The sequence below is a fragment of the Pinus tabuliformis genome, chromosome 2_1, assembly GCF_031772625.1.
Source record: "Pinus tabuliformis cultivar Carrire ecotype Pingquan chromosome 2_1, CPIR1, whole genome shotgun sequence".
NCBI lineage: Eukaryota > Viridiplantae > Streptophyta > Pinopsida > Pinales > Pinaceae > Pinus > Pinus tabuliformis.
This window is the reverse complement of record NC_142299.1, coordinates 437,311,170-437,455,348: the sequence shown is the minus strand read 5'-3', so window position 1 is coordinate 437,455,348 and position 144,179 is coordinate 437,311,170. Positions and strand designations below refer to the sequence as shown.

The following is a 144,179-nucleotide window of genomic DNA, read 5'->3' as shown; positions in this document are numbered from 1 at the left end:
TACACAAGCTATGCGTGTAACCCCAACCGAGAATGCCCAAGGTTGGATCTTTAAACAGAACATACCCGTATACCTAAACTCTTCGGATCCGCTCAAGCATCTTTTGCTCCTCGCCTGCAGAGACGATTAACATTAGATTGATGATTATGAACATATGATAGAAACGCCCAAGAACAATTCTTGCCATCATTGAAACTTTAAAAATGATAAGGTGTAATGAAATCAAAAGGAGCGAGTGGGAAAGAATCGGCCCCTGGCTCAGCCAAAGTTGTGCTGCGACCAAGCTGTAATCGCACATCTCAATAGGAAATCATATGCAACATCACCCCTATCGGATTTCCTTTGGAAACCTGGACCACGACATTTCATCGAATGCACAGGAAAATACGGGAAAACCACGGCCGGACCCTAAGGCGGACTTCAAAATTATGTACCAGATCTATAACCATCGTCGGGTCCGCCATATGGTGTCGCACCTTATGCATGAGCGCTAAACTCCGCCGATAGTGATTTGCAATGGGGCGGGGGGAGGACTCGATAATATATATATTATGTTTAATAAGATCAGCGGGTCTGCCATATCGCATATCACAATATGCACAAGTTTAGGGCTCCGCCGATTGCGATATGTGATTAGGCCGGACCCGATATATATATGTTATATTTAATAACACGACGATTCTGCCATATCACATTGTATTTTATATATGATCCTCGGGTTCCGCCGATTGCGATATGTGACAGGCTCCAGACCCGAAATATATAAATTATGGTTTATAATGCCGTTAGGTCCGATGCCTCATGGTACGCGTTGCGCACCAATGTTGCATGCACTAAGCGAAAATGAATGTTATGTGTATTTTGCGAAATATTCCCATTATAAAGAGTTATGATGGGAATAAAGACGCGATGGAAGATTTTGTGGGTTAAGCACACCAACGATTATAATAAGGGTGGGGGTGATTATATGTGTGGGCATAAATGTACCATGAATGCTTATGAAGATTGAAAATTCCCGATGAAGGGAATGAATGAAGGGCTAGGCTGGGTCATGAATGAACCATGCAACAAAGGTTTATTCAAGGGGCTTAGCCATTAAGAATTGAAAATTTGACTCAGCAAAGAGTTAAAATCCCTGGGATAAAACAGATTATTTGGAAAGATGAAAGATCAAACTTCTAGGGGACCCATTCAAAATTTGCTATCAGAGCATGTTTTAATAAAGTGGTGGTTGTGGCCACAACAAATAGATACATAGACAAGCCTCTTGGGAGTACTAAATTTAAACTATGATTAATAAAGTGGTGGTTGTGGCCACAACAAGTAGATACATAAACAAGCCTCTTGGGAGTACTAAATTTAAACTATGTAAAAACACAGTGAGTATTCTAGAGAATTCATTTCTCCATGAGTAAGAGTGATACAATTAATTTGAGAAATGTTATTATGCCAATGCATTATTATTTCCAACGCATTCTTTTCTTCTTAAAAAAATATAGAAATTGTAGTACTTTCCAATGGGACTGTGAATGAACACGCTTCCTTTTCTTTGGGATTTGGTGTCATCTATTTCTTCTCCTCGCATATACAAATTTAGATTTCTTTATTTACAGATTTGAATTTCTTTATGCAGTTACTTGTAAGTATATTGTATGAACCAATGGAAAGAACGTTGCAAGTGTTTTTCATTACTCCAGGACCAAATTGTATAATTATTTTACACAGTATGGCCTTTGTAGATTGTTGTGAGAAGATGTTGGTTTGTACAGTTCAACGAAGGCAATATACGAAGAATATACTTTTGTTGTTACAAAGGCAATATACGATGAATATACTTTTGATGTTTCAAAATGCGCTGGACCGATAAAGAAAGCTTTAATATGCTTTTCGTATATTGTAAAAAAAATTAATTGCCGCGCAAGGTCGGGCTTTAGTGGTTTTGGTCTCCATCCAGAATTAAATAGCAAGTTGAATCTAGGGGTCTGCATGAACAACCAATTCCCATTGGATGGGTATATTTTACTTTATTATAATAGTTTTTCATTTAACTTTATTTTCGTTGATAGATTTTAAATGTTAATAAAGTGACTTGAAAGTATACGAAGATCTTCCATGAGAAAGGATTTAAACAATATTATTCTTCAAAAGATAGATAATCTCTTCAAAAATATAATTAAGGGAAAATAACTAAATTAATAAAAATATAGTTTTTTTTTTTTTTTTTTTAAAGGATATCAATTTATGTATTTATAATATAATAATTCTTATATGGTTTTCATTAAAAAGTTAACTATTAAAAAAATTAATGATTATTTATGACTTAAACATTCCACAGTTGATCATTGTATAACTTTAAGGCACATTATTGAAAAAGTTTGGGAGAAAAAGGAAGAAGTCTTTTGTTGCTTTATTGATTTCAGAAAAGCTTTTGACTCGGTTTCTAGGGATAAAATTTGGCACAAAATGGAGGAACTTGGGGTTCTAAACATTTGAGAGGTGATGTGCATAGGCTGTATGAGGAGGTGAAAGTCAAAATTAGAACTTCAGTAGGCATTTCTGAAAGTTTAGAAGCGATATCGAGGTCAAGCAAGGTTGCCCATTGTCTCCTACCCTTTTTGGTTTATATATCAACAAGCTTGAGGAGTGGTTAAATTCGCAAGGGGGCGATGGTATCTATTTGGAAAAGTTTGTTATAAGGCTTTTTTTGTATGCAGATGACTTTATTTTGATTGCTAATTCGGCTCTTGGTTTGCAAGAGCACTTACTATCCCTTGAGCATTTTTGTAGAAGTGTGGGGACGCAAGTCAATATCAGCAAAACAAAAGTAGTGGTCTTCTCTAAGAAAAGAAAAAATAACCATCATAAGTTCTACTTTGAAGGCAACATATTGGAAGAAGTTGCGGATTACAAATACCTCGGAATTGACTTCAACAAAAATCTAAGTTGGAATGGAAGTAGAAAGAAAAGAACTTTGGGGGGTTGGAAAGCATTTTATGCTTTTCAAAATAGGTGTAGAGAGGCATAGTTATGGGACTGGAAAACTAATACAACTCTTTTTCAGCTTCTAGTGATTCTGGTTATTCTCTATGGTTGTGAACTATGGGCCAGTAGTACATTTGACATGCAGTGGAGACAAATTGAAAAAATTCAGAAGCATTTGATTACAAGCAAATTTAAGATTAAAAGCGCAGTTCCTTATCATGATATCTTGTTAAGTGAAATAGGGACTGCTCCTATTGAAGCAATTGCTATGGTGCGAGTCATAAGGTATTTAAAAAAATTTGGGCAAATGGAAGAGGGTAGACGGCCTAAGGTTGTCTTTAATGATAGATTGTGCAAAAGCAAAAAAACTTGGATGCAAAAAAATAACAAATGGTTTAGTAAATGAGGTATTTGCTTGAATGCGTGTCCCATAAACAACAAAGAGATAAAAGCTTTTGTTATGGAAAAGTTCCAAAAGCGTACTTGGGATAAGGAGCTAGGAAGAAAGAAAAATTACTATATTGAAGTGTTTAATCCCACTCATAGTCATCAACTAAAAGCATACATAGAGGCCAATATCTTTTGGAGAGCTAAAATTCTTATTGCTCGGTTAAGGACTAATTCTCATCAACTCCATTGTGAAACAGGGTGCTGGAAAAGGCCAAAGGAAGTGTGGGAGGAAAGAGTAAGCATTTTTCATTCTTCTAGAAAAGTGGAAACAGAAAAAAATTTCATTTTAGAATGTGAGGCCTTCAAAGACAATAGGGAAAGTTATGCAGATATGCTGGCAACTAGCTCTTGGGATAATCTATTTAGTGAGGGGTTTGTCGAGAAGCTAAGAACATTTATTTTGAAGCTTCACAGAAAAAGGGTCAAATACATCAAGCAGATGAAGAAGCAATATGTCCCATAGGCTATCTTTAGCCTCGTAGACGTTAAAATAATTTCTTTCTTTCTTTCTTAAATAATAATAATTATTATTATCCCATTTTTTCCCCTTTGGAAAAGTCATAATTTTCATTATGCAAAGAAAATTACATTTTGTAGATGCAAAATCATATGATGTATGTGAGGCATAGAGCCTATCAAGTATGTAGAAACAATATATGGTGTACTTCGTGTAGGGAGGCACTGAACTGTCACTGTAACTTCAAAAAATTCTCTACACAAAGAGTATTTATATATTTAAAATTTTATGCCTTTCTTTTTTTCCACTTTTCTCCAACCTTCCATGTTGGGGGCGGTAGTTACAATGGTCATTTGATTTTCATCCATGTTTAAAGGAAGTTCTTTATCAGATTCAGATTCCTCTGATCCATGAGTTCATTTGCTGCTATGTACTTCCAATCCTGTTATTTGGGGCTCCTGATGTAACAAGGGGTTGTTGGGCGTCAAGATGCACGCAGTAGTATGGTCTATCTCCTCCTTTTGTGTGTTGTTCTAGTCCTTTTGTATATCCTTTTCTGTATTATTTTTTGTGGCTCTTGCTTGTCCTGCTTCTTCTCCCAAAGTGTCTGTGCATTGCAAACCTTTTGGTTTTTTGGGTTTCTTTTTGTTCCTTTTGGGATCTTTTTTAGCTTGAGTATAGGCACTATGAAGGTGGCTTGTCTGCAAACATCCTCGACACCGAAAAGCTATATTTTCGTAATCCAGAGGTTGTGTCCATTATGTATCATCAAAGATTAATGTGATATTGTCTGGTAGTCCTTGACTAAGGTCTACTTCAACGCATATCCTAGCGCAAGTTAATATGCCCATTGTGGATCTGTCCTCATCAATCTTTAGGAACTTTCCCAGGGTGTTCCCTATACCTTCTAACACTTGATGATGCAAGAAGTGTAATGGTAGGTTGTGTAATCTAACCCAAATGAGCATTTTTGATACCACCATTGTGTTGGCATCAAATTCTGGGAACCAAGGGGTCATGAAGAGCCCCGCATTGCCCTAGAACCATGGTCCTTTATTAAGTATATATTCCTTTTCTTGAACTTTTTTGAATCTGACAATAAAAGACCCTTTGGAACATAAAAGGATTTCACAAGTTGTTGACCAAGCAACAAATTTCCAATGGTGCAAGAGATCAAATTTGGGCCAAAACCCATTAAATCTACATATGATTGCTTTGTTAAGAAAATCAGAGTACAACCCCTTTACCTTCGGTATTGAGACTGTGAAGGAAGGATTCTAAGATTTTTTTCTCCACTATGTAGGGCCCTGATAGTTCAAGTGGTAACGTTGGTTTGGCTTGAGATTTTTCCTTTCCTTTGGCTGCGTCCTTGAACATGTATGTGCCCTTTAAACTGGTACCAAAGCATCCACCTCGCAACCGCAAGTTGACTATGATATTCAAGTCTGTGTCAATACCATAGTCCTGTAGTGTGTAGTTATCTTGTAGGCTGTGTCTTGAGTATATCAGGTTTTGCATGCTTTTTGGAATGCCTAAGTGAGTTTGGATTTCACGTCTTAGATCTTGGATCTGTCTCCCTCTCGCGATTCTCCTGCAAATATTCTTTCCTTCTGGTGTTTTAATGAGTATTTGGATCAAATCCAGGTTAGGGTTGAATGGACCTGCCTAGTGTAGGTCTCGATCTGCTGCCAGAGAAGACGAGGCTAATGGATCTAGCCCGATCACTTCCCCAAATGGTCCTTTCTTCTCCAGATCTGGGTTGTGGGTGTATCTCACCCTAACCATCCTGTTGCTTTCATGGATCAGATCTAGATCGGGATTGACTGGATTTGCCTGGTATAGGGTTCGCTCTGCTACCTTGGCAAACAAGGTTGATGGATCTGGCCCGATTGGTGTCCCAAATGGTCCTTTTTTCTCTGGATCTGGCCAATGGCTATATCTAACCCTAGCCATCGTTCCGCTTTCATACCTGGTTTCCAGTGCACGCCTCAGAGAGTCAACAGCCTCAGCGAGGTCATGAGCCTTCAATGCAGCATCACCTTTTAGGAGAAGAGCTTCCGCATCATCGGGGGTTGTAGGGAAGTGTTCTTGCTCGACCGCTGTCGCTTCTCCATTAAAGGGTTCTTGCTCGGCAGACACTACTTCTCCATGATAGGGTTCTTGCTCGACACCCGCTGCTTCTCCTTTACAGATCTCTTGCTCAGTAGCCACGGCTTCTCTGTTATAGGGCTCTTTCTCAGTAGCCTCGTCTTCACTGTTACAGGTCTCTCGATCAAGAGGCGCAACTATCCCATCCGCACTCTCATTCATGAGCAAACCCTCGACAGGGGAGGCTCCAACAGTTGCGTCATTGCCTTCGCATTACCCATGTTCAGGCCTCTAGGTAGTCTGGGGTGCCAAGCTCGGTGGCACGAACAATACTATTTTCCATGGACATGCTTTGTTTTTCACTCACGACCGAAGACGAACCCTCGACCGCAGTGGGCTCCTTTGGATTACTGGTTTTCGCAAGGTCTATAGGCAAAGACATGGCTCCCCCTACAAAACCAAAAAAAGCCATTTATTATCCCAATTTATAATAATAATAATAATAAATTAAATTAATTATAAATTATAAACTATTTTCATATACTTTTATATTTTCAAAAGTAAAATTTTAACATAAAACTTTAAATTTAGAAATTAGTTGATGTATCTTATTATAATGAGAATATTCTCATAACATTTTTAATATAATTTTTTAATCTAAAACTTTGATATAAAATTTCTATTTTGGAAATTAAGATCGTAGTGCACCTTAGAATACTTGAATCACATAATCTGAAAATTCCATATAATATTGGAAAAATTTATTTCATAAAAATCGTAGTGCACCTTAGAATACTTGAATGACATAATCTGAAAATTCCATGTAATATTGGAAAAAAATATTTTATACTCAATTTAAAATTGCTTTGTATACAATAGCATATAATATTGGAAAAATTTATTTCATAAAGATCGTAGTGCACCTTAGAATACTTGAATGACATAATCTGAAAATTCCATGTAATATTGGAAAAAAATATTTTATACTCAATTTAAAGTTGCTTTGTATACAATAGCATTGTAGGAAAAAATTGGGAAAGATTTGATAAACCAGTTTCATTAATTAATGTGTATAAGAAAAACCTTTATACAAACTTTATCAAATCAAGACAATTAACATCTTGAAAATCATAATCTATTCCAGTGAATTGGGCTTAGCCCTTTTTGTTTACTTGTTGTATAAGAAAAACTTTTATACAAACTTTATCATATCAAGACAATTAACATCTTGAAAATCATAATCTATTCCAGTGAATTCGGCTTAGCACTTTTTGTTTACTTGTTGTAGGTCATGTGCAATTCTCATTATCTTTATTTAAAAAAAAACAACTTAAATTCAAGTATACAACTCTCCTTCCTTTATCACTAACCATATATAAATATATACTTAAAATTTAAACCTTTACACATCAGATTTCCACTGTTTTTGGCAAATTTTAAATATCACAAAAGACATAATGAATGTAAATGAAATTTGAATATCAACAAAAGTTTTGAAGATAAGATAAACAAAACTTTTTTAAACAATTTTTTTTTTTAAATTTCTTTATAAAAGAAAAAATCCCAATTTTTCAATTATCTAGTCTATAAGAAGAAATTCAAAATCAATTATTTCTCATATATATATATATAACAAAGGTAACTGTGTAATAACTGGTTTTGATATTCTTTTTATAGATTAGATAATAAGATACACTCTATATATATATATATATGAAAAACTACCTTTTTATATAATTACTATGAATTTGTTATATATGCTAACTTTTATATTTTTTAAAGATAAATAAAGTTTATAATCATAATAATAATAATAATGATCGTTTAATTTTAAGGTCACGACCAAGCTATATACTAAATTGGTGTAGGAGACCCCTAAAAAAACCTTGTAATTATCTTAAAGTTTATATACCTCGGGTTTATAATATTAATCCTATGTTTCATTGGTTTTATAATATCTTGGGTTTTTAGTATTGATTCGTTAGGTTTATAATATTAGTCCCATAGGTTTATTAACCTAAGGGTTCATATTCCTAGGGCATAATATTATTCATAGGGTTTATAATATTAATCCTGGGGTTTAATATAAATCCCTTGAGTTTATAATCATGGTCAACCATGGTCCAATGTCAAACTGAGACAAAGATTGTCTCAATATGAAATCAACCATGGTTAACCATGATCAACCACAATCGATCATCGTCAACCACGGTCCAATGTGACATTTAGACAAATATTTTCTCAATATGAAAATCAACCATGGACAACGATGGTCAACCATAGTTAGTCACGATCAACCATTGTCAACCATGGTCAACGATGGTTAACCATGGTCCAATGTTGCATTGTGACAAATATTGTCTCAATACAAAAATCAATCATGGCCAACTATAGTGAACCATGGTTCAACATCGTATTGTGCAAAATATTGTTTCAATATGTAAATCAACCATGATCAACCATGTTTATTTTAGCGTTTAGAATATTTATCTAAGGGTTTATATACTTTGATTTATAATATTTATCTTAGGGTTTACCATAGGATTTTATGATTATGAAAATTAATCATGGTCAACCATTGTCAACTATGGTCCAATGTCACATTGTGAGAAATATTGTCTCAATATGGAAATAAACCATGGTCAACCATGGTCCAACATCGCATTGTGACAAAGATTATCTCGCCATTAAAATCAATCATGGTCAACTATGGTCCAAAGCCACATTGTAACAAAACTTGTCTTAATATGAAAGTCAACCATGGTTAACCATGTTCCAACATCACATTGTGACAAAGATTGTCTAAATATGAAAATCAACCATGGTTAACCATGGTCATACTGTGACAAAGATCGCCTCTTGGTCCAACGTTACATTGTGACAATCATGGTCATCCATGGTCAACCATGTTCCAATATCACATTGTGACAAATATTGTCTCAATATGAAAATCAACCATGGTTACATTGTGACAAAGATTCTCTCTTGGTCCAACGTCACATTGTGACAACCATGGTAATCCATAGTCAACCATGTTCCAACGTCGCATTGTGACAAAGATTGTCTTAACATGAAAATCAACCATGGTAAACCATAGTCAATCATGGTCAACCATGGTCACATTGTGACAAAGATTGTCTCTTGGTCCAACATCACATTGTGACAACCTGGTCATCCATGGTTAACCATGGTCTAATATTGCATGTTTAAAATAACAACAAGAAATGTTAAAAATAGCATCAAGAAAAATCCTAATTTAATTTTTCCTTAAATTAAATTGTAACTCAATTCTCATAGAAACTTGTAGCAATTAACTAAGTTAAGTTGATTTAGTTGGCTTAGTAAATTTGAGTTGGAAGTCTATCTAGAGTCATGTAGAATGATTCATAAAGTTTAGGGGCCTAGGTTGAGTTCTTATTGAGTTGTAATTATTTAATTCAATTTAACTGAGTTAAATTCAATTAAACTAGTTCTAATTGTTGGAGGAACTAGTGAGAGGTCAAGTGAATTAAATTGGATTTAATTCACATGCAATGATCAATTAGATAACTGATTATTCACTCAAAATAGCTCATGCATGTTAGTTCAGAGGAAGACCTAGTTGAGATTAGAGTTCAGGGATAGTGTACTGTCAGTTGTAAAATCATATAAATTAAACCGGTGATGCATGCAATCAGAGGAAGGCTTATGGATGGATTTTGTAGTTATGAGTGAGGAATTTCCTAATTAAATATGGGTTAATTCCCTAGGCAACTGTGCAAGGATATAGGAGATTGGTAGGTAGCAGATTTGGCTAAGCATTGGCTTGCGCTGGTTTGTGAAGAATTGAGATAGTTTGTACTTGTGCAGAGATTGTTCGGAATTAACAAGCATTGTATTTTTTTCTCAGATCTTCTAGTTAATGCAATATATAGATAGAGAGGTTTCTAGATGTTGCTTTCCCCAAAAAAATATTGTGTTGTGTGATTGAAATTCTTCCTTTTCTGCTTCATGCATTCATTGATCAATTTTTGTTTCCTCTGATGAGTAGAGTAGATTCAAGTATTTTGTTATAGTATATTACATAAGTAGTTTGAATCTACATTAAAATTCTACATGATATCAGAGATGAAATCACTATTGAAGAGGAGAATACGAGTTTGTTGTGTAGTTGAAATCAAATTTGCAGTTTCATACTTCAGAGTTAGTAGGATGTCGTTCTACGGTTTGAGACTTGAGTATGCCCTAGAGGGAAACTCGAATTACATTGCTTGGAAGGACAGGATGGGGGAAGTGTTGTAAGACAACAGGCTGAAGGAATTCATAGATCATGATATCGTAAAGCTTCTAACATCTGATGCTAAAGATCTAGTTGAATGTAGAAAGTGTGTGGCAAAGATGAGAATTATTATCCTAGAAGGAGTTAGAGATCATATTGTCTCAAATATACATGGTAAGGAAACACCATTTGCAATGTGGAGGGCATTGACATACCTGTTTCAAAACAAAAGTGACCATAGGAAGCTTGCACTGAAGGACAAACACAAAAAGATCAAGATGGAGAAGGGCGACTCAATTTCTATGTACTTGATCAAGTTCATCCAATGTCGGGATGAGTTTGGAAGTGTCGGAGTTACTACTGAAGAAGATGATCTGATGATCCTAGCACTTCTAGGCCTTCCCAAGAGTTGGCACAGTTACCTAGACTCAATTAATTGGAGGTAGAATCTACCAGAGTGGGAGTGGTTTTGGTCTGACTTGGTATAAGAAGAGATTTGGCGGAACACCAGAGATGGGACCTCGTCCAAAGAAGTGGAAGAGGAATTTGTGTTAATCAAAAAATAAAATAAATCCAAGTGAGAGAAGTCCCAAGGTGAGGAGGGTGGCAAGAAGAAGAACTTGTCAAACATCAAGTGTTTTCATTGTCACAAGTTTGGGCACTATGTCACAAAATTCCCACAGAAGAAAGAAAGCAAGAAGGAGCTTGCAGTAGCAGTGGTAGGTGAAGCTCTAGCTTCATAATTTGAACTTGATTTCACTCTCATTGCATGCATGGCAAGCACTGTAATGGGAAGCATGTGGTATCTCAACATCGGTGCCTCATTCCATATGACGAGGAACAAATATCTCTTTAGTGAATTGGAGGGGAAAGACCTCAAGCAGAACATAGAGTTTGGAGATGATGGGAGGTATAGCACAACCGATATTAGCATTGTTACTGTTACTTTTCAAAGGGATTCTGGCTCCTCTCTCAGACTCATGGATGTGATGTATGTTCTAGGAATAAAGAAGAATCTTGTTTCCATCACGGTACTAGAAGGCCATGGCTAGGATGTTATTATTAGCAAAGGAAAGATTTTCCTTAGACACATCACCACAAGAAAAGTGAAACAGATTGGTGTGCTAGTCAAGAACCTGTATGCACTTGAGGTACAAGATGCATGCAAAACCTTGAGGAGCAAGGCAAAGGTTAGAGACTTGGTGGTTGAGAGGGAGCATGAATTACCTATAAACATGTAGCCTCAAAAGCAACCTCAACAAGTTGTGGAGAAACCATAATTGGAGAAGTGGAGAGGAGACCGAGTGGAGACATCCACTCAAGCAGAGACCTCTAGTAGAGGGAAATTTTGAGCCATGTGGGTAGAGGGAGCACATGCAGCCATACCTCTAGGTGAAAGGTGGGGCAATGTGAAGCAATAGTCCCAAGGGTTTAGAAATTGGGTAGGATCCATTGAGGTGTTTTCTTGTCTCATGGATCATTACCTTGCTACAGGAGCCCACAATATTCAATAACAAGAGGATCCGTGTCAGTCAGATACTGAGGAGTGCAGAGTAGTGTTGACAACAAAGCAGGAGGCTCAAGAGTAGAGTCAGTAGCAACACAATTTTCCCAATAGATAGTTGCAGACATAGTTGATTTAGATTATTTTATTAGGATGTTTTTTTATTGCAGATGTTGTAGTACCAACAACAACAATGAAAAGTGTTACATGCAAAACATTCCAAAGGTACCAAATTGGGATAGAGTTGAATTCCTTTCTTGTTGAGAGGGAGTATTGCAAATAGCAACAAGAAATGTTAAAAATAGCATCAAGAAAAATCCTAATTTAATTTGTCCTTGAATTAAATTAGGAATTAAATTGTGATTCAATTCTCATAGCAACTTGTAGCAGTTAACTAAGTTAATTGGACTTAGTTGGCTCAGTAAATTCGAGTTGGAAGTCTATCTAGAGTCATGTAGAGTGATCCCTAAATTTTAGGGGCCCAAGTTGAGTTCTTAATGAGTTGTAATTATTTAATTCAATTTAACTGAGTTAAATTTAGTTAAACTGGTTCTAACTATTGGAGGAACTAGTGACAGGTCAAGTGAATTAAAATGGATTTAACTCACATGTAGTGATCAATCAAATAACTCATAATTCACTCAAAATAGCTCATGCATCTCAATTCATAGGAAGACCTAGTTGAGATTAGAGTTCAGGGACAATGTACTATCAATTGTAAAATCATCAAACTTAAAGAGGTGATGCATGCAATCAGAAGAAGTCCTATGGATGAATTGCACAGTTATGAGTGAGGAATTTACCAATTAAATATGGGCTAATTCCGTAGGCAACTGCGTAAGAAAGTAGGAGCTTGGAAGGCAATAGATTTGGCTAAATATTGGCTTGAGCTTGCTTGTGAAGCAGTGAGATAGTTTGTACTTGTGTAGAGATTGTTCAAGTTGAAGAAGCATTGTATTTTCTTCTCAGATCTTCTGGTTAATGCAATATACAAATAGCGTGGTTTTTAGCTAGTGCTTTCCCTCGAAAAATATTGTGTTATGCTTGATTGAAATTATTCCTTTTCTTCTTCATGATTTCATCGATCAATTTTTGTTTCCGCTGATGAGTAGAGTAGATTCAAGTCTATTGTTCTAGCATATTACATAAGCAGTTTGAATCTAGAATAAAAATCTACATTGCTTTGTTACAACTATTCTCTCAATATGAAAATCAACGATGGTCAACCATCGTCAACCATTGTCCAACGTCACATTGTGAGAAATGTTGTCTCAATTTGAAAATCAATCATGGTCAAGTATAGTCCAACGTCGCATTGTGACATAGATTTTATTAATATGAAAATCAACTGTGGTCAACCATGTTTATTTGAGGGTTTATATACCTTTGGTTTATAATATTTATCCCTTGGGTTTACTATTATTCCCTTGGGTTTTTAGTATTGATCCCTTGCTTTTATGATATTTATCTTAGGGTTTATATACCTTGGGTTTATAATATTAATCCTCTGTGTTTAATATTATCCCCTAGGTTTTATAATACCTTGGGGTTTTAGAATCAATCTAGTGGGTTTATAATATCAATCCCTTCGGTTTATCAAATCTAAGGGTTCATATTCCTAGGGCATAATATTATTCATAAGAATTATAATATTAATCCTCGAGTTTAATATAAATCCCTTGGGTTTATAATCATGGTCAACCATGCACAACCATGGTCCAATGTCACATTGTGACAAAGATTGCCTGAATATGAAAATCAACCATGGTCAAATTTTGCATTGGGACAAAGATTGACTCAATATGAAAATCAACCATGGTAAAAACATGGTCAACCATGTTTATTTTAGGGTTTATAGTATTTATCTTAGGTTTTATATACCTAGGGTTTATAATATTAATCCCTTAGGTTTAATATTACTCACTTGGGTTTATAATCCCTTAGGTTTTTAGTATTAATCCCTTGACTTTATTATTCCCTCCAGTTTATAATATTAATCTATTGGGTTTATTAATCTATGGGTTAATTTTCCTAAGGTGTAATATTATTCATAGGCTTTATAATATCTTTAATCCTTGATTTTAATATAAATCTATTGCATTTATAATCATGGTCAACCATGGTCCATCGTCACATTGTGACAAAAATTTTCTCAATATGAAAATCAACTTGGTCCAATGTCGCAATGTGACAAAGATTGCCTCGATATGTAAATCAATCATACTGAACTATGATCAACCATGGTCCAATGTTGCTTTGTGACATAAATTATCTCAATATGAAAATGAACCATGGTCAACCATGATCAACCATGTTTATTTTAGGGTTTATAATATTTATCTTAGGGTTTCTATACCTTGTGTTTATAATATTATTCCCTTGGGTTTATAATAACTTGGGGTTTTAGAATTAATCCCTTCGGTTTATTATTCCCTTGGGTTTTTAATATCAAACACTTGTGTTTATTAATCTATGGGTTCAAATTCCGAGGGTATAATATTATTAATATGGTTTATAATATTAATTCTAGGGTTTAATATAAATCCCTTGTGTTTACAATCATGGTCAACCATGGTCAATGATAGTCCAATGTCACATTGTGCCAAATATTGTCTTAATATGAAAATCAACCATGGTCAATCATGGTCCAATGACGCATTGTGACAAACATTGTCTCAATATGAAAATCAATGATGGTAAACCACGATCAATCATATTTATTTTACGGTTTGTAAAATTTATCTTAGGGTTTTTATACCTAGGTTTTATAATATTTATCCCTTGGGTTTAATATTATTCTCTTGATTTTATAATCCCTTGGGTTTAATATTATTCTCTTGATTTTATAATCCCTTGGGTTTATTAATCTAAGTGTTCATATTCCTAGGGTATAGTATTATTTGTAGGGTTTATAATATTAATCTTTGGGTTTAATATAAATCCATTGGGCTTATAATCATGGTCAACCACGGTCCAACGTCAGATTGTGACAAAGATTTTCTTAATATGAAAACCAACCAATGTTGCATTGTAACAAGGATTGTCTCAATATGAAAACCAACCATGGTCAACCATGGTAAATCATAATAATAATCATAATAATCATTATTATAGGCCTTCAGCGTATATCAACCATATTTACTAATGTGGTTTCGCATGTGATTGATATAAGCCTTCGACGTATATCAAATGCATTTACTAATGTGATTGTGCTAGCACAACCACATTAAAAATAAAACATGGTTAGCCATGGTCAACCATGGTCACACTATGACAAAGATTGTATCAATATGAAAATCAACCATGGTCAACCATGGTCCAATATATCATTGTCACAAAGATCGTCTTCATATGGAAATCAATCGTGGTCAAACATGGTCCAACATCACATTGTGACAAATATTGTCTCAATATGAAAAGTCAACCATGGTAAACCATGGTCAATCATGTTTATTTTAAGGTTTATAATATTTATCATAGGATTTATATACCTTGGGTTTATAATATTATTCCCTCAAATTTATAATCCCTTTGGTTTTTAGTATTAATGCCTTGGGTTTATAATGTCAATCCCTTAGGTTTATTAATCTATGGGTTCATATGCCTAGGGTATAAAATTATTCCTAGGGTTTAGACTATTAATCTTGGGGTTTAATATAAATCCCTTGTGTTTATAATCATGGTCAACCATAGCACAATGTCGTATTGTGAGAAATATCACCTCAATAAGAATATCAAGCATGGTTAACCATCATCAACCATGATTAACATCAACCATGATTAAGAATAATAAACAAATATAAACATTATTATTGTTATTATTATCATTTATATTTTTCAGAAATAATATTAAAAATTAAATAATTAGTTTATAATTATTTAGTTTGATTTTACATTTTATCAAAAATATTTAGTTATTTAATATTATTTATTATTTAATTTAAATTTATTATTATTATTTAATAATATTATTAATTGATAAGAGTAACCATATTAATTAATAACAATAATTTTAATAATTTTAATAATAACCATTATTTTAAAATGATAATCATTATTATTATATATTTAATATTATTAATTAATTAATATTATTATTAAATAAATAGTTTATATTACATAATTTAAAATTTAATAATAACAAATTATATTTAATATTAAATAATAATAATTATTAATTATAATGATAATAATAATATTTTTATCTCAATAGTTTTTTTTATTATTATTATACGCGCTGAAAGCAAGCAGTTTATAATATTTTTTCTTTTAGTAAAATAGATTGATTTTCTATTACTTAATGATAGATTTTTCGGCGAAAATCACATGAGAAACCATTTGTCGACGCGTTTCAAACCAACCAGTGTGGTTCATCGTCAGGACAAGTTGAAAAACAGATCCAGCTTAGCCTGTTTAAATAGCTAGAGCAGAGACACCAACGGTTACCTAAAAAGTTGACTTAAGGAGCAAGGTCAAATTTAGTTATATTAGGTAAAAAATAAATAAATAAATATATAAATGAAAAATAATAAAATATAAATGGTAACATTAGTTAGGTAAAACTAAAGGGAAGTAGTTACGTAAGGGACCATCTCTTATAATATATAAATATGTAAACAAATTAATGGGTAAATTAGATTTAGAATTAATAAATAAATAAATTAGAACCAAAGAATAAATAAATTAAATATTCCAATAAAAAGAGGAAATAGGGATTGGAAATAAAATAAAATAATTATAGTTGGTTAGAGGTTATATAACGGATAAAAAATAAAAATAAAAATGTAAGAATAATTAAAAAAAAAAATTTAGTTAAAGATTTTAAAAGTAATAAGGGACCATTCCTTATAATAAACAAATAAAAGGGTTATTAAGATGAAAGAATGATGGAAATAATAAATAAATAAAAGTAATAACCAAAATAATAATAGAAATAAGTTAATAATAATAATAATAAGTTATAGAAAATAAATAAATAAAAATAATAATTAAAATAAACAAATAAATAGTAATAATAATAAAAATAAAAATAAAGTAAAATAAGAGAAAAAAAAAATGATTAACAAATAATAGTATTTCGTAATTGTTTATTATATTACTAAGTAATAGTATTTAGTAATAGTTTATAAATAAATAAAAACAAATAAAATAGTTAATAATTAAGTTGTAGAGTTGAGGCTTCTGTGATTCATAACAAGTTAATGATAGATTTTTCTGTGAAAATCACATGAGAAACCATTTGTCGACGCGTTTATTATATTACTAAGTAATAGTATTTAGTAATAGTTTATAAATAAATAAAAACAAATAAAATAGTTAATAATTAAGTTGTAGAGTTGAGGCTTCTGTGATTCATAACAAGTTAATGATAGATTTTTCTGCGAAAATCACATGAGAAACCATTTGTCGACGCGTTTCGAACCAACCAGTGTGGTTCATCGTCAGGACAAGTTATTTAATAATTAAGTTATTAAATAAATAAATAATAAAAATAATAGTAATAGTAATAATAATATAAAATAAATAAATAAACAAATAATAATAATAAATAAAAATAAAATAAGAGACAAGACCAAATAATAGTATATAGTAATCGTTTATTATAAAATAGTATATAGTAATAGTTTATTATAGTACTGTTTAATAAATAAAGTAATTGTTAAAAAGTTTCTTATTTGCAATTTTTAATAGTAATTGTTTAATAAGTAATGGATTAATAACTAATAATAATAAAAATATAAATAAAAGTAAGAGACAGGAAAAACGATCAAGAAGAAAGTGTTGGGACCCAGCACCTACTGATTTTCCAACCATCATCTCTATTACTTTTGAAATTTCTAAATAGATTTTATAATGTTCATTAAAGTTTTGAACAAATTAAATATTAAACTAAATATTTTGAAAATAAAAAATAAATTTTGAAAATTTTCAACCTTGAATTTCTATTTTTTTATTGGTTCATTTATAAGAAATGAATAATTTCATGGTGTTTAAAATTGAATTTTAGGAAAAGAAATTATTTAAAAAACAAAAAATCAAAAAAATCTTGTATGCAACCAAGTGTCATAACATTTAATAAAGAACACGCCTATCACATCTAAATATTTATACTTAATAATTTATTTTTACACCACTTTTTCAATATTTATTTTTACTATATAGTTTTACTAATAAAAATGTAGAAGACAATAAATATAGTTATTCATATATTATATTATATTATATTATTTGAATTTAACAATTTTTAATTTTTTAGTTAATAATTATATAATGAATTTAATATAAAATAAATGACAACATATTTTTAAGTTACAATAATCATTTAAATTAATTTATTTGCATAAACTATTTAGATTTCTTTTTAAATATTATTTATTTATAATTAATTTATTTAGAAAATGTTTAATTTATTTATTTTTTATATGAAAAATATTGATGTTGCATTTCAAAATTTATACATTTATAATTTCTAGTACAATTTTTTACATAATACTAATAATAATTTAATTTTAAGATATATAAATATGATATTATATGTAAAACTATTTTAAATTGAGATTTATGATTACTATGTATTATACTCTTTATATATATATGTTTATCAATAAAATATTTTTTAATATAATAATAATTTCCATCCATCCATATATATTGACATTTTTTCCATAGTTTGTTTTAATTGTTTTAAAATATTAATATATTTTTTTAGTATCAGAATTTTGAAATGGTGTATCAAAAGTTGAGTTCGTCATTTTTATAAATATGCATGATTTATTAGAGAGTCTCAATTAATTTATTATTTTCTTAAGGTTTGACAAAGTACATTGGTCTTAATGGACGTTAATTAACATCATCATCATCATCAACATCTATTAAAGATATCCATTATAACAATTTGTCACAACAATAATTATAATTTTAATATAACTATGTTATTGTTGAGATCTTCTGGAATACAATGTTGCAACACTATGTGTCATCTTTAGCGACAGAAAGCTATATTACTGATACAATGAGTGCTAGACCAAGAATAAATACATCAAGAATGTGAGTGTTAAGGGATGTAAGGATATGTGATGAACGTTATTGAAAACAAAAAAAATAATTAAAACTATAAATGAAGAGGTCAATTAAGATTAGTAATAATAATATTATATAATTAAAACAAATCCTTAGTTTAGGAATAAATTAAATTAAATTAAATTTAAAAGATTAGTCAAAACGACCCAAAAAAAAAAAAAGAGGTAAATGAATTGAATACAATATAATCAACAATATGACTAGTTAATATTAATTAAAAGAATAAGGTTCATAAGAAATTTGGGTCACTAGTCATATTAATTAAAAGAATAAGGTTAATAAGAAATTTTGGTCAAAGTAACGATAAATTACACATATTAATTAGAGAAAGCCAAATTAACAAATTAATAAAATAAAGAATAACAGTAAAATATCAGATATGAAAAAGATGATGGTAAAAGTAAAAGTTAAAGAATTAGGTCAAAATGAAAAAGCAATGATAGAGATAAGGCTAACAAGGAAATATTATAACTAGCAATTTCCCTAAAATGTGTAAAGAGAAGAGAGGCCGATAAGATTTTTAAATTGTGATAATTTCAAAGACATTTACATTTGAATTCAACTTCCCAATATTATCAACGTTTCAAGGGAGAATATATCACTGATTAATAATAAATAAAGTGGAATTTCAACCCATTAATTGATTATATCAAATTGAGAAAAAGTTGAAACATCTTTTTAAGTGATCTTTTTCAAATTTCAATGTGAAGTTAGAAATATTTTTGGTTGTGGCCCACACTGTAATAAACCCATATATACGGTCATATAACTTCAATAAACCCATATATATGGTTATATAACTTTCTAAGAAGGGTTGGTTAGATCATTATAAATATATTTATATGTAGTTATGTAACTTCTCATAAAGTATTGGGGATATCATTTTTAAGAGAGGTGGATTAGAAGAGTATCTCATTTATCAAGAAAAAAATTTGCAACTTTGAATCAATTGTCTCTAAGAATGACTAAAAAGCATGAGTATTGCTCGCAGAATGAAATTATTGTGAAAGGGATTCCTGTTAGGCCTGTACTATGACCTCAACCTCAATTAGAGCCTCCACAGATGGAGACATGTCCTCCTACATGGCCATCACATGTCCAATAGCTCTGACACAACTATACTACCAAGCCCTCATTTCATTTTCCAGTGTCAGCCCTCATTTCATTTTCCAGTGTCGTTATTAGTTAATAATAGGGATTAGTTTCGAACTTGTGACTTCATTATAACCCGCTCCTCATTTAGTAGCGTTGTTAGTAAGAGAGTTTAGAACTTGTGAATTCATCTGGCCCACCCCAAGTTTGGCCAAGGAAGATGCTTGTTTGAATCACAAAAATTTGAAAATAGGTTCTCAAAATACTTCATATTCATATTATTTAATACGATTGGAAAGAATGGTTTCCCCTTTTTGATTTTTCAATTGTATTGTTTATTTTCCTCGATGAAAATGGAAATATTCTGATAAAGGAATTTTATATTTCAATTACTAATTTTAAAAACTAAACCAGAAATAAATATGCCTAAATTCTACTTGTAAGGAAAAACCTTTGCCAGTTTACATTCTGTGTTAAATCCCAATTTTTGTCAAATATATATATCAATGTCTCTGTACGTATTTCATATTTCGATCCAATAGCTTCAGAAAAGAGTTAAAAAGAGTAAAACACAAACACATGGTAACCATAAAGGAAACGCTAGAGCCATTGAATATCAAAAGAATCTCGCTCTTGTACACCAGTACCAAAATGAAATGATTGATACCCTCTAATATTTTACATGTGTTTCTGTGTGTATGAGAAAGAATGAAAGAATTAATGTAATAGAAATGAATCAGAATACTTGGAAGGAAAGAATCGGTGGAAGGGTCTGGTATTTGTTGGGAATAATGCTTAATTAGTTATGTAAATTTTGCTTAATTAGTTATGTAAATTTCTATTTAGTGTTCTCTGCAAAAATAAGGCAGCAAATTGTTAGCTGCAGTAGTGCTGGAAAATAAGGCAGCAAATTGTTAGCTGCAGTAGTGCTGGAAATTAGCTGTAGATTGATTGCAGAGTTGATTGACAAATATTTTAGTAATAGTTTTAGTATTTAAGAATGTAGTTTATAGTTGAATTAAATATATGAGATTTGCAGCATTTGTTAGCTCACATAGTCACTGTGTTTTTTAATTGTTTTATCTTTTATATGTTTTTTTTCTTCATAGTACTGTTTTCTCATTTGGCTGGAAATAAGTCATTTCATATTCTACATGTGGTATCAGAGCAGGTAAAATTATTTTGGGTTAAAGCTGTATTGTTGGAATTTCGCCAAAGTTAATCATGTCGAATTCTAACCAGATGCTAGTTCCAGAATTTGATGGCAACGATTATGATTATTGGTGCATTAAGATGCTAACCTTTTTGATTGGAAAAGATTTGTGGGAGATTGTTGAATCAGGATATGAAGAGCCAGCTGATTGGAATGCTCTTACAGCCAATGAAAGAATAGCAAGAAAGGAAGCAAGGAAGAAGAATGCTCAAGCTTTGTTTCACATTCAGATAGCTCTTGATAAGAGCTTATTTCCAAGAATATCTGGAGCAAAAACTGCCAAAGCTGCCTGGGAGACTCTACAAGAAGCTTACCAAGGTAGTGATCAAGTTAAGGTGGTCAAGCTTCAGACATTGAGGCGAGAGTTCGAGAATTCGAAGATGCAAGAAGCTAAAAGTATCAGTGACTATTGTGTGAGAGTCAAAGATGTGGTCAACAAAATGGCTACACTTGGAGAAGCTGTAAGTAATGAAGTTTTAATTAAAAAAGTATTGAGGTCTTTAACACATAGATGGAATCATGTTGCAATAATCATGGAAGAAAGTAAGGATTTAACAAAACTACAGTTTGATGAATTGGTTGGATCTTTGATGTCTCATGAAGAAAGATTGAAGGATACTTTTGAAGCTGTAGAGAAAGCTTTTTCCTCTAAATTACAAATTACAAAGAATGAAGATGCAAGTAGCAGTACCAAAAACCATCAAGGTCAAGGTAAATGGCAAAGCCAAAATTATTCAAGAGGTAGAGGAAGAGGTGGCTCAAGTGGAAGAGGTAGTTTCAGAGGAAGAAGTAGAGGTAGATTTGATAAGAGAAATGTTCAATGTTACCATTGTAACAGGTATGGTCACTTTGAAAGAGAATGCAGATTGAAAGAAGGTAAAAATGCCAATTATGCTCAAGAAAGTGGTGAGTATCCTCAAGATCACTTATTTTTATCTTATGCCAAAGGTGAAAATACTAGTAAAGATGTTTGGTACCTAGATTCTGGATGCTCTAACCATATGACAGGGAATGAGAAGTTGTTTTCAGCAAAGGATGGAAGTTTCAAATCCAAGATCCAGCTTGGTGATGATAAATCATTGGAGGCTGCTGCCAAAGGAGCTATGGAGGTCCAAACAAAAGAAGGTATAAAGAGTATTCATGACATTTATTATACTCCACAATTGAAGCATAATTTGTTGAGTGTTGGACAGCTATGTGAGAAAAATTATAAAGTAGTCTTTGAAAATAAGACATGTACTATCTATGATAAGAATAAGGGAAATAGGGTGATCACTGTTGTGCCTATGACAAGGAATAGGATGTTTCCCTTGAGGTTTGATGAACATAACAACAATCTTGCTAATATGGCTTATGAGGATTCAAGTTGGTTATGGCATCTGAGGTATGGGCATTTAAATTTTCACAGTTTAAAGTTTCTAACCTCACATGCATTAGTTTCTAGTTTGCCCAAGGTAGAAGAGCATAAGGAGGTTTGTGAAGGATGTGCTAAAGGAAAGCATGCAAGGGAAAGGTTTCCAAAGGGAAGTGCATGGAGGGCTCATTACCCACTTCAGCTTGTTCATTCAGACATATGTGGTCCTATGCAGACTAAGAGTTTGGGTAAGTCATCATATTTCATCACTTTTATTGATGATTACTCACGAAATTGTTGGGTATATTTTTTGAAGGCCAAAAGTGAAGCCCTGGATACATTCAAGAAGTTCAAAGCCCTTGTAGAAAATGAGAGAGGGTGCAAGATCAAATGTTTGCGGACTGACCGTGGAGGAGAATTTTGCTCAAAAGCTTTCCAGAGTTATTGTGATATGAATGGCATCAGGAGGCAGCATACTACAGCATACACACCCCAGCAGAATGGCACAGCTGAAAGGAAAAATCGTACTGTGGTTGAAATGGCAAGATGCATGCTACAAACTAAGGGATTGAGCAACACTTATTGGGGAGATGCAGTTGCTACAGCAGTATACATCCTCAACCGTAGCCCCACCAGTGCATTGAAAAATATGACTCCTTATGAAGCTTGGTATGAAAAAAAGCCTAATGTTAATCATTTCAAAGTTTTTGGTTGTTTGGCTTATGTGCATGTACCTGATCAGAATAGAAAAAAGTTAGATGCAAAGAGTGAGTTATGTATTTTTATTGGGTATAGTGAGACAAGCAAGGCTTATAAATTGTATAATCCTCTAACTAACAAGCTTATTGTCTCAAGAGATGTAATTTTTGATGAAGGGGGAGTTTATGGTCATCAAAAAGGCCATGTTGAGAAGACAAAATCTGTTTTGAATGATATAATTGTTGATAATGATAATGAGCAGCCAACTAATGTTTCTGTAATTAGTGGCTTAACTCCACCAAGCAGCGCTTCATCAATTTCTTCAACATCAAGTTCAAGTCCAACTTCTTCTCCAATTTCTACAAGGAAAGTAAGAAGATTGAGTGATATTTATGAGAGGAGTGCAAATCAAGCACATGAAGAAAGCCCAATAGGTGAGATAGTCAATTTTGCTTTATTAGCTAAGGCTGAATTTGAACCATCATGTTTTGAAGATGCATGTACTAATGAGGTTTGGATGCAAGCCATGCAAGAAGAGATGGATTCCATTCAAAGGAATGACACTTGGAAGTTGACAGAGCTTCCACATGACAAGGAAAATATTGGCACCAAATGGGTCTATAAGACTAAATTTAACAGTGATGGGAGTGTTGAAAGACACAAAGCAAGATTAGTTACTAAAGGATTCACACAGAAGTATGGAATTGATTATGAAGAGACATTTGCACCAGTAGCAAGACAAGAGACCATTAGAATGTTGATTTCATTAGCAGCTCATAAAAAGTGGAGCATACATCATATGGATGTGAAAAGTGCCTTCTTGAATGGGTACTTAGAAGAGGAAGTATATGTGGAGCAGCCACAAGGTTTTGAAGTGGAAGGAAAGGAGAATAATGTCTACAAGTTGAAGAAGGCTTTGTATGGCCTTAAGCAAGCACCAAGAGCGTGGTATGCAAGGATTGATGGATACTTTCAGGAAAATGGCTTCCAGAGAAGTAAGAATGATCCTACCCTTTACTACAAACAAGAAGGTATTGATATCTTAATCATAAGTTTGTATGTTGATGATCTATTGTATATGGGTAGTAGTTCTAAGATGAGTGATAAATTCAAAGCTGCTATGATGAATAAATTTGAGATGAAAGATCTAGGCATCATGAAATATTTTCTAGGAATGGAGGTTTATCAAAGTAGGGATGAGATTTTCATTTGTCAGACAAAGTATGCACAGGATATGCTAAATAAATTTGATATGCTTGATTTTCATCCATCCCCTACTCCAAGTGCTCATGGAGAGGTGTTATGTAGAGATGATGGTGCTGATTTAGTTGATGAGAAAACTTACAGAAGTATTGTGGGGAGCTTGATCTTTCTAACCCACACAAGGCCTGATATTACATATTCAGTTTCACTTGTTTCAAGGTATATGACAAATCCATCTGAAATACATATGAAGGCAGCCAAGAGGATTTTAATGTATGTGAAAGGCACTCTAAATTTTGGTATTCATTACTACTCTTCTGAAAAGTTCAATCTTGTTGGATTTAGTGATTCAGATTGGGGAGGTAGTCTTGATGACCGTAATTCCACATCTGGAAATTGTTTCTCTTTTGGTTCTGGTTTGATTACATGGAGCTCAAAAAAACAAAGCATTGTTGCCCTCTCATCCACAGAAGCAGAATATGTTGCAGTTACCTCAGCAGGTACACAAGCTCTTTGGCTCAGAAAAATTTTGGAAGAAATTGGAGAAAAACAAGTTCAGCCTACAATCATTTATTGTGATAATGTAAGTGCCATCAAGTTAGCAAAGAATCCAGTTCATCACAGCAGGACAAAGCATTTTGACCTCAAATATCACTTCATTAGAGATTTGGTGCAGAAGAAGGAGATTGAATTGAAGCATATAAATACTCAGCATCAACTAGCAGATATATTCACTAAAGCAGTTGCAAAAGATCAGTTTTTGGCATTACGAGATAAGATAGTAAATCCTCATTAATCATTAAGGGGGAGTGTTGGGAATAATGCTTAATTAGTTATGTAAATTTCTATTTAGTGTTCTCTGCAAAAATAAGGCAGCAAATTGTTAGCTGCAGTAGTGCTGGAAAATAAGGCAGCAAATTGTTAGCTGCAGTAGTGCTGGAAATTAGCTGTAGATTGATTGCAGAGTTGATTGACAAATATTTTAGTAATAGTTTTAGTATTTAAGAATGTAGTTTATGGTTGAATTAAATATATGAGATTTGCAGCATTTGTTAACTCACATAGTCACTGTGTTTTTTAATTGTTTTATCTTTTATATGTTTTTTTTCTTCATAGTACTGTTTTCTCATTTGGCTGGAAATAAGTCATTTCATATTCTACAGTATTCGGGAGGCAGCCCCTAGGGATACTTTTGGTGTCTGCACAGTAATCGTAGATCATGTAGTTCTTTCGTACCCACTTTAGCCTCTACTCTTGGTTCAATTTCAAATCCTCCACTCTAGCAGCAACATTGAAATTACTGAAGGATGGAACAAAGGGAGCTTTAGTCCAGTCACTTTCCACGATGTTGATCATAATTTTAAAAACTAAACCAGGCTCTCATAGTTTTAAACGATGTTGATCATATTAATCAACTAGATGCATTATTTTCCCCACTTAAAGATACTATTCATCCAGGAAGCTTAATTTTAATTACATCTCGCAATAAAGACGTCCTCACAAGCTCAGGGATTGTAGAGTCCTCCATTTACACGCTGAAAGGCCTCAATCAAGAGCACTCGCAAGAGCTCTTTTGCTCCCATGCCTTTGGTCAGCCCCGTCCTGCGTTGGGATTTGAAGATGCGGTTGAAAAGTTTTTGGATATCTGCTCTGGGTTGCCCTTATTTCTTAAAGTGCTTGGAGCCCTTCTTTGTGGAAAATATGATTTAGAATACTGGAGAGCGCAATTGAACAAAACCTCCAAAATACTTCCCAACGATATTCAAAGCACACTAAAAATTAGTTATGACGCCCTGCATAAAGAGGAGAAACAGATATTCTTAGACATTGCTTGTTTTTTCATTGGAGAACACAGGGATACCGTCATCAGAGTATGGGATGGATCCTGTTGGGAAGGATGGCTGGCTCTTCGTAACCTAGAGAACAAATGCCTTGTCGAGGTCGACAGTGAAAACTGTATAAGAATGCATGACCAGGTTAAAGACTTGGCAGAGATCTCGCAAAGGAAACTCCTGAGCTTCGGCTTTGGTGGCTGACTGACAGCTTTCTTCATAATCTTTCTACGCGATCCCCTCAAGTATTTTGTAGATTTCAACCGGCTTCAAAATAAAGTTGCGTTAATCCATTGAAGTTTTGAAGTATTACAACTTTGCAAGATTGACCATCTTGTTTCTAACAGTTCGAGGTGATCAATTCAGGTGCGTGGAATTAGCATGGTTCACGGAAATGTCTCTGAACAATCTTTGGAAACCCTTGCGGACAGCTTCAACCTAACCAGCTTAAAGCTGCTTAGGTCTGAAGGTTATTTTGTTGAACGCCTATTCCGGGCTGGGCAGGTACCACAACTAATATATCTCCGCTGGGAGAATTGCCCGTACTCGTCCTTACCTTCCTGGATTTCACTAAAAACTTTACGAGTTTTATATATACAGAAGGTGAGCCACCTGCAAACACTGTGGCAACATGAATCTCAGGTAATCGTTTATTTTTTTTGAAACAGATTTTGTTTTGTTTTTTTCCAAATTATAAAAATTGCTTGCACTTGAGAATTGTCTTCGCATACCACAATGCCAGAATGTTCACATTTACAGTGTCGAACCAACTTTATTAATGTACATTGCAGGCACCTCTAGAATTGAGGGAATTGTATATTCGTGCTCCCCTTTCAAAAGTTCCAAAGTCTATTGGAACGCTGAAGCACCTCCAAAAATTTGTCTTGAGGGAGAGTCACCTAGAAATTTTGCCAAATGAATTATGTCATATGGATTCCCTAAAACACCTTGCATTAAGGTATTGCTGCAGTCTGCAGGCGCTCCCAAACTCACTGGGGAACTTAACCGCTCTCCAAAGTCTTGACTTGGGCAGTTGTTTTGCTTTGCATACGCTGCCAGACTCGGTTGGGTATTTAACAGGACTCCAAAGTCTTGACTTGAACGGGTGCTCTACTCTCCAGACGCTCCCAAACTCGGTTGGTAACTTGACGGCACTCCAAAGGCTTGACTTAGGTGGGTGCTTCTCTCTGCAGAGGCTGCCTGACTCGGTTGGGAACTTGACGGGTCTCCAAAGCCTTGACTTGGCCGGATGCTCTCGTTTGCAGAGACTCCCAGGTTCGATTGGAAACTTGATGGGCCTCCGACGTTTTCACTTAGGCGGGTGCTTCTCTCTGCAGATGCTTCCAGACTCGGTTGGGAACTTGATAAGCCTGCAAAGTTTTCATTTGAGTGGGTGCTCCGCGCTGCAAACACTCCAAGACTCAGTTGGGAATTTGATCAGCCTCCAATATCTTGACTTTGGCGGGTGCTCGGCTCTGCAGATGCTCCCGGACTCGATTGGGAGCTTGACAGGTCTCCAACGTTTTCACTTGGGAGGGTGCTCCGCTATGCAAACTCTCCCAGACTCGATTGGGGATTTGACGGGTCTCCAACGTGTTCACTTTGGCGGATGCTCTGCTATGCAAACGTTGCAGACACTCCCAGATTGGATTGGTAATTTGAAGGGCCTCCAATGTTTTAACTTGGGCCAGTGCTTCGCTCTGCAGACTTTCCCAGAGTGGTTTGGCAACTTGACGAGACTCCAACATCTTCACTTGGGCAGGTGTTCCTCTTTGCAGACGCTGCCAGACTAGTTTGGGAAGTTAACGGGCCTCCAAAGTCTTTACTTGGGCGGGTGTTCCTCTTTGCAGACGCTCCCAAACTCGGTAGGGAAGTTGAAAAGCCTCCAAAGTCTTTACTTGGGCGGGTGTTCCTCTTTGCAGACGCTGCCAGACTCGTTGGGGAAGTTGACGGGTCTCCAAAGTCTTCACTTGGGCGGGTGTTCTGCTCTGCAGACGTTACCAGACTCGGTTAAGAACTTGGGTAGATTCTCCACTGTGCAGACTATCCAAAGCTCTCAGAGCCAGTTGGGAACTTGACGGGTTTCCAAAGTCTTTGAGGTCGTCGGAAATGTCCCAAACGGCACTGTTGTGGTATTAAGTCAATCAGCAGCACGCCCGGTTTTTCTCATTGGGTGATAATGTTTGGCGGTCTTACCTATGTTTGTATGGTTTTTTTTTTTTTAATTATTTATGGTTTTTTTTAAATTTTAGTTTTTCCAACCAATTATTATTAACATCTCATTATATATTTTTTGGTGAAATTTGCAAGTGAGCCTAATAAGGTATCTCCACAATGAATATATGCAATTCCAATAATTCATTTTCTATTAATATTTTTAATTCTTAATCTTTTAAATTATTAATTTACAAGGTCATCATGAAGAGTAATTATGTCATAAATAAGATTCAACTTGGATAAAGATCATAATAATTTATCCTTCCAGCTACAAGGTATCTCAAAAATTGATATTTGCAATTCCAATAATTCTTTTTCTTTTAATGTTTGTAATTCTCAATCTTTTACATTCTTAATTTATGAGGTCATCAAGAAGATTAATCATGTCATAAATAAGATATGAGCTTGGATAGAGATTGTAACAATTTATCCTTTCAACCATTTGAACTAGACACAATGAATTTTCAAGGTTGAATTGATTATATTAATTTTGTTAAGATTAATTTAAACTCTTTCCTTCTCCATTTCAAGAAGTTCATATGTGTGTGTGTGTGTGAATTAATGTTATGATATTACGTAGAAAACAAATTTACATGGATTTGAAAAGTGACCATGGAGGATAAAACCTCTCCTCATCTTGTTGCCATTGACGACCAGAGGACCAAAAGACTCCCATAACCAGGTTACATCGAGGCCAAAGCTAGAATTGGACTGTCTTGCTACCTAACTATCCCATACATAAATAACAAATAGACTACGCAAGTATAAATGTCGCCTACAAATTTCAAACAACAAAAGATCCCACCAGAATTCCAACATAAGAGACCTTGAAAAATTACTATGACCAATACATAAACAACTAAATTGAGACTAAATTGTCGCATCCAACCATTTCCATAAAAAAAGATTTCAAAAGAAATAACAAGTTCTTTTCAAAACGAGTTGAGAACCACCACGAAGATCATGACGTTGCGACCGGCCTATGCTGACACAAAAGGGAGACCAAAAGAGATAACAATTGCCCTACATAAACAGACCAATAACTATGAGAAGACCAACTTAATGCACTACCTACCATTTATGCTCAATGATCAATATCTGAGGATGAAATATTTGTTGAAGTCCTTGCACTACAACTAGGAGGATCCATTAGGTCCCCACCATCTAAATCACAGAAATATGGTTCTCCACATGCGCCAGGTGGGAGTCAATCCTATCCAAGAAAAACAATTGATTCCTGAGCAGCCTCTCGATGTCTTCTAGGGATGCAAAAGCATTGTACTTCTCCACTTGCTTATCCTTCAAGACCAAGCCCAAAAAGGTCTTCATTTGCCAACGAAGATCCACATAGTTTAGTTATTTATTCCTCCTTCCCCTAGTATGCTCAGGTTCAGGAACCCAAGCCAACATGTCCTCTAAAAGCTCAGAATCCGAAAAGTATTGTCTTCCCCCCCCGCTTGGGTCTCAAGATTACAAATTTCCTTCCAAGTATTTGGTGAAACAAAATTGAAATATGTGGTAGCCAAGTCATGGGCACAAAGTCTCACGCCTCATTTCCCTAGCTGAGCTCTTCCACCTTCCCCCATTTTTCACCTCATTCTCTATCTTTGCGACATAGCTGAGACTCGGGGGGCACACTTATTGCAACTGCTATGAATGCATCTACCTGCAAAAAAAAAGAGAATGGATGTGACCCACCTCCTACAAGACCATGATACCAGTAGACCAAATCATCACAAAAGCTCCAGACATGTGACCCAAACTTTACAAAATACCCACTAATTGAGACAAGGGATGAAACTTCCTCGACCAAGACCATTTTCCCATTAACCATTGAACAAGAGAAAGACAATACCAATACCAAATGACTTCACAAACCAAGAGTGTGCAACTAGACAATGAATTCAACAACCAATGCTCATCCTTCTATGCAAATGACCCAACATTTCAAAAACCTCGTAATTCACTTTGAATAGGACTCACAAGCCCCAACTTAAGCCATAAATGCACACGTCAAAACAAAACCCAATGCCAAACTAATAAATTTCTCCAAATAGAATCCCTAGACCAAAGATGAAAATACATACACAAAGATTTGTCCCCTAGACACACATACCTAGACCCGATGAAAAACCTAAATAAGGAAACCAAGAATAGAAAATAAATAACCTTAGATTCCACGTTGCACTTGAGACTAGAAGCCCCCAATAACTCTTCTAGAAAGTAATCTCCCAGGTTCCATGAACAAGACTAGGCATCTAGGGAACACCAAGCATTCAAATGACATTTACATTGGCCAACATGACCTCCTTTCCAACCTTTGAAACCCACTACAACCCACAACACTAAGATTCTCACACACTCAAAATGAACAAAGGAACTACACCAGGAGGCCAAGGACCTTACCTTGATTCCTCTCTACTCACCATATAATGTCTCACAGCCCATCGAAGACCTTAAATAAAACCACCACCAACTGTGATACTGCATGCAAGGGAAAGCTTTGTCCTCCTTCTTTAAATGCTTAGTGTGTACTCAGGGTGGTGGGTGTAGCCTCCAAGGCCCTCATTCCATCTGCATTTACACCCCCATCGAGGGAGTATAAAAATTTTTAAAAATAATGATAAAATTTAAATCAATTTAGTATATCTTCACTATAATAACAATGAATACATTGAAATTTCCATGTAACCATCTCCCTCCCTTTATCATCACATTTGAGGAGGGGTATGATTTTTGTCTTTTCTCATTGATTTGATCCATCGGGGTTATGAATTTATTTCCATTAGAGCTATCCATCATTGTGTGGACCAAAGATAATGGATGGTTCTATTCTCATGTTTTCATTTGGCCCTTTTGAAAGTTTAGATAAACATGAAATTAAAATATTAGTCATGTGATACACATAAATACGTAAGATTATGACTCTTGGTTTCATATCTGAAGATGTCTCTTCGAATTCTCATGACTCTTGATGTTCACTTGTGGCTTTTCAATTTCCGTGCAAGTGAATATTACAATTTACATAATTCCCTATGGATTATGTTTCCAACATTCACCCCTACCCTAGTCCTACCTTAACCCAAAGGGTGTATTTGAGTCCAAGAAGAGAGCTGGAATATGAAGGTAAATAACAACTAATGGCTAGATGTGATCTATAAATGTAGTGGTTTAAGGAAGACCACAAATCAAAAGGGGTAGAACAAATCGCAGTCTTCTACTAGTGGTGGTTTAAAGAAGATCAAAAATCAAAAAGGTAGTACAAGCCAAAGTCTTCTATCAATAGTAGTTTAAGGTTAGTCACCAACTATAGAACTTGGCTTGATTCAATTCCTAGAGCAATTCCTAATCTTGCTAGAAGTTTATGTCTTCTACTAAATGGAAGTGATTTTTATAATGGTTTAAAGATAACCACAAACTATTGAAATGGTGGTTTGAAGATGACTACAAGTTATATAGCAAAAGCAATAAGTCTTCTACTAAGTGGTGGTTTAAGAAGGACCACAAACCAACTGTTGGTTTTGGGATGACCATAAACCAAATTTTGTTCATGGAACATGAGTTTGTCTCTGGTTACATCTTAGACTTTGATTTTGGTTGACTCTAGCTCTAGGCTTCGAGTACTAGCTTTGGTTCTGACTATGGCTCAAACTCACTTAATATGAATTTGAAACTGGTAGTTCACTATCAATTTCCACCTCATCAGATACAAGGTGAGAGGAAGTGAAAATGAAAAGTATGTGATTTTTAGCTTCGAGAGGAAGTTCCTATACATTTGAAGTTTAAACACATCATACGAAACATGTCACTAATGTTGATATTTCTTTGAAAATTTTATATAACTAATCTAGTATTTATGCATGGAAAGTTTCCATTCTTAGAATACTATGTGATGTGACACAATCCAAGGTCTTGCAGCAACCAAACATGAATTACAAAACCATAATTGTTATTATAGAGTGCATAACCCCAACCATTTGGTTTTGGATACTGTATTAAATTAATTCAAATGACTAAATCACAAAGCATAATAGAGAGTGATTTAAGCCTACACATGAGAAATCAAAATAGATTTCGAATATTTTCTGTTCATTCAAAATGTGATGTTACATACAAGAAATTTAGATCGAAGAGAGTGGAGTCGTCAAAGTACTTGTAATTCATATGTTGTTACATAGTGATACCATGCAACAACCAAAACACTATCGCTAACTCATATAATGACCAGTTGATCTGAAATTAAAAACTTGAAGGTTTCTTAAAAAAAAATTGCAAGTCTATGTATTGTGGGAGATGGATCAAGTTGCAAAAGCACATAAACTTAGTGCTTTTAGCTTAGTTTGTAGAAATAAAACAAAGAAAAATGAACCATAAAAGAAACACAACACAACAATTTGATACTGGAGTTGACCCTTCCTGGGCTACGTCTCTGGGTCTAGCTTCCAATGTTGGGCCTCTTCAATTATATGCTCAAATCTGAAATTATATCAATTTATAGTGCTCAAATAGAAAAATAGTGCTGCCAATGGATTTAGAATGCTCAAAAACCCCTATCTAGGCTCTTCTTAAGCTGAAAAAGCTTAAAAATGAGCAAGATATGCTTGCTGAAACCAAGATTTGTTATATGTTCTGCAATTCTGCAAAAATGGCTAACCATTCTATGTATTCTGCCTTTTCCTTGCCTACCAAAAGACAAATTTGCCTAGCACTGATGGGATTCCTGTCAAAAAATGCATAAAATGTCACCTCTTTAACTCCGTTAATAACCCCTTAAGCACCCAATTTTCAGCCCCAATAAGCGGTCATATGGCCCATATGGTAAGGGGTCAGGCTAACCACATGTCCCCACCAGTTTAGTTATGTTGCTCCAACCGTTGGTTATGGGGTTGGTTTGTGACTGAGGACCGATGCTTATCCTCCCAGCCCCTTCGTTGTAGCCTCCTGCTGATGGTCCTGTGAGCACTACATAGAACCAGGCTTTGGGCCTAGTCCCTACCCCTCTACCTTCGGCTCCTCCCAACTGGTTGTGTGGTGGCATATAAGACTAGGAGCTAGGTATAACTACTCGACCCCTCTTCCCTAAATGTGCCATTACTCGGCTTGAAATAAAACTTCCCACAACGTTATGTTAAGAACCATTGCATTGGTGTGCTAGTAAGGTGTTATGATGGCTTTCCAAAGGTCTAGGGGTTGAACCCTGTCGAGGCCCTTTGGCCCTGTTGAAAAAATAATTTCGAATAAGAATCTGCCATGTGGTGGCCTATGATTGGTCATAAACAAAACACACCAACCAATAAAATCTCGCCAACCCAACTTGTATGACCCTTCCACACGTCAACATGGGATTGGCCTGTCTAAAATCGTACCATACATAATCAGTTGATGACATCATCATACGGATCGTCGAGTCAGAAACCTAGTCAACTCTATTATTTGACTTTTTAGTTATTTGGAAAAAACTTCAGAACATCATAACTTTCTCATACGACTTTAGATTGAGGCGATTCAAGCGATGTTAGAGACAAGACAACAAACACTATGATTTGGCATTTGTTTTGAGTGATTTTGAGTACTTCCATTTTTGAGAATTTTTCTGATCCCCTAGATCATTCCTCCCCACTAGAAGCTTTTGAACCACCAAAAGTCTTGTTTCATTCAACAAGTAAGTGAAGTAAAGCTCCCTCACTTTTCTTATCTCAATCCAATTGAATTTACTTGGATTAGTTCCTTTGAGCCCCATACGAAGATACTCCATGTTGCCTCTGCGTGAAGTTCTTATCCTCTTGTCAAGAATAGTATATTGCTACAATTATTCTATGTATTCAGGAGAAAATTCTTATATGGATGGAATCTAAACATTCTCTCCTTGATATTCAATCATAGGAGTCTCATATAATCTCAATTTTTCCACATTCATGACGACATAAATTTTCATGTATGGTGAAAAATCTAATTGAAAATCATTATTACCAATCTTCTCTAAGATTGTAAAAAGACCATATTTGATTGCCTTGAGCTTTTTACCTTCACCTTGAAATCTTTCCTTGGTGATATATAGCCAAACTTGATCTCCCACCTAGAAGATGTGGTCAACATGATGCTTGTCATGTCTCGCCTTGTACTTGGCTTGACTCTTCTCCAACTGTTTTTGTACCATCAGATGCACCAAATGAATTTGTTTAATGAAGCGCTTTGCTTGTCACTGCAACATCTTTCCCAAAGATAAAATCTAAGGGAGATTTGGTAAATATCCCAAACTTGCTTCGAATGGAGATGTCTTAGTTGAAGAATGCTTAGCTCTATTGTAGGCATGTTAAATGTAATGTAATTTTTCATCTCAAAGCTTAAGATGTTGTTGCAGTATCCATGAAGGATATGTAATATTGTTCTATTCACTACATCTAATTGCTCATTGATTTTTGGATGAAATTTTATGCTCTTCTTCAACTTGGTGTCCATCAGTTCCCATAAACTTGATCAAAATTTCCTGAAAATTTGAGAATCTTGATCATAAATAATAGAAGTGGGAAACCCAAAGTGTACCCATACATTTTGGAAGAACATCTTTGTGGTTTTTTTAGTTGTAACATATTCCTTACATGGCATCAACACACACATTTTTCTGAAATGATCCACAACAACATACAAATAATCATGACCTTTCTTTGACATTAGTAGTCCTACAAGATCCATAGAAATACTTTCCAAAGGATGAGAAAGAAAGTGGAGTATAAAAACCCAATTTCCTATTGCTAGGCTTTCTATTAGCACACATAGAACCTCCTCTTACATATCTTGAAACACTTTCATTCATGTGAGGCCAATAACAATATCTCTGTAATTGTCAAACTGTTTTTCCTACACCAAGGTGACCAGTAATAAGAGAAGTATGAGCTTCCCTTATGATGTTGACTCTTTCACCTTGTGGAACACATGAATTGCCAAGATGATACAACTTGTTATGAACATGATAATCCAACTCGTTAACATGATTGCCTTAAATCAAAGTTGCATAAACATATTTAAAATCATCATCTTGAGCATATTGTTCAATAGAAATTTCATGCATGATTGAGTTATGCTTAAGAATGACAGATCCATTAAAATTAGGGCCTGACAGCATATCAAAAACTTTGTTGTATATACCTTTCTTGTACCTAATTACCAAATGGAGCTGTTGTATAAATCCCATCCACAGTCCACTTGAAATGTCTAGCTTGTTGTAGCTTGGTTTGAAATTGTAAATATTGCATAGGTTTATGGTCAGTATGAATAGTTGTTTCCTTACCCATCAAATAATGCTTCCATTTCTTCATGCTTTGTACCAAGGCATACAACTCTTTATCATAAGTGTATGTTTTAACCCCATACAAAAATGTTGGAAATATTACTGAGAAGTGCGGGGGACGGGGGGGGCGGGGGCGGCGGGGGTGAATCAGTATTAACAAATCAATAACCTTTTCATTTCCATTATCAAATTCATATACGCTACTTCAGTTAAGGCAACTCGCGTGTATACGCAACTGTGTTTAATGCAACTAGCATATATCCATCAAACTTATGATTCAGTTAATTCATCATATGAGTGCATCAGAACATTATTAACCATATAAACAATAAACATGTGCAATAAAACAGAATAGATCATCACACATAAGAAGCACACATGAACACCATGATATAAGGTGGAAACCCAATGCAGGACAAAAACCACCTGCTGTTGTTTTCTTTAAGATAAGAAAAACCTGTTTATAATATTGTACTAGTGCAAACTCATACCAGTACGCAGGCACCCACCTGCAAAAGGCTACAACCTTCTCTCGTTCTCTAGCTTCTACTAGAAGGGAGCTACAACCCCCTAGCTCTCGTACTAGCCAATATATATTTACTAGTATGTAGGCGCCGGCCTACAGAAGGCTACAACCATCTCTTTTCTTCCAAGGACCACGTTTCATAAATTTTCATACTGCATCCATCAATACAACACAATCACCACTGCAATACAACCATCAACTATATCTACATCATCAATCTCTGAATCACCCAACAATTGAATCACTGAAACCCTGTCATTAAAACACAGTCCCCAGAACATAGAGCAAAATCCAGAACTCTGCAACAACCACTAGAACCAACAACAACCTCAAATATCAAATTTCATAATGTATACGCTACTTCGTTGTGTCGAACCAGCGTGTATACGCTCTTCCACCAAAGGGAACCTGCGTACAGATCTGAAAATAATTACTTATACCTTTGCTGCAATTTTCAACTTCAGATATACCCAGACCATAAGATATAAAGGATAAGACATGCGTCAGTATTCAAATCTATTCATGATCATACCATATAATGATAATGCATTTTAGTCTTCATAGTCCCAGTTCATCAACCTTCATTTGCCACATAGGTGCATCCTTAGCAAAGCATCACATACCCATAAATTGCATACTAGATCTCACCCTTCATCAAATATTCATCACTTGCATGCTGCACTATGGCCTAATGATCTTCTTCTCCTTATATAAGTTTAGGCCTCTCTCAATACCATGGTCCAAAACCACGTAGGACCAATACCTTGGACCTGGGGTCAATACCACAGACCAAATACCATGGACCAATACCGAAATACCATGGACCAAATACCACGGACCAAAACTTAGTTTTCCAACATGTATGTGTCTTTCCTTCTGTGAAAGTGTGTGTATGTTATACACGCCTTTTGGTTTGCTAACTTGCGTGTACACGCAGCTTGGTCTATAGTGAACCTGTGTGTACACGCGGCTTGGTCTATAGTGAACCTGCGTATACCTTACTTTCTTGATTCTTGTTGTTTACCTGCTATACTATGATCTTCCATCTGAGAGAGTTGTCATTAATGACAACACTTGTGTCATACCTATATCATAATGCCAACAAAAATTACTCGCACATGAATTCTAAAACAAAAAATAAACAATGCGAGAGCATAACACATAAAACACATATACAAAAAGACTTTCCCCTGGATCCCAAAACCGGGACTACCAGATTGATTTTTCATTATTTTCCTTTTATATGTTACAATACATATATATACATGCTGAAGCATCCAATACCATGGACCGAAAACCATCGCAACCAAAACCATGTACGAAAACAATGCACAAAACCATAGGTAGGTTCGCTCATCTAATATAGGGCCCAAAAATATTTTCCTCAGGGTGCTGCCCCAGACCCCATAGAGGGGGGCTACCCGCCCCCATAAAACCTCTTGGATATGGGGGCTTCCCCCCCCATAACCCCCCGGTTAACTAGGGGTGTTAGTTGTGGAAAGAATATAACACAACCCAACATTCTCCCACTTGTTGTTTTCTTTCCACGGGAGAGCTTAGTCATTTATCCATCCCTGCAATTCCCATTGTTTCTCTACACCAAGAGAACTTCTTAGAGCTCACAAATTTTTTCAATGCATCTGTAATATTTTTTAAAGTGTCCACCTTTACTAGCAACACCTTTTTGTCTTCTATCATATCCCTCACAAAGTGATACTGAACATCAATGTGCTTTTTCTTTGAATGGTAAGCGAAGTTCTTTGCCAAGAAAATTGCACTTTGGCTGTCACAATCTATCCTTAAGGATCCTTGCACTAACCCCATACTTGAACACAATCTCTACAACCAGACTGCTTCCTTGCTTGCATGAGTGGCTTCCATGTATTCTGTCTCCGTAGTTGATAGTGCCACTATAGATTGTTTCTTACTCATCCAAATGACTGCACCTCCAAATAGGTTAAACACATACCCACTTGTAGGTCTTCTCTGATCCACATCTCCAACCCAGTTTGCATTAACAAAGCCATGAATATTCAATATTATGTCCAATCTTGGTCTTCCTTGGTAGCACAAATCATAATCACTAGTGCCACACAAATACCTGAAAACCTGTTTCACTGTTGTCCAATGCTCCTTCCTTGGTTTTGACATAAACCTGCTCAATACTCCCATTGCATGTGCAATGTCTGGTCTAGCATAGACCATTGCATACATTAGGCTATCAACTACACTTGCATATGGAACACGGGACATGTCATCTTCCTCTTCTTGTGTCTTGGGACACTGTTCAGCAGATAAATTCACACCTACAGGAATAGGAACCTTCACCAGTTTACTATCCTGCATATTAAACCTCTGCAGTATTGTCTCAACATACTTCCTCTGGTTTAACCAAGCTTCCTCTTTGCCCAATCTCTTTTAATTTCCATGCCCAAAATATAGTTTGCAGCACCAAGATCTTTCATGTCGAATTTGGAGGACAATTGGGTCTTCAAATCCTGGATAATTTCTTTTTCATTTCCAACCAACAACATATCATCCACATACAAGACTAGATAAATAACACGGTCACCAATTAATTTAAAATGTACACAGTGATATGCTTTTCATCTGGTGAAGCCAAGTCCCCGTATAAATGCATCAAATTTCTGATACCACATCCTTGGTGACTGTTTTAACCCATACAAAGACTTTTTTAACTTGCATACCAATTATTTCTTATCCTTCATCGCAAAGCCTTCAGGTTGCTTCATGTAGATCTCCTCTTCCAGATCCTCGTGAAGAAATGTTATCTTCACATCCACCCGTTCTACCTCAAAATCAAAAGCAGCAACGACAGATAAAAGTAATCTAATAGAACCTACCTTAGCAACAAGAGAAATTGTATCACCAAAATCAATTCCCGACACTTGGGAATAACCTTTTGCTACCAACTGAACTTTGTATTTCTCCACCTTTCCTTCTGCATTCGTCTTCTTCTTGAACACCCATTTGCTACCAATGGGTTTCCTTCCAGCAGACAACTCCACCAGATCCCATGCTTCATTCTTGTGCAAAGATGCCATTTCATCAACCATGGCCTCTTTCCAGAGTTTTCCATCCTCTGAATCTATTGCTTCCTTCACAGTTCTGGGATCATCATTAGTAATAGATAAAACAAAATTTTGAACAAAATGCAGATGGACTATACCTTCCTGGCTGCCTTCTTTCTCGAATTGATCTTCTCACAACCGGAGTTTGTGGCTCGTCATCTTCTGATTCCTCTTCTGCTGTAGAGTCTGATTCTTTCTCCTTTAGCTCAAACTCTATCTTCTCAGGTACCTTTGATGGCACTTCATGTTTAATAATATATTTCACCTCTCTGAACACCACATCTCGGTTGTATACAACTTTCCTTGTTATTGGGTTCCAAAGCTTATAACCGTTTAAACCATCCTTATATCCAATAAATATGCAATTTTTATATTTACTATCCAAATTTGTTCTTTTCTCCTTTAGAACATGTACATATGCATCACATCCAAATACCCTCAGATGTGAAAGAGAGGGTTTGTTACTAGTCCATACCTCTTGTGGAGTCTTATCCTCCAATGCTAATGAAGGTGATCCATTGACCAGGTAACATGCAGTCTCCACTATCTCTGCCCATAATTCTCGTCCTAACCCAACACCACTGAGCATTCTTCTTGCCCTTTCCATCAACGTCTTGTTCATTCTTTCTACAACTCCATTTTGCTTAGATATGTATGGAGTAGTCTTTTGTCGTGATATACCACACTTCTTACAGAATTCTTCAAATTCCTTGCTGCAAAACTCTCCATCGTTATCCGTCATTAGCACCTTTATCTTCTTCTCTGTTTGGTTTTCCACCAGAGACTTAAATTCTTTAAACCTGTCAAAGACTTCATATTTCTTCTTAAGGAAATATATCCATGTATTCCTTGAGAAGTCATCTATAAATGATACATAGTACACAGACTTACCCAGTGATGGAACCTTCACATGTCCAAACACATATTTTTGCACAAGCTCTAATATTTGTTTCGCCCTCTTACCACTAGAGGGGAAACTCACCCGATTCTGCTACCCATATACACAATTTTCATAAAAATCAAAATCCAGAGAGATATTAGTGATACCTTCTATCATACCTTTACCATGAAGTATTCGAAGGCCCTTCTCTCCAATATTTCCAAGCCTTTAATGCCATAGCATGGTCTTTTCTCCACTTTCAGGAACCACAAAATTGTTGCATCCATCAACAAAAGTGCTACCTTGCAGCTTGTACAGAGTTCCAATATGAACTCCTTGCATCAATACCAGTGCTCCTAGAACCATCTTGCAGGTGTATTTCTCGAACACTATTTTTACACCTGCATCATCTAGCTTGCTTACATAAATTAGATTTATGGCTAATGCAGGAATATGCAAAACACCCGGAAGTGTTCTAATCCTTCCACCTTGCAACTTCAACTTGACTTTGCCATGACCAATGATTCTAGCCTTCCTATCATTCCCTAAGAAGACATCACCACCATCATATTTTTCATACTCGCAGAACCATTCTCTATGGGGAGTGAAGTGAAAGGATGCACCTGAGTCAATTAACCATGCCTCATGATCTACATGTGTACTTGAAGAAGCCAAGTACGCATCCCCTCCTTCATCTGAGGTGGTTTTTGCCTCTACAGGAGGAGCATCATTAGATCCCTTTCCTTTGTCAGGAGCTTTAGATTTAATTCCGTCTTGTAGTGCCCTTCCTTTCCACATTTCCAGCACACCACCTTTACAGGTTTTGCTAGAGACTTAGATCTCCCTTTAGAATTAGATCTCCCACTCGATGACTTATTTTTGTTTCTGTTCAGGAACCGTGCTCGTACAGACAAGGCATCACCATTCTAGCACTCCATATTTTTCCATCTCATCTCCTCCATTAGTAAGGATGAGATTATTTCATCAAACTACACGAAAATTGCATTTCTACCTATTGCAATAACCAGACTATCCCACGAATCTAGTAGAGAACATGACAAACTGATGCAATTATCTTCCTCTGAAATTTTAATATCAACATCTAATAACTGATTTACCACAGTATTAAATGCATTCAGATGCTGTGTCACCAAGTCTCTGTCTTTTATCCTTAGGTTATACAACTTTTTCGGTAGGAACAGTTTATTCACCAGAGACTTAGATTGGTACAAAGTCCCTTATTTGACCCACAAAGCCTTAGTCGTAGCTTCCCTTGATACATTCAGCAATACTAAATTTGAGACACACAATCGTATTGTGCTCTTTTCCTTCTGATCCAACTTCTTCCATTCTTCATCAGACACTCTTGTTGGTTTAGTACCCATATCTACCGTGATCCACTGATCTTTATCTACCAATAGATCCTCCATCTTGAGTTTCCATAACTCAAAACTATGACCATTAAATTTCTTGATCTCTATATTTCCACTGCTTTCCATCTTCTTTCACCACCAGAATTGATCCTGCAGATCTCCCACTTAACAGGGTCTACCATAGGCCCGAGGGAAACCCCTCAACAACTAAGGTGTCCCCTTGAAGCCAAAACAACTATGATAACAAATGTAGGTTTTAACTCCATATAGAAATTACCTACATATGAATTCTAAAACACATAAAATAAACAATGCGATAGCATAACACATAAAACACATATACACAGAGATTTCCTCTGGATCCCAAAACCGGGACTACCAAATTTATTTTTCATTATTTTCTTTTCATATGTTACAATACATATATATACATGCCGAAGCATCCAATACCATGGACCGAAAACCATCGTGCCCAAAACCATGTGCGAAAACCATGCACAAAACCATAGGTAAGTTCGCTCACATAATATAAGGTCCAAAAAAAATTTCCCCAGGCCGCTGCCCCAGACCTTGTAGAGGGGGGTTACCCGACCCCGTCAAACCCCCTATAAGCCCCTAGTTAACTAGGGGAGATAGTCATGGAAAGAATATAACACAACCCAACAATAAGTTGGATAGTTAATTATTGCATTGGTAATGTAAAACCCTTCTCCCACATTTACCCAAGTTAGCTAGTCTGCTAGGGTAAACATGTGATGAGAGGCTACTATGATGTGATTCAACTCCCCATGTACAATTAAGGAAGTGGAATCGATAAAACCAAACCAATATGATGTTCCACACATGCTACATAACCTTCAGGAGCTAACTAACCCTTCTAGGTGACCAAGCCTTGAGATAACTTGACATTTCACTGATCTGGACCCCCAGCTGCTCCCATGACAAGCCATGCATGTGACAGAGGTCTTCTAGTCACTCCCACAACAAGGCATGCCAACGATTGTGGACTTTTTCAACCAATTCTCAACCAGTGACCCCAAATATTGTGCCACTTTTGAAGGGCCAAGACTTAGGCCACTGCCCAGAACTTCATCAAATTTCAGAAATGATAAATAGCAATGGAATAAGGCTACTAATGCAATCATTGGTACAAGAAATTGATTTGAACCCTACTATCCATGACAGGAATTTTGTCAAACATGTCACAAATATGCAATCTATAGTTCATAACAATAGATATGAGCATAGATATCTCATACTTATCTCAGACTCATGAAGAAGCATTGATGTTGTAACACCCTCCTCCCACATTTACCCATGTTAACTGACCCGCTGGGGTAAACATGTGATGAGATTCTACTACAATTTGCTTTAACTCCCCATATACAATTAAGGAAGTGGCACTGACACAACACAACCAATCTGACCTTCTGCACATAGCACAAACTTCATTAAATTCTAATCGTTCGGGTAAATTCTTGCTCATATTCGATAAACTTCAATAAATTCCTTAACTTCTATGATGTGCTACGGAATGGTTTGCACGGTACTTCTATTTTGGCTTCAGCCCTTCCATCTTCAAATAAAGACACAAACTGCAAAATACTTCTAACAAGTATAGTTGCTACAGGGTGTTTATTGTGGTGGTTGGGACTATTATTTCAATCAGTCCCCCTTAATCACAATTGCCCCTATTGAAAATTCCCAAACAATTTCCAAGATAAACAAAACTTTCACGTGCCAATGGCTTTGTGAAGATATCAACAAATTGTTCCTGTTACCTGCAGTGCTGCAACACAATTTCATCATTGTTAATCAAATCTCCGATAAAATAATATTTAGCATCAATATGTTTGGTCCTCTTGTGAAAGAAAAAATTCTTTAACAATGCAATTGCTGAGGTGTTTTTGCAGAAAATAGTTGTCGTTTCCTCTTGGTCATGATGAAGATCCCTCAACATCCTCCTCATCCAAACTGCCTAACACACTGTTGTTGTTGCTGCGACATATTCAACTTCTGTTGTTGACAATGACACTATTGGCCGCTTCTTGGAGGCCCATGAAATGGCTTCTGAACCAAAATGGAAAACATATCTTAACGTGCTCTTTCTGTCATCGACACTTCTTGCCCAATCACTGTCAGTGTAACCAACCAACCTGAAATCACTTGTTGTTGTGTACAAAACGCCATACTATTTTGTCCCATTAACATACCCTAGAATCCTTTTTGCTGCTTGCCAATGTGTCTCCTTGGGTGTCTCCATTAACCTCGACACCAAACTTACTACATACATTATATTCGGCCTAGTGGTAGTCAAATACATCAAGCTACATGTCATGCTTTTGTATAATGTTGGATTGGCATTGCTGTTGTAATCTTCTTTGCTCAACTTCAACCCCATGATAGTTGGAGTTGGTGTGGGCTTGTTGTTCTACATTTTAAACCCCTCCAATATGTCTGCCACATACTTCACTTGAGAGATAAAAATGCTATTTTTCTATTTGCTTCACTTCTATGCCCAAAAAATATCTTAACAGTCCCAAGTCAGTCATTTCAAATTCACTCTTCATGACTTGTTTGAAATCAGCGATGAGGAAATCATCACTGCCTGTAAAAATCAAATCATCTACATATAAGACAACAATAAGAATCTTACCATCACTCTCTTTGATGTAGAGAGTAGGCTCACTGTCACATTTGTCGAAACCATTGTCCAACAAGTAGGAATCTATCATGCTATACCATGCATGCGGTGCTTGCTTCAACCCATAAAGAGATTTCCTCAACCGATACACTTTGTCTTCTTGGCCTTCTACCTCATAACTAGGCGGTTGCACAACATACACTTCCTCTTTCAACACTCCATTCAAGAATGCTGATTTTAAGTCCATTTGATACACTTTCCACTTATGCTGCACGACAATCGTCACAACTGCTCGCACTATCTCCATCCTTGCGACTGGCACAAAATTCTTCACGTAATATCTTCCATGCTACTACTTATATCATTTGATGACTAGGCTTGCTTTGTGGCTTTCAATCTATCCCTCAATGTTGCTTTTGGTCTTATAGACCCACTTCACTCCAATGACATGTTTTCCTTTCGGAAGGTTCACTAACTCCCATGTGTCATTCCTTTCTATTGCTTCTATTTCTTCCTCCATTTTCGAAACCCATTTTTCTTCTTTGACTTTATCCTCAAAATGGATTGGGTCATCTACATGACAAAACAAGGCAAATAAGGAATTCAGACCAGTGTTACTATCAACCTCATCTTGCTCATAAATTTCATTTAAATTTCTGAATTTTGAATTTTGGTCTACGCCTACTGAAGATGGGCTTGACATATCACTTGGTGTTGCACTTTGCTGCGTGCTTGGAGAAGCACTTGCTTAGTTGTGCAAAATTGTCCTATTATTCATTGATGGTGTTTCTTGTTGCCTGCTTTGTTGCGCTTGAATAGGAGTAGTGGGAATAAATGTTGAGGAATTACTTGTTGCTGTTAATTCCTCTTTGTCCTCATGTGGTATACATGCTTTGACATTGACTTTCTTCTCTAAACTTCCATCGCATGCTTCCTCTTCTAAAAACTGCACTGCTCTGCTGATTATGACCTTCTTGGTTAATGGATTGTAGAGTTTGTATGCCTTGGATTCATCACTGTATCCAACAAATATACATTTCTCCCCCTTTCTATCCAACTTCTTCCTCAACTCATCCAGGACATGTGCATACGCCACACATCCAAAAACTCTCATGTGAGTGACACTATGCTTTCTTCCACTCCATGCCTCTTCAGGAAACTATGTTCTGGACACTTTTGGTTGGAAATCTATTCAAGATATATGTTGCACAAGCGACAATTTCAGCCCAATAATCATTTGGAAAATGCTTTGCCTTCATCATACTAGCCATTTCCATAATGGTCCTATTCTTCCTTTCTGCCACACCATTTTGCTGAGGTGTATACCTTGTTGTAAATTTCTTGTGAATTCCATGATCCCTACAAAAATGAAGGAAATCATTTGAATTGTATTCTCCACCTTTGTCAGTCCTGAGGACTTTGATGTAGTGTTCACTTTTCTTCTCAATAAGAGATTTGTATTGGCGAAAGTGATCAAACACTTCGACCCATGTCTTCTTTTTGTAGTCATCTATGAAGGTCAATAAATAGTGGCTGCCACCAATTGTTGGTGTCTGCATTGGTCCACATAAATCTGAGTGGACAATCTCCAAAGGTGCCTTTGCCTTTACTGACTTTCCTGCTAGAAATGTCCCTCTATGTTGCTTGCCCAAGATACGTCCCTCACATAGGCTGTCCGGTTTTTCTATGAGTGGTAGTCCCTTCACCATGCTTTTCCTATGCAGAAAATTCAAACCTCCAAAGTTGAGATGTCCAAATATCAAATGCCATAACCAATTTTCATCTTTGACCTCTGATTGAAAGTTTACTTGTATGACATCTGTATCTTTTCTTGCATCCTTTTGTGGGTTCATTGAGAGTTGTGCTTGTGCACCTTCTCTCTGCAAATCTGATCTTATTTTTAGGGGAAACATTCTATTGTTTGTCATCTGAACCTTTGCAATCAACTGTCTGAATGGAGGTCTATCCAAAATTATGCACACATCATTTTTGAAAAAGACATTGTAGCCCTTTTGTATGAGCTATCAAATGCTCATGAGGTTATGCTTCAAACCGGGGACAAAGTAAACATCTGATATGTACTTATTCTCCCCCTTCTTTGTTAGGATATTAACGCTTCCTTTTCCCATAACAAAGACTTTGATATCAGTCTGTAATGTCACTTCAGATTTCACACTTTCATCTAGATTGGAAAATGTTTCTATGTTTCCTGACATGTGGTTGCTACACCCTGAATCTTGATACCATATATCATATCACTTTGTTTTTCTTGTGCTACATTACAAGCTAAAAACTTGTTATCATGGTTCTGACTTTCTTTTGTGAAATTTATGCTTGGCTTGTCATATTTCTTCTTTCTACATTCATTTGCATAATGTCCATACTTCTTATAGTAATGACATTGAACTTGAGATTTATCATACCTCTGACCTTGTGCTTGATTTTGGCTTGGGCCTTGACTTGAATTTTGATTGCTGCCTCTTCCATTTGAGCTTGAAGGGCTGCTTCTTCCACTTCTGTGTGGTATTCTTCCTCTTCCTGTAGCATATGATCTTCCTCTCCCTCGAACTTGACCAAATGATACTTGTGTTTTGAAGGCATGCTCCAATGAGGAGCTTGTTTCTCTATTTAGTCTATGTACATGAGAAATCAGTGATGCATTAAGCTCATCCACTAAGAACTGTGAGAGATCATTTGTCTCTTCTCAAATCTTGCTAGAAAAATTTCTCAACTATTCTTCTTTCCTCAAGTGTCTCACCATGAGACCTGATTTGAGTAACTAGCCCAATTACATGTGAAAAAAACGAGTCTACATTCTCAAACTCTTTCATACAAAGTATTTCAAAGTCTCTTCTCAACATTTGCAGCTTTTTTGTCTTGACTTTTGCCATGCCTTGGTGGGTTGTCTGGAGTGTGTCCCATTCTTCCTTGGACTTCATTGCTACTGCAACCCTTGGGAAAACACTTTCATGAATTGCTTGAAAAATGTAGAAGAGGGTTTTTGCATCCTTCTTCCTGTTATCTCTTAGCAACTCTCTTTTTTCTTGAGACAGGACATTGTATGTTGTTGCATCTGCTGGTTCTTGAAAACCATTCTCCACCAAATGCCAAATGTCTTGAGAAGAAAACATGTTCTTCATTGTAATAGCCCAATAATCATAATTTTTGCCTTTAAACTGAGGTATTTGAGGATTAGTCAATCTTTTGCTTGATGCTTCCATTTCTAAGTGTAAGAAAACAAACTTTCTACCTGCTCGTAAATATGCTAAAAACAATCTACCCTCAAAAAAAATTTAACTTCTAGTAAAAACACTTGTTTTTACATTAACAAAGTTTAACCCGAAAATTCTTGTTTTTACAGTAACAGAGTTTAACCTAAAAACACTTGTTTTTACATTAACAGAGTTTAACCCGTTCTGATACCATGTTAGAAAATAGGATTTAGGTGGAGAGACAGAGGGGAGAAGAAGCATAGGAAAGTAGTTTCGCGGAGAGTTCACATGCGTTAAGGATTTTGGCATAGCTATACAAGGATTTCACGCAGCTATCCCGAGGCTTAAAAAACACAGAGTTCACTCATGGCAAAAAAAATAGAGTAAAACAGAGTAAGCTTGGTGCAACACAATAAAAATTTAAGATTAAATTCTAATACATGAAAATACATTTATATGAGACTGTGGCTCATTCACCAAGTAAAACAAATGTTTACAGTGATTTACACTTCACAAGGGGTTGCAGAATAACACACAGTAAAACGCAGTAACTGTTGTTTTCACGCACCCACCAAAATTTGCTCTACGATTTTCTCCTCACAGACTCTAGGTGTCTAACTTAACCAACCTCTCTTTCCCTCACTTACAAAATGACTTTTACATCTATATTTATCTCAACATAGAATTTGACATTAATACATGACAAAGAAAAGTAATTAATACGATGTTATTGTTGAGTGTCGACAGTAATCGTGCAGGTGTTTATGGAGTAGGGACAATAGTTGCGCTGTAAATGCTTGCCCATATTTGCTAAACTTCATGTGATGTGCTACAGAATGGTTCCCGTGGTACTTTTATTTTGGCTTCAGTCCTTCCATCTTCAAACAAAGACGCAACCAACAAAAATACTTTTGACAAGTATGGCTGCTATTAGGGTGTTTATTGCAGTGGTTGGGATTATTATTTCCATCACACATCTGATTGGGAAGGATGGTTGGGTCTTCGTAACCTAGAGAACATATGCGTTGTTGAGGTCAACAGTGAAAATTGTATAAGAATTCACGACCATGTTAGAGACCTTGGCAGAGATCTCGCAAAGGAAACTCCTGGATGTGAGCTTCGGCTTTGGTGGCTCACTGACAGCCTTCTTCATAATATTTTGACACGAACTCCTGTAAGTGTTTTGTAGATTTCAACGGGTTTCAAAATAAAGTTGTGTTAATATTTTGAAGTTTTGAAGTATTACAACTTTTTACGATTGACCATCTTGTTTTTAAAATTTCGAGGTGATCAATTCAGGTGCGTGGAATTAGCATGGTTCACGGAAATGTGTCTAAACAATCTTTGGAAACCCTTGCGAACAGCTTCAACCTAACTTGCTTACAATTTCTTTGGGATGAAGGCTATTTTGTTGAATGCCTATTCCGGGTTGGGAAGTTACCACAACTAATATATCTCTATTGGGAGAATTTCCCATACTCATCCTTACCTTCCTTGATTTCACTCAAAACTTTACGAGTTTTATATATACAGAACGTGAGCCACCTACAAACACTGTGGCAACATGAATCTCAGGTAATCTTTTCTTTGAAGCTGATTTTTGTTTTGTTTTTCTCCAAATTATAAATATCGCTTGCACTTGATAATCGTCTTCGCATACCACAATGCCAAAATATTCACAATTACAGTGTCAAACACACTTTATTAATGTACATTGCAGGCACCTCTCAAATTGAGGGAATTGTATAATCGTGCTCCCCTTTCAAAAGTTCCAAAGTCCATTAGAACACTGAAGCACCTCCAAAAATTCGTCTGTATGAGAGTCACCTTGAAATTTTTCCAAATGAATTCTGTCATATGGATTCCTTAAGACACGCTGGATTAAAGTATTGCTCGGTCTGCAGATGCTCCCAAACTCACTGGGGAACTTAACCGAGTCTTCAAAGTTTGGACCTATGCAGGTGTTTTGCTCTGTAGACGCTCCCAGACTCAGTTGGGAATTTAACGAGACTCCAAAGTCTTGACTTGGAGGGGTGCTCTACTCTCCAGATGCCCCCAAACTCAGTTGGTACCTTGCTGTCACTCCAAAGCCTTGATTTAGGTGGGTACTTCTCTTTGCAGAGGCTACATGACTCGGTTGGGAACTTGACGGGTCTCCAACGTCTTGACTTGGGGGATGTTCTAATCTACAAAGGCTCCTAGATTCGATTGGAAACTTGACGGGCCTCTGACTTTTTCACTTAGGCTGGTGCTTCTCTTTGTAGATGCTTCTAGACTCGGTTGGGAACTTGATAAGCCTACAACATTTTAATTTGAGTGTGTGCTTGACACTGCAAACACTCCCAGACTCTATTGGAATTTGGTGGGCCTCCAATATCTTGACTTAGGTAGATGCTCCCAGATTCGGTTGGGAGCTTGACAGGTCTCCAACGGCTTCACTTGGGTGGGTGCTCGGTTATGCAAACGCTACCAGACTCAATTGGGGATTTGATGGGTCTCCAACGTCTTCACTTTGGCTAATGCGCCGCTATGCAAACGTTACAGACACTCCCAAATTGGATTGGGAATTTAATGGGCCTCGAATGTCTTCACTTGGGTCAGTGCTTTGCTATGCAGATGCTCCTAAAGTGGGTTGGCAACTTGACCAACCTCCAACATCTTCACTTTCGTTGATGCACCGTTATGCAAATGTTGCAAACACTCCTAGATTGGATTGGGAATTTAATGGGCCTCCAACAACTTCACCTGGGCCAGTTCTTTGCTTTATCGACACTCCCTGAGTGGGTTGGCAACTTGACGAGCCTCCAGCGTCTTCACTTGAGTGGGTGTTCTTCTTTGTAGGTGCTCCCAAACTCAGTAGGGAACTTGATAGGCCTCCAAAGCAGGCCTGGAATTTGACGTCTTTTAAGACGTATTTTAGGTTTCAAGACGTATTTGACGACAACCAGAAAATTTAACCCGTCACATATTACTTCTCTTTGATATCTGCAACCTGTCAGAATGACATCTGATTTCAATTTTAAATCATCAAAAATTATAATACCTATACCATTGAAGGGATTTTCCTCTAAGCATAAGTTTAAATACAAGTAGTTGGCTGCACTCTCAATCTCTCGAGCATATCCATATTAAATCCACAACTCTATGATAAAGCATAATTGCATTGAATATTTATAACTGGGAATTCAAGTTTCCAACAATTGTTCTACACTCTCAATCTCTCTGGCATGCCCATAGTAACTCAAATACGGTGAAAGCTTATTAATCAAAATACAATGCCATATCACAATCATTTAGTGCACTTGGATTGTGTTCCAAATTCCAATGTAATCTTTCTAAAACATCCCCGCAAAAACAGGGTTCCCCCATCCCCATCTTCAACTACGCCTGGCACCCTTGGGCCTTTCCCATATCCCACAGGATTCCGGCACCGAATCCATCTCATGCGTGGAATTCCTTTTTGGCTGCAAGAATCGTTTCACGAGCCTTTCTATTGTAGTCCTACTATTCATATAGAGGCGAATGTTGTCGAGGACAACGTGGACGACTTGCCCTCAGCTGCCATAACCTTTCTGATTAAGATGTTTTTGGCATTGTGCAGAAATGGAAGGAGAGGAGGAGATGACACAATTCTTTATAATTAAGGTATGCCTCCATGGTAAAACATGATTTATTTTGTTAATGCAAATTGAAAATTAAAGAACTTGGTTTATTATAAATGGTTCAAATGGTTTTGTGAGTAGATTTTTATCCTTTTTGTTTAAATATTTAAATATTGTTAAGTACGTTAGGATTAGTTTATTATCATAATCTTATGTTTTCAAATTCGATTTCTGATTTTCTTAGTGCACCATATCTCTTTCTATTGTTTTCTCTTTGAATTTATCATCTTTCAAGTCAATTTTTTTTCTTTCAATACAATAGGTGGTCTGACATTTTACCAATTTTTTTTGGAATACTCATAAAAATTTTCGTAAAATATTTTTATTTTTGGAAACCTAATGCAATTGATCTTTTATCTATACCATTCATGTCAATTTGTTGTATAATGCAATGTCCTATAGCACCCATAATTACTTTTAGTTAGAATTTGTGTGTTTATCACTGGATTTGTTAAGGGTTCAAACTTTGTACAATCCTAATAACCAAATTGTTATCTCAACTAAAAACTTTGTGGGATAATCTTTTAAGAAGACACCATATGATTATAAGTTTTTAAAATAGTTATTATATAATAATATGTTTGGTTGAATATATCAAATTCCAAATTTGATATGTTATTCATTTGTGTGAACTTTTCATATGCATTTTGAAACTTCACATATTCAAATTTAAATGGATTGAGATAGCATTCATACTAATACTAATAATATTGAATGCACCCAAAACTTTAAATTTATTGACATAAGCGTACTTATGCACTTCACACTTCCTCAAGAGTTGAGAGGCCATCCTGATCTCCCTCGCATGCCCAACCAGGGTTTAAAATGTCTATAGTTTACATCGTTTCTATTACTCCAGTAAAGCACATAAGTATTTTGAGGTGTTTTTGACTTGCTAAAGAAATGCTAGGACTTACTCCCAATGTGATTGTGGAGGTTGTACGTTTGATTGAGGCTGTTAGTTTTATGAGTTTTATGAATGTACATGGTTTGAGGTTAATAAAAATTTAGTTGTTTCAGCGAGTGGTAGGCACTTGATGTTGGAAGCTTTTTTTATTTAAAAAAAAAATCAAAATGCTATTGTGTATTTTTTAAAATAATTTAATTGTATTTTTGGGTGGATTTTAAAAAATTAATTTAATTGTTTTTTAGGTTTAATGTTGATTTAATTAGTTATATTATATTTTGGATTGTTTTATAAATTAATTGTTTTAATGATTAAATGAAATTGAAGTTCAATTTAATATAATTATAACACATAACTCTTAAATAAGAAGTAAGGATTAGTTGTTTTGCTTATATTTTCAAAAGTCTGAAGAATTTATAATGCTTTGTATGAGTAAGAATAAAAATAAATTATGGATATCTCATTATTATATAATAAAAATAAATTATGGATATCTCATTATTATAAATCTTTTAGCCAAAAGCATTAAGTATGAGTCTCAGTAGTTTTTTTCTTCATCAATTCTTTCTCTCACATACGCATAGATATATACTTAATTAAAATCATATAAAATTTAAAGATATAAAAATTAATTTAATTAAGGTCTAATTATTTTTCATTATATAAATAGAAAGTTATTATATGAATAACAAAATCTATATCCTTAAATCCATTTTGCAAATTGAAATAGTTTTTAATGTCAAATATTTTATAACATAAAATAAAATTGAGAATGAAATAACTTAATTTTTTTTAATTTTAATTTATGAGGTCATCATGAAGATTAATTGACATGTCATAAATAAGATATGTGATTGGATAGAGATCATAACAATTTATCCTTTCAACCATTTGAGCTAGACACAATGAATTTTCAAGGTTGAATTGATTATATAAATTTTGTTAAAATTAATTTAAACTCTTTCTGTGACACCCCAGGTGTTGTAAATATTTATTAGTTACTTTTGCTATTGTGAACTCAGTAATTTACCAAGTAGAAGAAATGATGGACTCTGGATAATTAGTTATTATTAAAAAAAAACGAAAAAACAAAAAACATTATCCCTATAAGAAGTCCTAGAATTTACCAATGGGGACTCTAAATATATAAATATATATACAAGACACTTAAGAGTCAGGAACATTTATATATTTTCTTCATTTCCCCAAAGATAAGTAAGAGGTTATTTCTTGAAAATAACAGATAAGTATTTTGTCTGTTATTTATGAGTTGTCTCTTAAAATAGTTCTGTGTTTTTAAAGGAATTAATGGTAGGCGAAGTATATACATATAAATGAGCAAAAAGTATGTTGCTTTCTTTGCCGATATCCAAACCCGTAAATATTAAACTTTAACACAGTCCAACTTTTATTGTCATCAAGGATTCGGGGGTCCAGAGTCACAAAACGGTGTGGAGACAGAGATTATAATGAAAATTGGAAAATCTTGTAATATAAACCAAAAGAATCGAATTGTAATTATATGTTCGAATTAGAATAGAGAAAGACCTTGACCCATTCCAGGGGTAAGGGTTAGACCAGAACCAAGCCAAGATTTCCTCGGCAGTTCCAGGCAGTCCCTTCCCTGCAAAGGAAGGGTTGAGCTTTGAACACGGAACAAGGTATGGACTTCAAAAAAAATAAAAAAATTCAAAGCCATGTCGTGACATAACATTGTCGTGTCTGCATGTCGGTAAACAAGATATGGGTTATGTTTCTAACTAATATTAGCGTTAGTTAACATAAACTGAAAACTCATTGAGACTCTTTGTATTAATCGACATTTACCTTAAATTTCAATATGTCTTGCTTCAATATGAGGCCAAATAAGACCTCCAAGTTATCTATTGGTTGAAATAACCATTGTATAATGTTCATAAGTAGATGAAAAAATGCTTCATAAAATATAAATCTAAAACATTGGGTTAAACTGAATGGATTAATTTTGGTTTTTGTGCGGGAATAGTGCAAAAATAGTCTCTGCAGCCCCGAAGGGGCAAGGACTAATAACATGTTTACTAACTTTTATAGGATAAAATGATGACATGACCACACTAACCAATAAGAAAATGTACATGCAAGGGAATTAGGGTTGTTACAACCTCTCCCTTGTGAGGGGAACATTGTCTTCAGTGTTCCATGACTATATCCAATAAGACAAAATATACATAAGGCAACCTCTCATTAGGTTCCTTTCAACGAGATGATTTTGGTGATGTAAAATTTCGCCTCAAACAAGCTCTGAAATCATGAGATATGGTGTTACACTTATTCATAATGTACTCATGATTAGGCTTGTAAAGAAAGAAATGTTTCTGTTGAACAGGTATATAAAAAAAGAAATTCGAAGATAGATAGTAAGCGCGAGATCTTCCAAAATAATAAGCATGAGAATGTGAAAAGTCCATGTGCAGAACAACTACTAACAATTCCATACTAAAGGGTAGAAAAATATTTGTATGGACAACATAACTTTAGGGTGTTTCTTTGATTTCAAACATGAGAATATTTTAGCAAGGAGCCTCCCTTCTTTTCTCTCAAAACAGGGAAGATGATCAAGGAGGATGACAACATGAGTGTAGCCCACTCATTCTCATTAAAAGTTAAAGGGCTACACGTAAGAAATATGAACATGATATATAGTGAGAGATTGAAATGTATTTAAAGCCTGCATCTGCTTCGATCATGACTCAATATGAAATCAAAGATTTCAATGGATTACAATCAAGTGGAGTTCGGGTAGATGTTTCTGAATGAGAATTGATGCCTTCGTTTCTCTTGATGAATAATTGAGGTAGTAATTTGATATTTGATGTACACCTATAGGGGAATTTCAGTGATATTATCTAGGTGAGTAAGTCATAGCATGATAGTGCATCACAAGAAAACTATTCATTGAAACACAATTTTCGTTCTTTCTATCTTCCTCCTTACGGCCATTGTTGTTTCTGTTGTGAGATCAGGGGCTTCCTCTTTTGATGACGATGAGTAGCCCTTTTCATGTCGTATATGTTTATACCTTTGGTTATTTGGGAAGTTTAGTGTTCTATATTTCAGATTCTGGGAGTTCATTCCACACATTCAATGTGTCACTACTGCATCATATTTTTGAGTCACATTGACCTACTTTGTGGTCATTCACTGGACGTTAAATTTATCTTATTCATCTATGGAATTATCCCTGGGAAACTAAAAAAGAAAGCATCAGAAATGTCGTTTGTTCAAATCTTCGATGTACTCACTTTGGTGAAATAATTGTAGTTATTACTCGCTTATCTTAGACAAGATTTGTAAAAATTATCTAGAAGTTTGCCTCACGTCAAGCTTCCGTACAATTTGTACTAAGTTTATTTTTAAATTTTGATTGAAGTTGTATTTTAGTACAGATGAAAGGGAAAGTCTGGTATAACAAAATATTTCATGTAAGACCCTGCATGTGAACTCTTGTGTATGCATAGATCATACTATGCTTCACATAGTGAGCCCATACCTCCAAGGGTTCTTCCGTGTTCTACCATTCATACACACAATTAAATTCATGCATCCTATATACCGTGAAATGAAGCGGATATGCTCCTTTAGTATAGAAATTCTGCACCTTTTCTGCCTAGACATCATGGTAAGGAAAAAAATGATCCCTTATACATTTTTATTTGATGCCAAATAGAGGTTAAACATGAAAATGAATTTAGGTTCAATAAAAATGAAACTACCTAACATATGAAGACATTGTTTCATGTTGTTAAATAACAAATTTTGTTAAAGAGGCAACTCACCTTGCATTTACGTACCAAAAAGGCATCCAATGCAAGAAGAAAAAGCCAAAACAAAATGTAAAGAACAAAATAGGGATTTGACAGAAATTAATCTATTAATAGGTTGGTAAGTTTTTAAAAATATTTTTGTCCACAAGGCCAACTATTCTAGGGGATGAAAAGCACATCTCACTATAGAATTCCTGTGCAAATGGAATAAGGTGACAAATGAATAGCTCTAAAGTGTTGTAAGAAGCACCCACTCAATTTCAATGACAAAGAAGATATCCCAACTTTGCATTGCAGCAGGTAAAAGGTATATAATGCTACATACTACATTATTAATAATCTTGCTCCTATATTCACAAATATAAGTAATGAAGTTTGGTTAATATATGTTACGACATATTATTTGTGATTATTAACTAGAAATTGCACCACATTGATGCAGGAGCATCCGGACACCTCAATGAAAGAAAATTAGAGAAAGAGGACATGTGGACAACCACATGGACAGCCAGGCCAACCTTGAGCAAGATTCAGTTAATGAACTAATTTTAGTTAAAAAATCAATTAAAAACTAAATGTATGGATAATAAAGAACTGAAGGATTCATGAGAGAATCAAGAAAGGAAAAGAGAGGAAAAACCTGTGCGTACGAGAGAGGGCAAAATGTAGTTGCTCGAGAAATCTAGGTTAAGGTTGAGATGCCTTAAAGCTGTAATCTGAGTTTGTAAATAAAGAAAATTCTTCTTTGTGAAATTGTGTCTTTTTGTTTGTTTGGAAAAGATGTCAATTGAGTTCATGTTTCTGTGGCTCTGTAATAGTTTTCTGTTCTCGAAGTTACTTTCTGTTTGCCTTACAAGTGAGGTTTCACCATTGCGGTGATAAGTTTTCTGAAATCGACTTCTAGCAATAAATTCAATGTAACATTTTAATGACTGGAGTTTTTAAGTTTTTCAGTGAGCGAAAAGATTCGATGAATACGGAAATTGAAGTTACTCGCAGGCGGAGGCAGCAACTCGGCTCAAACAAAGGGCTGAGGAGAGGAAAGATGGACGTGACGCAGCAGATTATGGCGAGGGCAATAGAGAAAGCAGTCGACTACAACAGAGTAGCCAGTGACACAAGGAAACGAGTTATTGGCGTGTTGCTGAGAACTCAGAAAAGCCAGAAGGCGTCGAAGCTTCGTGCAGGATATGGTGTCAGCTTGCCACCTGGACGAGACCCCAGAATTCTTGTTGCTGGTGCGTCTTGGAATGCAGGCTATGGTGGCAGTGTTGGAAGTCGGATAGATCGCCAAAGTATGGGATCTAGTTGTTTTGATGATCATCATGATGAGAGAACGTTGCTTCGACATGAGTATGAACGAAGAGAGGAGGATTTGCGAATAGAACGTGAAAGGGGTGAGGCAAGCAAGGAAGAGGGTTTGTTAGCAAAAAAAATGGAAACGCCCAGGCCAGGAGGCTATTGGCAAAAGACAGAAGCGCCCCGGCCAAAATCAAGTCAAAATCCCTCACGGAAAAGGACTTGGATGATGAAGTGGACGTTTTTCACAAACAACGAGATAAGACTTTGCTGGATATAAATGATGATGAAGAAGAATTAGATGAAGAATTGGAGCAGCCGGTTTTTGATCTTAAGGGTGAGAGCAGTGAAGAGAATGAAGAATAAAGCGATGATGATGAACAACTTACAGGTCTTGCTGCAATCGGGAAGCAGCTGCCTGGCGAGAGATGTCTTTCCTTGTGGTTGGATCAGTGGGAAGTGCTGCGCAAACCATGTTGAGAAGATTGTGAGAAAGTTCAAACAAGCTTCATGGGCCCATAACCCACAGGTCCCAAGGTCGGACTTGTAAGAAAAATATGGAAAACGGAGACCCCAGAATTCGTTTTCATCAAGTGGTATCAGAGCAGGAAAGATTTCCTGCGGAAAGGAGTTTATGCATGCGAAGAAAAGAGGTACGAAGAAAGAAGAGGTACATTTTGTTGAAGATTTGTAAGCTTGTGAAGGTGAGAAGATTGCAGCAAACCTGGAGCAGGAGTGCTCAATGGGTTCGAGAGGAGAGAACCGCGGAGATGCCGAGAGGACTAAGCTCAGCAGAGAAGCTTGGTAGGGCATCTGGTAGCAGGGAGGACTTGCTATTGCAGAGGTTTGATTGCAGCTCACAGAAGGCAGTTCCACTGAAGAAGAGAAACAATGGATAGAATTGCTCAGGAAAAGCATATGACCAGGAGGTCATAATTTTGTACCTCGGGAGCATATGACCAGGAGGTCATAATTTTTGTACCTCGGGAGTCTGATGCAGGAGCATCCAGACACCTCAATGAAAGAAAATTAGAGAAAGAGGACATGTGGACAACCACATGGACAGCCAGGCCAACCTTGAGCAAGATTCGGTTAATGAACTAATTTTAGTTAAAAAATCAGTTAAAAACTGAATGTATGGATAATAAAGAACTGAAGGATTCAGGAGAGAATCAAGAAAGGAAAAGAGAGGAAAAACCTGTGCATACGAGAGAGGGTAAAATGTAGTTGCTCGAGAAATCTGGGTTAAGGCTGAGATGCCTTAAAGCTGTAATCTGAGTTTGTAAATAAAGAAAATTCTTCTTTGTGAAATTGTGTCTTTTTGTTTGTTTGGAAAAGATGTCAATTGAGTTCATGTTTCTGTGGCTCTGTAATAGTTTTTTGTTCTCGAAATTACTTTTTGTTTGCCTTACAAGTGAGGTTTCACCATTGCGGTGATAAGTTTTCTGAAATCGACTTCTGGCAATAAATTCAATGTAACAGTTTAATGACTGGAGTTTTTAAGTTTTTCAGTGAGCGAAAAGATTCGATGAATACGGAAATTGAAGTTACTCGCAGGCGGAGGCAGCAACTCGGCTCAAACAAAGGGCTAAGGAGAGGAAAGATGGACGTGACGCAGCAGATTATGGTGAGGGCAATAGAGAAAGCAGTCGACTACAACAGAGTAGCCAGTGACACAAGGAAACGAGTTATTGGCGTGTTGTTGAGAACTCAAAAAAGCCAGAAGGCGTGGAAGCTTCGTGCAGGATATGGTGTCAGCTTGCCACCTGGACGAGACTATAGCTCTGGCAAAGGCCCTGTTGCTGGTGCGTCTTGGAATGCAGGCTATGGTGGCAGTGTTGGAAGTCGGATAGATCGCCAAAGTATGGGATCTAGTTGTTTTGATGATCATCATGATGAGAGAACGTTGCTTCGACATGAGTATGAACGAAGAGAGGAGGATTTGCGAATAGAACGTGAAAGGGGCGAGGCAAGCAAGGAAGAGGGTTTGTCAGCAAAAAAAATGGAAACGCCCAGGCCAGGAGGCTATTGGCAAAAGACAGAAGCGCCCCGGCCAAAATCAAGTCAAAATCCCTCACGGAAAAGGACTTGGATGATGAAGTGGACGTTTTTCACAAACAACAAGATAAGACTTTGCTGGATATAAATGATGATGAAGAAGAATCAGATGAAGAATTGGAGCAGCCAGTTTTTTATCTTAAGGGTGAGAGCAATGAAGAGAATGAAGAAGAAAGCGATGATGATGAACAGCTTACAGGTCTTGCTGCAATCGGGAAGCAGCTGCCTGGCGAGAGATGTCTTTCCTTGTGGTTGGATTAGTGGGAAGTGCTGCGCAAACCATGTTGAGAAGATTGTGAGAAAGTTCAAACAAGCTTCGTGGGCCCATAACCCACAGGTCCCAAGGTCGGACTTGTAAGAAAAATATGGAAAACGGAGACCCCAGAATTCGTTTTCATCACACATGTTGCAAAGGAAAAGTTGTAACTTGGCAGTAGCGTAGGAAAGAGTAGCATTAAATTGTTACTCTTCCATGATGACAATGAAAGCATCAATTGCAATATTTGGAGCAAAATTCATTGATGTGGTTGATACTCAAAACCAATTCAACAATTTCAAACATTGTGAAAGCATGCAAAAGAATAAGAACTTTGTTCATGAAATAAGAGCCATTTTCAAACATTCTCTTGTGGTCTTCCAGATATGCAAAGATCAATGTGAAGAAACCCTTGGCCCTCATTCAAAGTTTTGTTGGACCCACTAGCCTCTATTTCTTCTGGATCCATTTTACTATATCTTGCTCCTTCAATTGAATGTCCATCAACTTATAAATCAAGGCATGGTCCTTCATAAACTTCCATGATTCCTTTAGTTTATTATTGGGAATGATGTACTTGGGTTTTGATGTTACCTTGGGGAGGCACCGCCCCCACAATCTAGACTACAATTGGGCCCCAAAACATGGTTTCCTTCATCCCAAAATTTTATGTAGAGGAACAGTTTGGTCCATCTGTGGGTTTCTGTGATCCCATAACAACATTGCGATTGGAGGGGATTGCGAGTGTCCTTGAGGTACCACTCATATGGCTCGTCAGTGGAAGCAGTTGATAAGAAAATGAGAATTAAAGCACTCAAATATGGAAAAAATCATAGTCGTGATTCGGTAAAAAAGCCTGTAAGGGAAAAGACCGCATGCAAATAATTTTACTGTCAATGGTCGTTTCTAAAACATAATCAAGAATAACATAATGGAATATTGGCACCACATTAGAAAGTTGGAAGAAAAAAAAAATGAGAATTGAGATATTGTGTAATATTTGATTCCAACGCCAATAGAAGATGTCCAAGTATTCCTTTTGGTCCATCTTGAAATGATCATGAAAATCAACAAACAGAGATGTAGGGCATGGCCCCTCTTTCCCATTGTTCATCATATCCATAATTGGAGTGAAGATCATGAACTAGATATAAGATAAACCAAAGAACACAACGCTCCATCAATCGTGTAAAACAACAACTGTTAAATTTAATTTGTTAATCAGAAAGAGAAGCGTAGAGATTCATAAGTGAAAGAGAATTGGAGAAATTCTAAAGCGTATGTTACGTGATTAAATGTGCATTGCTGATAGAAAGATCGTTGATTGATGGTGAGGAAATTGCTATCGCCACAGCCAGGTTTGCAAAAATTCTCAGGTATTCGATTTTCCACAAATAACGTAATTGCAATTATATGCAGATCGAAGTTATTGTCCAATTAATTTGCATCAAATTTTATCGTGAAACCATTGTTGACATTTTGGAGACCACTCAAATGCGGGGGCCAATCATGACGTTATGCATGTGGGGTTTAGGAGTCTCCGATTGCTCGTCATCCAGGATTATGTCACCCGAAAAACATCATTTACTAGGTCATATATCACAATAGTGTGTGATTTTACCTTCAATCTAATTCTCACGTATGTAAACCTTGATTTGTCGACATGAAGTTTCGTATATTCCAAGTTTGGTCCTTGCTTCCAATTTGATGGAAGAATATTGGAATCACTAACTATTTTTGAGTTGTAGCATATTTTTCTCTTATTTTCTTTGTTTCATTTTCTTGATATATGGTCGTTTTCGATACATGTTTTGCTTGCCTCTTTGTTTCGTTCACTCATTTGGTTTTCTAGCTAAAATTAACACTGATAAGCATCGGTGGGCTTTGGGAGAGACCTATTGCTATAGAAAATGAATGACCAATCCTTCCGGCAATCTACAATGATGTAAAATACTACGAATCAGAGAAAACCGTTTTCCTATCTTCCATTGAAGACCTATATAAATGGTGAGTGACATGATATAGCTGATTTTATTATATATTTGAAAAGTGTTTATCCTGGAGAAGGAGATGAAGATGAAACAAATTTTAATTCTAACATCGTCAAGCATGAAATGGTCAAGTCTCTTAGCGATGCTTGTGGACCCAGCCCAACCATTTCTCCAGGTTAGAATAAAGGGAGCCGAAAAAATATCCACCGAGTGGATCTTGCCAAAAAAATCGATGAAGTACCCCGCCAATGGGTCCAGTCTGTAGTGACCCCACCATACCTCATTATCTTCAATGGTGAGGTTCAAATAACCCACCAAAATAATGGATACCATCTTTAACAGGTAGCAGGATTCCAATTTATCCCAAAAGTATCTTCTGGAAGAATATGGCGCATATGTATTAAGAATATTAAATATGTCCTTGAAGCCCCTGATGAAACTAGATAGAAGGATACATACAAAGGATTTTTAGGCAAGAAAATTCATGACCTTAGGATCCAAAAAATCTGCAAGACCGCCAGATAAACTCAAAGAATCCACAACACATACCCACCACCTAAGACAAATGTATAGGAGATTGGGCCAAATTTTGTCTCCAATCATCATCGTCTCTTGTAAAAGGATAATAGAGGGGTGATTAACCCCAATCAAGTGCCGGAGTATGATGATTTTTTTGACACTCCCAAAGCCCCTCACATTTAAGGACGTGATTATTATGGTAATCCCTCATAATCTGGCAAATAATCTCTAAGGGCCTGAATAAGAGAGAAAGTAGAAACAAAATATGACGTACCAAGATACAATGTTCTAGAAAGATTGTGAAGATCACTATCAGCCCCATTCGAACAATTCGAAGGTTTCAAAAAACATTCCTTCATAATGGTCACATTATGATGAGAATTGGGACTGATAGAGATCTTAGGAGAGGAGGGTGAACGAATTAGCAAGGTCTCCAGATGGATAGCAGGATGAAGGCAGAAAAACTCGACATAACTCCCCACCAAATTAGTAGGAGAAACGTCTCTAGAAAAAGTCCCTCGGGGGTAACAATCAATGAGTCATGAGTAGTGTAGGTTGTCCCATTCGCATCAAAAGATAGAGTTTGGGTAGATTCAAAATTGTCTTAACATGGAGCAATTTCTGGTACAAATAACAATGAAGGATGTTCAATACCATCAGAATGTGGCAGCGGAATATGCGAAGAAACAACACGTAAAGGATGGAATGTAGAATCACTAAGGGAAACAACACTCGCTACCAAATCATTACGAATATGTTGCTCAGGACATGTCATGGGTGGTGTGATTTTAAGCTTACCCGAGAGAGAGCGCTAACCAATCTCCTGAGCCATCGGAGAGTCTACAAATGTGAATGGACGACCCCCATCATAGGTGGTCGCTGATTTCTAAATCTACGCGGGCGCTCAACAATAATATGCCCAACATTATGATAACCTAGGTGGCAAAAAGGAATTGGCCAATAGTCAATTCGTTGCCTACTAGAGAAGCCACCGCAATTGAGCTTCACCTTTGTGCTAAGGCCAACAACAAATTCCACCTCCACCGAAATCCATTCGATACATTTATCTCTCTGTAACATGATTGATTCCTCCAGGAAAACAAATTTACCAATGGAATTGGCGATCATCATGAGTGATTCACGTGACTAGAATATGAGGGGTAAACTAGGGAGTTTATACCAAACCAATTTCTTTCGTGGTAATTCTAGGTATGGATCAAATTCCACATGCCACTGATGTAAAGAGAGGAAACCATGGCCATCAACCCAATACGATCCCAAAATCTTTTCATCTTCGTCATCATTAATAAAGTGGAAGCAGAACCACTAATTGTATAAAATGCCGAAAAGAGGAGAGTACTTAAGAATAGGGTACTAGTGTTCTTTAACACAAGACGTCATCTGAGAGTCATCCATTCATATATAATACCACTTACCCGCCAAAGCCCGTTGTTGTAATCCTACCACCCGGTCCCAAAAAACATCAAAACCAAAAACGAGTTTCTAATAATCCAGATCAACCTTAACTGCGTTCTTTTTCCGTGAATGATGGAATTTTTTTCCATGGATTACCACATTCAGGTTCAATAGCCGGTGTGGATACCAAAACATTTGAATCCATGTGTATAGCTCCATGTACAAGAGATATCCCAGAGGGTTGGACTCCCGACTTGGGATAGCCACGACTCTCTGCCTCAATGGTCTCATGTACCAACGCATTGAGTAATGGCATGTGATCGCCCCAGTTGCCTTTAGTATCAAGTGACATCTTCCCGATAGATGTAAAGGCCAGTTGTATAGCTGATACCGTTGACACTCTGCAACCCCACCTATATGTGCACCAAAGTAGAGAGCATTACTAAAAATACCTTATGCAGAAGTGTCTGAAAAAACCTCGATAAAATATGTAGACAAGGTAAATTAATGTCAATTATCAATTATAGGCCCCACTTATTGTAGGTCATCACCAACTTAATCCACTAGGACACCCCTTCAAGTACAATAAGCTGACCAATCACCACCAACCAATGTCGTTAAGAAAATCTCATCAAGCACACAATCGACAAATATCTTCAATGATGACCCAAACCATTAATGGATTCTCCCTCATAATTAATGGCCGACTTGGAAAATAAATATTTCCCCGGACCAATTAATGACCCCAAGAGACTCCTTCTTAATAGAATTCAAAATTCAAATATGTTACCAACTCCACCAACCAAAATGAATGCACTTGCGTAGCTATAAAGATCATCTGAAATCTCCCGATCAACCAATTCAAAACCAAAGAGGAGTAGGAATATCCACAAGAGAAAAAGTTTAGAAGAAAGACCACGTAAAACGACCAGCTAGTTCGTCTAAGATCGACCACAGAGAAGACCAATAGGTAGCAACTAAGATCCCAAAAAATCCCATGATCGACCAATCCCAAACTAGAGAAGGAGAAGGAAGATACACAAGAGCAAAGGTTTAGAAGAAAAACCACGAAAACAACCAACTAGTGCGTCTCTGATAGACCACATAGTAGAACAAAAACTAGGGTGTAAAAAAATTGTTATTAGTGTACCTTGAAACAAAAAAACCAATAGAGATCTCTGATATCATCTAGAATCATGATAAAAACTAAATCTAGCTCAGATAATTGTGCTTATCCATATTGCATCCAACAACTGCACCAGTGAAGGCTACATTTAATCAATTTACCTCCACACATGTAGCCAAAATTACCGTTCTTGTGAATTTTGTGACTAATGATTCCACAATCCAATCTTTTATCCTGAACGTCTGCTTCTCGCAAAAGTTGTCGTAGAGATTTTGAAGTAGGCATATTGTCTGCCAACGGATATTTTGTAATTTTCCTCCACCGTCCTTGTAGAAATTATGGTGTAGATTTGCAACTGCTCGTGAAGTTTTAATCAAAATCACAAGACACAAACCTACTTTACTGCTCTGCGGAAGTTAATTCACAATTTAGAACAAAAATTTCAAACATGAAATAAGAAATAACACACAGGCACACAATATTTTTCCTGGGAAAAGAAATCTACTAAAAACCCCAATTCCTACTTGGATTAATATGATGAATAGAGGTGTATTACAATTTCTTTGCTCAATTGAGCACAAACTAGAAGTGAATAACCTATCTGTCTTCTCACTGAGAAGCTATGACCTAAACTTAGTCAATTTATGCCTCTACTTGAGCCCCTATTTTCTTGCGAAATTCCTTGAGAAATTTGCCCTTATTATTTAGGAATTTTTCCAAAATGGATTCTGCAATTCCCAAGGTTGATCATCTGACTGCATGCAAGACCTGTACACTCAAGACTAGTCTACAACTGATGTTACACTCCCTTGGAATCTCCACCATAGCTGGGGAACTCGAATTCTCTTCATGCACTAGTTATTTTGGGTTGATTTATCAATTAACTAAATGATCACTGAGTTTGACTAAAGTCTCACTGCACAATTGACCTTCCACTAGTTCTTCCAACAATTGGAACTAGTTTAACTAAAAATAACTTGAGATAATTGACTTTAATTGCTACAAATTAACAATCACACATGCTTAACTGAACTCTAACTCCTCCAACTCAAATTTATTGAGTAAGCTGGTGACACAAGTCATGTCACACAACTTAACTGCATCCAAATTGTCTGCTGAAGTGGAAATTCAAATTTTCTCAATTTAATCAAGGCAAAATCAAATTGAGAATTTCTTGCTGCATTTTTCAACAATCCTTCAGGTGAATCTAATCCATGTTATCGATGACAGTCAAGAGTTCCAACATAACAATGTGTTGATAACAACAATGAGTGGATAGAAGTAGCATTCAAAATAAATGAAACGATCAAAAACAAAAATTACAACACAATCAATGGAGACCTTGAAAAATACTCCAACTATGTTACTGTGTATTCATATTCAACGAAAGTGCCTCCATTTCTCCTCTCACTAAGCACACATCTGTTGTGATCTCCATCGCCCTAAATCCCATCAGTTGTTGTCAACCTCCATCGCTCCACTTCCTGAATAACCCATCAATAGTGTAAAGACAAACCCCTAATCCTTTACCTTTACCTTTTTTACGAGTGCCTTGTATTGAAAATTTTAAGACAAACGATTTCTTTTATATTAAAAAATTATCTTAAAATCCCCCTCTGTGTAGTAGTGTCGAATCCAACGACAAACAAGTTGTCTCTAATCGTATCAATAGAGATCGAAGGGACATAAGAGGAATTGATGTTCGGGAAATCTTGCCGGGGAAAGTTGTCGCATTCTCCAGAGTTGGCTACCCCCACAAAACGAAGAGCACAAAAGGTCATTGTCTTTATATAAGATAACGTGAATGGTAAGTGAAATAGCAGGATTGGTATATGCGTGAGACAATAGTAGCCTGCAAGCTGGTGGACTTAGGGCGCACTGTCAGAGTTAATTTTGCAATTGTTAGATAATATTGTTTTAAATTGATATGGTTTTTCCTTAATTTTTAATTGTCTTAAATAGGTTTCGTCTTAATTGTTATTGTCTTAAGTGGCCATTGTCTTAAATGTAAAGTTTTGTCTTAAAATATTTTTATCTCAAACTACTTTTGTCTTAAAATATTTGTGTCTTAAACTGTTTTTGTCTTAAATATAAAGTTTTGTCTTAAAATATTTTTGTCTCAAATTGTTTTTGTCTTAAAATAGTTTTGTCCAAATATAAAGTTTTTTCTTAAATTGTTTTTGTCTCAAATTGTTTTTGTCTCAAATTGTTTTTCTCTTAAATTTTATATTTAAGAAAATTTAATTTATATTAAATTTTAATGTAAAATAATTAAAATAAAAAATGACCTTTTAAGAAAAAATATTTCTTGTCTTAAGAAAACATCTTAAAAGTGCCCTTAGTGTAATAGTAACTAGTTCATTGAAAAAACGGATATTGGAACATACTCCATTTACCCTTATGTTAAAAATCAAACACAATATACAGATTAGGGTCATTTTTGCTTCTTTTATAACTATGTTGTAGGAAAAATGAATCAATTTTATCATACCACGACTTGGGTGCCTGTTTTAGTCCATACGATGCTTTCCTCAATCTACTGAATAAATGCTTCCTAATACCATGTTAAAAATGGAAGACCATTGACCATACCTCGTTTTTGAAGTAGCAGTAGGTCATTAAAATTGATATGACCGAATCTTTGATGCCATAAGTCTTTTGCAGTGATAACTGATGAAGTCAAGGCTTGGTGATGTACACTTCTTATATTAAGCTTATACATTCCTCCCACTCAAATACCTGATGCAATTGGTTTCATACAATCTAGAAGATCTTTAATAACACAATAAGACTTAAAAAACTCTACCTTAAGTTTCTGATATGTTATCATAGAAACATAGATCAGATTCTTTTTTTATTCTTGGTACATACATTACATTTTGAATATGCCTAACATTTCCATCAAGAAATACGGCAAGAACATTACTATACCCTTTGATTTGGTACCCTCTATCACACCAAAGTAGATATTAGCACCATTGTTCATTTCTTTGAAATTCTCAAACCAATGTCTGTTACCTGCCCTGTGAGTGGAAGCTCCTAAGTCCACAAACCAATTTTCTGCTTCATCATCCTCAGCAGAGTATGCATAATCAGATACAAACAATCTGAGATTCTGATTTTGATCATCATCAACAAAGTTCCCTGCATGCTTCTTATGTATATGTCGACTTTCATCAAGCTTCTTTTAATGGCAATTCTTAGCAATGTGATCAACTCTACCATAATAAAAACAGTTGGGTCATGAATCACTTCTGTTTGAAGACATACCTTGAGGTGGTTTTCTTTGTGGTGTACCTCTGCCTTTTTGTCCTGCACTTGCCTTCCCTCTGAAGGGCTTTTTCTTCGACATTAAAGCAAGATCTAAACTCTGGGGTTTCAGAGTCATCCACCTTTCTTCCTCTTGCATCAAGATCCCTGTCGATTCTTCAAATTTGGGGGTTTTCTCTCTCGCATTCAATCCCGTGATAAACATTTGATAGTCATCAGTCATATCATTCATGGTAATTGTGACGAGATCAGTGTTTGGCATTGTCTCCCCTATGTCACCCAGGTTATCTCTGGGCTTCTTGATTTGAGAAATGAATGCAACCATTGATTCATTCTCCTCTATTTTAATGGAGAGAATCTTGCTTTTCAGATTTGTGTTTTTGATCTCGTACAGGTCCTTGAGAGTTGTCCAAATGTCATTTGTTGATTTACATTCTCGGATGTGAGGGATAATACAATCTTTCACTAACAATTTTAAGAGCACTTTTTCTTTATTCTCCCTCTTTTCCCAGTCCTGGATTGTTGTTGTTGTTCCATCTGTAGCTATGGTCGGCTTCAACTCATCACTGCTTGCAATCGCCCATGCGTTTTGCCCCTCCAACAGAGTCTACAACTTAAATTTCCAATTAAAATAATTGGATCTGTCAAGCTTATTGCTCTCATTCAAGTATGCTTCTGCCATCTAATTGTTTATATTAACAAGTCTATCTCAAAAAAAATATTCAACCTCTAACAATTGAAATAAAATGGATCTATCTCCCGATCTTAAAAAAATGGTGCTCTTAATACAACGCCTTTCATATGGGTGCACAAAAGAAATCCTTTTTAAGGATATAGAAACCTTCTTTAAAAAAAATGACCGCCTTTTAAAATGCACCCCAAACACTTTCCGCTTAAAAATATTATAACCCCTTAAAAAAAAAGTTTTCAAAAGGAGAAAAAACGATTTCAAAGATTCCCAACGATAGATCTCCTTTCTTTTGATTGCGCCTCCAGAAGGTCTCCATAGTCGATCAACACCATGCCCTGTGCACTCAAGTTCTCTGCTCCTCAAAACAAAATCGCAGCAGATGTCGATCCACTACTCGGCTTCCGCCGCAGTTGACAATCAGACCCCCTACCTCAGATCAGGTTGGTCCACCTACGCCAACTCGTCCCTCCTCAGGTTATTTTGTCAACTGACTCCACGTGCAAACAGAGATCTAATCAATTCGATCAGTGCGCACACCGATGCCAACTCGTAAACCCCAAATGTTGCCACAACAACCTCCACACCACGATTTCGCAACAGATCTACGACCTCAGATGGCTTATCTAAGAGCAAAATTCGGCCACACATCCGGCGCAAGCTGCCGCCAATCGACCTGCCCAACTTCGACTGCAATTGATAGATGCAATCAAGCCACCACCAGCATGCAGATCCACCATCCAGCGCTGGCTCTGTGGATCTCAGTCCACCCCTGCACCACACCTCACCGTTGCGCCCCGAGACCACGGCTCTGCCACTACCGCCCTCACCGTTGATTGGCCTGATCAGTGGAGCCATATATCGTGCCCCCACGATTCCACTGCACTAACAATCTACAAATGCGTAGCCAACGGTCATACTCATAAGTGCCAAAACTTGGTAGTGTTCATTGTTCTGAATCTGCACGTCCATGCAAACCGCAGTTCGACACTCTCTTGGAATGAGCACCGCTCCACGAATTCAAAGCTGCTGACGCCCTCGATCACTATTTCCCTGCGGTTGGCTTATCCGATCAACAATATCTACACCGATCTCCCGGCTTGCGCGACAACGCCTTAAAAAAACAACCAGTCAGCCAACCTCCACGTCTTAAAAAAACAACCAGTCAGCCAACCTCCACGTCGACCAGGAGGAACGCCCTCTCGAGAAAGTTGTGGCGAAAAAGTGTGATCGTGCAGGAAAATGATCGTGGCAACTCTTGGGAAATTGAAAAATCAACCATTATCAACATCAACCATTTTCAATGTTGGAAGGAACTAATTCCAACTAGCACCATTATTACAGCGGTCAGAATTTGACAGATGATTTAATGCAGGTTCTAGAATTCATTGACAATGGGCAATTAGGGGGAGCGTTGGAAGGAACTAATTCCAACTACCACCATTATTACAGCAGTCAGAATTCAACAGATGATTTAATGCAGGGCAAAACTTCCTGAAAAAGCCACTGTCCCAATCAATCTCCAGAACTTTCTTTGTCCTGTATAAATACCTGATCAACAAATAAAGTTGCAAGTTGCTAAATTCCAAGTTCTAGATTATGTGCTGTGTTTATGTGTTTGAGTCTCTGCTCTCTGATAATCAACACTATCAGATTTGATTGACGGTAAAAGATTATTTGGATGATCGGTCGTGCGTTTTTTTAATTCAACAACTACACATTGAAATATCAACGCATTTTTTTAATTCAACAACTACACATTGAAATATCAACGCACTTAAAATTGTTTGATGTTTACGTACATCACTAGTAGCATTGAAACAGCAATAATATCATTGACTCTGATAAGTGTAGAAAAAAATTCTACAAATTAGTTTAGAAATTAATAGAAATTAGTTTTAAAAATAATAGAAATTTTGGTAAGATTATGATAAAATTTAGTAGAATTTTTTGAAAATTTGAATTATAGCTGTTAAATTTTAGGATTTAAGATTTTGGGTTGAAAGATTTTTTATAGTACTGAATCCATTTCTATTGTAAAAAAAATTCAAACACTCCAACATTCTGATTTTTTAATTTCTTTTTAAATCAGATTCCAACCAAAAAAATCTAGAAATATATAGCCTTATGTATTCATCTATTCTGATAAAATTAAATTTAAAATCCAAATTCCAAACTTAATAACTAAAATTTAATAAATCTGTAACTGTGACATTGTTGTGCATGTACGTCTACTTCCTCTTAGCTTCTTTTGCAGAGTAAAGTGTAAATAAGGCTACTGAAAAGAAAAGTGTAAATAAGACATATTTTATGTTGGCGAGTGTTTCTTGTGTGCTAAGGTTTTAATGTACAAGGATAGGTAACATCTGTGGAAAAAAATAAACACGATGCAATAATATAAACTGTGGTCGGAAGTTCATGTTTCCACGGTTCAATTTCCATCCAATTCATTCAAAAATAATTTAATAATAAAAGAAAGAAGAGGATAATATGGCGACTTGAAAATTACAGAAAGCAACCCTATACACTAGTATTCAATATTTTAAATAACTAGGTATTGATACACAGACAGAGTAGCAAAGGTGCAGCTGGTAACTTCATTGGAGTTGCGAGATCATTCAGTCGAAAATATCTGTAACACATTTTGGTTATTGCTTCTCTGTTATTCTATATCCAATGACAGATATGATTAACTTGACAACAGTTGGTGACGCTACTTGCTCGGCATCCTCCACCACATCCGTATCACAGGGCAATAGCTGCAGCTATGTTTTTGATGTATTCATAAATCACCGTGGTCCTGACGTGAAGGAAGGCCTCGCCAAGCATATCTACCATCGCCTGAAAGAACATGGATTAAGAGTATTTTTGGACCAGCCAGAATTGGAGAAGGGAGATAGCGTTACTTCTCAAATCGAAGAGGCGATTCGAACTGCCACGGTCCATGTTGCAATTTTTTCTCCAAGATATGCTGAATCTAGTTGGTGTCTCAACGAATTAGTATTGATGTTGGAGTCGGGCTCAACAATTATTCCCGTCTTTTATCATGTCAATCCTTGGGAACTTCGGTGGACGCAGAGCCAAGATGGAGTTTATGCTCGAGCCCTGAGCATACTCCGGTGTATCCTTCTGTGTAAAGAGGACGAAAATGGAGCGTATGCTCGAGCCCTGTGCATGCTGGAAAAGAAGACAACGATAGATCCTCAAACCAATACAAAGAGGCCACGGCATAACTCGAAAACTATTGAGAAATGGAGGAATGCCCTTTCTACTGTAGCAGACACAAGCGGCATTGACCTGAAGGCGTGTAATGGGTAAGAGCTCTGAGCGCCCCTGCTTCTCCCTTGTTATCTTTAATTTTGTGGATTAATAAGGATTTCGATATCTTTTAGGCGTTCCTTACAGACACACATTTATTGTGGATATTATTCAGTGACGAAGTACTGCTCGTTGATGAGATCGTTGAACAAGTTCTGAAAAAAGTTCGCAGACCACTTCTGAATGTCGCTAAATATCCAACTGGCCTGTTTGAAAAAGTAAAGGATGTGGACATCACAGTGTCACTGCAACGGCAAAGCGGGAAGCCCAGTGTTGTGGGAATTGCGGGTCTTGGCGGAATCGGAAAAACGACCATCGCCAAAGAATTATTCAATCGGGAGATATCAAATTACGATCGATCTTGCTTCTTGTCTGATGTCAGATCAGGAAATTTGCTTTCCCTGCAGAGTAACCTTCTTAACAGTTTGAGTCTCTCAAATGTACATATAAACAACATTGATGAAGGCATGGGGGCCTTCAAAAGGCATATCTCTTTTTCTAAACGGGCTCTCATAGTTGTAGACGACGTTGATCATATTAATCAACTAGATGCATTATTTTCCCCACTTAAAGATACTATTCATCCAGGAAGCTTAATTTTAATTACAACTCGCAATAAAGACGTGCTCACAAGCTCAGGGATCGCAGAGTCCTCTATTTACACGCTGAAAGGCCTAAATCGAGAGCACTCGCAAGAACTCTTTTGCTCACATGCCTTTGGTCAGCCCCGTCCTGCGTTGGGATTTGAGGAGATGGTGGAAAAGTTTTTGGATGTCTGCAATGGGTTGCCCTTATCTCTTAAAGTGCTTGGAGCCCTTCTGTGTGGAAAATATGATTTAGAATATTGGAGAGCGCGATTGCACAAAACCTCCAAAATACTTCCCAGCGATATTCAAAGCACACTAAAAATTAGTTATGACGCCCTGGATAAAGAGGAAAAGCAGATATTCTTAGACATTGCCTGTTTTTTCATTGGAGAACACAGGGATACCGTCATCAGAATATTGGACGGATCCGGTTGGGAAGGATGGCTGGGTCTTCGTAACCTAGAGAACAGATGCGTTATCGAGTTCGACAGTGAAAACTGTATAAGAATGCACGACCAGGTTAGAGACCTTGGCAGAGATCTCGCAAAGGAAACTCCTGAGCTTCGGCTTTGGTGGTTGACTGACAGCTTTCTTCATAATCTTTCTACGCGATCTCCTGTAAGTATTTTGTAGATTTCAACTGGCTTCAAAATAAAGTTGCGTTAATCCATTGAAGTTTTGAAGTATTACAACTTTGCAAGATTGACCATCTTGTTTCTAACAGTTCGAGGTGATCAATTCAGGTGCGTGGAATTAGCATGGTTCACGGAAATGTCTCTGAACAATCTTTGGAAACCCTTGCGGACAGCTTCAACCTAAGCAGCTTAAAGCTGCTTAGGGCTGAAGGTTATTTTGTTGAACGCCTATTCCGGGCTGGGCAGGTACCACAACTAATATATCTCCGCTGGGAGAATTGCCCGTACTCGTCCTTACCTTCCTGGATTTCACTAAAAACTTTACGAGTTTTATATATACAGAAGGTGAGCCACCTGCAAACACTGTGGCAACATGAATCCCAGGTAATCTTTTCTTTTTTCTTTGAAACAGATTTTTGATTTGTTTTTCTCCAAATTATAAAAATTGCTTGCACTTGAGTATTGTCTTCGCATACCACAATGCGAATGTTCACATTTACAGTGTCGAACCCATTTTATTAATGTACATTGCAGGCACCTCTAGAATTGAGGGAGTTGTATATTCGTGCTCCCCTTTCAAAAGTTCCAAAGTCTATTGGAACGCTGAAGCACCTCCAAAAATTTGTCTTGTGGGGGAGTCACCTAGAAATTTTGCCAAATGAATTATGTCATATGGATTCCTTAAAACACCTTGCATTAAGGTATTGCTGCAGTCTACAGGCACTCCCAAACTCACTGGGGAACTTAACAGCTCTCCAAAGTCTTGACTTGGGCAGCTGTTTTGCTCTGCATACGCTCCCAGACTCGATTGGGAATTTAACAGGACTCCAAAGTCTTGACTTGGAGGGGTGCTCCACTCTTCAGACGCTCCCAAACTCGGTTGGTAACTTGACGGCACTCCAAAGGCTTGACTTAGGTGGTTGCTTCTCTCTGCAGAGGCTGCCTGACTCGGTTGGGAACTTGACGGGTCTCCAAAGCCTTGACTTGGCCGGATGCTCTCGTTTGCAGAGACTCCCAGGTTCGATTGGAAACTTGACGGGCCTCCGACGTTTTCACTTAGGCGGGTGCTTCTCTCTGCAGATGCTTCCAGACTCGGTTGGGAACTTGATAAGCCTGCAAAGTTTTCATTTGAGTGGGTGCTCCGCGCTGCAAACACTCCCAGACTCAATTGGGAATTTGATCGGCCTCCAATATCTTGACTTTGGCGGGTGCTCCGCTCTGCAGATGCTCCCGGACTCGGTTGGGAGGTTGACAGGTCTCCAACGTTTTCACTTGGGAGGGTGCTCTGCTATGCAAACTCTCCCAGACTCGATTGGGGATTTGACGGGTCTCCAACGTCTTCACTTTGGCGGATGCTATGCTATGCAAACGCTGCAGACACTTCCAGATTGGATTGGGAATTTGAAGGGCCTCCAATTTTTTAACTTGGGCCAGTGCTTCGCTCTGCAGACGCTCCCAGAGTGGTTTGGCAACTTGACCAACCTCCAACAACTTCACTTGGGCGGGTGTTCCTCTTTGCAGACGCTGCCAGACTCGTTTGGGAAGTTGACGGGCCTCCAAAGTCTTTACTTGGGCGGGTGTTCCTCTTTGCAGACGCTGCCAGACTCGTTGGGGAAGTTGACGGGCCTCCAAAGTCTTAACTTGGGCCGGTGTTCTGCTCTGCAGACGTTACCAGACTCGGTTAAGAACTTGGGTATATTATCCACTGTGCAGACCATCCAAAGCTCTCAGAGTCAGTTGGGAACTTGACGGGTTTCCAAAGTCTTTACTATGCAGAGTCTCCCACGCTAGGTTGGAAACTTTATGGGACTCCAACGTTGAGCATTTTGGAAGGGTGTTGCAATTCACGGATGGTGTCTACAGTTAAGCATTTTGAGGTCGTTGGAAATGTCCCAAACGGCACTGTTGTGGTATTAAGTCAATCGGCGGCACGCCCGGTTTTTCTCATTGGGTGATAATGTTTGGCAGTCTTACCTATGTTTGTATGGTTTTTTTTTTAATTATTTATGGTTATATGAATATAAAATGCATTTGAAAATATTATATTAGCGAAATTTTGTACAGTTATGAATTTGTATGATGTTTCAGATTGGTTCCAAAGGTGTAAAGATCTGTCTTTTTTATAGTTTTTTATCATATGAATATAAAATGTATTTAAAAAAATTATATTAATAAAATTTTAAGACTTTTAAGATTTTTTAAAGGTTTTTTAACAAGAATAAAAAGAGTGGCTTAAATAAAAAGTTTTAGGTTGGTTTGAAAAAAGTAAATAATTAAATGAAAAGTTGTTTATTAGGGTTTTTAATTTAATATTTATTAAATTTGGTATTTTTTTGAATTTTTACAAAATAAAAAGAAAATATATATTATATAATTTAGATTTTAAAATAAGAATAAAAAATTTGTTATTTGATTTGGATTTTTATAAGATTTGTTTTTTGGTTTTGTTTTTTTTGGAAATATGGTTAGAGAAAATTTCATTATTATAGGATTTGGATTTTTTTTTCAAAGGATTATAATTAGATTTTTTTTATATGGTCAAAATGAAATTATATTTTTGAAAGTATTAATACGTGGAATATTTTAGAAAAAAAATTTACTATTTTAAATTATACAATTTCAATCAACAATTTTACAATTCCAACAAAATTTTAAAAAAATTAATTGAATTTTGAATAAAAACAACTAAAAAATATTTAAATCATAATAAGTTTAAATTAAGTTAGATCTAAGACTTTTGTGATCCAAAATGTAGATATTAGTTTTTGGGATTAATCACATTGTTAGGATTTGGTCGACCTTTGGAACCAACTAATGTGGTTTAAATTAAGTTATTTTTGAGCCGCAAGGCTCATTCTACAACCCAATATGAGGGGATGTGTAAGTTTGTCCCTTCATGCCCAGTTAAAATAAAAATTATGTTCTAAATAAAAAAATAATGTTGGCTATAATTAAAAAAAAATGAATACGTTGTAAAGTAATTAGAAGTAAAAAAAAGATGTGTGAATGAGATGTTTATATTTTTCAAAAATATTTTAACAAGAGATTTAAATAAACTATTTGAAGATCTATGTTAACTAATTTATGTGGTATCTATGTATAGGAAAGAAATTCAGTTTTATGGTTAAAATTTTTAGTTTCTCCTATAGATACTTTATTTAGGGTTTTATTTAGCGTTCAAAAATATGATGAAAAACAACACAATGTATTTTGCACTATAAAAAAGTTCACTGGTGAAGAAATTTGATCCCTCTCGGCTCATGTTAGATCCATACTTAAGATGGATTTATGCCGGTTCTTTTATTTTTATTTTTAAGGAACGCAAATTTATCTAAAATACTTGAGTTATCAAGTGATTGTGAAGAATGATTGTTATTATTCTCACATAAATTCAATTTCTGCAAATAGCATTGATAACATTGACATCTAACCTTTTTGTATCAAAAGTATGTATGTTTCCTCCTAAGAGGTCGCAGGAGTATGTATGCCTTTGTAGACTTAGCAATCAAATGGTTGCGTTGAGGTGGCCAAACAAGGGGTAACATTGATAACATTGACATCTAACCTTTTTGTATCAAAAGTATGTATGTTTCCTCCTAAGAGGTCGCAGGAGTATGTATGCCTTTGTAGACTTAGCAATCAAATGGTTGCGTTGAGGTGGCCAAACAAGGGGTCTCATACATGAATTTGGTATTTTGCTTGCCCGTGACCTTAAAATTAGATAAGAAGAAGAAGAAGAAAGAACAAATGAATTTAAAAAAAGAAATAAAACAAATGTTTAAAAATATGAAGAATTAAAATAATATTTTATTTTTGTATATATTTCATCTCTCTCTCTCTCACACACACACACACATATATATATATTAGAATTTAATCATTTACAAAAGGATAAATTAAAAATTAAATATTTAATTTAATGAATATTTAAAATTTTAGTTTTTCCAACCAATTATTATTAACATCTAATTATATAGTTTTTGGTGAAATTTGCAAGTGAGCCTAATAAGGTATCTCCACAATTAATATATGCAATTCCAATAATTCATTTTCTATTAATATTTTTAATTCTCAATCTTTTAAATTATTAATTTACAAGGTCATCATGAAGAGTAATTATGTCATAAATAAGATTCAACTTGGATAAAGATCATAATAATTTATCCTTTCAGCTACAAGGTATCTCAAAAATTGATATTTGCAATTCCAATAATTCTTTTTATTTTAATGTTTGTAATTCTCAATCTTTTACATTCTTAATTTATGAGGTCATCATGAAGATTAATCATGTCATAAATAAGATATGAGCTTGGATAGAGATTGTAACAATTTATCCTTTCAACCATTTGAACTAGACACAATGAATTTTCAAGGTTGAATTGATTATATTAATTTTGTTAAGATTAATTTAAACTCTTTCCTTATCCATTTTAAGAAGGTTATATGTGTGTGTGTGAATTAATGTTAAATGATATTACTTAGAAAACAAATTTACATGGATTTCAAAAGTGACCATGGAGGATAAAACCTCTCCTCATCTTGTTGCCATTAACAACTAGAGGACCAAATGACTACCATAACCAGGTTACATTGAGGCCAAAGCTAGAATTGGACTGTCTTGCTACCCAACTATCCCATACATAAATAACAAATAGACTACCCAAGTATAAATGTTGCCTACAAATTTCAAACAACAAAAGATCCCACCAGAATTCAAACATAAGAGACGTTAAAAAATTACTATGACGAGTACATAAACAACCAAATTGAGACTAAATTGTTGCATCCAACCATTTCCATAAAAAAGGATTTCAAAATAAATAACAAGTTCTTTGCAAAACGAGCTGAGAACCACCACGAAGATCACAACGTCGCGACCGGCCTATGCCGACACAAAAAGGAGACCAAAAGAGATAACAATTTCCCTACATTAACAGACCAATAACTACCAGAAGACCAACATAATGCACTACCTACCATTTATGCTCAATGATCAATATCTGAGGATGAAATATTTGTCGAAGTCCTTGCACTAGAACCAAGAGGATCCATTAGGTCCCCACCATCTGAATCACAGAAATATGGCTATCCACATGCGCCAGGTGGGAGTCAATCCTATCCAAGAAAAACATTTGATTTCTGAGCAGCCTCTTGATGTCTTCCAGGGATGCAAAAGCATTGTACTTCTCCACTTGCTTATCCTTTAAGACCAGGCCCAAAAAGGTCTTCATTTGCCAACGAAGATCCACATAGTTTAGTTATTTCTTCCTCCTTCCCCTAGTATACCCAAGGTCAGGAACCCAAGCCGACATGTCCTCCAAAAGCTCGGAATCCGAAAAGTATTGTCTTTTTCCCCTCGCTTGGGTCTCAAGCTTACAAATTTCCTTCCAAGTATTTGGTGAAACAAAATTGAAATACATGGCAGCCAAGTCATGGGCACAAAGTCTCACGCCTCATTTCCCTAGTTGAGCTCTTCCACCTCCCCCCATTTTGCACCTCATTCTCTATCTTTACGACATAGCTGAGACTCGGAGGGCACACTTATTGCAACTGCTATGAATGCATCTACCTGCAAAAAACAAGAGAATGGATGTGACCCACCTCCTACAAGACCATGATACCAGTAGACCAAATCATCACAAAAGCTCCAGACATGTGACCCAATCCTTACAAAAGACCCACTGATTGAGACAAGGGATGAAACTTCCTCGACCAAGACCCTTTTCCCATTAACCATTGAATAAGAGAAAGACAATACCAATACCAAATGACTTCATAAACCAAGAGTGTGCAACCAGACAATGAATTCGACAACCAATGCTCATCCTTCCATGGAAATGACCCAACATTTTAGGACCCTCATAATTCACTTCGAATAAGACTCACAAGCCCCAACTTAAGCTATAAATGCACCCCCCAAAACAAAACCCAACGCCAAATTAATAAATTTCTCTAGATAGAATCCCTAGACCAAAGATGAAAATACATACACAAAGATTTGTCCCCTAGACACACATACCTAGACCCGATGAAACACCTACATAAGGAAACCAAGAATAGAAAATAAATAACCTTAGATTCCACATTGTACTTGAGACTAGAAGCCCCCAATAACTCTTCTAGAAAGTAATCTCCCGACATCCATGAACAAGACTAGGCATCTAGGGAACACCAAGCATTCAAATGAAATTTACACTGGCCAACATGACCTCCTTTCCAACCTTTGAAACCCACTACAACCCATAACACTAAGATTCTCACACACTCAAAATGAACAAAGGAATTACACCAGGAGGCCAAGGACCTTACCTTGGTTCCTCTCTACTCACCACATAATGTCTCACCGCCATCGAAGACCTTAAATAAAACCACCACCAACTGTGATACTACATGCACATGCATGCAAGGGAAATCTTCGTCCTCCCTCTTTAAATGCTTAGTGTGTACTCAGGGTGGTGGGTGTAGCCTCCAAGGCCCCCATTCCATCTGCATTTACACCCCCATTGGGGGAGTATATACAATTTTAAAAATAATGATAAAATTTAAATCAATTTAGTATATCTTCACTATAATAACAATGAATACATTGAAATTTCCATGTAACCATCTCCCTCCCTTTATCATCACATTTTAGGAGGGGTATGATTTTTTTCTTTTCTCATTGATTTGATCCTTCAGGGTTATGAATTTATTTCCATTAGAACTATCCATCATTGTGTGGACCAAAGACAATGGTTGGTTCTATTCTCATATTTTCATTTGGCCCTTTTGAAATTTTAGATAAACATGAAATTAAAATATTAGTCATGTGATACACATAAATACATAATATTATGACTCTTGGTTTCATATCCGAAGAGGTCTCTTCGAATTCTCATGACTCTTGATGTTCACTTGTGGCTTTTCAATTTATGCGCAAGTGAATATTACAATTTACATAATTCTCTATGGATTATGTTTCCAACATTCACCCCTACCCTAGTCCTACCTTAACCCAAAGGGTGTATTTGAGTCCAAGAAGAGAGTTGGAATATGAAGGTAAATAACAACCAATGGCTAGATGTGATCTATAAATCTAGTGGTTTAAGGAAGACCACAAATCAAATGGGGTAGAAAAAATCGCAGTCTTCTACTAGTGGTGGTTTAAATAAGATCACAAATCAAAAAGGTAGTACAAGCCAAAGTCTTCTATCAATAATAGTTTAAGGCTATGTTATCACTCAGGTTGTCCCCAGGTTGGAGTAAGTGATACGGCCGAGGTAACCACAAACCAAATTTGGACTGCAGGTTCTAGCCCACCTGCATTCAGAGAGGGCTCTCTCTTTCAGATTTAGCTATGTTTAAAAGGATTCTAGGCTAGGTATTGAGTTCAGAGGGTTTTTGTTTTGCTTTGGTGGGAGAATTGATGTCTCAGATAGAGAGGCATAGCACAGTCTGAGTGTTTCAAACCATTGGGCGTGGAGTCGAGAAGGAGGACTGCTGGTGCATTTCCTTGATCACAATAAGGGAAAATGGAGCAAAACAGCTGCGCATGAAACAATGTTTCAGGTTTAAATGATGGAAAGAATGCTAAGTAATGAGAGGTAGTTAAGAATCTCTCAATCAGCTTAACAGATGTAGATAAACCTAGGGGCATTTAAGAATCCATAGATAATTGGCATACACAGGTGAATAGGGGTAAATATGAGCCAGGAGGAATTCATATTCATAACCAATTCATTCAGAGGAAAACATAAGGAAATAGCAAAAATTGAGCATAGAGTGTATTTAAACAAATTCTAAGCTATTCTTTCTTTCTGCTATTTAGATAGTGGTAAAAAATAAAACAGAGGTAAGATGCACTTATTGTTTCAGGCTGCAGCACAAGAATTCCATCTTCATTTCTTCAAAACATTCATTGACAACAGCCAGTTTGCTCTCCAAGCTTTCAACAATCTTTGGTTATAGAAAAACTCAGGTATACAATGCGAGTCTCTAGTGAAAATTCTCAATAGACCAACCCTTGAAACAATGTAGAGAGCAGTATATATAGGGGAAAAACTCTCTACAACTACTTTTTTTACATCTTGACCTAAAACAAGTCATAAAAATTGATTAATTTGACCTAATTCTATCAGAAATAAATGCATGAAAATATCTCGGGCTGCGCTGAGGGCGGCCATATCAAAACTGAGTAAATGATGTAGTCCTCGGTGGCTTGGTGCAGTGTTTTCTGCAATAAATGTGTATGGGTTTCTGCTTCTTTGCTATCTGTTTGCATTTAAAGCTTTTACTGTGATTTGAGGGCAAGGATGGCCTTACGCCTCTTAATTTGACTTTCTGGGGGGCTCATCAATGTTCAGGTGCTTCGAGCCCCTAAAAAATCTTCGGCTGATATTCTCTGGCTCTTCTTCTTCTCTGATACTCTCTGACAATAAATTGAGATGTTGTTCTGATGTGCTATGCGTTAAATCAGCATTTAATGGCCGTTGTTCAGCTCTGTCTTCCTTAAAACTGTCTTTGGCTCCTTCCTGAATGCTTCGCGAAGGAAAACGGGTCATTCGACGCCTTTCGGGCTTGCTGGGGGCTGCATAATGAAAATATTCCCTAAAGATTCCCCACTTCGGCCTATTTTATCCAGCGATGAGCGATTTGCGCTCATCAAAAACTGCCTCAGAAACTGATTCCGGGGCTCCGAAGTGCGATTTTCGCCCTTTGCACTAAAACTGATGATGACGTCAGCATGACGGGACGTTGTACGGCGGGTGATGTCAGCGATGACGTCAGCAAGATGACGTGGCAGGATGATCTCAGCATGATGACGTCATCACGTACGGAGGTGACATGGCGGCAGGGCACGTGGCAGGGTGACTCGGCGGTACAGTGGTAGGGGGGTGACGCAAGCGGGTGACTGGGCAGGGGGTGACACAGGCAGGTGACATCATTGCGCAGGAGTGGTAAATGGTTTTGGGCGCACCGCCTTAGCGTCTTGGCGGTTTTGGAGGGAGGGGCTCCGCCACAGCCCAGAAGGCGATGTGTGGCGGGAGTACGGCGGCAATACCGCCCATCTCCCGGACGCTAACCTTCGGGCATGTTGGGAGACGGGAAGGCCCGCCAGCCGTTGATCTGGGTGCAGGACGATCAGACGGCTGGCGGGAAGGACGGGGCGACGGCGGGTTAGTGGGCGGGGATATTCGCGGGAATATTCCGATTTGAATATAACGCGGCGGGGGTTTTTTAGACTTAGGAAAAATGGGTTTTAGGGTTTAATGAGCGGGGGTATAGCGATTTGTGCATAAAAAATTAGGATAAGGGCGGAAATGTGGATTTTTTTAGGGTTTTTAGGGCAAGGGAGAGGTTATTAGCATGACCAGGTGTCATCTAATTCCTGCTATGACACGGATGGGCTAAAAATAGCCCCAGATGGACTATTTTTTCCCTGGACTTAGAAGAGATATGGCTATATTGCTAGGGAGAGGATATTTACATAGGGGAGTTTTATATACATATTTTTAGTAGGGGAAGGGGAAAAGTTGATGGGGAGTTATATACTAGAGTTAGTAGTTAATATGGAGATGATAAGAAAGCGCTAAGGTGGGGGACCTTAGGCTAATTTTGGGGAAAAGTGACTCATAGATGAGAAATCCTTGAGTGAAGCAGATCTTCACCAAGACAAATGACATGGAAAATGATGAGCTAAGAGGAACCAAGCAGATCTTGACCTCTTTGGGGAAATTAGTAAGTGACTTGGGGAATTAGAAGAACGGGGAGTTAGTGATGTCCACCTCGAGCTCCTTCAGATGAAAATTGTCTATACTGTGATCTGAAGAGATAAAACATTTTGTAACACAAAATTGATCATAAGTCATCATTCTACAACCTCACAGCTACCTACCCAGCCTACTCACGTAACATTTTTTCTTCTTTTTGGTTTGAGTGCACTTAGACTTGCAGACCCAGATTTACAATTTTTCTTTTGAATGCTTCCTATCTAGATCTACACTTATTTCTGCTAGGGGCCCAGATTAAGCAGTTGGGTCCCTTTGATTCTCTACCTATCTACAGATCTTCCAAGATTAAACTGTTTGGTCAGATGCATTCTCTACATTCTAAAACAGGAAATTGAAACCTAGGGAGACCAAGATTAAACTGTTTGGACCTCCTTTAAATGAAAACTCTCCAAAAATGGAATGACTCATCAAAATTGGAATACAGCAGTGCCTTTGAACTAGCACACTTCATGTTATCCTGTGGAAATATGGAACACTGCAGCCTGCAAAGTATGACATATTTGGCATGTAAAAATGTCAATCATGAAAAATGAAACCCTGTTGCAACAGGAGGCTAACAGTGGCTCCACTTGGGGATGGCTTTTCCTTGTGAAAAGTCAAGAACAGCAGGTCAGACTGCCTTGATCTTCTGTTTGTTGCTGTAGATTGGAAACATTTGTTCTGGCTGTTAAGAATGTAAAACTTTGAACTATGAACAACCTCCTCCTCAACTGAGTTACTGTGAACTGTGCAACATCGCCTGCTTTCTTCTGCGTGCTTGATAATTATGCACAATGACTGCAAATAGTTCTTTCCTACCATGAATTGCTTGTGATGTGACAGTTTTTTCTCTTGATACTTTGCTGAATACTGGTGTAGAAACAGAGCTTTAAAAACTGTGTCTTTCACAAATTTACTGCTTTTCCTTAAACAATCGGCCTGCTTATACAAAATGAAAACAAAAGTGCTAATATATACAAATAAGACTGTACAAAGGTATATACAAAGCTGCATCGTATCCCTTGAAAGGGATCATGGTAATGTTTCATCATACGGCCATTGACAGGGCCTTCTTCAGCAGAACTATCCTCTACAGATCTAAGAAAATATGTGTTATTTCCCTGAACAGCAGAAATAACGAATGGACCTTTCCATAAGAAATCAAACTTGGCATGTTTGCCCTTTTCTTCCCTTCTTGAGTCCCATCTCAGAACTTTGTCACCAACATTGAAATCCTCAGCCTTAGCTCTCTTATCAAACATCTTTTTAAGCTTTTCTTGCAAAATTTGAGCTTTTTCATAAACTTGTTCTCTGGTTTGCTGAAGATGAATGGTCTGATTGATTCTTCTTTGAATGTCATTTGGTTCAGCCTAAATTTCTTGTAAAAATTTGATAGTAGGAATGCCCAAGGATGAAGGAAATCTAGCCTCCATGCCATATACTAACTCATAAGGGCTCATCCCAATGGATCTTTTGCTCGAGAGTCTGTCTGCCCATAGGGCATTTACCAGCTTTTTGTGCCAGTTCTTCTTGTTTTCTTCTAGTACTTTCTTTATGATGTTGATGAGGCTTTTGTTAGATGATTCGGCCAAGCCATTACCCTGAGGGTAATAAGCCGTAGAGTGGCCTAAAGTAATATGAAATCTGTGGCAAAAATTGATCATCTTTTTGGACTTAAAGGCAGCGGCATTGCCAGTGATGATTTTCTCAGGGCAGCCAAATCTAGACAGGATATTGCCCTCAAGGAATTGGATAATGATGGTGTCATTGGCTTGTCTGCAGGGAATGGCTTCAACCCACTTAGTGAAATAATCAGTGGCTGTTAGGATCCATTTGTGTTGGCCTAAGGAAGAGGGATGGATTTCTCCGATGAAGTCAAGACTCCATTGCTGAAAAGGTTGTTCGGTTGAGATGGGTTTCAGGGGCAGGGGTAACAGCTTTCTCTTGCCCTCAAAGATTTGGCATTTGTGACATGATATGGCAAACTTCTTTATATCTACAAAAAGAGAGGGCCAATAGAAACCGGCCCTTAGAATTTTATCAACAGTGGACTTCCAATATAGATGTCCTCCACAATCACCTGCATGGAATTCTTTCATGACATTGTTAGTTTCATTCATGGTTAAACAATTAAGCAATATACCTTCATGATTTCTCCAAAATAATGCACCATCTATAACACAAAACTTTAAAGCCTTCATTTTCAAAAATCTTTTCTTGGTTCTGGACAATCCTGGGGGAGCACACAAGTTTAACAATACAAAGCAAATATCAGTGTACCAAGGGCATTGGAGAAATATCTCACTGATCTATGGAGTCGCCAACTCCGGTTCATTGTCCAGTTGGTTTATGTCTAGGGCTTGAAAGTTTGTTTTAGACATCAGTTTAGCTAAACCTTGTCCCTTTATCAGCTTGGTTGGTTTTATTTCTATAACATACTCAAAGATGCTTGCAATCCACTTGCCTCTTTTGCCTTCTAATCCCTCTTGGGTCAATATGTCTTTTACAACAGCATGTGGGACATAGGCAATCACATGTGAACATAAAATGTACACTCTGAAATCCTTGATGGCCTTAACCAGTGCGTAGGCCTGCTTTTCCATGATTGGGTATTTCAAAGGGGCGTCTCTTAAGGCTCGGCTGAAAAAAGAAATTGGCTTTTCAGCTCCCTGTTCATCCTTTTGCAAAAGGACAGCGGCTATTGTGTGATTAGATGCAAATGAAAATATGATAAAATCTTTGTCAAACTGCGGACTAGTGAGTACAGGGGTTTGTGTCAATGCCGATTTGATACTTTCGAATGCTTGTTTGGTTTCCAGGGACCATCTTACCTTGGCATCTTTTTTTAACATGTTGCTTAACAGTCTTATTAATTCAGCTAGATTTGGGATAAATCTTCTTAGGAAGTTGATTTTCCCAAGGAACGCTTGTAGCTCTTTTATGTTTCTTGGATATGGGATTTGGAGGATGGCTTGGATTCTTTCAGGGTCAATTCTGATCCCATCTTTTGATATAATGTGGCCAAGTAACTTGTCTTCTTCTAGGCCAAATAGGGATTTCTTGGGATTCAAGGAAATGCCATACTTCCTACATGTCATAAAAATTTGCCTAAGATGCTTGAGGTGTTCTTCATCAGATTTGGAAAATGGGGTCAAGTCATCAAGATACACAACTAGGAAGTCATGTATTTCTTTGGCAAATGCAATGTCCATTACTCGTTGAAAAGTTGCACCAGCGTTTTTAAGACCAAATGGCATCTTCACATACTTAAATGTTCCCCAGGGTGTGGTAAAAGCAGTCTTGTCTTGGTTGTCCGGGTGAACAAGTATTTGGTTGAAACTTGAAAAACCATCTAGCAAAGATTCTAGATGACCCCACTACTCTCTGCAAGATGTGGTCCATTTTAGGCAAAGGGTAATGGTCTTTTAGGGAGACTTGGTTTAAATTTCTGAGATCTACACAAAGTCTGATTTCACCTGTCTTTTTTCTTGTAGGAACAAGATTGGATACCCATTCAGAAAATCTGATGGGTGCTATGATGCCAGCTTCTAACATCCTCTTTACTTCCTTCTCAATTGGTGGAAGAAGCATAGGGTTAATTCTTCTAAATTTCTGTTTGAAGGGTTTCTGGTTCGGTTTTAAGGGGATTGTGTGTTGGATCACCGAGGTGTTATAGGATTTCAAATCCTCATAGCTCCAAGCAAATACATCCTGGAATTCTTTGAATAGGTCAATGTATTTGGGCTTTTGATCAGGTGGTAAATTTTTGGATAGTTTGATCGTTTTTGGATTTTCTGCCGTCCCAATGTTGTGTTCCTCTATGTCAGTGTTTATGCGTTGCAATTTTGGCTTTCTAGGAACATCATTGGAGTCAAACATGTCTTCTAGTGGGGTTAGACCAGCAGGCAGAAAGTTATCCTTTAACTCAATGATCTCTGCTTCTTCTTTGGCAATGTCTTCCAAGTGCATTTGTTTCAGTTGTTCTATGTTTTCTTTGTGAAAAACAGTCGGGTTCAGGATTTGCTTGGCTGTTGCAGCTGTTACTGTTTGCTGATTCTCATTTGTTTGTTGTTCTGAATCTGTCATAGCATCCAAGTCAATGTTGATATTTGAAAATTCATGATCAAGGGTAAGGAAATTATTAATCTGGACATCATTTTCGAACACCTGCCAATCTATGATGTTATTTGGGACAACGGGCCTATGTTTTATTTCAGCCGTGAAGTGATGGTTTGGGTCAAAAGGAAGCTTGCATGTACTAGCAAAGGTGGCTAGGCTGTGTGCATGAATGTTGTGATTTCTAGAAATCTTGTCAAGCTTAAATTCAGTGAATGCATTGAGTATATTAGTGGCAGCAGTCTTATAGGCTCTCATTCTGTAGTCATTGGTAACAAAATCACCTTTCATTTGTTGTATGATTAAATCAGAGTCTCCTAAAATAAACACTTTAGCAGCTCCTAGTACTTTGAGCAGTTTAAGGCCTAGCAGCAAAGCCTCATACTCTGCCATGTTATTTGTGCATTTAAAATTCAGTCTATAGGCATGACCTTCTGCATGGTTGTTATACGTATTGTGAATCTAGACACCCGCCCCTGCTCCTAACTTGTTAACAGAGCCATCAAATTCTAAATACCATGTGATTTCTTGCTTGTGGTTGATGCCTAAAGTGTCAATCAACTTAGGATTGGGCAGTTTTAAAATTTATGTTTGGGGAGGTTCTTCTTGCATGCTGGTTGCAATAACTGTTGTGACAGTCTTATCAGTATGTGCAACCGATTCTTCATTGATTTGTGCTTGTTGTTCTTGGGCCAAGGGCTCATTCTTGGTTGGAGAATTTTTGTCGTCATTAAACAAAATAAAGGAATCCATATCAGAATGGATTGAGTAAATGGGAAAATTTTCAGGCTTGCTCTCACTACTTACCACATATTTCATGAGCGTTTCTCTATACAGTCTCTTTGGTTGCCCAAAGACTGAAATGGTGGCATAGGAAAGGTCTAATTGAAGGGATCCTTGAAGCTTTGCTCCCCATGATCTTGATAGGAGCATATCGTACTTTGGTGGAATGTCAGCGAACACTACATCCATGAGAATGGTCTTATTTGGATATTGAACTAAGGAGACACACAAGTCTTTGATGAGGCCTAGACATTTCACTTGACTTGAGTCAAATGAGTACAAGTCTTTGTAAGGTCTTGTAACGTCAAGGTTCAGTTTTTCCATAACTGCTTTGGGCATTAGATTGTGCGATGCCCCTAAGTCAAACACAACATTGTGCAAAACTTTGTCATGTATATGAAAACTGACGTAGAAGGGTGGAATAGGTCCATATGTTGACTTTCCATTAACTTCTGGACCAAACAGCAGTTCAGGGGAATCATCCAAAACATTTACATCGTCCTTGTTTTCTGGAATTTGAAGTGACCTTTGAATTTGTTGCCTATATATATCGTGTTTAGCAAGTTCTGAGAGGGGGATGGATATTTTCAACTTAGATATTTCTGCCTCTAAATTAAATGGTTTTTCCAATGGATTCTTGGTGTTGATAAAGGCAGTTTTTCCTTTTCATTTAAATTATCTGCGATTTTCTCTTGTTTATCAGTGTTATGAGCACTGATAGCTTGTGGTTTTTTAGTTTCAGGAAAGTTTTTTGGAACACCGTTCAAGCTTTCTTTCGAGGAAGAAGGTGGCAAAGGTTGATCTTTGGAAGGATGTATTTATGTTATGTCTTCTACAGTCACTTGATGTGGGTTTGGAACATTTGTATCAGCGGGTTCTGTTATGACAACCTTGCCTTTGGTCTTATTGGGCTGTTTGCCATCCTTTGTTTTACTAGGTTCTGAAATGTCAATGGTCCTAGTTCTCAGCTTATATTGTTTGTGTACTTCATACACAGCAGTATCATATCCTTGTTTAAAATCAAAAGACTCATCAGATTTAGTTTGAAACTGATTGTAATCGAGTTCATTTTGGTCTTCTTGGGACAGGACAGTTTGGTGCTCACCCTTTAGATCCATCAGGTTCATGTGAGTGTCCTCTATGGGTTCACTAGAAGTGGATCCCTCAACATAGTTATCTTGAAAAGGGGGTCTTATGTCATGGTCTTGGGTAGACCTACCAGCATTTGTGTTCTGCGTTTTCCTAAAATTTGGATTCCTTATGGTATTGGACTGTTGTCCTTCCCATGATGCTTTTCTCTCAACATTTTCTACTCTTTCTCCTAGCCTTTGTAGGCTATTGATAATAGCATCAAGCTTTTGATCAAAGGCTGAGGGTTATTCCTTAAAGGTGGTTCTTCTTTCCATTCTAGCTCTATTTCTCTTGGCAATTAAGTTAGCCTCAACACTGACAACAATGTTTTGCATGTGTGCAAGGGTCTGAGGAGCTCTTTCTTTTAGCTGATATGCCATATCAGGGTCAAAACCATCCGGAAATTTGTACAAGGCCAGATCAGGGGGAGGCCTTAGGTTCTATGGTATTGCGTTGTAAACATTATTGAATCTTTCACAGTACTCCAAAATAGTCTCTTGAGGACCTCGTTTAATCGTATCATATTCAGCTAGTATGTGCAAGGGGTCTTTCTTTTTCTCCCATCTGTTGGTAAAGGACTGGTAAAGCTCATCTGGGGTGGTTATTGAATTCGCGACAAGTGATATGAACCAAGTTCTTACATCACCTGTCAGACTCTGAACAAAAATTCTCATTCTCACGCTATCATCATCTATTTCGTAGTTTTCAAAATAGTCTTGGTATGTTGAATGGCAGTAAAAGGGCCAGTACTATCAAAATATGTAATTTTAGACTGGTACTCTTGAGGTAAAGCCCCAACATTAGCAGGTAATTGCAGGGGTGCATATCTATTAGCCATATTGGCAGGGATAAGTGGGACAACGGGGATTAATGGAACAACTGGAGTAATGGGAATCACAGGAGTGACTGGAACGCTGGAAACAACAGTAGTGGTAGTATGTGTAGTGAATGAAGGTGTAGAAGGAGTACTTCGAGATGTAGATGATGAACTAGTGGAAACAGGGGTCGAACGAAATAAAACCTTGACAGGAGTCGGAATACAACTAGGGTAAGCTGTTTCAGGACTCAAATTAGCAAAATTTTCCTGTATTTCTTGCTTCCTAAGGATCTTCGGGATTATGTTAGGGTTTTCAAAAACAGTTGGAGGGTTTGGATCGGGATTTGACCTTGTATATCATGGATTCTTCTTGGGAGCCAGCTTCCGAATTGTTTTTTGGGTATTTTTATAGGAATATTTTTGTAATTAACAAGGGGTCCAGATCAGATTTTGGAATGGCTGTGTATATCTTAAAACTAGCATGAAGATTGACTGAAGCAGCTTTTATTTACTTCTGCTAATGTAAAACAGAAACAGTTTCAAAGGCTTCCTGGCTGACGTTCAGGCTTCATCTGTAGTTTAAGAAATATACAAAAATTTAGGAAATTGACCTTTTTAGGGGATCTTTCCAACCTTCTTTGTGAAATTAACTGAGGATGTTCCCCAGTGGATTAACTGAGGAGGTTCCCCAGTGGAGTCGCCATTATTTTATCACTCAGGTTGTCCCAAGGTTGGAGTAAGGGATACGGCCGAGGTAACCACAAACCAACTTTGGACTGTAGGTTCTAGCCCACCTGCAATCAGAGACGTCTCTCTCTTTCAGATTTAGCTATGTTTAAAAGGATTCTAGGCTAGGTATTGAGTTCAGAGGGTTTTTGTTTTGCTTTGGTGGGAAAATTGATGTCTCAGATAGAGAGGCATAGCACAGTCTGAGTGTTTCAAACCATTGGGCGTGGCGTCGAGAAGGAGGACTGCTGGTGCATTTCCTTGATCACAATAAGGGAAAATGGAGCAAGACAGCTGCGCATGAAACAATGTTTCAGGTTTAAATGATGGAAAGAATGCTAAGTAATGAGAGGCAGTTAAGAATCTCTCAATCAGCTTAACAGATGTAGGTAACAGAGCTCTACCTAGGGGAATTTAAGAATCCCTAGATAATTGACATACACAGGTGAATAGGGGTAAATATGAGCCAGGAGGAATTCATATTCATAACCAATTCATTCAGAGGAAAACATAAGGAAATAGCAGAAATTGAGCATAGAGTGTATTTAAACAAATTCTAAGCTATTCTTTCTTTCTGCTATTTAGATAGTGGTAAACAATAAAACAGAGGTAAGATGCACTTATTGTTTCAGGTTGCAGCACAAGAATTCCATCTTCATTTCTTCAAAACATTCATTAACAACAGGCAGTTTGCTCTCCAAGCTTTCAGCAATCTTTGGTTATAGAAAAACTCAGGTATACAATGCGAGTCTCTAGTGAAAATTCTCAATAGACCAACCCTTGAAACAATGTAGAGAGCGGTATATATAGGGGAAAAACTCTCTACAACTGCTTTTTTTACATCTTGACCTAAAACAAGTCATAAAAAATGATTAATTTGACCTAATTCTATCAGAAATAAATGCATGAAAATATCTCGGGTTGCGCTGAGGGCGGCCGTATCAAAACTGAGTAAATGATGTAGTCCTCGGTGGCTTGGTGCAGTGTTTTCTGCAATAAATGTGTATGGGTTTCTGCTTCTTTGCTGTCTGTCTGCATTTAAAGCTTTAACTGTGATTTGAGGGCAAGGATGGCCTTACGCCTCTTAATTTGACTTTCTGGGGGGCTCATCAATGTTCAGGTGCTTCGAGCCCCTAAAAAATCTTCGGCTGATATTCTCTAGCTCTTCTTCTTCTCTGATACTCTCTGACAATAAATTGGGATGTTGTTCTGATGTGCTATGCATTAAATCAGCATTTAATGGCCGTTGTTCGGCTCTGTCTTCCTTAAAACTGTCTTTGGCTCCTTCCTGAATGCTTCGCGAAGAAAAACGGGTCATTCAGCGCCTTTCGGGCTTGCTGGGGGCTGCATAATGAAAAGATTCCCTAAAGATTCCCCACTTCAGCCTATTTTATCCATAATGAAAAGATTCCCTAAAGATTCCCCACTTCGGCCTAGGCGCAATTCACTCATCAAAAACTGCCTCAGAAACTGATTTCGGGGCTCCGGAGTGCGATTTTCGCCCTTTGCGCTAAAACTGATGATGACGTCAGCATGACGGGACGTTGTACGGCGGGTGACATCAGAGATGACGTTAGCAAGATGACGTGGCGAGATGACGTCAGCATGATGACGTCATCACGTACAGAGGTGACGTGGCGACAGGGCATGTGGCAGGGTGACTCGGCAGTATAGTGGCAGGGGGGTGACACAAGCGGGTGACGTGTCATGGTGACTGGGCAGGGGGGTGATGCAGGTAGGTGACGTCATTGCGCAGGAGTAGTAAACGATTTTGGGCGCACCGCCTTAGCGTCTTGGCAGTTTTGGAGGGAGGGGCTCCGCCACAGCCCAGAAGGCGATGCGTGGCGGGAGTACGACGGCAATACCGCCCATCTCCCGGATGCTAACCTTCGGGCATGTTGGGAGACGGGAAGGCCCGCCAGCCGTTGATCTGGGCACAGGATGATCGGACAGCTGGCGGGAAGGACGGGGCGACGGCGGGTTAGTGGGCGGGGATATTCGCGGGAATATTCCGATTTGAATATAACGCGATAGGTTTTTTTGACTTAGGAAAAATGGGTTTTAGGGTTTAATGAGCGGGGGTATAGCGATTTGTGCATAAAAAATTATTATAAGGGCGGAAATGTGGGTTTTTTGAGGGTTTTTAGGGCAAGGGAGAGGTTATTAGCATGACCAGGTGTCATCTAGTTTCTGCTATGACACGGATGGGCTAAAAATAGCCCCAGATGGACTATTTTTTCCCTGGACTTAGAAGAAATATGGCTATATTGCCAGGGAGGGGATATTTACATAGGGGAGTTTTATATACATATTTTAGTAGGGGAAGGGGAAAAGCTGATGGGGAGTTATGTACTAGAGTTAGTAGTTAATATGAAGATGATAAGAAAGTGCTAAGGTGGGGGACCTTAGGCTAATTTTGGGGAAAAGTGACTCATAGATGAGAAATCCTTGAGTGAAGCAGATCTTCACCAAGACAAATGACATGGAAAATGATGAGCTAAGAGGAACCAAGCAGATCTTGACCTCTTTGGGGAAATTAGTAAGTGACTTGGGGAATTAGAAGAAGGGGGAGTTAGTGATGTCCACCTCGAGCTCCTTCAGATAAAAAACTGTCTGTACTGTGATCTGAAGAGATAAAACATTTTGTAACACAAAATTGATCATAAGTCATCATTCTGCAACCTCACAGCTACCTACCCAGCCTACTCACCTAACATTTTTTCTTCTTTTTGGTTTGGGTGCACTTAGACTTGCAGACCCAGATTTACAATTTTTCTTTTGAATGCTTCCTATCTAGATCTACACTTATTTCTGCCAGGGGCCCAGATTAAGCAGTTGGGTCCCTTTGATTCTCTACCTATCTACAGATCTGCCAAGATTAAACTGTTTGGTCAGATGCATTCTCTACATTCTAAAACAGGAAATTGAAACCTAGGGAGACCAAGATTAAACTGTTTGGACCTCCCTTAAATGAAAACTCTCCAAAAATGGAATGACTCATCAAAATTGGAATACAACAGTGCCTTTGAACTAGCACACTTCATGGCATCCTGTGGAAATATGGAACACTGCAGCCTGCAAAGTATGACATATTTGGCATGTAAAAATGTCAATCATGAAAAATGAAACCCTGTTGCAACAGGAGGCTAATGGGCTAGTCACCAACTATAGAACATGGCTTGATTCAATTCCTATAGCAATTCCTAATCTTGCTAGAAGTTTATGTCTTCTACTAAATGGAAGTGATTTTTATAATGGTTTAAAGATAACCACAAACTATTGAAATGGTGGTTTGAAGATGACTACAAGTTATATAGCAAAAGCAATAAGTCTTCTACTAAGTGGTGGTTTAAGGAGGACCACACACCAAATGTTGGTTTTGGGATGACCATAAACCAAATTTTGTTCATGGAACATGAGTTTGTCTCTAGTTACATCTTAGACTCTGATTTTGGTTGACTATAGCTCTAGGCTTCGAGTACTAGCTTTGGTTCTGACTATGGCTCAAACTCACTTAATATGACTTTGAAACTGGTAGTTCACTATCAATTTCCACCTCATCAGATACAAAGTGAGAGGAAGTGAAAATGAAAAGTATGTTCTTTTTAGCTTCGAGAGGAAGTTCCTATACATTTGAAGGTTAAACACATCATATGAAACATGTCACTAATGTTGATATTTCTTTGAAAATTTTATATAACTAATCTAGTATTTATGCATGGAAAGTTTCCATTCTTAGAATACTAAGTGATGTGACACAATCCAAGGTCTTGCAACAAGCAAACATGAATTACAAAACCATAATTGTTGTTATAGAGTGCACAACCCCAACCATTTGGTTTTGGATATTGTATTAAAGTAATTCAAATGACTAAATCACAAAGCATAATAGAGAGTGATTTAAGCCTGCACACGAGAAATCAAAATAGATTTCAAATATTTTCTATTCATTCAGAATGTGATGTTACATACAAGAAATTTAGATCTAAGAGACTGGAGTCCTCAAAGTACTTGTAATTCATATGTTGTTACATAGTGATACCATGCAACAACCAAAACACTCTCGCTAACTCATAGAATGACCAGTTGATCTGAAATTAAAAACTTGAAGGTTTCTTAAAAAAAATTGCAAGTCTATGTATTATGGGAGATGGATCAAGTTGCAAAAGCACATAAACTTAGTGCTTTTAGCTTAGTTTGTAGAAATAAAACAAAGAAAAATGAACCATAAAAGAAACACAACACAACAATTTGATACCGGAGTTGACCCTTCCTAGGCTACGTCTCTGGGTCCAGCTTCCAATGGTGGGCCTCTTCAATTATATGCTCAAATATGAAATTATATCAGTTTATAGTGCTCAAATAGAAAAATAGTGTTTCCAATGGATTTAGAATGCTCAAAAACCCCTCTCTAGCTCTTCTTGAGCTCAAAAAGGTTGAAAATGAGCAAGATATGCTTGCTGAAACCAAGATTTGTTATATGTTCTGTAATTTTGCAAAAATGGCTAGCCATTCTATGTATTCTGCCTTTTCCCTACTTGCCGAAAGACAAATTCGCCTAGTGTTGATGGGATTCTTGCTGAAAAATGCACAAAATGTCACCTCTTTAACTCCAGAAATAACCCCTTAAGCACCCAATAGCCAGTCGTATGGCCCATATGGTAAGGAGTTAGGCTAACCGCATGTCCCCACCAGTTTAGTTATGTTGCTCCAAACGTTGGTCATGGGGTTGGTTTGTGACCGAGGATCGATGCTTATCCTCCCACCCCCTCTGTTGTAGCCTCCTGCTGATGGTCTTGTGGGCACCACATAGAACCAGGGTTTGGGCCTAGTCACTACCCCTCTGTCTTTGGCTCCTCCCAAATAGTTGTGTGGTGGCATATAAGACTAGGGGCTACGTATAACTACTTGACCCCTCTTCCCTAAATGTGCCATTACTCGATTTGAAATAAAAATTCCCACAATGTTATCTTAAGAACCATTGTATTAGTGTGCTAGTAAGGTGTTGTGATGGCTTGCCAAAGGTCTAGGGGTCAAAACCTGTCGACGCCCTTTGGCCCTATTGAAAAAATAATTTCGAATAAGAATCCGCCACATGGCAGCCTATGATTGGTCATAAGCAAAACACACCAACCAATAAGATCTTGCCAACCCAACTTGTATGACCCTTCCACATGTCAGCATGGGATTGGCCCGTCTGAAATCGTACCATACATAGTCAGTTGATGACGTCATCATATGGATTGCCAAGTTAGAAACCCAGTAAACTCTATTATTTGACTTTTTAGTTATTTGGAAAAAACTTCAGAACATCATAACTTTCTCATATGACATCAGATTGAGGCAATTCAAGCAATGTTAGAAACAAGACAACAAACACTATGATTTGGCATTTGTTTTGAGTGATTTTGAGTACTTCCATTTTTGAGCATTTTTCTGATCCCCTAGATCATTCCTCCCAACTAGAAGCTTTTGAACCACCAAAAGTCTTGTTTCAGTCAGCAAGTAAGTGAAGTACAACTCCCTCGCTTTTCTTATCTCAATCCAATTGAATTTATTTGGATTAGTTCCTTTGAGCCCCACACGAAGATACTCCACGTTGCCTCTGCGCGAAGTTCTTATCCTCTTGTCAAGAATAGTATCTTGCTACAATTATTCTAAGTATTCAAGAGAAAAGTATTATATGGATGGAATCTGAACATTCTCTCCTTGATATTCAATCATAGGAGTCTCATATAATCTCAAATTTTCCACATTCACGACGACATAAATTTTCATGTATGGTGAAAAATCTAATTGAAAAGCATTATTACCAATCTTCTCTAAGATTATAAAAAGACCATATCTGATTGCCTTGAGCTTTTTACCTTCACCTTGAAGTCTTTCCTTACTGATATATAGCCAAACTTGATCTCCCACCTAGAAGATGTGGTCAACACGATGCTTGTCATGTCTCACCTTGTACTTGGCTTGACTCTTCTCCAACTGTTTTTGTACCATCAGATGCACCAAATGAATTTGTTTAATGAAGCGCTTTTCTTTGTCACCGAAACATCTTTCCCAAAGATAAAATCTAAGGGATATTTGGTAAATATCCCAAACTTGCTTCGAATGGAGATATCTTAGTTGAAGAATGCTTAGCTCTATTGTAGGCATGTTAAATGTAATGTAAGTGTTCATATCAAAGCTTAAGATGTTTGTTGCAGTATCCACGAAGGATATGTACTATTGTTCTGTTCACTACATCTGACTGGCCATCGATTTTTGGATGAAATGTTGTGCTCTTCTTCAACTTGGTGTCCATCAATTCCCATAAACTTGATCAAAATTTCCTGAAAAATTGAGAATCCTGATCAGAAATAATAGAAGTGGGAAACCCAAAGTGTACCCATACATTTTGGAAGAACATCTTTGTGGTTTTTTTAGTTGTAACATATTCCTTACATGGCATCAACACACACATTTTGCTGAAATGATCCACAACAACATACAAATAATCATGACCTTTCTTTGACATTGGTAGTCCTCCTACAGAATCCATAGAAATACTTTCCAAAGGATGAGAAAGAAACCGGAGTATACAAACCCAATTTCCTATTGCTAGGCTTTCTATTAGCACACATTGAACCTCCTCTTACTTATCTTGAAACATTTTCATTCATGTGAGGCCAATAACAATATCTTTGTAATTATGAAACTGTTTTTCCTACACCAAGGTGACCAGTAATAAGAGAAGTATGAGCTTCCCTTATGATGTTGACTCCTTCACCTTGTGGAACACATGAATTGCCAAGATGATACAACAACTTGTTATGAACATGATAATCCAACTCTTCAACATGATTGCCTTAAATCAAAGTTGCATAAACATTTTTAAAATCATCATCTTGAGCATATTGTTCAAATTATATAAATTTCATGCATGATTGAGTTATGCTTAAGAATGACAGATCCATTAACAATAGGGCTTGACTGCATATCAACAACTTTGTTATATATACCTTTCTTGTACCTAATTACCAAATGGAGTTGTTGTATAAATCCCATCCACAATCCACTTGAAATGTCTAGCTTGTTGTAGCTTGGTTTGAAATTGTAAATATTGCATAGGTTTATGGTCAGTATGAATAGTTGTTTCCTTACCCATCAAAAAATGCTTCCATTTCTTCATGCTTTGTACCAAGGCAAACAAATCTTTATCATAATTGTAGGTTTTAACCCCATACAAAAAGTGTTGGAAATAATACTGAAAAGGGGGTGGGGGGATGAATCAGTATTAGCAAATCAATAACCTTTTCATTTCCATTATCAGATTCATGTACGCTACTTCAGTGATGGCAATCTGCGTGTATACGTGTGTTTAATGCAACTAGCGTATATCCAGCAAACTTATGATTCAGTTAATTCATCATTTGAGTGCAACAAAACATTATTAACCATATAAATAGTAAACAGGTGCAGTAAAACAGAACAGATCATCACACATAAGAAGCACACATGAACACCATGATATAAGGTGGAAACCCAATGCGGGACAAAAACCACCTGTTGTTGTTTTCTTTAAGATAAGAAAAACCTGTTTACAATCTTGTACTAGCGCAGACTCATACCAGTACGCAGGCACCCCCCTATAGAAGGCTACAACCTTCTCTTGTTCTCTAGCTTCTACTAGAAGGGAGCTATAACCCCCTAGCTCTTGTACTAGCCAATATATATTTACTAGTACGTAGGCGCCGGCCTACAGAAGGCTACGACCTTCTCTTTTCTTCCAGGGACCACGTTTCATAAATTTTCAAACTGCATCCATCAATACTACACAATCACCTCTACAATACAACCATCAATCATATTTGCATCATCAATCTCTGAATCACCCAACAACTGAATCATTGAAACCCTGTCATTAAAACACAGTCACGAGAACGCAGAGCAGAACCCAGAACTCTGCAACAACCACTAGAACCAACAACAACCTCAAATATCAAATCTCATAATGTATACGCTACTTGGCTATGTCGAACTAGCGTGTATACACTCTTTCACCAAAGGGAAATCGCGTACAGATATGAAAATAATTACTTATACCTTCGCTGCAATTTTCAACTTCAGATATACCTAGACCATAAGATATAAAGGATAAGACATGCGTCAGTATTCAGATCTATTCATGTTCATACCATATAATGATAATGCATTTTAGTCTTCATAGTCCTGGTTCATCAACCTTCATTCGCCACATAGTTGCATCCTTAACAAAGAATCACATACCCATAACCTGCATACTAGATCTCACCCTTCATCAAATATTCATCACTTGCACGCTTGCACTATGGCCTAATGATCTTCTTCTCCTTATATAGGTTTAGGCCTCTCTCAATACCATGGTCCAAAACCACATAGGACCAATACCTTGGACCTGGGGTCAATACCACGAACCAAAACTTAGTTTTCCAACATGTACGCGCCTTTCCTTCCATGAAAGTGCATGTGTATGCTATACGCACCTTTTGGTCTACTAACCTGCGTGGACACGTGGCTTGGTCTATAGTGAACCTGCGTATACCTTAATTTCTTCATTCTTGTTGTTTACATGTTATACTATGATCTTCCATCTGAGAGAGTTGCCATCAAGGAAAACACTTATGTCATACCTGTATCATAATGCCAACAAAAATTACCTGCACACGAATTGTAAAACAGAAAATAAACAATGCGAGAGCATAAAACATAAAACACATATACACAAAGATTTTCCCCTGGATCCAAAAATCGAAACTACTAGATTGATTTTTCATTATTTTCCTTTTAGATGTTACAATACATATATATACATGCTAAAGCATCCAATACCATGGACCGAAAACCATCGTGACCAAAGCCATGTACGAAAACAATGCACAAAACCATAGGTAGGTTTGCCCACCTAATATAGGGTCCAAAAATATTTTCCTCGGGGTGCTGCCCCAGACCCCGTAGAGGGGGGCTACCCTCCCCCCTCAAACCTCTTGGATAGGGTGGGCTTCCGCCCCCCCTATAACCCACCGGTTAACTAGGGGAGTTAGTCGTAGAAAGAATATAACACAACCCAACATTCTCCCACTTGTTGTTTTCTTTCCACGGGAGAGCTTAGTCATTTATCCATCCTTGCAATGCCCATTGTTTCTCTACACCAAGAGAAATTCTCAGAGCTCACAAATTTTGTCAATGCATCCGCAGTATTCTTCAAAGTGTCCACCTTTACCAGCAACACCTTTTTGTCTTCTATCATATCCCTCACAAAGTGATACTGAACATCGATGTGCTTTGTCTTTGAATGGTAAGCAAGGTTCTTTGCCAAGAAAATTGCACTTTGGCTGTCACAATCTATCCTTAAAGATCCTTTCACTAACCCCATACTTGAACACAATCTCTGCAACTAGACTACTTCCTTGCTTGCATGAGTGGCTTCCATGTATTCTGCCTCCGTAGTTCATAGTGCCACTATAGATTGTTTCTTACTCATCCAAATGACTGCACCTCCAAATAGGTTAAACACATACCCACTTGTAGGTCTTCTCTGATCCAGATCTCCAGTGCACTCTGCATTAACAAAGCCATGAATATCCAATATTCTTTCCAATCCTGGTCTTCCTTGGTAGCACAAATCATAATCACTAGTGCCACACAAAACCTGAAAACCTATTTCACTGTTGTCCAATGCTCCTTCCCTGGTTTTGACATAAACATGCTCAATACTTCCACTGCATGTGCAATGTCTGGTCTAGTATAAACCATTGCATACATTAGGCTATCGACTGCACTTGCATATGGAACACGAGACATGTCATCTTCCTCTTCTTGTGTCTTGGGACACCTTTCAACAGATAACTTCACACCTACAGGAATAGGAACCTTTACCGGTTTACTATCTTGCATATTAAACCTCTGCATTATTGTCTCAACATACTCCCTCTGGTTTAACTAGAGCTTCCTCTTTGCCTGATCTATTTTAATTTCCATGCCCAAAATATAGTTTGCAGCACCAAGATCTTTCATGTCGAATTTGGAGGACAATTGAGTCTTCAAATCCTGGATAATTTCTTTCTCATTTCCGACCAACAACATATCATCCACATACAAGACCAGATAAATAACACGGTCACCAATTAATTTAAAATACACACAGTGATATGATTTTCTTCTGGTGAAGCCAAGTCCCCATATAAATGTATCAAATTTCTAATACCACATCCTTGGTGACACTTTTAACCCATACAAAGACTTTTTCAACTTGCATACTAGTTATTTCTTACTCTTCACTGCAAAGCCTTCAGGATGCTTCATGTAGATCTCCTCTTCCAGATCCTTGTGAAGAAATTTTTTCACATCCACCTATTCTACCTCAAAATCAAAAGCAGTAGCAACAGATAAAAGTAATCTAATAGAACCTACTTCGGTAATAGGAGAAAAAATACCACCAAAATCAATTCCCGACACTTGGGAATAACCTTTTGCTACCAACTGAGGTTTGTATTTCTCCACCTTTCCTTTTGCATTTTCCTTCTTCTTGAACACCCATTTGCTGCCAATGGGTTTCCTTCTAGCTGACAACTCCACCAGATCCCATGCTTCATTCTTGTGCAAAGATGCCATTTCATCAACCATGGCCTCTTTCCAGAGTTTGCCATCCTCTGAATCTACTGCTTCCTTCACAGTTCTGGGATTATCATTAGTAATAGATAAAGAAAAATTTTGAACAAAAAGCAGATGGACTATACCTTTCTGGTTGCCTTCTTTCTTGAACTGAACTTCTCACAACCGGAGTTTGTGGCTCTTCATCTTCTGATTCCCCTTCTGTTGTAGAGTCTGATTCTTCCTCCTTTAGCTCAAACTCTATCTTCTCAGGTACCTTTTGTGGCACTTCATGTTTAATAATATATTTCACCTCTCTGAACACCACATCTCGGTTGTACACAACCTTCCTTGTTACTGGGTTCCAAAGCTTATAACCCTTTAAACCATCCTTATACCCAATGAATATGCAATTTTCATATTTACTATCCAAATTTGTTCTTTTCTCCTTTGGAACATGTACATATGCATCACATCCAAATACCCTCAGATATGAAAGAGAGGGTTTCTTACCATTCCATACCTCTTATGGAGTCTTATCCTCCAACGCTGATGAAGGTGATCTGTTGACCAGGTAACATGCAGTCTCCACTGCCTCTGCCCATAATTCATGTCCTAACTCGGAACCACTGGGCATGCTTCTTGCCCTTTCCATCAACGTCTTGTTCATTCTTTCTGCAACTCCATTTTGCTCAGGTATGTATGGAGTAGTCTTTTGTCATGCTACACCACACTTCTTACAGAATTCTTCAAATTCCTTGCTGCAAAACTCTCCATCGTTATGTGTCATCAACACCTTTATCTTCTTCTCTGTTTGGTTTTCCACCAGAGACTTAAATCTTTAAACCTGTCAAAGACTTCATATTTCTTCTTGAGGAAATATATCTATGTATTCCTTGAGAAGTCATCTACAAATGATACATAGTACACAGACTTACCCAGTGATGGAACCTTCACAAGTCCAAACACATAACTGTGCACAAGCTCTAATATTTGTTTCGCCCTCTTACCACTATAGGGGAAACTCACCCGATTCTGCTACCCATATACACAATTTTCATAGAAATCAAAATCAAGAGAGCTATTAGTCATACCTTCTACCATACCTTTACCAAGAAGTATTCGAAGGCCCTTCTCTCCAATATGTCCAAGCCTTTGATTCCATAGCATGGTCTTTTCTCCAGAGACCACTATATTTTCTACTCCACTTTCAGGAACCACAAAATTATTGCACCCATCAATAACAGTGCTACCTTGCAGCTTGTACAGAGTTCCAATATGAACTCCCCGCATCAATACTAGTGCTCCCCGAACCATCTTTCAGGTGTCTTTCTCGAACACTATTTTTACACCTGCATCATCTAGCTTGCTTACATAAATTAGATTTATGGCTAATGCAGGAATATGCAGAACACCCGGAAGTGTTCTAATCCTTCCACTTTGCAACTTCAACTTGACTTTTCCGTGACCAATGATTCTAGCCTTCCTGTCATTCCCCAAGAAGACATCACCACCATCATATTTCTCATACTCGTAGAACCACTCTCTATGGGGAGTGAAGTTAAAGGATGCACCTAAGTTAATCAACCATGCCTCATGATATACATGTGTACTTGAAGAAGCCAAGTATGCATCCCCTCCTTCATCTGAGGTGGTTTTCGCCTTTGCAGGAGGAGCATCATCATATCCCTTTCCTTTGTCAGGAGCTTTATATTTACATTCCCTTTTGTAGTGCCCTTCCTTTCCACATTTCCAGCACACCACCTTTACAGGTTTTGCTGGAGACTTAGATCTCCCTCTAGAATTGATCTCCCACTCGATGACTTATTTTTGTTTCTGTTCAGGGACCGTGCTCGTATAGACAAGGCATCACCATTCTGGCTCTCCATATTTTTCCATCTCATCTCCTCCATTAGTAAGGATGAGATTATTTCATCAAACTGCAAGGAAGTTGCATTTCTACCTATTGCAATAACCAGACTATCCCACGAATCTAGTAGAGAACACAACAAACTGATGCACTTATCTTCATCTGAAATTTTAATATCAACATATAATAACTGATTTACCATAGTATTAAATGCATTCAGTTGCTCTGTTACCAAGTCTCTATCTTTCATCCTCAGGTTATACAACTTTTTTCACAGGAACAGTTTATTCACCAGAGACTTAGATTGGTACAAAGTCCCTAATTTGACCCACAAAGCTTTAGTCGTAGCTTCCCCTGATACATTCAGCAATACTGAATCTGAGACACACAATCGTATTGCGTTGTTTGCCTTCCGAACCAACTTCTTCCATTCTTCATCAAACACTCCTGTTGGTTTAGTACCCGTATCTACCACGATCCACTGATCTTTATCTACCAATAGATCCTCCATCTTGAGTTTCCATAACTCAAAACTCTAATCATTAAATTTCTTGATCTCTATCTTTCCCTGCTCGCCATCTTCTTTCACCACCAGAATCGATCCTGCAGATCTCCCACTTAACAGGGTCTACCATAGGCTCGAGGGAAACCCCTCAGCAACTAAGGTGTCCCCTTGAAGCCAAAACAACTATGATACCAAATGTAGGTTTTAACCCCATACAGAAATTACCTGCATACGAATTCTAAAACACATAAAATAAACAATGTGATAGCATAACACATAAAACACATATACACAGATATTTTCCCCTGGGTCCCAAAACTAGGACGAACAGATTAATTTTTCATTAATTTTCTTTCATATGTTATAAGATATATATATATATATATATATATATATATATATATATATATGCCGAAGCATCCAATACCATGGATCGAAAACCATCGTGCCCAAAACCATGTGCGAAAACCCTGCAAAAAACCATAGGTAGGTTCGCTCACCTAATATAGGGTCCAAAAAAAATTTCCCCGGGCCGCTGCCTCAGACCTTGTAGAGGGGGGCTACCCGATCCCTTCAAACCCCCTATAACCCCCTGGTTAACTAGGGGAGCTAGTCATGGAAAGAATATAACACAACCCAACAATAAGTTTGATAGTTAATTATTGCATTGGTAATGTAAAACCCTTCTCCCACATTTACCCTGGTCAACCAGTTCGCTAGGGTAAACATGTGATGAGAGGCTACTATGATGTGATTCAACTCCCCATGTACAATTAAGGAAGTGGAACCGATAAAACCAAACCAATATGATGTTCCACACATGCTACATAACCTTCAAGAGCTAACTAACCCTTGTAGGTGACCAAGCCTTGAGATAACTTGACATTTCACTGATCTGGACCCCCAGCTGCTCCCATGACAAGCCATGCATGCGACTGAGGTCTTCTAGTCACTCCCACAACAAGGCATGCCAATGATTGTGGACTTTTTCAAACAATTCTCAGCTAGTGACCCCAAATATTATGCCACTTTTTTAGGGCCAAGACTCAGGCCACTGCCCAGAACTTCATGAAATTTTTAAAAATGATAAATAGCAATGGAATAAGGCTACTAATGCAATCATTGGTACAAGAAATTGATCTGAACCCTACTATCCATGACAGGAATTTCGTCAAACATGTCACAAATATGCAATCTATAGTTCATAACAATAGATATGAGCATAGATATCTCATACTTATCTCAGACTCGTGAAGAAGCATTGATGTTGTAACACCATCCTCCCACATTTACCCAACTTAACTGACCCGCCGGGGTAAACATGTGATGAGATTCTACTACAATCTTATTCAACTCCCCATATACAGTTAAGGAAGTGGCACTGACACAACACAACCAATCTGACCTTATGTAAATAGCAAAAACTTCATTAAATTTTGACCGCTGGGGAAATTCTTGCTCGTATTTGATAAAATTCATTAAATTCCTTAACTTCTGTGATGTGTTGCGGAATGGTTCGCATAATACTTCTATTTTGGCTTCAGTCCTTCCATCTTCAAACAAAGACACAAACTGCAAAATACTTCTGACAAGTATGGCTGCTATCAGAGTGTTTATTGTGGTGGTTGGGACTATTATTTGCAACAGTCCCCCTTAATCATAATTGTCCCTATTGAAAATTCCCAAACAGTTTCCGAGATAAACAAAACTTTCACATGCCAATGGCTTTGTGAAGATATCAACAAATTGTTCCTGTGACCTGCAGTGTTGCAACACAATTTCATCATTGTTAATCAAATCTCTGATAAAATAATATTTAGCATCAATATATTTGGTCCTCTTGTGAAAGAAAAAATTCTTTGACAATGCAATTGCTGAGGTGTTGTTGTAGAAAATAGTTGTCGTTCCCTCTTGGTCAGGATGAAGATCCCTCAACATCCTCCTCATCCAAACTGCCTGACACATTGTTCTTGTTGCTGCGACATATTCAGCTTCTGTTGTTGACAATGACACTATTGGCTGCTTGTTGGAGGCCCATGAAATGGCTTCAGAACCAAAATGGAAAACATATCTTGACATGCTCTTTCTTTCATCGACACTTCCTACCCAATCACTGTCAGTGTAACCAACCAACCTGAAATCACTTGTTGTTGTGTACAAAACGCCATACTGTTTTTTTCCCATTAACATACCTTAGAATCCTTTTCTTTGCTTTCCAATGTGTCTCCTTGGGTGTCTCCATTAACCTCGACACCAAACTTACTGCATACATTATATTCGGCCTAGTGGCAGTCAAATACATCAAGCTACATTTCATGCTTTTGTATAATGTTGGATTGGCATTGCTGTTGCAATCTTCTTTGCTCAACTTCAACCCCATGACAGTTGGAGTTGGTGTGGGATTGTTGTTCTGCATTTTAAACATCTCCAATATGTCTGCCACATTCTTCACTTGAGAGATAAAAATGCTATTTTCTGTTTGCTTCACTTCTATGCCCAAAAAATATCTTAACAGTCCCAAGTCAGTCATTTCAAATTCACTCTTTGAAATCAGTGATGAGGAAATCATCACTGCCTGTAAAAATCAAATCATCTACATATAAGACAACAATAAGAATCTTACCATCGCTCTCTTTGACGTAGAAAGTAGGCTCACTATCACATTTGTCGAAACCGCTGTCCAACAAGTAGGCATCTATCCTGCTATACCATGCATGCGGTGCTTGCTTCAACCCATAAAGAGATTTCCTCAACCGATATACTTTGTCTTCTTGGCCTTCTACCTCATAACTAGGCGGTTGCGCAACATACACTTCCTCTTTCAACACTCCATTCAAGAATGCTAATTTTATGTCCATTTGATACACTTTCCATTTATGCTACGCGACAATCGCCACAACTGTGCGCACTGTCTCCATCCTCGCGACTGGCGCAAATTTCTTCACGAAATATCTTCCATCCTACTGCTTGTATCATTTGATGACTAGGCTTGCTTTGTGGCTTTCAATCTTTCCCTCAATGTTGCTTTTGGTCTTATAGACCCACTTCACTCCAATGACATGTTTTCCTTTCGAAAGGTTCACTAACTCCCATGTGTCATTCCTTTTTATTACTTCTATTTCTTCCTCCATTGCCACAACCCATTTTTCTTCTTTGACTTCATCCTCAAAATGGATCGGGTCATCCACATGACAAAACAAGGCAAATAAGGAATTCAGACCAATGTTACTATCAACTTCATCTTACTCATAAATTCCATTTAAATTTCTGAATTTTGGTTTACACTTGTTGAAGATGGGCTTGACATGTCACTTGGTGTTGCGCTTTGCGGCGTGCTTGGAGAAGCACTTGCTTGGTTGCGCAAAACTGTCCTATTATTTGTTGATGGTGTTGTTTGTTTCCTGCTTTGTTGCACTTGAATAGGAGTAGTGGGAGTCAATGTTGAGGAATTACTTGTTGCTGTTAATTCCTCTTTGTCCTCATGTGGTATACATGCTTTGACATTGACTGTCTTCTCTAAACTTCCATCCCATGCTTCCTCTTCTAAAAACTGCACGTCTCTGTTGATTATGACCTTCTTGGTTAATGGATTGTAGAGTTTGTGTGCTTGGATTCATCACTGTATCCAACAAATATACATTTCTCCCCATTGCTATCCAACTTCTTCCTCAACTCATCCGGGACATGTGCATATGCCACACATCCAAAAACTCTCATGTGAGTGACACTATGCTTTCTTCCACTCCATGCCTCTTCAGGAACTATGTTCTGGACGCTTTTGGTTGGACATCTATTCAAGATATATGCTGCAAAAGTGACAGCTTCAGCCCAATAATCATTTGGTAAATGCTTTGCCTTCATCATACTCGCCATTTCCGTAATGGTCCTATTCTTCCTTTCTACCACACCATTTTGCTGAGGTGTATACCTTGTTGTAAATTGCTTGTGAATTCCATGATCCCTACAAAAACGAAGGAAATCATTTGAGATGTATTCTCCACCTCTGTCAGTCCTGAGGACTTTGATGTAGTGTCCACTTTGCTTCTCAACAAGAGATTTGTATTGGTGAAAGCGCTCAAACACTTCACTTTTCTGTTTTAAGAAATAAACCCATGTCTTCCTTGTGTAGTCATCTATGAAGGTCAATAAATAGTGGTTGCCACCAATTGATGGTTTTTGCATTGGTCCACATAAATCTAAGTGGACAATCTCCAAAGGTTCCTTTTCCCTTATTGACTTTCCTGTTGGAAATGTCTCTCTATGTTGCTTGCCCAAGATACATCCTTCACATAGGCTGTCCGATTTTTCTATGAGTGGTAGTCCCTTCACCATGCGTTTCCTATGCAGAAAATTCAAACCTCCAAAGTTGAGATGTCCAAATATCAAATGCCATAACCAATTTTCATCTTTGACCTCTGCTTGAAAGTTTACTTGTATGGTAGCCGCATCTTTTCTTGCATCCTCTTGTGGGTTCATTGAAAGTTGTGCTTGTGCTTGTGCACCTTCTCTCTGCAAATCTGATCTTATTTTTAGGGGAAACATTCTATTGTTTGTCATCTGAACCTTTGCAATCAACTGTATGAATGGAGGTCTATCCAAAATTGTGCACACATCATTTTTGAAAAAGACATTGTAGCTCTTTTGTATGAGATGTCAAATGCTCATGAGGTTTATGCTTCAGACTGGGGACAAAGTAAACATCTGATATGTACTTATTCTCCCCCTTCTTTGTTAGGATATTAATGCTTCCTTTGCCCATGACAAAGAATTTGATATCAGTCTGTAATGTCACTTCAGATTTCACAGTTTCATCTAGATTGGAAAATGTTTCTATGTTTCCTGACATGTGGTTGCTACACCTTGAATCTTGATACCATATATCATATCACTTTGTTTTTCTTGTGCTACATTACAAGCTAAAAACATGTTATCATGGTTCTAACTTTCTTTTGTGAAATTTACGCTTGGTTTTTCATATTGCTTCTTTCTACATTCATTTGCATAATGACCATACTTCTTACAGTAATGACATTGAACTTGAGATTTATCATACCTATGACCTTGTGCTTGATTTTGGCTTAGGCCTTGACTTGGATTTTGATTGTTGCCTATTCCATTTGAGCTTGAAGGGCTGCTTCTTCCACCTCTGTGTGGTCTTCTTCCTCTTCCTCTAGCATATGATCTTCCTCTGCCTCGACCTTGACCAAATGATACTTGTGTTTTGAAGGCATGCTCCAATAAGGAGCTTGTTTCTCTATTCAGTCTATGTTCATGAGAAACCAGTGATGCATTAAGCTCATCCACTAAGAACTGTGAGAGATCATTTGTCTCTTCTATGGCCACAATAATGACATCAAATCTTGCTGGAAAACTTCTCAAAACTTTCTCAACTATTCTCCTTTCCTCAAGTGTCTCACCATAATGACTTGATTTGAGTAACTAGCCCAATTACATGTGAAAAAAATGAGTCTACATTCTCAGACTCTTTCATACAAAGTGTTTCAAAGTCTCTTCTCAACATTTGCAGCTTTATTGTCTTGACTTTTACCATGCCTTGGTAGGCTGTCTGGAGGGTGTCCCATGCTTGCTTGGACTTCATTACTACTGCAACCCTTAGGAAAACACTTTCATGAACTGCTTGAAAAGTGTAGAAGAGGGTTTTTGCATGCTTCTTCTTGTTTTCTCTTAACAACTCTCTTTCTGCTTGAGACAGGACATTGCATGCTGCTGCATCTGCTGGTTCTTGAAAACCATTCTCCACCAAATCCCAAATGTCTTGAGAAGAAAACATGGCCTTCATTGTAATAGCCCAATAATCATAATTTTTGCCTTTAAACTGAGGTATTTGAGGATTAGTCAATCTTTTGCTTGATGTTTCCATTTCTAAGTGTAAGAAAAAAACTTTCTGCCTGCTCGTAAATATGCTAAAAACAATCTGCCCTCAAATCAATTTTAACTTCTAGTAAATATAAACACTTGTTTTTACATTAACAGAGTTTAACTCGAGAATGCTTGTTTTTACATTAACAGAGTTTAACCTGAAAACGCTTGTTTTTACATTAACAGAGTTTAACCTGATCTAATACCATGTTAGAAAATAGGATTTAGGGGGAGAGACAGAGGGGAGAAGAAGCATAGGAAAGTAGTTTTGCGGAGAGTTCACATGCGTTAAGGATTTTGGCGCAGCTATACAAGGATTTCACGTAGCTATCCCGAGGCTTAAAAAACACAGAATTCACTCACAACAAAAAAAAAACAAAGTAAAACAGAGTAAGCTTGGAGCAACACAATAAAAACTTAAGATTAAATTCTAATTCATGAAAATACATTTATATGAGACCGCGCTCATTCACCAAGTAAAACAAAGGTTTACAGTGATTTACACTTCACGAGGGGTTGCAGAATAACACACAGTAAAACATAGTAACTGTTGTTTCCACACACCCACCAAAATTTGCTCTACGATTTTCTCCTCACAGACTCTAGGTGTCTAACTTACCCAACCTCTCTTTCCCTCACTTACAAAATGACTTTTACATCTATATTTATCTCAACATAGAATTTGACATTAATACATGACAAAGAAAAATAATTAATACAATGTTATTGTTGAGTGTGGACAGTAATCGCACAGGTGTTTATGGAGTATGGACAACAGTCGCGCTGTAAATGCTTGCCCATATTTGCTAAACTTCATGCGATGTGCTATAGAATGGTTCGCGTGGTACTTCTATTCTGGCTTCATTCCTTCCATATTCAAACAATGAAGCAACCTGAAAAAATACTTCTGACAAGTATGGTTGCTATTAGGGTGTTTATTGCAGTGGGTGTGATTATTATTTCCAACGCAAATCTGATTGGGAAGGATGGCTGGGTCTTCGTAACCTAGAGAACATATGCCTTGTCGAGGTCGACAGTGAAAATTGTATATGAATGCATGACCATGTTAGAGACCTTAGCAGAGATCTCGCACAGGAAACTCCTGGATGTGAGCTTCGGCTTTGGTGGATGACTAACAACCTTCTTCATAATATTTTGACGCAATCTCCTATAAGCATTTTGTAGATTTCAACGGGCTTCAAAATAAAGTTGTGTTAATCTTTTGAAGTTTTGAAGTATTACAACTTTTCAAGATTGACCATCTTGTTTCTAAAAGTTCGAGGTGATCGATTCAGGTGCGTGGAATTAGCATGGTTCACGGAAATGTCTCTGAACAATCTTTGGAAACCCTTGCGGACAGCTTCAACCTAACATGCTTACAACTGGTTAGGGCTGAAGGTTATTTTGTTGAACGCCTATTCCGGGTTTGGCAGTTACCACAACTAATATATCTCCGTTGGGAGAATTTCCCATACTTATCCTTACCTTCCTCGATTTCACTTAAAACTTTACGAGTTTTATATATACAGAAGGTGAGCCACCAGCAAACACTATGGCAACATGAATCTCAGGTAATCTTTTCTTTTTTCTTTGAAGCAGATTTTTGTTTTGTTTTTCCCCAAATTATAAATATCGCTTGCGCTTGATAATCGTCTTTGCATACCACAATGCCAAAATGTTCACATTTACAGTGTCAAACACACTTTATTAACGTACATTGCATGCACCTCTCAAATTGAGGGAATTGTATATTCGTGCTCCCCTTTCAAAAGTTCCAAAGTCCATTAGAACGTTGAAGCACCTCCAAAAATTTGTCTTGTACGAGAGTCACCTTGAAATTTTCCCAAATGAATTATGTCATATGGATTCCTTAAGACACGTTGGATTAAAGTATTTCTTAGTCTGCAGACGCGCCCAAACTCACCGGGGAACTTAACCGAGTCTTCAAATTTTGGACCTATGCAGCTGTTTTACTCTTCAGACGCTCCCAGACTCGGTTGGGAATTTAACGGGACTCCAAAGTCTTGACTTGGAGGGGTGCTCTACTCTCCAGATGATCCCAAACTCGGTTGGTAACTTGCCGTCACTCCAAAGTCTTGATTTAGGTGGGTGCTTCTCTCTGCAGAGGCTGCCTGACTCGATTGGGAATTTGACGGGTCTCCAACGTCTTGACTTGGGGGGATGTTCTGGTCAGCAAAGGCTCCCAGAATCGATTGGAAACTTGATGGGCCTCCAACTTTTTCACTTAGACGGGTGCTTCTCTTTGTAGATGCTTCCAGACTCAGTTGGGAAATTGATAAGCCTACAACGTTTTCATTTGAGTGGGTGCTGCGCGCTACAAACACTCCCAGACTCTATTGGGAATTTGATAGGCCTCCAATATCTTGACTTGGGTAGATGCTCTGCTCTGCAGATGCTCCCGGATTCGTTTGGGAGCTTGACAGGTCTCCAACGGCTTCACTTGGGAGGGTGTTCGATTATGCAAACGCTACCAGACTCAATTGGGGATTTGACGGGTCTCCAACGTCTTCACTTTGGCTGATGCGACGCTATGCAAACGTTGTAGACACTCCCAGATTGGATTAGGAATTTAACGGGCCTCCAACATCTTCACTTGGGTCAGTGCTTTGCTCTGCAGACGCTCGTAAAGTGGGTTGGCAACTTGACCAACCTCCAACGTCTTCACTTTCGCTGATGCGCCTTTACGCAAATGTTGCAGACACTCCTAGATTGGATTGGGAATGTAACGGGCCTCCAATGGCTTCACCTGGGCCAGTTCTTCACTTTGTCAACACTCCCAGAGTGGGTTGGCAACTTGACGAGCCTCCAACGTCTTCACTTGAGTGGGTGTTCTTCTTTGCAGGTGCTCCCAAACTCGATATGGAACTTGATATGCCTCCAAAGCACGCCTGGAATTTGACGTCTTTTAAGACGTATTAAAATTTAACCCGTCACATATGACGTCTCTTTGATATCTGCAACCTGTCAGAATGACGTCTGATTTCAAATTTAAATTGTCAAAAATTATAATACCTATACCTTTGAAGGGATTTTCCTCTCAGCATAAGTTTAAATACAGGTAGTTGGTTGCATTCTCAATCTCTCGAGCGTGTCTGTATTAAATCTACAACTCCGCGATAAAGCATAATTGCATTGAATATTTATGTCTAGGAATTCACGTTTCCAACAACTATTCTGCACCCTCAATCTCTCTGGCGTGCCCATAGTAACTCAAATACGGTGAAAGCTTATTAATCAAAATACAATGCCATATCACAATCATTTAGTGCACTCAGATTGTGTTCCAAATGCCAATGTAATCTTTCTAAAACAGCGCTGCAAAAACAGGGTTCCCCATCCCCATCTTCAACTACGCCTCACACCCTTGGGCCTTTCCCATTTCCCACAGGATTCCGGCACCGACTCCATCTCATGCGGAGAATTCCCTTTTGGCTGTAGGAATCGTTTCACAAGCCTTTCTATTGCAGTCCTACTATTCATATGGAGGCGAATATTGTCGAGTACAGCGTGGACGACTTGCCCTCCGCTGCCATAACCTTTTCGATTAAGATGCTTTTGGAATTGTGCAGAAATGGAAGGAGAGGAGGATATGACACAATTTTTTAAAATTACGGTATTCCTCCATGGTAAAACATGATCTATTTTGTTAATTCAAATTGAAAATTAAAGAGCTTGGTTTATTATAAATGGTTCAAATGGTTTTGTGAGTAGATTGTTATCATTTTTGTTTAAATATTTAAATATTGTTAAGTACGTTAGCATTAGTTTATTATCATAATTTTATGTTTTCAAATTCGATTTCTGATTTTCTAAGTGCACCATATCTCTTTCTATTGTTTTCTCTTTGAATTTATCATCTTTCAAGTCAATTTTTTTCTTTCAATACAATAGGTGGTCTAACATTTTATCAATTTTTTTTGGAATACTCATAAAATTTTTCGTAGAATATTTTTATTTTTGGAAACCTAATGCAATTGATCTTTTATCTATATCATTCATGTCAATTTTTTGTATAATGCAATGTCCTATAACACCCATAATTACTTCTAGTTAGAATTTGTGTGTTTATCACTGGATTTGTTAAGGGTTCAAACTTTGTACAATCCTAATAACCAAATTGTTATCTCAACTAAAAACTTTCTGGGATAATCTTTTAAGAAGACACCATATGATTATAAGTTTTTAAAATAGTTATTATATAATAATATGGTTGGTTGCATATATCAAATTCCAAATTTGATATGTTATTCGTTTGTGTGAACTTGTCATATGCATTTTGAAACTTCACATATTCAAATTTAAATCGATTGAGATAGCTTTCATACCAATAACATTGAATGCACCCAAAACTTTAAATTTATTGACATAAGCGTACTTATGCACTTCACACTTCCTCAAGAGTTGAGAGGCCATCTTGATCCCACTCGCATGCCCAACCAGGGTTTAACACTTCACACTTCCTCAAGAGTTGAGAGGCCATCTTGATCCCACTCGCATGCCCAACCAGGGTTTAAAACTTCACACTTCCTCAAGAGTTGAGAGGCCATCTTGATCCCACTCGCATGCCCAACCAGGGTTTAAAATGTCTATAGTTTACATTGTTGCTATCAGTCCAATAAAGCACAGAAGTATTTTGAGGTGTTTTTGACTTGCTAAAGAAATGCTAGGACTTACTCCCAATGTGATAGTGGAGCTTGTAAGTTTGATTGAGGCGGTTAGTTTTATGAGTTTTATGAATGTACATGGTTTGAAGTTAATAAAAATTTAGTTGTTTCGGGAGTGGTATGCACTTGATATTGGAAGCTTTTCTTATTTAAAAAAAAAAATTCAAAATACTATTGTATATTTTTTAAAATATTTTAATTGTATTTTTGGGTGGGTTTTAAAAAATAATTTAATTGTTTTTTTAGGTTTAATGTTGATTTAATTAGTTATAATATATTTTGGGTTGTTTTATAAATTAACTGTTTTAATGATTAAATGAAATTTAAGTTCAATTTAATATAATTATAACACATAACTCTTAAATAAGAAGTAAGGATTAGTTGTTTTGCTTATATTTTCAAAAGTCTGAAGAATTTATAATGCTTTGTATGAGTAAGAATAAAAATAAATTATGGGTATCTCATTATTATAAATCTTTTAGCCAAAAGCTTTGTATAAGTCTCAGTAGTTTTTTCCTTTATCAATTCTCTCTCTTACATTCGCATAGATATATACTAAATTAAAATCAGATAAAATTTAAAGATATAAAAATTAATGGAATTAAGGTCTAATTATTTTTCATAGAAAGTTATTATATGAATAACAAAATCTATATACTTAAATCCACTTTGCAAATTGAAGTAGTTTTTAATGTCGAATATTTTATAACATAAAATAAATTTGAGAATGAAATAATTTATTCTTTTCATTTGAAAATAAGAGACTATATGATTAAAAAGAGAATTAAACCAAATATATTACTATAGAATAAAATTGCAACAATTCTTAGGAAAAACAAGGTACTTTTAGAAGAAGATTAATGAAATTTGAGATGCAAAAGTAGTTAAAAGAGGATTTCTAGATAAGGGGAAGTTGACATTCACAGATTTGCATAGAAGTTAAAATGAAAGACATGAAAAATACAAAAACATACAAAAACGTTATCAAACTTCCATTTGATAGGCAGAGAAGATTTGAAATTCTAGGATTCCAGGCCTGCTCCAAAGTCTTTACTGTGGCGGGTGTTCTGCTCTGCAGACATTACCAGAGTCGGTTGAGAACTTGACGGGGCTTCAAACTCTTTCGATTGGGTAGATTCTCCGCTGTGCAAACTATACAAAGCTCTCAGGGTCGGTTGGGAACTTGACGGGTTGGCGCAGGGGCAACACCATGCAGAGTCTCCCACGCTCCTTCGGAAATTTGATGGGACTCCAACGTTTTCACTTGGAACATTGGAAGGGTATTGCAATCTACAGATGTTGCAAATTTGACGTCGTTGGAAATGCTTGAGGTGTCTTAATGTCTTAAACGACAATGTTGTAGGTATTAAATCAATCAGCCGCACCAGGTTGTTGCACCCCAATGATCTCCGTTGTAATGAATGGATTCTTTTTAGCATTTTGAGGTCGTTGGAAATGCTTGAGAGGTGTCTTAATGTCTTAAACTGCAATGTAGTAGGTATTAAATCGATCAGTCGCACGCCCCGATATTGCACCCCATTGATCTCCCTGGAATGAATGGATTTATTTTTGTATTTGACTTTATGGTGCGCAAATTGATCATGGCGCCATAATATTGGATTGTTTAATCTATCCCATAGTTTTGGGTTTTTTCAATGGGTGATAATCTCTGTGTAGTCTAACTTGGGGAGGAGTTGTCTGGAAAGTTATGAAAATTCACGGTATATTTAGAGAAAATCCAGGAAGGATTTTTGTAAATCCAAGTTATAGTTATTAAACTTCAAAATTTTAGGTGTTTTAAACATTTTTGATGCTGCTGAATCTATTTCCACCATAAAAAATGCGATTCAAACAGTGTCTACAAGATTTTTTGAATTTTTTTTGCTCCGACCACTTTTGGCAGTCCGGGCAAATTCCTCCGTTTTGATGGTGCTGAATCTATTTCGACCATCAAAAACACGATTCAAACAGTGTCTACAAGATTTTTTGAATTGTTTTCGCCCAGATTCCAACCACTTTTGGCCGTCCAAACAATTCAACACGACTCCGATAATGTGTTGCCACTCTTTCGTAAATGTTTGTATATATACTTTTCCATATATATATATATATATATTTGCATGATTTTTTTATTTTTTTGGGTTATATCAATAAATGTATTTAAAAGTATTATATTAGCCAACTTTTGTGTAAAATTGTTTTTTATATGAATATAAAATGTATTTAAAAATTTATTTTAATGAAATTTTAATATTTTTAAATTTTTAATTTTTTTATAATAATATAAAGATTTGTTTAAATAAGAAGAGAGTCGTCTACGGATGTGGAGGAATTGTGTTGATGGTCAAAAGTTGCTGGAATCTGGACAATTTCAAAAAATCTTATCTAAGACACTTAAGATTTTGAAGTTTAACCATTGTAACTTAGACTTGCTCGATCTTCTCAAAATATGACCAGAATTTCTGTAACTTTCCGGGCAAAAAAGCAGTGTCCTTCCCAATAAAAAGTTTTAAGTTGGTTTCATAAGTCTAAACAGTTAAATGAAAAATTGTTTATCATGTTTTTTATATTTAATATTTATTAAATTTGGTAAAAAAAATTCATATATGAATTTTTTACAAATTTATTAAAATAAAAATGTAATTATTATATAATTTGGATTTTTTTCAAAAAATTATAACTAGATAAAATTCAATTATTATATGATTTGGAATTTTTTCCAAAGAATTATAATTAGAGTTTTGTTATATAATTGGAATGAAATTGTATTTTTGAAAGTACAAATATATTGAATATTTTAGAAAAAATCACCGTTTTAGATTGTACAATTTCAATCAATAATTTTACAATTTCAATAAAGTTTTAAAAATTTAGTTGAATTTTAAATAAAAGAAACTAAAAAAAATATTCAATCAAGTTTAAATTGAGTTATTTTTATTTTTAAGGAATGTAAATTTATCTAATATATTTAAGTTTATCAAATTATTGTGAGGAATGATTGTCATTTTTCTCACCTATATCAATTTTTACAAATAACATTGATAAATATTATTGTAATGACATCTAAATTTGTATCAAAAATATAAAAAGAAAGAATAAATGAGTTTAAAACTAGAAATATAAGAAGTGTTCAAAATATGAAAAATTAAAATAACATTTTATTTGTTATATATTTCATCTTATATATATATATATATATATATATATATGAGAATATTAAAATTTAATCATTTACAAAAGGGGAAATTAAAAATTAAGTATTTAATTTAATGAATATTTAAAGTTTTAGTTTTTCTAACAAATTATTATCAACATCTAATTATATAATTTTTGGTGAAATTTGCAATTGAATGTATTTGGACAATTGATACATGCAATTCTAATAATTCATTTTCTTTTAATATTTTTAATTTTCAATCTTTTAAATTATTAATTTAAGTCGTCATCATGAAAAGTAATCATGCCATAATTAAGATTTGAACTTGGATAAAGATTATAATAATTTATCCTTTCAGCTACAAGGTATCTCAATAATTGTTATTTGCAATTCCAATAATTCTTTTTCTTTTGATGTTTTTAATTCTCAATCTATTAAATTTTTAATTTATGAGGTCATCATGAAGATTAATCATGTCATAAATGAGATATGAGCTTGGATAGAGATCATAACAATTTATCCTTTCAACCATTTGAGCTAGACACAATGACGTTTCAAGGTTGAATTGATTATATAAATTTTGTTAAAATTAATTTAAACTTTTTCTGTGACACCTCAGGTGTTGTAAATATTTATTAGTTACGTTCACTGTTGTGAACTAAGTAATTTACTAAGTAGAAGAAATGATGGATTCTGGACTAGTTTTTTGAAATGGTAATTAGTTATTATTAAAAAAAAAACATTATCCCTATAAGAAATCTTAGAATTTACCAATGGGGCCTTTAAAATAAATAAATATATACATATATATGATACAAGACACTTAAGAGTTAGGAACATTTATATATTTTCTTCATTTCCCCAAAGATGAGGGGAAGGGGAGGAGAGAAAAAAAAACTCATGACCATGTCTGTGAAGTATTTTTCCCTTGAGCTGAGAGAGCCAGTGGGGGACTTCAGTTGATTGATTTCCTCTGTTGAAAGAAAGTAATATTCTAGGTTGGACTTGGAGGTCCTGATGCCAGTGAATTCAAAACTGTTGCCTAAGTTAGATTGAGGAACTCGAGAGAGTTCGAGGGAGAAATTGGACGTCAAAATAGCAGATAAATGTTTAACTAATTAAGGGTTTTTCCTCTTATAAAGCTATTGTGAGTAACTCCCTTGAAATCCACTAGTTGTTATGTGATTTGCAAACTGGAATTTGTCATGATAATCTACTAAAACTAGTAAAGATGGTAGAAGCAGATGTGATTTTGTGAATAGAAAACCATACAAGAGAATATGCATGTAAGAGGTTATTTCTTGAAAAGAACAGATAAGTATTTTGTCTGTTATTTATGAGTAGGTCAAACTAAAAATAAGTTGTCTCTTAAAATAGTGTGTATGAGCAAAAAGTATGTTGCTTTCTTTCCCGATATCCAAACCTGTAAATATTAAACTTTAACACAGTCCAACTTTTATAGTCATCATCGGGGGTCCAAAGTCACAAAACGGTGTGGAGACATAGAGATTATAATGAAAACTGGAAAATCTTGTAATATAAACCAAAAGAATTGAATTGCAATTATGTGTTTGAGAATAGAGAAAGACCTTGACCCATTCCAAGGGTAAGGGTTAGACTGGAACCAAGCCAAGATTTCCTCGGCAGTTCCAGGCAGTCCCTTTCCTGCAAAGGAAAGGTTGAGCTTTGAACATGGAACAAGGTATGGACTTCTCCCAAAAAAAAAATTCAAAACCATGTCATGACATAATATTGTCGTGTCTGCATGTCGGTAAACAAGATATGGGTTATGTTTCTAACTAATGTTAGCATTAGTTAACATAAACCGAAAACTCTTTGAGACTCTTTGTATTAATCCACATTTACCCTAAATTTCAATATGTCTTGCTTCAATATGAGGCCAAATAAGACCTCCAAGTTATGTATGGGTTTAAATAACCATTGTATATATGTTCATAGGTAAATGAAAAAATGTTCTATAAAATATAAATCTAAAACATTGGGTTAAAATGACTCGAACAATTGTGGTTTTTGTGCGGGAATAGTGCAAAAATAGTCCCTACAGCCCTGAAGTGGTGGGGACTAATAACATGTTTACTAACTTTTATATGATAAAATGATGACATTACCACACTAACCAATAAGAAAATGTACATGCAAGGGTTTTAGGGTTGTTACAACCTCCCCCCTATGAGGGGAACATTGTCTTCAGTGTTCCATGATTATATACAATAAGACAAAATATACATAAAGCAACCTCTCATTAGGTTCCTTTCAACGAGATGATTTTGGTGATGTAAAATTTCGCCTCAAACAGGCTCCGAAATCATGAGATATGGTGTTACACTTATTCATAATGTACTCATGATTAGGCTTGTAAAGAAAGAAATGTTTCTGTTGAACAAGTATATAAAAAAAGAAATTCGAAGATAGATAGTAAGTGTGAGATCTTCCAAAATAATAAGCATGAGAATGTGAAAAGTCCATGTGCAGAACAACTACTACCAATTCCATACTAAAGGGTAGAAAAATATTTGTATGGACAACATAACTTTAGGGTGTTTCTTTGATTTCAAACATGAGAGTATTTTAGCAAGGAGCCTCCCTTCTTTTCTCTCAAAATGGGGAAGATGATCAAGGAGGATCACAACACGAGTCTAGCCCAATCATTATCATTAAAAGTTAAAGGGCTACACATAAGAAATATAAAGGTGATATACAGTGCGACATTGACATGTATTTAAAGCCTGCATCTGCTTCGATCATGACTCAATATGAAATCAAAGATTTCAGCAAATTACAATCAAGTGGAGTTCAGGCAGAAGTTTCTGAATGAGAATTGATGCCTTCGTTTCTCTTGATGAATAATTGAGGTAGTAATTTGATATTTGATGTACACCTACAAGGGCATTTCAATGATATTATCTAGGTGAGTAAGTCATAGCATGATAATTGTGCATCACAAGAAAACTATTCATTGAAAACACAATTTTCATTCTTTCTATCTTCCTCTTCTACGGCCACTGTTGTTTCTGTTGTGAGATTAGGGGCTTCCTCTTCTGATGACGCTGAGTAGCCCTTTTCATGTCGCATATGTTTATGCCTTTGGTTATTTGGGAAGTTTAGTGTTCTATCTTTCAGATTTTGGGAGTTCATTCCACACATTCGATGTGTCACTACTGCATCATATTTTTGAGTCACATTGACCTACTTTGTGGTCATTCACTGGACATTAAATTTATCTTATTCATCTATGGAATTATCCCTGGGAAACTAAAAAAGAAAGCATCAGAAAATAGATAAACAATGTCGTTTGTTCAAATCTTCCATGTACTCACTTTAGTGAAATCATTGTAGTTATTACTCGCTTATCTTAGACAAGATTTGCAAAAATTATCTAGAAATTTGCCTCATGTCAAGCTTCCGTACAATTTGTACTAAGTTTATTTTTAAATTTCGATTGAAGTTGTAGTTTAGTACAGATGAAAGGGAAAGTCTAGTATAACAAAATATTTCATGTAAGACCCTGCATGTGAACTCTTGTGTATGCATAGATCATACTATGCTCCACATAGTGAGCCCATACCTCCAAGGGTTCTTCCATGTTCTACCATTCATACCCACAACTATAATTCATGCATCCTATATACCTTGAAATGAAGTGGATATGCTTCTTTAGTTTAGAAATTCTGCACCTTTACTGCCTAGACATCATGGTAAGGAAAAAAAAATGATCCCTTATGCATTTTTATTTGATGCCAAATAGAGGTTAAACATGAAAATGAATTTAGGTTCAATAAAAATGAAACTACCTAACATATGAAGACATTGTTTCATGTTTTTAAATAACAAATTTTGTCAGAGAGGCAACTCACCTTGCATTTACGTACCAAAAAGGCATCCAATGCAAGAAGAAAAAGCCAAAACAACATGTAAAGAACAAAATAGGGATTTGACAAAAATTAATCTATTAATAGGTTGGTCAGTTTTTAAAAATATTTTTGTCCACAAGGCCAACTATTCTAGGGGATGAAAAGCACATCTCACTATAGAATTCCTGTGCAAACAGAATAAGGTGACAAATGAATAGCTCTAAAGTGTTGTAAGAAGCACCCACTCAATTCCAATGACAAAGAAGATATCCCAACTTTGCATTGCAACAGGTAAAAGGTATATAATGCTACATACTACATTATTAATAATCTTGCTCCTATATTCACAACTATAAGTAATGAAGTTTGGTTAATATATGTTACGACATATTATTTGTGATTATTAACTAGAAAGTGCACCACATGTTGCAAAGGAAAAGCTGTAACTTGGCAGTAGCGTAGGAAAGAGTAGCATTAAATTGTTACTATTCCATGATGACAATGAAAGCATCAATTGCAACATTTGGAGCAAAAGTCCTTGATGTGGTTGATACTCAAAACCAATTCAACAATTTCAAACATTGTGAAAGCATGCAAAAGAATAAGAACTTTGTACATGAAATAAGAGCCATTTTCAAACATTCTCTTGTGGTATTCCAAATCTACAAAGATCAATGTGAAGAAACCCTTGGCCCTCATTCGAAGTTTTGTTGGACCCACCAATCTCTATTTCTTTTGGATCCATTTTACTATATCTTGCTCCTTAAATTGAATGTCCATCAACTTATAAATCAAGGCATGGTCGTTCATAAACTTCCATGATTCCTTTAGTTGATTATTGGGAATGATGTACTTGGGTTTTGATGTTACCTTGGGGAGGCACCGCCCCCACAATCTAGACTACAATTGGGCCCCAAAACAGGCTTTCCTTTGTCCCAAGATTTTATGTAGAGGAACAGTTTGGTCTGTCTGTGGGTTTCTGTGATCCCATAACAACATTGTGATTGGAGGGGATTGCGAGCATCCTTGAGGTACCACTCATATGGCTCGTCAATGGAAGCAGTTGATAAGAAAATGAGAATTAAAGCACTCAAATATGAAAAAAATCATAGTCGTGATTCAATAAAAAATCCTGTAAGGGCAAAGACCGCATGCAAATAATTTTACTGTCAATGGTCATTTCTAAAACGTAATCAAGAATAACATAATGGAATATTGGCACTGCATTAGAAAGTTGGAAGAAATAAAAAAAATGACAATTGAGATATTGTGTAATATTTGATTCCAACGTCAACAGAAGATGTCCAAGTATTCCTTCTAGCAGTCTACAATGATGTAAAATACTACGAATCAGAGAGAACCATTTTCCTATCTTCCATTGAAGACCTATATAAATGGTGAGTGACATGATATAGCTGATTTTATTATATATTTGAAAAGTGTTTATCCTAGAGAAGGAGATGAAGATGAAACCAATTTTAATTCTAACATTGTCAAGCATGAAATGGTCAAGTCTCTTAGCGATGCTTGTGGACCCAGCCCAACCATTTCTCTAGGTTAGAATAAAGGGAGCCGAAAAAATATCCATTAAGTGGATCCTGCCAAAAAATCAATGAAGTACCCCGCCAATGGGTCCAGTCTGTAGTGACCCCCCCATACCTCATTATCTTCAATGGTGAGGTTCAAATACCCCGCCAAAATAATGGATACCATATTTAATAGGTTGCAGGATTCCAATTTATCCCAAAAGTATCTTCTGGAAGAATATGGCACATATGTATTAAGAATATTAAATATGTCCTTCAAGCCCCTGATGAAACTAGATAGAAGGATACACGCAAAGGATTTTTAGGCAAGAAAATTCATGACCTTAGGATCCCAAAAATCTGCAAGACCTCCAGATAAACTCAAAGAATCCACAACACATACCCACCACCTAAGACAAATGTATAGGAGATTGGGCCAAATTTTGTCTCCAATCATCATCGTCTCTTGTAAAAGGATAATAGAGGGATGATTAACCCCAATCAAGTGCCGGAGTATGATGATTTTTTCGACACTCCCAAAGCCCCTCACGTTTAAGGATGTGATTATCATGGTAATCCCTCATAATCTGGAAAATAATCTCTAAGGGCCCGAATAAGAGAGAAAGTAGAAAAAACTATGACGTACCAAGATATAATGTTCTAGAAAGATTGTGAAGATCACTATCAGCCCCATTCGAACAATTCAAAGTTTTCAAAAAATATTCCTTCATAATGGTCACATTATGATGTGAATTGGGACTAATAGAGATCTTAGGAGAGGAGGGTGAATGAATTAGCAAGGTCTCCAGATGGATAGCAGGGTGAAGGCAGAAAAACTTGACATAACTCCCCACCAAATTAGTAGGAGAAACATCTCTAGAAAAAGTCCCAAATTGAATGTGAGTAGGGTTGGAGCTAACAATCAATGAGTCATGAGTAGTGTAGGTTGTCCCATTCGCATCAAAAGATAGAGTTTGGGTAGATTCAAAATTGTCTTAACATGGAGCAATTTCTAGTACAAATAACAATGAAGGATGTTCAATACCATCAGAATGTGGCAGCTGAATATGCGAAGAAACAATACGTAAAGGATGGAATGTAGAATCACTAAGGGAAACAACACTCGCTACCAAATCATTACAAATATGTTACTCAGGACATGTCATAGGTGGTGTGATTTTAAGCTTACTCGAGAGAGAGTGTTGACCAATCTCCTGAGCCGTCGGAGAGTCTAGAAATGTGAATGGACGACCCCCATCACAAGTGGTCTCTGATATTCCATTTCGCTGATTTCTAAATCTACACGGGCGCTCAGCAATAATATGCCCAACATTATGATAACCTAGGTAGAAAAAAGGAATTGGCCAATAGTCAATTTGTTGCCTTGTAGAGAAGCCACCACAATTGAGCTCCACCTTCGTGCTAAGGCCAACAACAAATTCCACCTCCATCGAAATCCATTCGATACATTTATCTCTCTGTAACATGATTGCTTCCTCCAGGAAAACAAATTTACCAATGGAATTGGCGATCATCATGAGTGATTCACGTGACTAGAATACGAGGGGTAAACTAGGGAGTTTATACCAAACCAATTTCTTTCATGGTAATTCTAGGTATCGATCAAATCGCACATGCCACTGATGTAAAGAGAGGAAACCATGGCCATCAACCCAATACGATCCCAAATATTTTCATCTTCGTCATCATTAATAAAGTGGAAGCAGAACCACTAATTGTATAAAATGCCAAAAAGAGGAGAGTACTTAAGAATAGGGTACTAGTGTTATTTAATGCAAGACGTCATCTGAGAGTCATCCCTTCATAGATAATACCACTTACCCACCAAAGCCCGTTGTTTTAATCCTACCACCCGGTCCCAAAAAACATCAGAACCAAAAACGAGTTTCTGATAATCCAGATCAACCTTAATTGCGTTCTTTTTCCATGAATGATAGAATTTTTTTTCCATGGATTACCACATTTAGGTTTAATAGCCGGTGGGGATACCAAAACATTTGAATGCACGTGTATAGCTCCATGTACAAGAGATATCCCAGAGGGTTGGACTCCCGACTTGGGATAGCCACGACTCTCCGCCTCAATAGTCTCATGTACCAACGCATTGAGTAATGGCATGTGATCGCCCCAATTGCATTTAGTATCAAGTGACATCCTCTTGATAGATGTAAAGGCCAGTTGTATAGCTGACACCATCGACACTTTGCAACCCCACCTATATGTGCACCAAAGTAGAGAGCATTACTAAAAATACCTTATGTAGAAGTGTCTGAAAAAACCTTGATAAAATATGTAGAGAAGGTAAATTAATGTCAATTATCAATTATAGGCCCCACTCAATGTAGGTCATCACCAACTTAATCCACTAGGACACGCCTTCAAGTACAATAAGCTGACCAATCACCACCAACCAATGTCATTAAGAAAATCTCATCAAGCAAACAATTGACAAATATCTTCAATGATGACCCAAACCATTAAGGGATTGTCCCTCATAATTAATGGCCAACTTGGAAAATAAATATTTCCCCGGACCAATTAATGACCCCAAGAGACTCCTTCTTAATAGAATTCAAAATTCAAATATGTTACCAACTCCACCAACCAAAATGAATGCACTTACGTAGCTGTAAATATCATCTGAAATCCCCCGATCAACCAATTCAAAACCAAAGAGGAGTAGGAATATCCATAAGAGAAAAGGTTTAGAAGAAAGACCACGTAAAATGACCAGCTAGTTCGTCTAAGATAGACCACAGAGAAGACCAATAGGTAGCAGCTAAGATCCCAAAAAATCCCATGATCGACCAATCCCAAACTATAGAAGGAGAAGGAAGATCCACAGGAGCAAAGGTTTAGAAGAAAGACCACGAAAACAACCAACTAGTGCGTCTCTGATAGACCACATAGTAGAACAACAACTACAGTGTAAAAAAAAAATTGTTATTAGTGTACCTTGAAACAAAAAAACCAATAGAGATCTCTGATATCATCTAGAATCATGATAAAAACTGAATCTAGCTCAGATAATTGTGCTTAGACATATTGCACCCAACAACACTAGCAACTGCACTAATGAAGGCTACATTTAATCAATTTACCTCCACACATGTAGCCAAAATTACCGTCCTTGTGAATATTGTGACTAATGATTCCACAATCTAATCTTTTATCCTTAACGTCTGCTTCTTGCAAAAGTTGTCGTAGAGATTTTGAAGTAGGCATATTGTCTGCCAACGTATATTTTGTAATTTTCCTCCACCATCCTTGTAGAAATTATGGTGTAGATTTGCAACTGCTCATGAAGTTTTAATCAAAATCACAAGACACAAACCTACTCTACTGCTCTGCGGAAGTTAATTCACAATTTCGAACAAAAATTTCAAACATGCTATAAGAAATAACACACATGCACACAATATTTTTCCTGGGGAAAGCAATCTACTAAAAACCCCAATTCCTGCTTGGATTAATATGATGAATAGAGGTGTATTACAATTTATTTGCTCAATTGAGCACAAACTGCAAGTGAATAACCTATCTGTCTTCTCACTGAGAAGCTATGACCTAGACTTAGTCAATTTATGCCTCTACTTGAGCCCCCATTTCCTTGCGAAATTCCTTGAGAAATTTGCCCCTATTATTTAGGAATTTTTCCAAAATGGATTCTGCAATTCCCAAGGTTGATCATCTGACTGCATGCAAGACCTGTACACTCAAGACTAGTCTACAACTGATGTTACACTCCCTTGGAATCTCCACCATAGCTGGGGAACTCAAATTCTCTTCATGCACTAGTTATTTTGGGTTGATTTTTCAATTAACTCAATGATCACTGAGTTTGACTAAAGTCTCACTGCACAATTGACCTTCCACTAGTTCTTCCAACAATTGGAACTAGTTTAACTAAAAGAAACTTGAGATAATTGACTTTAATTGCTACAAATTAGCAATCACACATGCTTAACTGAACTCTAACTCCTCCAACTCAAATTTATTGAGTAAGTTGGTGACACAAGTCATGTCACAAAAATTAACTGCATCCAAATTGTCTGCTGAATTGGAAATTCAAATTTTCTCAATTTAATCAAGGCAAAATCAAATTGAGAATTTCTTGCTGCATTTTTCAACAATCCTTCAGGTGAATCTAATCCATGTTATCGATGACAGTCAAGAGTTCCAACATAACAATGTGTTGATAACAACAACAAGTGGATAGAAGTAGCATTCAAAATAAATGAAACGATCAAAAACACAAATTACAGCACAATTAATGGAGACCCTGAAAAATACTCCAACTATGTTACTGCATATTCATATTCAACGAAAGTGCCTCCATTTCTCCTCTCACTAAGCACACATCTGTTGTGATCTCCATTTCCCTAAATCCCATTAGTTGTTGTCAGCCTCCATTGCTCCACTTCCTGAATAACCCATCAATAATGTAAAGACAAACCCCTAATCCTTTACCTTTACCTTTTTTACAAGTGCCTCATATTGAAAAATTTAAGACATATGATTTCTTTTATATTAAAAAATTATCTTAAAATCCCCCTCTGTGTAGTAGTGTCGAATCCAACGACAAACAAGTTTTCTCTAATCATATCAATAGAGATCGAAGGGACATAAGAGGAATTGATGTTCGGGAAATCTTGCCGGGGAAAGTTGTCGCATTCTCCAGAGTTGGCTACCCCCACAAAACGAAGAGCACAAAAGGTCATTGTCTTTATATAAGATAACGTGAATGGTAAGTGAAATAGCAACATCAGTATATGCGCGAGACAATAGTAGCCTGCACACTGGTGGACTTAGGGTGCACTGTCAGAGTTAATTTTGCAATTGTTAGATAATATTGTTTTAAATTGATATGGTTTTCCCTTAATTTTTAATTGTCTTAAATAGGTTCGTCTTAATTGTTATTGTCTTAAGTGGCCATTGTCTTAAATGCAAAGTTTTGTCTTAAAATATTTTTATCTCAAATTGCTTTTGTCTTAAATTTTTTGTGTCTTAAACTGTTTTTGTCTTAAATATAAAGTTTTGTCTTGAAATATTTTTGTCTCAAATTGTTTTTGTCTTAATTTTGTCTTAAGATATTTTTGTCCAAATATAAAGTTTTTTCTTAAATTGTTTTTGTCTCAAATTGTTTTTCTCTTAAATTTTATATTCAAGACAATTTAATTTATATTAAATTTTAATGTAAAATAATTAAAATAAAAAATGACCTTTTAAGAAAAAATATTTCTTGTCTTGAAAAAACATCTTAAAAGTGCCCTTAGTGTAATAGTAACTAGTTCATTGAAAAAACGGATATTGGAACATACTCTATTTACCCTTATGTTAAAAATCAAACACAATATACAGATTAGGGTCATTTTTACTTCTTTTATAACTATGTTGTACGAAAAATGAATCAATTTTATCATACCATGACTTGGGTGCCTGTTTTAGTCCATATTATGCTTTCCTCAATCTACTGACTAAATGCTTCCTAATACCATGTTAAAAATGGAAGACCATTGACCATAGCTCATTTCTGAAGTAGCAATAGGTCATTAAAATTGATATGACCAAATCTTTGATGCCATAAGTCTTCTGCAGTGATAACTGATGAAGTCAAGGCTTGGTGTGGTCCACTTCTTACATTCAGCTTATACATTCCTCCCACTTGAATACTTGATGCAATTGGCTTCATACAATCTAGAAGATCTTTAATAACACAATAAGACTTAAAAAACTCTACCTTAAGTTTCTGATATGTTATCATAGAAACATAGATCAGATTCTTTTTTATTCTTGGTACATACATTACATTTTGAATATGCCTAACATTTCCATCAGGAAATACGGTAAGAACATTACCATACCCTTTGATTTGGTACCCTCTATCATCACCAAAGTAGATATTAGCACCATTGTTCGTTTCTTTGAAATTCTCAAACCAATGTCTATTATCTGTCATGTGAGTGGAAGCTCCTAAGTCCATAGACCAATTTTTTGCTTCATCATCCTTAGCAGAGTACGCATAATCAGATACAAACAATCTGAGATTTTGATTCTCATCTTCATCAGCAAAGTTCCCTGCATGCTTCTTATGTATATGTCGACCTTCATCAAGCTTCTTTTAATGGCAATTCTTAGCAATGTGACCAACTCTACCACAATAAAAACAATTGGGTCGTGAATCACTTCTGTTTGAAGACATACCTTGAGGTGGTTTTCTTTTTGGTGTACCTCCGCCTTTTTGTCCTACACTTGCCTTCCCTCTGAAGGGCTTCTTTTTTGACATTAAAGCAAGATCTGAACTTTGGGGTTTCAGAGTCATCCACCTTTCTTCATCTTGCATCAAGATCCCTGTCGATTCTTCAAATTTGGGGGTTTTCTCTCTCACAGTCAATCCCATGATAAACATCTGATAGTCATCAGTGATACCATTCATGGTAATCATGACGAGATCAATGTTTGACATTGTCTCCCCTATGTCACCTAGGTTATTTCTGAGCTCCTTGATTCGAAAGATGAATGCAACCATTGATTCATTCTCCTCCATTTTAATGGAGAGAATCTTTCTTTTAAGAAACAACAAGCGATTTGTGTTTTTGATCTCGTACAAGTCCTTGAGAGTTGTCCAAATGTCATTTGTTTATTTACATTCTCGGATGTGAGGGATAATACAATCTTTCATTAACAATTTTAAGAGCACTTTTTCTTTATTCTCCCTCTTTTCCTAGTACTGAATTGTTGTTGTTGTTCCACTTGTAGCTATGGTCGGCTTCATCTCATCACTGCTTGCAATCGCTCATGCGTTTTGCCCCTCCAATAGGGTCTGCAACTTAAATTTCCAATTAAAATAATTGGATCTGTCAAACTTATTGCTCTCATTCAAGTATGCTTCTACCATCTGATTGTTCATATTGACAGGTCTATCTCAAAAAAAACATTCAACATCTAACAATTGAAATAAAATGGATCTATCTCCAGATCTTAAAAATAGTGCTCTTAATACAATGCCTTTCAGATGGGTGCACAAAACAAATCCTTTTGAAGGATATAGAAACCTTCTTTAAAAAAAATGACCCCCTTTTAAAATGCACCCCAAACACTTTCAACTTAAAAATATTATAACCCCTAAAAACAATATTCAAAAGGAGAAAAACGATTTCAAAGATACCCCCCGTGCACTCAAGTTCTCTGCTCCTCAAAAAAAAATCGTAGCAGATGTCGATCCACTACCTGGCTTCCGCCGCAGTTGACAAATCAGACCCCCTACGCCAACTTGGCCCTTCTCACGTTGCTTTCTCAACTGACTCCACGTGCAAACAGAGATCTAATCAATTCGATAAGTGCCACAACAACCTTCACGCAACGATTTTGCAACAGATCTACGACCTCCGATGGCTTATCTGAGAGCAAAATTCGGCCACACACCCGGCGCAAGCTGCCACAACAAAAGGTCCAGTCAACAATTATCAACACTATCAGATTTGATTGATGGTAAAAGATTATTTGGATGATCGTTCGTGCGTCTTTTTAATTCAACAACTACACAAATTGAAATATCAACAACTTTGAGAAATCAACAACCATCAATGCACGTGTAATTGTTTGATGTGTGCGTACATCACTAGTATCATTGAATCTGATAAGTGTTGGAAAAAAATCTACAAATTAGTTTAAAAAATAATAGAAATTAGTTTAAAAATAATAGAAATTTTGGTAAGATTATGATAAAATTGAGTAGAAATTTTTGAAAATTTGGATTATAGCTGTTAAATTTTAGGATTTAAGATTTTGGGTCTTAAGGATTTTTGATAGTACTGAATCCATTTTTATTGTAAAAAAAATTCAAACACTCCAACATTCTGATTTTTTAATTTCTTTTTAAACCAGATTCCAACAAAAAAACTAGAAATATATAGCGATATATATTCATCTATTCTGATAAAATTAAATTTAAAATCCAAATTCCAACTGTATTCATATATTCAAATTAAATTTAAAATCCAAATTCCAACTTAATAACTAAAATTTAATAAATCCATAACCGTGACATTGTTGTGCATGTACGTCTACTTTCTCTTGGCTACTGAAAATAAGGCTATTGAAAAGAAAAGTGTAAATAAGATCTATTTTATGCTGGCGAGTGTTTCTTGTGTACTGAAGGTTTTAATGTACAAGGATGTGGAGGTTTGCCGTTACACCAAAACCCGCAGGTGTTGGTAAACATTACAAGCCAGTAACTAGGATCCCCAGTAACTGGGATCCCCAGGGTGGAAATTACGGATTCTATAGAGGTGCGGTGATTCTTCCAACACCCCCCTTCAAACGCAACTTGGGGGAATCGAACCTGGGTCCAAGCTCTGATACCATGTGGAGGTTTTCCGTTACACCAAAACCCGCAGGTGTTGGTAAACATTACAAGCCAGTAACTAGGATCCCCAGGGTGGAAATTACGGATTCTATAGAGGTGCGGTGATTCTTCCAACAAAGGATAGGTAACATCTGTGGAAAAAAAATAAACACGATGCAATAAGCAAATGAATAGTTAGGCTATATAAAAAACCAATAATATAAACTGTGGTTGGAAGTTCATGTTTCCACGGTTCAAATTGCGGTATTGATTCTTTCCATCCAATTCATTCAAAAATAATTTAATAATAAAGGAAAGAAGAGGATAATATGGCGACATGAAAATTACAGAAAGCAACCCTATACACTAGTATTCAATATTTTAAATAACTAGGTATTGATACACAGACAGAGTAGCAAAGGTGCAGCTGGTAACTTCATTGGAGTTGCGAGATCATTCAGTCGAAAATATAGAGATTGAGCTCACATTCCCCAATATCTGTAACACATTTTGGTTATAGCTTCTCCGTTATTCTATATCCAATGGCAGATATGATTAACTTGACAACAGTTGGTGACGCTACTTACTCGACATCCTCCACCACATCCGTATCACAGGGCAATAGCTGCAGCTATGTTTTTGATGTATTCATAAATCACCATGGTCCTGACATGAAGGAAGGCCCGCCAAGCATATCTACCATCGCCTGAAAGAACATGGATTAAGAGTATTTTTGGACCATCCAGAATTGAGCATACTTTGGTGTATCCTTCTGTGTAAATAGGATGAAAATGGAGCGTATGCTCGAGCCCTGTGCATGCTAGAAAAGAAGACAATAATAGATCCTCAAACCAATACAAAGAGGCCACGGCATAACCCGAACACTATTGAGAAATGGAGGAATGCCATTTCTATTGTAGCAGACACAATAAGGATATCGATATCTTTTAGGCATTCCTTACAGACAGACATTTATTGTGGATATTATTCAGTGAAGAAGAACTGCTCGTTGATGAGATCGTTGAACAAGTTCTGAAAAAAGTTCGCAGACCACTTCTGAATGTCGCTAAATATCCAACTGGCCTGTTTGAAAAAGTGAAGGATGTGGACATCACAGTGTCACTTCAACGGCAAAGCGGGAAGCCCAGTATTGTGGGAATTGCGGGTCTGGTCGGAATTGGAAAAACGACCCTCGCCAAAGAATTATTCAATCAGGAGATGTCAAATTACGATCGATCTTGCTTCTTGTCTGATGTCAGATCAGGAAATTTGCTTTCCCTGCAGAGTGACCTTCTTAACCATTTGAGTCTCTCGAATGTACATATAAACAACATTGATGAAGGCATGGGGGCCTTCAAAAGGCATATCTCGTTTTCTAACTGGGCTCTCATACTTTTAGACGATGTTGATCATATTAATCAACTAGATGCATTATTTTTCCCACTTAAAGATATTATTCATCCAGGAAGCTTAATTTTAATTACAACTCGCAATAAAGACGTGCTCACAAGCTCAGGGATTGCAGAGTCCTCTATGTTGAAATATAATTTCAACTGCAGTAAAAATTAAGTAGCGGCAGCAAACTGTTTTTCTTTACCTCTGTGATGCGATCAGATCGTAGATCGCAAAATCACATGTATGCACCTACCTCCGTTTGTTCACTTGATTTCTCCGATTGCGATGGTGCGATGCGATCCGATCGTATATCGCAGATTGCACTAATATGTGTGTGCTCCATTTTTTCCCTTCCACCAAATGTGATTTCGCGATGGGATCAAATCGCAAATCGCAAAATTTCAATGGTTAAAGTACGGGCTTGTAGCATGAAATTTACGTGAAGTGAAAGTTACATTTTTTACCACCATTTTTGTCAGTAAAATAGTAAATGTAATTTACTGAGGGTTGGTAAGTTTTGGTGAATATTTTAATTTTATTATTTTCTATTAGCGGGAGTATGGGCACAAGTAAAAGTATGTAAAACCATTTAATTTTATTGTTTTTTTTTATTATTCACGGGAGTATGGTATAGTTAACAGGTAGTGTTATATTTTTTTTTGGTTAGTTGTCCATTGTGAGGAAGGTGTGTGAAGAATGCAGCAACGCGTATGTGAAAAATTACACAACAGTGTAAATGTAATTTTTCCTTTTGTAATGCACAACAGTGCAGAGAAGGTTTTTGTTGTTGAAATGAAATATGCAGCGATTTATTAGTAAGCAATGAATGTGTGTAATTTCCACACAGCAGTGCATTGATCTCTTTAGCAGAGACATAAGTTTCTTTTATAATGCAGCAGCGTGATTGAAACAAGAGGATTTTATTTTTCTGAAGAGACAGAGTAAAGTTAAAAACTGTATCTGAGACAGTTCTAGTGGTGAAATCCCTCTGTGAGAGAGGAAGACTCTTTTGTAACAGAAGTTTTATTGATGAATAGAAATCTGTTGGTGTGTGAAAACTCTATCCTCTGCAAATAAATTTTTAGCCTTCCGCTGTGTTAAGATCCTGTGTGGAAAAACAGAGCATTGTTCTCTGTTCTATGATTTTGTTTTTGGAATTTTACCACAAAAGTTCCCAACAGTGGTATCAGAGCAAGTCCAGGCTCTTTAAAGACGTCAAAGAAGCTGAAGGAAGGTTCATTTTGTTGCAGCAGCTCCTCCAGCAGAGTGAAGACACAGTCAAGAAAAGATTCAAAGGTATTTCTCAAGCTAGTTATCTAAATACCTGACTGTATATTTGAAGCATAGTTTATAGTGCAAGAATGGCCAGCACCAGTACCAACACTAGCATGGGTATTATTAATACTCAGCTCCCACAGTTTAATGGGAAAAACTATGACTATTGGGCAATAACCATGAGAGCCTTGTTTGCTTCACAAGACTTATGGGAAATAGTTGAAGATGGTTTTAAAGAACCAGCAGATGAAAATGAGTTTAATAATCTAACTCAGGCAGAGAAAGATCTGTTGAAGAGCTGCAAGAAGAAGGATTCAAAAGCCCTCATATTTTTATGTCAAGCAGTGCATGAGAGTGTGTTTCCAAGGATAGGAGCAACCAAGACATCCAAAGAAGCATGGCAAACTCTCAAGACAACCTATCATGGCAAAACTACAGTTGCTAAGGAGATATTTTGAGAACCTGTGCATGAAGGAGTCAGACAGTATTGACTCATTCTTCACACATGTGATTGGTCTGGTCACACAAATAAGGACTCATGGAGAAACTCTTGAAGAAAGGAGGATTGTGGAGAAACTGTTGAGGATCTTACCCTCAAAGTTTGATGTGATTGTCACCACCATAGAAGAGACAAAAGATCTCTCAAACTTTTCAGTTGATGAACTTCATGCATCACTGATAACACATGAGCAGAGGTTGAGTAGAAATGAAAACTCATCTCTAGAGCAAGCCTTCAAGACCCAGATGTCCTTTGGAAGAGGAAGAGGTCAAGGCAGAGGAAACAAGAGAGGAAGAGGCAGAAGCCAAAATAGAGGTGGAAGGAACAGTCCAGAAAATGCTCAAGAAAGAGGCAGCAATCCAAATCAGAACCAAGGCCAAGGCAGCAGCCAACAAAGTGGACAACATCATGCTCAAGGAAAAAGGTATGAAAAATCCAATGTCCAATGTTATTACTGTAAAAAATATGGGAATTATGCCAATGAATGTAGGAAGAAACAACATGATATGAGTAATAGATCTAGTGCAAATATCACTAGAGAAAATATCGGCCAAGATAATGTGTTGTTAGCCTGTAACATGGCTGAAACAAACAGTGAAGACATATGTTTTCTAGACTCCGGTTGCAACAACCATATGACAGGAAACATAGCTTTGTTTTCTGATTTAGATCAAAATGTGAAGTCACAAGTCACACTTGGGACTGATAGTAAAGTTTCTGTTATGGGTAAAGGAGAAGTTAAAATATTTACAAAGAAAGGTGAAAAGAAAACCATAGCAGATGTCTATTATGTTCCTGGAATGAAGTGTAACCTCTTGAGTATTGGACAACTTGTTGAAAAGGGTTACAATGTCTTCTTTGAGAATGATGTATGCACCATCATGGATAGAGCACCCAACAAAAGATGCATTGCTGAAGTGAAGATGACGAGGAACAGGATGTTCCCTCTCAGAATAAGGGCAGATGTGAAACACAAAGAAGTAATTGCAGCAGTTACCCAAGAGGCTTTCCAAAGCGTACCAAAGGATGAAAATTGGTTGTGGCACTTGAGATTTGGACATCTCAACTTTGGAGGTCTTAACTTGCTGAGCAGAAAAGGAATGGTAAGAGGATTACCATTGATAGAGAAACCGAACAGCCTTTGTGAAGGTTGTATTTTGGGGAAACAACACAGAGAAAGTTTTCCATCAGGGAAAAGCATAAGGGCAAAGGCACCCTTAGATATTGTCCACTCAGATTTATGTGGACCGATGCAAACCCCGTCGTTAGCAGGCAGCCAATATTTTCTAACATTCATTGATGATTTCACTAGAAAGACTTGGGTTTATTTCCTGAAGAACAAAAGTGAAGTGTTTGAAAAATTTCAAAATTTCAAAGCACTTGTGGAAAATCAAAGTGGGCTACGCATCAAAGTTTTGAGAAATGACAGAGGAGGTGAGTATATCTCCAAAGAATTTTTACGGTTTTGTAGAGAAAATGGAATTCACAAGCAATTTACAGCAAGGTATACTCCGCAGCAAAATGGAGTTGCTGAAAGGAAGAATAGAACAATCATGGATATGGCGCAAAGCATGTTCCAAATGATTATTGGGCTGAAGCTGTACATTGTGCAGTATATATTTTGAATAAATGCCCAACAAAAGCAGTGATGAACAAAGTGCCGGAAGAAGCATGGAGTGGGATAAAGCAAGGAGTCACCCACATGAAAGTTTTTAGATGTGTGGCTTATGCGCACATTCTAGATCAACTAAGGAGGAAGTTGGACAGCAAAGGGGAGAAATGTATTTTCGTTAGATACAATGAGGAATCCAAAGCTTATAGGTTGTATATCCCGTCTACCAAGAAGTTTTTTGTGAGGAGAGATGTTCAGTTTATTGAGGAGGAAGCTTGGGATGGAAGTATATAGAAAACAGTTAATGTTAAAAACTGTTTGCCTCATGATGAAGATGATGAGGAGATGGCTGAAATACATCCCCAAATAGCAGCGCCAACACAAGGACAACAAGAGACACCCTTGGGGAGAAATGAGAGTGCTTCTCCAAGCACACCACAAAGAGGAAATTCAAGTGCATCCTCAAGCACTTGCACACCAAATGAAAGAGGTAAGAAATTCATAAATTTAAGTGGCATTTATGATGAAGGAATGAATTATTTATTTGCTTTGTATTGTCATGTTGATGACTCTGTTCATTTCAAAGATGCAATTAAAGATAAGAAATGGATAGAAGCTATGGATGAGGAGATGAATGCCATAGAAAGAAACAAGACATGGAATTTGGTTGAGCTACCAAAAGGTAAAGAAGTCATTGGAGTTAAATGGGTCTATAAGACCAAGAGTAATGTTTAAGGAAAGATAGAAAGGCACAAGGCAAGACTTGTTGTCAAGGGATACAAGTAGCAGTATGGAAGAGACTATGAGGAGACTTTCACATCGGTTGCTAGAATGGAAACTGTGAGAGCAGTGCTGTCCATAGCAGCACAAAACAAATGGAAAGTTTACCAAATGGATGTGAAGTCAACATTCCTAAATGGAGTGTTAAAGGAAGAGGTTTACATTGAACAACCTCCAGGCTATGAAAAGAAGGGCCAAGAGCACAAAGTATGTAGATTGAAGAAAGCTCTTTATGGGCTGAAGCAAGCACCAAGAGCCTGGTACAGTAGGATAGATTCCTATCTACTGGAAAATAAATTTGCAAAGTGTGAGGGAGAACCCACCATCTACATCAAAGAAAAGGATGGTAAAACTTTAATTGTAGTGTTGTATGTTGATGATGTGATTTTTACAGGTAATGATGACTTCCTCATTAAAAATTTCAAATCAGTTATGAAAGAAGAATTTGAGATGACTGACATGGGTTTGTTGAGATACTTCTTAGGAATAGAAGTAGATCAAAATGAAAATGGAATTTTTATTTCGCAGGCAAAATATGTAAATGAAGTTTTGGGAAGATTTAACATGCAGGACAGTAAGGCAGCAATCACTCCCACTGTAATGGGATTAAAACTCAACAAAGATGACAGCAGTAAGAATTTTGATCCTAGCGTGTACAAGAGCATAGTTGGCAGCCTCATGTATTTGACTGCAACTAGGTCGGACATAATGTTTGCTTTTAGTTTAATTTCCAGATTCATGGAGATGCCAAAAGAAGCACATTGGCAGGCAGCAAAAAGAATACTAAGGTATGTCAAAGGCACAAAAGGATTTGGCATTTTATATACCTTTTCAGAAAGTTCAGATTTAGTTGGGTACACCGATAGCGATTGGACTGGAAGTGTGGATGATCGGAAAAGCACATCTGGTTATCTCTTTCACATGGGTTCAGGAGAAATTTCATGGGCTTCCAAGAAACAGCCAATTGTGGCGTTGTCTACAGTAGAAGCAGAGTACGTGGCAGCTACAGTAGCAGCGTGTCAAGCGGTTTGGATGAGAAGGATGCTAAGGAGCCTATGCCAAGAGCAAGCAGAAGCAACGGTGATTTTTTGCGACAATAGTTCAGCTATTGTGTTGTCCAAGAATTCTGTGTTTCACAGGCGAATGAAACACATAAACACAAAGTTTCACTACATCAGAGAATTGGTGAACAATGGAGAAATCGTTTTACAGCATTGCAGGACTCAGGAACAGGTTGCAGATATTCTGACCAAGCCATTGGACCAGAAAATTTTTGAGTCTTTAAGGAAACGTCTGGGTATGATTGATAACCCATCAGTTGAAATTAAAGGGGAGTGTTGAAATATAATTTCAACTACAACAAAAATTAAGTAGCGGCAACAAATTGTTTTTCTTTACCTCTGCAATGCGATCAGATCACAGATCGCAAAATCGCATGCATGCACCTAACTCCGTTTGTTCACTTCATTTCTCCAATTGCGATGGTGCGATGCGATCCGATCGCATATCGCAGATCGAACCAATATGTGTGTGCTCCATTTTTTCCCTTCCGCCAAATGCGATTTCGCGATGCAATCAAATCACAAATCGCAAAATTTCAATGTTTAAAGTACGGGCCTGCAGCATGAATTTTACGTGAAGTGAAAGTTACATTTTTGACCGCTGTTTTTGTCAGTAAAATAGTAAATGTAATTTACTGAGGGTTGGTAAGTTTTGGTGAAGAATTTAATTTTATTATTTTCTATCAGCGGGAGTATGGGCACAAGTAAAAGTTGGTACAAGTAAAAGTTGGTAAAACCATTTAATTTTATTGTTTTTTTTATTATTCACTGGAGTATGGTATAGTTAATAGGCAGTGTTATATTTTTTTTAGTTAGTTGTCCATTGTGAGGAAGGTGTGTGAAGAACGTAGCAGCGCGTATGTGAAAAATTACACAGTAGTGTAAATGTAATTTTTCCTTTTGTAATGCACAACAGTGCAGAGAAGGTTTTTGTTGTTGAAACGAAATATGCAGCAATGTATTAGTAAGCAATGAATGTGTGTAATTTCCACACAACAGTGTGTTGATCTCTTTAGCAGAGACAAAAGTTTCTTTTGTAATGCAGCAGCGTGATTGAAACAAGAGGATTTTATTTTTCTGAAGGGACAGAGTAAAGTTAAAAACCGTATCTGAGACAGTTCTAGTGGTAAAATCCCTCTGTGAGAGAGGAAGACTCTTTTGTAACAACAATTTTATTAATGAATAGAAATATGTTGGTATGTGAAAACTTTGTCCTCTGCAAATAAATTTTAAGCCTTCCGCTGTGTTAAGATCTTGTGTGGAAAAACAGAGCATTGTTCTTTGTTGTGTGATTTTGTTTTTGGAATTTTACCAGAAAAATTCCCATCACTCTATTTACATGCTGAAAGGCCTAAATCGAGAGCACTCGCAAGAACTCTTTTGCTCCGATGCCTTTGGTCAGCCCCGTCCTGCGTTCAGATTTGAGGAGGTGGTGGAAAAGTTTTTGGATATCTGCAATGGGTTGCCCTTATCTCTTAAAGTGCTTGGAGCCCTTCTTTGTGGAAAATATGATTTAGAATATTGGAGAGCGTAATTGCACAAAACCTCCAAAATACTTCCCAGCGATATTCAAAGCACACTTAAAATTAGTTATGACGCCCTGGATAAAGAGGAAAAACAGATATTCTTAGACATTGCCTGTTTTTCATTGGAGAACATAGGGATACCATCATCAAAATATTGGATGGACCCGTTGGCAAGGATGGCTGAGTCTTCGTAACCTAGAGAACAGATGCGTTGTCGAGTTCGACAGTGAAAACTGTACAAGAATGCACGACCAGGTTAAAGACCTTGGCAGAGATCTCGCAAAGGAAACTCCTAAGCTTCGGCTTTGGTGGTTGACTGACAGCTTTCTTCATAATCTTTCTACGCGATCTCCTGTAAGTATTTTGTAGATTTCAATCGGCTTCAAAATAAATTTGCGTTAATCCTTGGAAGATTTGAAGTATTACAACTTTGCAAGATTGACCATCTTGTTTCTAAGAGTTCGAGGTGATCAATTCAGGTGTGTGGAATTAGCGTGGTTCATAGAAATGTCTCTGAACAATCTTTGGAAACCCTTGCGGTTAGCTTCAACCTAAGCAGCTTAAAGCTGCTGCTTAGGGCTGAAGGTTATTTTTTTAAACGCCTATTACAGGCTGGGCAGTTGCCACAACTAATATATCTCCTCTGGGAGAATTGCCCGTACTCATCCTTACCTTCCTGGATTTAACTAAAAACTTTACAAGTTTTATATATATATAAGGTGAGCCACCTACAAACATTGTGGCAACATGAATCTTAGGTAATCTTTTCTTTTTTTTCTTTGAAACAGATTTTTGTTTTGTTTTTCTCCAAATTATAAAAATTGTTTGCACTTGAGAATTGTCTTCCCATACCACAATGCCAGAATGTTCACACTTATAGTGTCGAACCCACTTTATTAATGTACATTTCAGGTACCTCTGTTGGGAATTTCTTATAATTCCAAACAAAAATGAACAGAGAATAATGCTCTGTTTTTCTTTTAACACAGAGAAACTAAAATTGTTTTCTGAAGGCAAAGTTTTACACACACATAAAAAAAAACTTGTATTCATTAACAAAAGACAACTATTACAAAAATCTTCCTCTAACAGAGGGATTACAGCGAGACTGCTTCAGAGGCAGTTCAAAAACTTCACTCTGTCTCTTCCTAAAAAAATAACACTACTGTGTGTAATTTAATTTTTTTTTTTTACTTCTTACTTTTCACTGCTGTGTATGACATTACAGCTCTCATTTATAGTGCCCACCTGAATTTCTTTCACAATTCTGGTGGGCACTATAAATAAGTTTAATTCCTGAAATTTCTGGATGTTGCGGTACATTCTCCATGTCCGCAATAAAACCTGGTGTTTACTTTTTTTACCAACTCTTCCATGATTTTTTTGTGTCCTTAAATGTTTGATGTTCTTGATCCCGAAAACAAAATTTGCATCGTGTAAGGAAAAATCTAGTTTCGATTTGCTGTTTTAATGCATAATTAATTTTGCGCACGGTCAAACCATACAGGCTTTCAAGTCACATTAATCGGACAGTTGTCGGTCAATATCGCACGGCCTATTTTACCATACTTTACGCGCCAGGGAAAGGTTGTATTTGCAAAACCACTCAGGGCACGTGTCAACTGATGAATGTGATCGCTGCCTCCGGAGAATTACCATCATTCGGTAAAAAGTGGTGTAGGGAATCCTCAAATGGTTTTCCAAAAAAAACGATGCAGTTGAAAGTAACATTTCAACACTCCCCTTTAATTTCAACTACTGGGTTATCAGTCATACCCAGATATTTCCTCAAAAACTCAAAACTTTTCTGCCCCAATGGTTTGGTCAGAATATTTGCAATCTGCTCCTGAGTTCTGCAGTGTTCTAAAACAATTTCTCCGTTGTTTACCAATTCCCTGATGTAATGAAACTTTGTGTCAATGTGTTTCATTCTCTTACAAAACACAAAATTCTTAGATAATGCAATAGCTGAGCTATTGTCACAAAAAATCACAGTTCCTTTTGCTTGCTCTTGGCATAAACTCCTTAACATCCTTCTCATCCAAATTGCTTGACACACTGCTACTGTAGCTGCCACATTCTGTCTCTGCTGTAAACAATGCTACAATAGGCTATTTTTTAGAAGCCCATGAAATGGCTCTTGAACCCATGTGAAAAATATAACTGGATGTGCTTTTCCGATCATCTACACTTCTAGCCCAATCACTATTAGTGTATCCAATTAAATCTGAACATTTTGAAGCAGTATATAAAATGCCAAACTTTTTAGTACCTTTAACATACCTCAGAATCCTTTTTGCTGCTTGCCAATGTGCTTCTTTTGGCCTCTCCATGAATCTGGAAATTAAACTAACAACATGCATTATATCCGACCTAGTTGCAGTCAAATACATGAGGTTGCCAACTATGCTCTTGTACAAACTAGGATCAAAATTCTTGCTGTTTTCCTCTTTGCTGAGTTTTAAGCCCATCACTGTGGGAGTGATCGCATCTTTGCTCTCCTGCATATTAAATCTTTCCAACACTTCATTAACATATTTCGCTTGTGAGATAAAAGTCTCATTTCCATTTTGTTCTACTTCTATTCCTAAGAAATATCTCAGCAAACCCATGCCTGTCATTTCAAATTCTTCTTTTATAACTGTCTTGAAATTTTCAATAAGGTAATCATCATTACCTGTGAAAATAACATCATCAACATATAACACAACGATTAGTATTTTACCATCCTTTTCTTTGATGTAGAGGGTGGGTTCTCCCTCACACTTTTCAAATCCATTTTCCAATAGATAGGAATCTATCCTACTATACCACGCTCTTGGTGCTTGCTTCAGCCCATAAAGAGCTTTCTTCAATCTGCACACTTTGTGCTCTTGGTCTTTCTTTTCATAGGCTAGAGGTTGTTCAATGTAAACCTCTTCCATTAACACTCCATTTAGGAATGCTGACTTCACGTCCATTTGGTAAAATTTCCACTTGTTTTGTGCTGCTATGGACATCACTACTCTCACGGTTTCCATTCTAGCAACCGGTGTGAAAGTTTCCTCATAGTCTCTCCCATGCTGCTGCTTATATCCTTTGACAACAAGTCTTGCCTTGTGTCTTTCTATTTTTCCTTCAGCATTACTCTTGGTCTTGTAGACCCATTTAACTCCAATGACTTCCTTTCCTTTTGGTAGTTCAACTAAATCCCATGTCTTGTTTCTTTCTATGGCATTGATCTCCTCATCCATAGCTTCTATCCATTTCCTATCCTTAATTGCTTCTTCGAAATGAACAGGGTCATCAACATGAAAATATAAAGCAAACAAATAGTTCATACCTTCATTTGTTGCCTCTTGTTCATAAATGTCACTTAAATTTCTGAACTTCTTACCTCTTTCATTTGGTGTACAAGTGCTTGAAGAAGCACTTGAATTTTCTCCTTGTGGTGTGCTTGGAGAAGCACTTTCATTTCTCCTTAAGGGTGTCACTTGCTGCCCTTGTGTTGGTGTTGCTGTTTGGGGATGTATTTCAGCCATCTCCTCATCATCTTCATCATGAGATAAAGAGTTTTTAACATTCATTGTTTTCTCTATGCTTCCATCCCAAGCTTCCTCTTCAATGAACTGAACATCTCTACTCACAATAAGCTTCTTGGTGGATGGGTTATACAATCTATAAGCTTTGGATTCCTCACTGTATCCAATGAAAATACATTTCTCCCCTTTGCTGTCCAACTTATTCCTTAGTTGATCTGGAATGTGTGCATAGGCCACACATCCAAAAACTTTCATGTGGGTGACTCCTTGCTTTGTTCCACTCCATGCTTCTTCTGGCACTCTGTTCATGACTGCTTTTGTGGGGCATCTATTCAAAATGTATGCTGCACAATGTACAGATTCAGCCCAATAATCATTTGGCAAATACTTTGCCTTTAACATACTCTTCACCATATCCATGATTGTCCTATTCTTCCTTTCGGCAACTCCATTTTGCTGCAGAGTGTACCTAGTGGTAAACTACTTATGAATTCCATTTTCTCTACAAAAACGCAGAAATTCTTTGGAAATATAATCACCTCCTCTATCAATTCTTAGAACTTTGATATGCATCCCACTTTGGTTTTCTACAAGTGCCTTGAAATTGCAAAATCTTTCAAACACTTCACTTTTGTTCTTCAGGAAATAAACCCAAGTTTTTCTAGTAAATTCAGGCTGCTTGCAAGTGACGGAGTTTACATCGGTCCACATAAATCTGAGTGGACAATCTCTAAGGGTACGTTTTCCCTTATGCTTTTCCCAGATTGAAAACTTTATCTGTGTTGTTTCCCTAAGATACAACCTTCACAAAGGCTCTCTGGTTTTTCTATGTGACTTCACACTCTGATCTAACATAGAAAACAGGGCTATGTTTCCTGTCATATGGTTACTGCAACCGGAGTCTAGAAACCATACATCTTCACCCTTTTCTTCAGCCATATTATAGGCTAAAAACAAATTATCTTGGCTAATATTTTCTCTAGTGAAATTTGCACTAGTTCTATTACTCATATCATGTTGCTTCTTCCTACATTCATTTGCATAATGCCCATATTTTTTATAATAGTGAAATTGGACATTGGATTTATCATACCTTTGTCTTTGAGCATGACGCTATCCACTTTGTTGGTTGCTGCCTTGGCCTTGGTTCTAATTTGGATTGCTGCCTCTTCCTTGAGCATTTGCTGGACTGTTTCTTCCACCTCTATTCTGGCTTCTGCCTCTTCCCCTCTTGTTTCCTCTGCCTTGACCTCTTCCTCTTCCAAAGAACATTTGGGTCTTAAAGCCATGCTCTAGAGATGAGTTTTCATTTCTACTCAATCTTTGCTCATGTGTTATTAGTGATGCATGTAGTTCATCAACTAAGAAGTTTGTGAGATCCTTTGTCTCTTCTATGGTGGTGAAAATCACATCGAACCTTGAGGGTAGGATCCTCAATAGTTTCTCCACAATCCTCCTTTCTTCAAGAATCTCTCCATGAGACCTTATCTGTGTGACCAGACCAATCACATGTGTGAAGAATGAGTCAATATTATCTGACTCCTTCATGCAGAGAGTCTCAAAATCTCTCCTCAGCAACTGTAGTTTTGCTGTCTTCACTTTCTCCATGCCTTGGTATGCTATCTTGAGAGTTTGCCATGCTTCTTTGGATCTCTTGGCTGCTGCTATCCTTGGAAACACACTCTCATGCACTGCTTGATACAAAAAGTAGATGGCTTTAGAATCCTTCTTCTTA

The 144,179-nt window shown here is 36.8% G+C and overlaps 1 protein-coding gene across 1 annotated transcript; it reads left to right on the top strand.

Annotated features, from left to right (window-relative positions):
* Positions 1-71,115: 71,115 nt before the first annotated feature.
* On the top strand, positions 71,116-111,753 carry LOC149200790 (disease resistance protein Roq1-like). The gene is made up of 7 exons (XM_089401069.1): positions 71,116-71,753; positions 71,873-72,962; positions 73,088-73,363; positions 73,514-73,608; positions 73,681-74,646; positions 111,133-111,356; positions 111,581-111,753. Exons 1-7 carry the CDS (start codon positions 71,116-71,118, stop codon positions 111,751-111,753), a joined length of 3,462 nt encoding a protein of 1,153 aa, XP_089257195.1.
* The last annotated feature ends 32,426 nt before the right edge of the window (positions 111,754-144,179 follow it).

Excerpts from the sequence above, each read along its gene's own strand:
- LOC149200790 (XM_089401069.1), top strand. The coding sequence starts at position 71,116 with ATGACAGATATGATTAACTTGACAACAGTTGGTGACGCTACTTGCTCG. Across the intron at positions 72,963-73,087 it reads ATCTTTCTACGCGATCTCCT|GTGCGTGGAATTAGCATGGT; the intron begins GTAAGTATTTTG and ends TGATCAATTCAG. Across the intron at positions 111,357-111,580 it reads TGACTTGGGGGGATGTTCTG|ATGCTCCCGGATTCGTTTGG; the intron begins GTCAGCAAAGGC and ends TCTGCTCTGCAG.